The 144,179-nt window shown below is 41.8% G+C and overlaps 4 protein-coding genes across 13 annotated transcripts; 2 read left to right on the top strand and 2 right to left on the bottom strand.

Moving 5' to 3' along the window:
• Positions 1 to 5,225: 5,225 nt before the first annotated feature.
• Positions 5,226 to 10,367, bottom strand: LOC103719982 (poly [ADP-ribose] polymerase tankyrase-2). Its single transcript, XM_008809477.4, has 6 exons — positions 10,093 to 10,367; positions 6,372 to 6,463; positions 6,205 to 6,283; positions 5,942 to 6,036; positions 5,752 to 5,847; positions 5,226 to 5,620 (listed from the first exon to the last, which is right to left on the bottom strand). The coding sequence occupies exons 1-6, from the start codon at positions 10,268 to 10,270 to the stop codon at positions 5,528 to 5,530; spliced, it is 633 nt and encodes a 210-aa protein (XP_008807699.2). The 5' UTR covers positions 10,271 to 10,367; the 3' UTR covers positions 5,226 to 5,527.
• A 9,085-nt stretch (positions 10,368 to 19,452) lies between these two features.
• LOC103719983 (E3 ubiquitin-protein ligase RZFP34-like) lies at positions 19,453 to 23,241 on the top strand. 3 transcript variants are annotated; one of them, XM_008809478.4, is made up of 13 exons: positions 19,453 to 19,766; positions 20,082 to 20,247; positions 20,339 to 20,426; positions 20,548 to 20,607; positions 21,191 to 21,223; positions 21,342 to 21,419; positions 21,548 to 21,591; positions 21,700 to 21,740; positions 21,837 to 21,919; positions 22,008 to 22,099; positions 22,239 to 22,308; positions 22,402 to 22,443; positions 22,590 to 23,241. In XM_008809478.4, exons 2-13 carry the CDS (start codon positions 20,207 to 20,209, stop codon positions 22,722 to 22,724), a joined length of 807 nt encoding a protein of 268 aa, XP_008807700.1. In that variant the 5' UTR covers positions 19,453 to 19,766; positions 20,082 to 20,206; the 3' UTR covers positions 22,725 to 23,241. The 3 variants fall into 3 exon arrangements, with proteins under 3 accessions (XP_008807700.1, XP_038979472.1, XP_038979473.1); XM_039123544.1 differs by having other exon boundaries at positions 19,709 to 20,020; XM_039123545.1 differs by lacking the exon at positions 19,453 to 19,766 and adding an exon at positions 19,836 to 19,981.
• A 7,753-nt stretch (positions 23,242 to 30,994) lies between these two features.
• On the top strand, positions 30,995 to 131,498 carry LOC103719990 (pullulanase 1, chloroplastic). 8 transcript variants are annotated; one of them, XR_005510655.1, is made up of 29 exons: positions 30,997 to 31,258; positions 49,189 to 49,327; positions 49,627 to 49,679; positions 49,838 to 49,943; positions 53,399 to 53,535; positions 54,145 to 54,344; positions 54,486 to 54,635; positions 56,333 to 56,393; positions 61,330 to 61,456; positions 65,372 to 65,462; positions 65,554 to 65,647; positions 65,735 to 65,830; positions 66,589 to 66,729; positions 72,680 to 72,730; positions 74,855 to 74,925; positions 75,068 to 75,160; positions 78,919 to 79,009; positions 98,576 to 98,647; positions 101,238 to 101,294; positions 112,679 to 112,747; positions 113,039 to 113,095; positions 122,320 to 122,394; positions 129,022 to 129,110; positions 129,318 to 129,395; positions 129,602 to 129,740; positions 130,547 to 130,656; positions 130,754 to 130,853; positions 130,950 to 131,113; positions 131,222 to 131,498. XR_005510655.1 is itself a non-coding variant. In XM_039123540.1 (28 exons), the coding sequence occupies exons 1-28, from the start codon at positions 31,025 to 31,027 to the stop codon at positions 131,058 to 131,060; spliced, it is 2,886 nt and encodes a 961-aa protein (XP_038979468.1). In that variant the 5' UTR covers positions 30,997 to 31,024; the 3' UTR covers positions 131,061 to 131,471. The 8 variants fall into 8 exon arrangements, 4 of the variants coding, with proteins under 4 accessions (XP_038979470.1, XP_038979468.1, XP_038979467.1 ...); XR_005510656.1 differs by having other exon boundaries at positions 30,996 to 31,258; positions 130,547 to 130,661; positions 130,950 to 131,471; XM_039123540.1 differs by having other exon boundaries at positions 61,330 to 61,450; positions 130,950 to 131,471.
• LOC120109905 lies at positions 114,824 to 116,320 on the bottom strand. The gene is made up of 3 exons (XM_039123543.1): positions 115,304 to 116,320; positions 115,097 to 115,227; positions 114,824 to 115,018 (listed from the first exon to the last, which is right to left on the bottom strand). Exons 1-3 carry the CDS (start codon positions 116,109 to 116,111, stop codon positions 114,890 to 114,892), a joined length of 1,068 nt encoding a protein of 355 aa, XP_038979471.1. The 5' UTR covers positions 116,112 to 116,320; the 3' UTR covers positions 114,824 to 114,889.
• Positions 131,499 to 144,179: the final 12,681 nt, after the last annotated feature.

The following is a 144,179-nucleotide window of genomic DNA, read 5'->3' as shown; positions in this document are numbered from 1 at the left end:
CACGCCAGAGCTCAAAAAAAGAGAATCAATTTTCATTCATCATAGCATCCCCATAAACAATGTACGGACCCATATATATAACGTCATAAAATAACAAAAAAAATCCTCCAAAGAAAACAATTCCATAAAGCTCTAAAATGACAATATGCAAATAGATCCACAACATAAAATCAATCCAAAATAAAATCAAGCTGACTGAACTGGCTGGATTCTGTAGCGACCGTAAACTCGAGTGATGGCTGACCTGGCACTGGTGTCCACATTATTTTGTCAATAAGGCTGTTAGGTAGTGTGGAGATAAGAAGAGGAGCATGTGATGACCACAGCGCTAGAGACGCTTGGGGTGGGGGTAGCTATTTACTAGTGGATGGTGGAAAGAAGGGGAGTTGATAGTGGCCGGATAGTGTTATGGTTGTTATTTGAGTGATGTAAGAAAAGAGACAAGCCGCCTCAGAAGCCGCTCTGACGACAGTGGCCTCAGACCTACTCCCACCCATAAGTTCAGCACTACTCTTCACTCAACACCTACTGATCCCACTCCCACTTCACGCAGGCCTCATGAGACTTTAACACTCTTAAGTGTAAGCTACTCCCCACTTTTGTCCATGGATAGATCTCTCTCCTTTATCAACAGGTGAAGCCCACATAAATGCATGTTTGTGTGTATATTTCTAGGTAAGGCTAAAGCAGCAGCAGCATCTCACTTTTGGAATTTATGACGCAATTCTTCTTGTCTTCCTGTTCCTTTGAAATCTTTCTACTAGATCTACTGGGACAGCGGGCTTGTGCAGCGCTTCACATTAAAAAAAAAAATGTAAACTACGAACAGTTACTTCTCTTTATTATTTTTTGAGAGGAAGTTTTCCTTTATTATTGTTCTCCATTTCTTACAGAGAACAAAAAACCATGTGTTTTTCGCAAATTAAATAACAGAAAGACAATCTGATATGCAAGAAGATAAAAATAATCACAACAATATCACCTACGTTGTTTAATAGGAAACTTGCAAAGAAAATTTTAGAGAAAGTAATCATGATATGGATTTAGTCTAATGAACTAGAAATTATTAATGTTCTCTGAAAATTATTTGATACAGTTGCAAAAGTTTTTCCAGCCACTTGGGTTGGTCAAAATCAACCCTTTTTTATTCTCCGTCTCTCTCATCTTTCCAAAATTTTCTTTTCGCTGCCAAACATTTTTTGGAAAAAAAAGTAACTTCTTTTCTGTATATTATCAAAACCCAAAAAAACCTCCATAAAAGAACAAATATCAATTCATCATTAGTCTGGCATTAAACTTCTTGTAATCCACAAAGGAGGTCATCCCTATCTTTTTATGAAAATGAAAATGTACTTTCCTGCGTCTATAAGTTCCCTCATAGTATAGTTATCCTTTCAATTTCTCTACTAACTTAATTTCCTCATGTAATTTGATATAATTATCAAGTCCTCCTCCATTAACCTGAAAACCATGCTACTTCCACTTGCTTGAACCAAACTATGGTAGCTTAGTTCCATTCAAACTGAGTCACCATGCTAACCTGGCCCTTCTAAAATAACCCTCCCGAGAGCCAGGCAGATCCATGAAACCACCAGTAAGGACAGGATAGAAGCCAGCACAAGCCAAGGTTCGCATTGGTACTGTAGCCTAAGGATGGTGCATTAGCTCATCTGTGGTGCCAAATTTCAGATGATTTTCCCACAAAAATCGCAATAGAAGAATTGACCCAAGAATTCCTTAACTTAAAGGAAACTAACTGAAATACGTTTTATTAATATGGCAACCCAACTTTCTTGACCACTGGGAGATGTTTTAAGAGTTGCAAAGCTCGCTGGAAGATATGAATATATGCATAAAAACTCACTTGTAGCTATTTTACTTTGAAACTAATAGCAGCTACGAGACTGTCAATCATTCTAAACTTATGTGCTCTAGGTACAGAGTGAGCATTTCAGGGCAATCTGCATAAGATCCATATTCCAACAATAAGTTATGTAAGACCCCGTTTTGGGCCATCTATACTAGTGAGCCTACTGGCATTATTTTCTAGCATACTATCCTACAAAAGTTTATTTACACATTTCTCAGGAAAAAAAGGGTCTGCACGAATCATTGACTCTTATCAGAGTTAATTTTTTAAAAACAGAAGCAAAGTTTAACTTCTAAATTAGCATATTAGACGTAATACGAAAATTACATACCAATTAATTTTTTTTTATTATTTAAAATTATACGATACACATTTTTATCATTAATCCTTTTTCCTCTTTAAACCCACTATAACAGTCCTTTAATTAATTGAGATTAAAATGGAAGGATGAATTCAATTATGAGTCCACCTACACCACTCAAATAAATGATTAAAATAAATCATTCATCGATAGAATGACAAGTTTTAGATAGAAAAAATAACAGATACCACTACTTCTATGATGAGCTAATGGTTAACACAAATCACTAATAGGAAGAATGTCAAATGTTGCTACTTTCTGAATTAGCAACAATTTATCTCCTCAGATATGAAGCAAGCATTGGTGTTTATAATCAAAATCAGCGAAAGCACACAGAACAATGCATACATCTAGGAAGCTAGTTCTTTTTAACAAAACATAAGGTGGTTGTATACAAGAGCTACAAAATGGGTGTTAGTGAGGCATCTTGGCACTAATATGGAAAATTATGACTGAGAAACTTGTTAGCCAGATTGATTTTTTTGAACCTTGTTTGTGTCAGCATATCGACTCGTATTTACTTCTCAGTCAAGTGTCAATGAATCTCTTATATGAGAGAACAATGCATCCACTATTTATTTAAGTGATGATATAATTTTCTATTAACAAAATCTTGAGTAAATAAATTGATATAGCATTCATGCTCTAGTTACATGTGAGGAAGCTATTTGGCAACCGCACACAGTCATGGTCATTTATAATATATGTGAAGAGAGCAAGGCTTCTAAATGAGTATAATGAAAATAATAACTCACATGTAATAAATACAGATGAAATGAAAATAAAGAATAGAGAGATTGAAAAGAAAAATGTCATGAGCTTGGGATGTTACTCGGAAACAATTAAAAAAAATGTTGACAGAAAGTTACGCTACCAGAATAGAGTTTCCACCCAGAATCTCATCTGCAAACATGGTATATCCTAACACCACAACACTCGATGGAGAAGAAATTTATTCACTTTTAAGTCAAGAACATGAACTTTTCGCTTGTAAGAACAAATGATTATATAGCAACTAGATATATGGCAAACATCATGACAGACAAGGAACTTATCTTGAAATATAAGGAATGAAGATTTGTTACAAAACGACATGAAAGTATTTTGGAATTTTCTAGACATATAGGGCGCTCATTAGCTAAGCTTCAAGATAGGTAATTTAGGGGCGGATTTTTGTATGAAGCAAGGTGATAGGTTGGTTTATGATGTCAAAGAATGGGAGGTTAATCCAATTTCATCAACTTACTTTTGGCAAATATCACCATCATGATTTGTAAATCTTGACATGCTACTAATTGATACTCAGTAAGTTTATCATTCACCTATACAAAAAAAGGTAATGATTTTTATTTTACGGAAAGTAGGTAATGGTAAGTTAAGTCAACTGATTTAAGTCACTTTGACAATGTGATGGTGATGAACTACCAATATTGGTTGTGTGATGTAATTAAATGGCCTTAATTTAATGATTATAGTAGAACTTACAGAAAAAATAAAAGATAATATCAGAATTACAATATTGAGCAAACTGATCATCCTTACAGCTATATAAATATGCTGATATTTCTTATGAAAACTTTCACCCAGGCGAAGCTTACATCCCTCTCGGGACAATGAGAGTCATCCTGTAAGCCCCCTCAAGAATCACCTTGATATAGCAGTGTTTGGCACCCCATATCAGTCCATCATTCCAATCACTTCTGGGTATTTGCAAATCAGCCGCTCAAGTAGCAAGATGAGGGGGGAAAAGATTAGTCAAAAGCTAAGAATTCAACTGTTCATCGTTCGTTATAAGGTCTGCCACCCTGAGATCATCCTTGTATCCTTCTGCATTAAAGGCTGAAGGCAATATAGGTCAAGCAATGTGATGTCAAACCAGGGGTCAGCAAAAACCCGAATAAGGCTTCCATTGCCAATAATCCATCTGGTCTTGTGATAAGAAGTCGGGCTCCTTCCCAAACCTCCTAAAAAAATATTGGATACACCACTTCCCTGAGTGTAAGAAGACCATGAAGCATCATAATGATATTTGGTCCAAATAACCCAAGAGGACAATGAGTTAGGATGGAGGATTATATCGCCTGCTGCTTTAGCCATTAAAACAAGCCTGCAAGGTCTACCTAAAACTCCACTAGATTTTGATTGGCAAACATGTTCCCACTCAACCAAGTGAAACTTTCAATGTTCAGTAGAAGACCCAGAGGAACGGTCTGAAGATTTTTTTCCCATATCATCCAATAGTGTTAGTGAATCAGGGGAGTTGATCATTAGATAAAGAGGAACACTAGTAAGTACCAACTGAAGAAGAGCGATTCACACTGCAAAAGCAAGTTCTTTCCACTTCCATGCCTGAAATACAGTTTTGAGTCTGTTGCCTTTGAGAAGAAAGAGGGACGTCCATATAGGACCAAAGTTCATCCTTAATACTTGCTCCAAGTAATCTACTTATGGGCTATGGCCCTCTACTGTAGGCACAAAATAGATAGTAAAGCATATAACTACTGCCCTCAAAATATACACCACACAACTAGTAGATACCATAATATCCTCACTGACATGTTGAAAATCCAAAAAGTCCACAAAAGAATTGTGAATGTGCGACAAGTGCAAGAAGTTCAAAAGTGCCATCTTCACTTTATTATTATCCCAAGATCTGACTCCTTTTTGCTTGGCTTGACCATATAGGGTAGCCCCACTTCCAGTATTGTTGGAAGAAGCAGTGCAGTGTAAGCAGGTCAGTTTCAGGAAGCAGTGAAGGAAGTAGAGATAGAATTTAGGAATGCATTCACGTGCCTTATAACATTAGGGCTAGCCAAATAACACGGAAAATCATTGGTCATGCAATGGGCATATCTAGTTTTCTCTAACCAGGTTGATGCATCACATGGAATATATATATGTCGCACTAGCAAAAAACCATCCAAACAAGTCTGTCACTTCAGTTATTTATTAGTAAGAAAGAAAAGAAAAATGATCAAACTTTATAAATAACCATTTACAGAATATGAAGAGATCTAATCAAGGAACTGATTCATTAAATAATCTACTAGAAATTTGAGAGTACACATTATGACCCTGGGTATACCAAAAGCAAACAGTGCTTATACCCAAATCAAAAGTTTTAATTGTAAGCAATATGTTTATAATGAAACCATTCTAACCAAGTAAACCAAAAACAATCTCCATCCTGATACATTTCAACTTACCAAATCATTCCTATAGAAAGCTTCAGTTTACCGTAGAAGTGGAAAAAAGGAGGCTGTACTTACGACTGGCTTTCAAATGTTCTGCCAATCCTACTGGCAGCGAACAGCATCTGGGACAGAAGCCGCTGCTGCTGTTAAAACACTCCAAACTTCTGTATCTGGATCCGCAAGCTCAGCAGGAGTCTGTTAAGGTCAATAGTTAGTAAATTAAATATAAATAGTTGTGATTGGAGAAAAGAACTGGTAAATCTAGTAAATAGTGATTGGACTACATAAAAAATGACTAATAGCATAAAAAGTCTTGTTATATGAACCTTTCCATATACATTTGTCTTCTTAGGAGAAGCCCCAGCTGCAAGCAACAACCGTATGACATCCAGATGTTCACCTCTGGCTGCATGATGAAGAGGCTGGACATACAACAAATCAAGACTATTCAAATCTCGGAACATGAAAACGAGATAGGCATATAAGAAAAGTGGGTTAGAATTTAAGCTAAATTACAGTATCTCCTTCAGCGTCAGTGATATTCAGCATTCGCTCAACACAATCAGGGCTACCAGCAAAGTTGATTATATATTGAACAATGTCGGTAAATCCTGCACAAATGTTTAATGTGAGGAACCCCCCCAAAAAAAAGCACATTGATCTTTCTTGGTTTACTATTTCGACTGTTGATGTGTATCAGGGTTGGATCTCATGACCTAAAAGGTCAGAAAGTAGTCTGCTGGGTCATGGGCCTAAACCCCAGATCATGTGATACCTACCTCCAGCACAAGCATCATGAAGAGGAATTGCCCCTTCCTCATCTTTGGACTCTAAGTTAGCACCCCGTTGCAACAGTAGCTGAGAGGAAGATTTAGCATATGTCACTTCTATGATCAATCAAGAAGCAAACAAAAACTGAGAACCAATCAAACATTAGATTGCCAACCTGTACACATGGAAGATAGCCATAGAGACAAGACAAGTGAAGGACGGTATCACCATCTTCAACTGGATCGTCAATGCTGCCACTGTGATTATCTGTATTTCATGTGCAGAAGCACAATAAAATCAGGCAGTAGTTATGATAAATAATAGATCAAAGCATGAAAAGCATAACCGGTTCCAACTTTAACTCATAGGCCACGAAAAATACTTGCCATAATGAGGATACAAAATAGCACACCATAGCACAACAAGATCAAGTATATGTTAGAAGCTTCAAAGAATTTAATGAGCATAATTTACAAAAATTAGAAGTATAGTCGATTGCATATCAAATAATTGATTACTGTGACCTAACAACCAGATTACATTTACAGTTAGTAACAAAGGGATCACGGTGACAGTAAACAAGTACTTTTTACCATTATCCTGTCGCATTAAGTGGGTTCTGCGTTCTGATTTGGCTCTTTGGCTAACAAGTTATGCATAAAAGACAGATGAGGATCTCTAGACTGATTACTGACCCTTTATTTTCACCATCCTCGTTCAAAGTTAAAACACTTCCCAAGTCTAAAAGAACCTAGGAGTCTAAGGCGATTGCCAATGACTGCAAGAGCTTAAACCAGATAGCCAATAAGGCTGTCATCCCATCTTCCAAAAAGCAATTCAGATTTCATACCCTTCATGCTCAATTTTAGGTTGGCCAGAAATTCAATGCCAATACAAAGAGAGAAGCTTCATGTTGAGAACAGATGAAACACATTCTCAAACTTCAGTTGATCATATATTGATCCATAAAGAGAATGCAGGGGCTTTAAGATGGTATCCTACTAACAGAAGTACAATAAACTACTTGCAGGTCATCTTTAATAAATTTAATGATCTGCCAACCCTAGATCTGCCAACCCTAAACCAAGTACCCATCTCTACCTTGAACTGGGATTTCCCCAACGCACCTCTATATCTCCAACACTAACCCAATTCTTCCTTGGGTTGAGATTTCTCCAATCTAACCCGAAAGACCACCACCTTAGCAAAGTTCAGTTGGGTCGCTTTAGTATTGGTTTGGCTTGTGTTGTGTTGAGTTGCCCAACACCAGGCTAAGTCAAATAATATAGGTAATTTAAGATTAGGGAAAGGATTTAGAAATCCTTATTAGGTTAGATACTGGATTAGCTAGGATCTTTTTTGAGAGCCTGTATGCAATTATATGACTTGATAAAACCAAAGATATAGTTATGTGAAATATATAAGTATATTTTGCAAAACATAGTATAAATCTATTTATCCAAATAGGATGTACCGGGCTGGTTTGGGTCATGTTGCATTAGATTCAGGTACAAGTTGGGTTTAAGCTCAATCCTAACACCACAAAACATGGGATTGATCATATTGGATCTTTTGCATCAAGTGCAACACAAGTTCATGAAGCATAGGCCTAACCTAACCCAACTAATGGGTCGGGCCGTTCAGGTTTGGGTTGAGCCCAACCCAAGTTACATCCTATGGCATTTAGGTGTTACCCCACAAGTTAATACTATAAATATAAATTAAATATAAATTTCTATTCTACCCCATAGGGAGAAAGGTTGATGCTAGCTTCTCCGTTTGAAGAGAATAGGGAAAACGGATGATGTGACTATCTTACATTGACAAGGAGAGCTAAGGAGGCTGCTCCAACCTGCAATTCCTCCACCAGCAGAACCTTGGGTTGGAAGGAGATTTATCCAAAGAAGTATCTTCTACAGTTCAAGGCTAAACATGTCCACAAGGAAGCAAACCAACTAGCTGAACAGTTAGCTGGTATCTAGCCATCAAGCAAGCTACAGGTATCTCTAGGAGCAACTAAAACCCAACTACAAGAGCTTCTACATTGTAATGTCTCAAGCTGAATTTCACTGAACAATCCTAGTCGCTAGAGATAAAGCCTTTGCTTACAAAAAGATAAAAAACGAGCTAAGTCCTCTTTTGAGTTATAGGTTTTCTTTTCAACCACATTAAAATGCACACACAAAAAGATATCTTATCGGACAAAGTATTGCCTCATCAATGTAGCTTGAGTAATTGATATGATGAGACTGATAACACATATGTGACTTCTAGTCCCCTTGAAGCCAAAATTTACATTATCAGTAGTTCACTAGATCATTTATTTTCATGGACTTGGAATAGAGAACGGCATCTGTTAGACAAGGAAAAGAGAATTTTTATCCTGTGGGCATCTTTATTCCAAAACTTCTCAAATAAAGGCTTTTAGGACAAAAAAATAGATCAATCGAAATAGCTGAAAAGTATAATAAAATATAGTTGCTAAGCCAAAGAGGGAACAAAAAATAATAATAATATAGCATGAAGGCAAACCTATGCTACATGAACTTGGGTACATCTGTCAAGTGCAAGTGCATGTCTAAGTGTTTGAATCCTTCCAATATATAAAATATTTTCTTCTTACAGTCCAATACTTAAGTGTCGTCCTAATTCTTGCATCTAATTTTCAGGTGCATGTATTCAAGGATGAATCGAAAGGTTCGGTTTAACAAACCTATAAAAATAAAGATGCTGTAAGTAAGAATGAAAAATAGAAAAATGAAATGTGAAAGCATTCTACTCTTAATACTGAATAGCTTTACCTAGCCCAATCATGGGCACACTAACTTGTTTTCCTTTTGTACTTTAAAGGTACAAGTCCAACTCAGTTAGCTTCCCAGCTTCTATCTCATGAAAAGAGATTTTAAAAGTAATCACAAGTTGCTTTTCAGGAAATATGACTAGTTGTTTACCTACTAATGGGAAAATTCTGTCTAGGACACTGCCCCCACTTTTGAATCTCGCAAAAAATTCACTCTGCACCGATTATGTAAGCACTTCTTATTCTAATTTTTCAGGGAAATGTGCTTCCCCAAACCCACATTTGAATCTGCTCCTATACCTGCTCACACTCAGGTTACTAACATTATTTATCATTCTAATTTTCCTAGGTACCTTGATATTTCTTTCTTAAAGCATACAAAGAACATGCAAAAATCAAGCAAATCGACGCATCACATGGTATTGCTAACAGAACACAATTAGTTACAAATAAAAATAAAAATTTCAACCTCCTAAAAGGCTCCTCTATGGTAATCTGTGCCCACTTTTTTTCTTGCTTAACATCCTATGTTCTTTTACCCCGATATTGGCGACTAAAACAAATGAATGCTAACATTAACGACTAGGAGGTTATATCAAACTCACTATTATCCTAGCATTTGAAGCTGGAAGGAATATATGATGAAATAACAGCATATGCAAGTGAAGGAACCCTACGCAGAAGTTAAATTTTTCAGCTGATATACCTCCTCTACAGTTCCAAATAGACACAAAACAAAGCACATCCTTATTCACACAATTAATAGTACTCCGTTTCATACATCAATCCACGTATCGCCAAGCGTCCACAAGACATAAGCAATTAAACGGTTTGATTTTCCAAGAGCAACCAAATTTCAATTCAGAACAGGACTTGCCCATTTGGCATTGTAATGGATAAGGTTATTCCCCGAAATGTCATGCTCAATAGATCTTTCCATGAAAAAAGAGGACGGTAATCGATTTAAATAGCACTGAGAACCAAAACACATCAAACTACATCAAACGAAAGCTAAAATCATGTTAGGACATCAGAGAATAGAACAAAATCAATTTCTTCGGAGGAATAGATGAGAGAGAGGTTTTGGGAATGGTACCGAGGGCGAGGCGGAGGGCGTCGACGTTGCCGCGCTGGGCGGCGTCGACGAGGGCGCGGAGATGGGGAGGGACGTCGCGGTCGAGATCGTCCCAGGCCTCTCCTTCCACCTCGTCGAAAGGCCCCTCCTCATCCTCTCCATCGTCCATCAGACCGTTGCGCCTCCCCGGAACGGCCATCTATCTCGTCTCGCCTCTCGCCGTTCCTCTTCTCGCCTTTCCTCTGGTGCCCAGCAAGAGAAAGGGTTTCAAAACCCCACCGCTTGGCCTTCTTTTCGACTAGGGTTGCCCGATCATGGCTTGGGCCCTTCATTGCGTTGGACAAACCCAGCCTGAGTTGACCCGACCCGCTGGCGGCCCACATGTTTAAACAGGCCAGATTACGACCTTGAACCGAATTTAAGGGGACTATGCTGAGATTCTATTGAAAATTTTAGCATTTTCTGCACTATGCTGAGATTCTATTGAAAATTTTTATATTTTTTATCTTACTAGTTATGATGCATGAACGTCTGTTAAAGGTACCAGCTATAACTATTTTTTAATGTATTATATATCAGCTTCATGCCTTCTTCTCTTGGTTCAAATGTATCTCTTTTATTTATCCTTTGAAATTTTAGAATTGAAATATTTTATAACATATTTCTAAAAGTTTTTGGAGTTCATTATGTTATAAAAGTATAGTATATTTTAAGCATTTTTAAAAGAAAATCCTATTACCGTTTTGTAGCCTGAAAGAGAAATATAATGAGGGTCTTTTTAGAATTTAAATATAGAGAAATTAAGATGCTTTTATATAGTTTAAGAATTAGCATAAAATACAATTGTTTACAGGTTATATGTAAATCACCATATATTCAAGAAGATAAAAAAAGATATGCCAAGCAAGTTGCATAGATTTTCAAAAACCAGAGATATTTTTCAAGTAAGGAGAGGGAAGTTAGTAAGTTATGCAAGTTATTAAAGATATGGTTGGGCAATAATAACCTGCTTACAATTAGCTCATATATTTCTAGTATGTAAATACAATTTTGAGCCAATCGATGATTTCATAAAATGGATTGCCGCTATTAGCGAGCGAGCCATAATAGCCCAAGTTCCATGACCAAACTAAATAACATTTATGCAGTGGTTAGGGAAGGAGCTCATATTTCATTAATGCAAAGCTGAATATCCCATGCGCATTGAGTTTGCTTGGATAATTTATTTCATTATTTTATTTGTAAGGAGCTGGGATGGCAAACATTAACTTAAATTTAAATTGAATCCTATAAAAATATGCAATTCAACCTACACCCTTTTTCTTTTTTTAAAAAATTTAAGACCGAGAGAAACTAATCCCCACCTTCTAATCTATACCATTCCACGAGCTGATATTACCCAGAACTGAACCCTATTCTCTTGCCCAAGCAGCAAAAAATGATACCATTTGAGCTCTTGTTCAGTGGTACCCCAACCTTCTCCCATTTTTTTTTTCCAAAACACAAACACACACATATGTGGGGTGCAATTGGTTTAATAGGCAGATTAGTTGATTCAAGGGTTCATGATAAGCCTCTCGCCAGGCTTCAACGAGCCCGGAAGCAAAACCCCCATTATTTGGTCGCCATCGACAAAGTCTTCGATACGTGGGACTCAGCCACAGATTCGCAGGAGGAAATGAAGGCTGAAACGACAAAGCTGGGTGAGGAAGAAAGACGGGGCTTCGCCGATGGCCACGATGCGAAGACGGAGGGAGTGGAAGGACGTTCGGAGCTTCCGAGCTGGGAGCAGAAGGCAAACCTCGTTGGGAGCTATGCACACAGTTTCAACGTTGCGACGTAGGTAGCAAGGAACAGTTCGCCGATGGGATAGCCTATCTTTTCATCAATCAGTTATCAAGGCATCACATAGGGAATTAAAGGAGGGGAGGAGGGAAGGTTCAGGATGGTTTTTCTCTTGTTTATTTTGAGTGTAATGTGTTGCTCTCACCCGAAGTAGAGCCCTATTAATATAAGCATTCCTTTATCCCATCCCATTCGACGTCTCCTTCTCCCTCGCTCTCACTCTCTCTCTTTGGTTGGGACCTATCAATTAGTATCAGAGACAGAAGATGTCGAACAAAGAATTGATCGAGCGGTCGGAAGCTAAAATGTGCGTTGTACAAGAGGAGCTTCGCGGCTTGGACCTGCGAGTGGAGGGGTGCTTCACTAACATCCTGGAGGCCATTTGAAACCTCCAGATCTCGGTCAATAACAACCATTGCTGGAGACGCCAACTTCGTTTCCCCCTTCGCCATGGGAGGGGGGTCATGGGCGCTTGGAGGACAACATCGAGAGCCAGCGATGCCCGAGAATGGATTTTCCGTGGTTCACCGAGGATGATCCGATCGTGTGGCTCGACGGAGTGGAGCAATTCGACAGCCGGGGTACTTCGGCTAACCGGCGAGTATCCACAGCTTCATTCTATTTGGACGAGGAAGCTAACCACTGGTGGCGGTGGTTACGATGGGCATACCGAGACGAGGGGTTGGTGATTACATGAAGATCGTTCGAGAAGGAGCTGCTAGCCCGGTTTGGACCCAATGAATACGTAAACTTCAATGAGAAGTTGTCACGTATTAAGTAGAAGGGGACGGTAAGGGAGTACCAACAGGAGTTTGAAAAGCTAGCGAACCGAGTCCGTGGGTGGCTGTAAGACACGTTGATTGGAACCTTCGTCAGAGGGCTCAAGGAAGAGCTAGCAAAGGAGGTGCGCATGAGGCAACCTCATTCCATGCGGGAGGCCATCACGGTTGCTCGCATGAGGGAGGAAAGGCTAGAGCAGAAGCGGAATGCCTCCTGAAGCATTGGACTGCGCACTTCCACCGGGCCAAGAATTCCATCCGCGTCCACCATTGCACCATGCCTTCCAGCTTTTGTGCCAATCCGTCGCATCACCTGGGAGGAGATGCGACAACAACGGGAATGCAAGCTTTGTTTCAAGTGTAACAAACGGTTCACTCTGGGGCATCGATGCAAGACCCTGCAGGTTCACTTGATAAAAGCAAACTACGAGGAGTATCCGGAAGGAGTTGACGGAGAACGGGAGCATTGGAGCGGACCGAAAATGATGCAAGTAACAGCTCACATCCGGGGACACCCATTAACCATCCTGATAGATAGTGGGTCGACCCACAACTTTGTGAGCGAATGCATGGCCCGGCTGCTCCAACTACTTGTTGATGCCACCGAGAAGTTTGGAGTCCGCATTGCAAAAACTCTCCACTATCAGGAGATGTACCATTCAGTAGAGGTGGAGTTGCAAGGTTAGAAGTTCCTGGTGACCTTCTACACTCTGCCGTTAGTATGATTGGATGTCGTTCTAGGCATACAATGGCTGGAAATACTTGGTCCAATGCTCTACAATTGGAAACGGCCGATGATGAAGTTCTGGTGGGACAGCCGAGAGTGTGAGCTATCGGGGCAGCCGCATAGACTTGCCCAAGCGATAGGTTCCCAAGAGATGCAACGGAGAATAAAAGGAAAATGCAACTGTTTGCTGTATTCGTCACGGGAGGGGACGGACATCCACCTACAATTGAGGTTGAGGAACAGTCCTCGGAACTTCGGCATCTCCTGGATCGGTACTCTGCACTCTTTGAAGAACTACGGGGGCTGCCTCCGGGGCGGGCATTTGTCCACCGAATACCCCTACAAGAAGGAACTTCGACGATCAACGTGCGACCATATCGGTATGCCTATTTCCAAAAGAATGAAATTGCATGCCACGTGACTGACATGCTGGGAATGGAGATCATTCGGGAGAGTCGGAGCCCCTTCTCTTCCCCAGTGCTGCTCATGAAGAAAAAGGACGGTACTTGGAGGTTTTGCATGGACTATCGAGCACTCAACACAACCACCAACAAGGATAGATTTTTCATTCTAATCATTGATGATATGCTCGATGAACTCCACGGAGCATGCTACTTCTCCAAACTCGATCTCAGGTCGGGCTATCACCAAATTGTATTCATCCTGAAGACATTCCAAAGACGACTTTTTGCACCCATAATGGTCATTTCGAATACCTGGTAATGCCCTTTGGGCTGTGCAATGCCTCGTCCACATTTCAAGCGGCCATGAACTCTATCTTTTGGAGATATTTATGTAAGTTTGTGCTGGTTTTCTTCGACGATATCTTAGTTTATAGTGCCTCATCATCTAACTCATCTGGATATAACACTCAAGATTCTCGCTAAACATCAATTTTATCTTAAGCCTTCTAAGTGTTTGTTTGGGCAACGACAAGTTGAGCACCTTGGCCACATTGTTTTAGCTAACGGGGTACAGGTCGATGCAACAAATATTAAAGCTATGCAGGAGTAGCCATGACTGGCGATCGTGATGGAGTTACGGGGCTTTCTCAACCTGACGGGGTACTACTGGAAGTTCGTCAAGGATTACAGAATCATCGCTGCACTGTTGATATTGTTGTTGAGGAAGGGGCGGTTTCAGTGGAGTTCCCAGGCTGAACAAGTATTCCACCTATTGAAGCAAGCCATGACGACAACTCCGGTGCTTGCCATTCCAAATTTTTCAAATACGTTCGTGATTGAAGAGGATGCTACAGATAAAGGAATCGAGGCGGCACTCACACAAAATGGGAGACCATAGCTTACATGAGTAAGGCGCTGGGTGTGTGGCAAAAAAGGAGTAGTCAACCTACGCTAAGGAGACGCTGGCGATCATGGAGACAGTGCGACTATGGAGGCCCTACGTGCTGGGAAAGAGATTCCAAATAAAAACGGATCAAAAGAGTTTGGGGCACTTTTTGGAGCAACGTGTGAGTACATCGGAGCAGTAGAAGTGGGTGGCCAAGCTCCTGGGATATGAATATGAAATCATATATAAACCTGGGAAGGAAAATACGGTAGCGGACGTCCTATCTCACCTACCCGATGCCACGGAGCTCAATGCCATCAGTCGTCCGATCTTCGACAACTAGGAGGAGATACGAGCTGCCCACAACAAAGACCCTTACTTGCGACAGAAGATCCAGCAATTGGCAACCGAGCCCGAATGCTTGAAGAACTACCAACTCAAGGGAGGAATATCATATTACAAAGACAAGATCGTGATTCCATCTGGATCTCCACTAAGAAACAAGCTAATGGGCGAATACCATAATACCAAGATCGGTGGACACTCAAGAGTGTTGAGGATGTACAAATGCATCTCTCAAGCTTTTCACTAGGGATCAATGAAGAAAGGTATAAGGAAGTTTGTGGCCGAGTGCATGGTATGTCAGCAACATAAATATGAAACCCAAGCTCCAGCGGGGCTATTGCAACCACTGCTGGTGCCTACTCAGGTTTGGAGGACATCTCCCTAGACTTCGTCGAGGGCCTACCCTGGTCCAGAGGGAAGAATGTGATACTGGTTGGCGTAGGTCGACTAACCAAGTATACACATTTCCTATCTCTTTCTCATCCGTATGCGGCCAAGGGAGTGGCGGAACTGTTCGTAAACCAAGTGGCCCGATTACATGGGATCCCACGGTCGATCGTTAGTGACGGGGACCCTGTGTTCATGAGCACCTTCTGGTGAGAGCTTTTCAAGCTTCAAGGCACCTCCCTTAACATAAGTACGGCATACCATCTGCAATTTGATGGCCAAACGGAAATAGTAAATAGATGCGTGGAGCAGTACTTAAGGTGCTTGTGTAGCCAGTTTCCGAAGACATGGGAAACGAACCTAGCTTGGGCAGAATACTGGTATAACACCACTTTTCATTCAGCTGCTAGGATGACACCCTTCCAAGCATTGTATGGGCGGGTGCCACCCTCCATCACCTGGTATGTGGAAGGCATCACTGCCGTCGATGAAGTGGACAGGAACCTGATCGACCGCAACCAGCTAATGAGGGAGCTAAAGAACAATCTAAAAAAAGCACAATGTCGTATGAAACAGCATGCGGATGAGAGGAGGAAAGAAGTCTCTTTTACAGAAGGAGAGCGGGTGTTTTTGAAACTTTCCTCTTACCTGCAGCAGTCCATCTTCCGTCAAGCTCATCAGAAGCTCGCCCAAAAGTACTTCGAACCTTATCGCATCATCGAGCAAATTGGTCTGGTAGCTTATTGGCTGGCATCACCGGAGATCGCTAGAGTTCACCCAGTATTTCATATATCACTCCTCAAGAGGAAGCTTGGAGAGGGGCAAGTTTCATGTGCAGGTCCACCACCCATATGTGAGGATGAAAGTTTAGAGATGGAATCAGAGACCATCCGCGACTACCGCTGAGTCAAGAACGGAGGAAAGCTCATTGAAGAAATTCGGGTGCAATGGTGTTCTCTGCCAAAAGAGGACGCCACTTGGGAAGACTACGCTCAGCTGAGGGAACAATATTCGAAAGCAAACCTTGAGGACAAGGTATTGGCGGAAGGAAGGGGTGATGAAAAGCCTCTCACCAGGCCTCAACGAGTCCGAAGGCCAAACCCCCGTTACTTGGTCGCCATCGACCAAGTCTTCAACACGTGGGACTCAGCCACGGGTTCGCAGGAGAAAATGAAGGCTGCCACAATGAAGTTGGGCGAGGAAGGGAGACTTGGCCAATGGCCATGATGCAAAGACGGAGGGAGCGAAAGGACATTCAGAGCTTCGAAGCTGGGAGCGGAAGGTGTAACAACCCAGGACCTCACCCAAAATGGCTAGCCGGAAGTTATTATTTGGGTTCCTTGATCCTGTATAAGTACCCAAGATCTACCCAGCGAATAACCGATGTGGGACTAAACACACGCCCGCACGGGTCCTCACATACTCCCCCCGTTCAAGCTCTGACGTCCTCGTCAGGCTAAGGGTTCATATCTATTCAAATCAAATCACAAACATCACGATTGGCCCGTGGTCAGCCCCAATGGATCCGTGCTGCTGTGTCCCCTAGTCCACATAGGTTATGGGTCGGGTCCGCTCTGATACCATTCGTAACAACCCAGGACCTTACCCAAAATGGTTAGCCGGAAGTTATTATTTGGGTTCCTTGATCCTGTATAAGTACCCAATATCTACCCAGCGAATAACCGATGTGAGACTAAACACACGCCCACACGGGTCCTCACAGAAGGCAAACCTCATTGAGAGCCATGCACACGGTTTCGACCCTGCGACGTAGGTAACGGGGAACAATTCACCGATGGGATAGCCTATCTTTTTGTCGGTGAGTTATCAAGGCATCATGTAGGAATTAAAGGAGGGGAGGAGGGAAGATTCAGGGTGGTTTTTCTCTTGTTTATTTCGAGTGTAATGGGTTGCTCTCATCCCAAGTAGAGCCCTATTAATATAAGCATTCCTTTATCCCATCCTATTCCATGTCTCCTTCTCCCTTGCTCTCACTCTCTCTCTGGCTGGGACCCATCAGTTCAACACAACTGTCAACTAGAATTATAAAAGGCCCCTGATCTAGCTTGTTAACTGGAAGCACCAATTATTGTCAGGTAAGTGGGCCTAAAGCGCCACTTGCATGAGCCTTAATATTGTGGGTCACCCCATCATGAATGCCTCCACCAATACTTCACCAGTCGCATTAACAAATCAGGGAGCATGTCAAGTTCTCGACAAGATTCAGCTAGCATCATACTGGATTTGCAAGATATGTCTATATTTGTAATTAGAAAGCAGTATTCGCGAACAAAGCAAGCTTTCTACATAAATGGAGCATCAATGCTTCGAAACAATAATCTCATTAGGGCAATTGGATGCGATTAGCAATCGGTCTTGGCTTTCAAGCACAATATCAGAAGCTAGGTTCTGGGGCTTTTGTGCCGATATGATCATGTACGATTGCATACTACAGGCAAAGCACCCTACTCCATCAAAACCAGAGGTTTTGACTGCATGGTTAATCCTTCCTTTATTTCCATTTTGTCTGCTCTTTATTAAAACATTTGTGTCATAGAGAACCGGTTCGACTAAGATGCTGAGTTGATGGAATCGCTGGAGTTTTCGGCTTATCCACCATTTAGATCAAAAAGATCAACTAGGGATCGCTGCATAAATCCATGATAATGATCCGGCGGCTATCATACTCCAATGGTGATGAATTTGATGCCATATGTCTCCGACTTGGCGTTGGATGATGAAGGTTTTTGCTAGGTCATTGCTCCAATGCTGGATCCAACTTGAAATCACGAAGACAAAAAATCCATCCACCAAGCATATCCGACAGGAAATATCGAATGCCGAATCAATTACGACTCTAAGGAAACAAAAGACAAGCTTAGAGTGATAGAGAGACAATGTAAGAGAGTCAAAAAAAAAAATTACCTAAAGAGTCTTCGAGAATGCAATGTACAGGAGCGGCTCAATACATTTGGAAGCCTAAGACGAACTCACTAATAATAATAATAAATACATTTGAACATTATTTGGGAGTCTCGGTGCATTTATAGCTAAGAGTCTTTTGGAAGCCTCAATGCATTTATAGCTAAGAGTCTTGAGGCTGAGCCTTAGGCATCCACCTTAGTCGCTTAAGAATTAAGCTGGCTTTGGCAATATACAGGCGAAGGCTGGAATCTACCGTTCAGTAATTCGGAAACGTGTGTGTTTGTCGTTATCATAACAGTCCACATGTCTTAACAATGAACTACGTCCGCACTCCTCGACTACATGGATTACTCATGCATCGCGTTTGTTTGAAAACAAATTGCAGTCATGGCCGAGCTGCTGCTGCTAGGTGGAAAGAGAGTTTGAAATGTAAAAATTCTCCGCACGTCATGCAGCTATACGATAAATTGTTGTTGGCTTGTTTGCGATGTAAGTAGTGATCGATTTTGAGATATGTCAACACCAACATTCAGGCTCCTGATTTCCAATTTTTTTTGGGACCATCTAACCATCTTACATGGATTTTGAGAAACGATGATTTGCCACGTGGCAAAAAAATCAATCCTATTGTCAAAATTGGGTGTAATTTACCTGACTTTCCATGCGAGCATCACGCGGATCCGAGGAAACTTTTCCTGCCGATCAGTGTCTACATGGCAAGCAGCTGCAGACAGATTCCATTCCAGAATCAAAATCTCCACGTGGACGGGTACGCGTTGCTCATCAAGAACTGGCACTGTATCTCAGTCCAAGATATTTTCAAGCGCCACCACCGAACGCACCCAGTTTATATCCCAATCGTTGCCGATAAATATCTCATCACCGTCATCACTAAATCCAAAGATGATGATGATTCGTCATCTGTCCCCTACCCAAACCCGTGCCGTCCGCAAAGTCGTAGCCGACCCGCCAACCGCCCTCCTTCCTACGTGTATCCAACGTGTCCCTTCCTTCCGCGACCCATCTTTATCGCCCCCCCATTCCATTAATTTAATTCCATCCATTCCATCGCCATCCCTCCGACCCCGAATCCGGCCACGGCATGTGAGGCCCGCGTGGCGCGACCGACATCTCGCTGTCGTGGCACCACGTGGCCGCGCAAGCCATATATCAACCGCTCGTTTATAGTAGTGCACCGAGATTAGCGCTGGAGTATACAGTAACGACTCTTGGTTGCGTGCACGGGTGGCGCGGTGCACGCTGTCTTACCCGTGTATCGTAGCCGCACCACCGCCCCAGCATAAAACCCCGATCGCGATTTCCCTCGGCACCCTCGAGCCGTTCATGTTTTCCTCTCCGCGGCCCGCGCGCGCTCCGGCTCATCGCCTCGGAAATCGGTAACGTTACCGCACCGTCTTTTTCCTGTGAAGCGTTGATTTGAAATTCCTGTGCTTGGGGTGATGACGTGTAGTTGTGGAGAAGGGCGCCGAGGAGGCCATTAATTGGTCTCTGCCGACCCTGCGATCTCTTCCTCTCTCTCCGGCCTCCGTGGCTCTGCCGAGTGATCGGGGGAAGGGTATCTCATCGTCTCGTCGTCGGCGGGCGACGAGAGGTGAGAATGGATGGCCGGAGGATGGAGATGGATTGAGAGGTGAAGGGGAAAAAATGTTTTTTTGATTGATTTTTGGATTAATTTATGGGGGTTTTTTCAGGTGATTTGAGGGGTGTTTTTGGATCTCAAGAGAGATAAAAAGAAGATATTTTTGGTGGAATAAAGTGGGTGTTCTGCTGCTGTCCGAATTCCACAGATCGGTTGAATTCCACAGATCGGTTGGAAATGACATCGAACGAGATGGATTCGGGATCCGGGCAGTACGGGTATGTTACCATTTCCGTATTTTTGTTTGAACTTTATATATGAAAATTAGGCTTTGATTTTGACTGCGGTGCTGTCGTTTGATTGCATTAGGTGCTCCCATTATAGGAGGAGATGCAAGATAAGGGCGCCCTGCTGTGGCGAGATCTTTGATTGCAGGCATTGCCACAACGAAGTGAAGGTGAGATTCTTGATCCTTTTTTTTCTTTTAAGGTTTTAATACGATATTTTGTTTTGATAAATATAAATTTTCTTGCATAAAGATGAAAAAAATCTAATTTTTATTCGATGAATTTGAGCAGAACTCCCTGGAAATTGACCTGCGAGAACGGCACGAGATTCCTCGCCAAGAAGTGAAAATGGTGGGGCTTTTAATCCATTTGGGATATTTATTTGTAATTTTACATGGTTTTGCCCGTACCTAATATTCCATTTTTTCCCTTCTCCTTATCTGTTGATAGTTTGGAGGAAGGGGTCTGTTTCATTGTGGGGAATATGTTGATAAAGTTTAGTTTTTTTTAAAAAAATTTCTTTTAAGAAAAGATGCTAGTTTGTGGATTGGGTTGTGCTTTTTAACTTCTGATTGATAGATATATTTGACATTATATGCAACTGTTGTGCACAATCATTATCTGTCTTTTTTTCTTTGTGGTTCTCATTTCTTCTCCTTGAATTTTACATACTTTTTTAAAAATTTTATGGTGTTGGGAGAACTTTGTTTCTGTAGTTTTCTGGGAGTATTTTTTAGAAATTGTGACTTTGTTGAAAAGATGCTTGTTTTGGCTAAGGTCTTAACTTTTTGGAGAGACCCACCATCTTCCTTTTCCTTTGAACTGTTTATCTTCTCTTTTAATTTTCTTAATTCCTCAAAGAAGGAATCATAATATTTCAAGTTAACAAATCATTATTTGCACTAATCATTTCTCTTTGTGCTGTATGTCTCAGGTTATCTGCTCCCTCTGTGACACGGAGCAAGATGTAAGTTTTAAAATCAAACTCTGGACTACTTTATCATCACCCTCTTTGCTCACAGTTTTGAGGCTGTGAAGTGCTGCTGGATTGGAACTTACCTTTTTTTGGTGTTTCTCATAATCAGGTTCAGCAATATTGCTCAAACTGTGGGGTTTGCATGGGAAAATACTTTTGTGGCAAGTGCAAGTTCTTTGATGACGATGTAAGGATAATTATTCTCAACAACTCTTATTGGGAGTAAATTTATTATAAATTTTTTTTGTCTTATGTAGGCGAGAAATTTTTGTGTCGATCTACTTTGTTATTGACACGATTCACTTCTTTTTCCAGGTTTCTAAGAATCAATACCATTGTGATGGATGTGGGATATGCAGGTTAGGATTTTTCAACCCACATTGCATATCTCTATTCTGAAGCCATGTTTTAGTTATTATATTATTTGGCTGGTCCTTACACTCTTTCTGTATTTATTTTTTTCACAGAACTGCGGGTGAGGAGAACTTCTTCCACTGCTACCGTTGCGGTATGTTGTTTTTTTCTGCATGTATTCTTTGTAATTGGTATCTTGGATCTTTGGTTGAGTAAATTTACTTTTTACGGCTTATGATATCTATTTCAGGATGTTGCTATACCAAGTCACTGAAGGATTCACACCATTGTGTGGAAAGAGCAATGCACCACAACTGCCCGATCTGCTTTGAGGTATGCTTTCTTGATCAATTATTTAATAATACTGCAATCAGCTGTTACTAATATTTCACAAATGTGATGTTTTCTCTCTGTGTATCAGTATCTTTTTGAGTCAATAAAGGACATCAGTGTAATGCCTTGTGGTCACACGATACATTTGGAATGCTTGAAGGAGATGAGGCTGCATTTCCAGTAAGTAAACATGAAGAATGTATTAGCTGATAGCTTCTCAAGTGGACAAGCCTTTGCAAAATTTTATGCTTATTTCTATAAATTCTACATGATTATTACTTGTAATGCTTTGGATTTTTCATGGTTTATTATGTGGCAGATTCTCATGCCCTGTTTGCTCGAGATCAGTTTGTGACATGTCCAGTGTGTGGGAAAAGCTTGATCAGGAGGTAATGTCTATTCTGCTCACATCATGATGCGATCACTAATTACTAGCAACTCTTGTTGGACAAGTACTCAAATGTCCTGCCAACCAATTACAGGTTGCTTCAACACCAATGCCTGAAATGTACGAGAACAAGATGGTAAGAAAGATCGAACTAATTCCAAAACAATCGAGAGAGAGAGAGAGAGAGAGAGAGAGCTAATTTTTTGAAAAGTGAATGTGACTGGAACAAAAAAAGTAGTGCCAATAGGTTCTTATATTCTACTGTCAACTGGTATTTTTCAGGTGTGGATCCTTTGCAACGATTGTGGAATGAGGTCCAATGTCCATTTCCACATTGTAGCTCACAAGTGTCCAGGCTGTAATTCCTACAATACCAGACAGACGAGAGGTGGTCCCGCTAGGTGCTCGACCATTTGAGTGATGCATCACCAGGAATGCTATTGCTGTTCAAGAAAAACGCAAAAATGGGATTTACATCTTTTGATCATCACGAGACTAGGTGCAGGGCAAAGAATTGTCTTCAGTCGAGGAAGTAGATGTTCTTTTGAATGTATACTCCTCGGGGCCGCATTCTCTTTCAACATGGGGTTAGTGTTTGTGCCAAAAATCTCTCATCTGTCCAGTTAATGGGATAAGCTGATCGGTTCAGCTCTGGCCTGTGAATTCTAAGGTTAATTAGCTTTTGGTGTTGCTGTTTTTCCAACACCTGTTGAATAAATTTTGCTTGTATTACAAAGTCAGCTTTAAAAGTAAATAATGAGATGCTTCTTGCGTTTCTTAGATGGAGGTTGTTTCATGCCTTTTCAGTATAATATATCTCATTCTCCCAGATCTTTGTGTTTGCTGTTTTTCCAACACCTGTTGAATAAATTTTGCTTGTATTACAAAGTCAGCTTTAAAAGTAAATAATGAGATGCTTCTTGCGTTTCTTAGATGGAGGTTCGTTTCATGCCTTTTCAGTATAATATATCTCATTCTCCCAGATCTTTGTGTAGCAATGTTCAAATGAGCTTAAGGACCTTTTTTTTATGAGAAGTTTAAGGACCTTTAAAAGGAAGATAATTCCTCAAATTCAGTACAAGACTTCATAGATTAAGAGTTAAGATCACTATTTCGGTAAGAGAAGTTTTATCTTTTGAGCTTGGTGTTTAATGATCTGCTATGCGATCTCATGTCATGACCATGTTTGTAATTGATGCTGTGTTAGATGATATAACAATGATATTTAATCAATGAAATCACTCCTATATTTGCATGTGTGCCAATGCGCGCGCAATGCTATCCAACATATTTGCTTGCAGGCATTTATAGGCATGTGGGGAGAGTGATAATGACTTAAAGGAGCATTGCTCAATTATATGAGTAGAGATTGAAGATAACATTATCTTACACCAAGCATTAGCAAGTATGAAAACTGAAAGTGGGGGAGGAAAAAGTAAAAACTGAAAGCCTTTTCACCTCATATTCTAAGTCTAAGAAATAAGAAGATAAGATCAATTTCGATCACTCCACTGACTAAAGATGCTCTTTATTGGTTATCTGATCACTGGAAGGAAAGATGCCTACTGGTTGTCACATCCAAATATTGTTTCCATGGCTAATAATTGATGCAATTCTTCAGTCCAATCGTAACTGTGTAATGATAACTACATCAACTTAATTAAAACCTATTTGCTCGACGGATAAGCTCTATGAACAGCTATTTATTGGTTATCTGATCACTGGAAGGAAAGATGCCTACTGGTTGTCACATCCAAATATTGTTTCCATGGCTAATAATTGATGCAATTCTTCAGTCCAATTGTAACTATCTAATGATAACTACATCAACTTAATTAAAACCTATTTGCTCGACAGATAAGCTCTATGAACAGCTATAATTTGGATTGGACAACCTCCCCGTTATTTAGAATCGATAGAAGGCAACGATCCAATCACGAGACATGACATTATAGTTCTCTTTTTTAACTGCTCTGTTTCAGTGTGTGTGTGTGAGAGCGCTCTGTCGCCATTACCATAGTTGACGAGGTCAAGGTGAACGGATCTGCAACCTAGCCTCTCCTCCCTGCTCCTAGCGTCCGTGTCCTGCGGCTACCTGGCAGATTTAGCGTCTAAGCGATCGGGTTTATCTTGTTTCTTAGGTTGAATACAATGTTGCACTATTTATCTTTGTGAGAATTGTTGTTCAAAGAATGGAAAAAAAGACTCCTATTTGTTCCATCGGCAACAATCTTTACAATGATGTTAAAATAGTAAAACATTGCAAGACAAAATAGGAGATGAATTACATATGATATATGAGCATAGATATAATTAGTCATAGTAAAGTATCCATATTAGAGGAACCACAATAGTTTATAATGAAAGTGTCTTTTAAACAAATTAATAATGATGATGGTCATGGTGGCAAACGATGATGATGGTGTCGAGCGTCACCCAATATCTTTGTTTACTTAGAGCTATTTTAATATTTGAAACTTTTGAATAGGATGCGTTGCCGTTGAGGATTGATTTGACCAAGTGCTAAGCGAAAGAGGATGCTGGAGGGCTCGACGATGAGCTCCTTGAGTTGTGCGAAGCTGTAGTTTGTTTGGAGCTGTCTTGAGAAACTCTGATTGCGTTTAGGATTTTGGTCCATAACCGGGCTCTAACCTGAAATAGCAAAGATGAAAAGTCCTCTTGCTGAAGAGTGTATGATGAAGAATCCTTCGTTGCCTCTGTCAAAACGATGCTTAGGGAACAAAGAAGGTTTTCGGAGGTGATAGCGCAATGGTCTACCAGAGCACGAGAGCATTTACTTGGAAGGTCCTCTTGAGAGTGGATTGTATAGGCGAGGACCAACACCCATCACCGAAGGATGCGGACACGTGAGTTGGCTATGATTGGCAGGCCACCGCACATTCTGAGGATTATGTGCGAACATTTCGCACACGCATGACGTCCTGCATATTTTGTAGGTGCATTTTAGGAAACCATCGGAATCATGCTGAGGTGCCGTCAGCTATGGGAGATTTTGAGATTCAAAAGGTTGCTTGCGTACTTCTTAGGCTTGCCATATGACAAATCCTAGTTGGCAAACTAGAAACTTCGTAAAGAGCTGTAATCAGTTGGGAGGCATATTAGGATTTTAGAATGAGTGATGCAGAGCAGATGTCTGAGATCAAGGGCTAGCAATGTGCAAACTTGAGACATATACTAACTTACTAAAATCATATCTATGTGATGATGTGATAGATTTGTATGGGCATTTCAGGATAGAAAGACTGGTAAAAGCTTAGGTTGGGAAAAGGGTAGAGATAATACTTAAATTTCATGTTAAAACTAAGATGGTAGGTTGATTTGTTGAAATATGGAGAAAGACGTAAAGTTCTGAATTTGCATCTTTGCATCTTATTTTTATCTTATCCACTAGTATGTTAAAATTCTAGATTTCACAAGGTTATAGAAAATTTCAGGACATGTTTAAGGTAATTTGTTAAAATGGTAGATTATTTAATTTACTTAGGACTTGTTTGAGTAATTTAGTGGGAACAGCCTCAAGATGCACATTTGGCCGGACCACCCATGGCCTGCTTAACCAAGCCTGCATTATAGAAAGGATGGGTCGATATTCTCATGGGTTGGTCTAAGCCAGGTCAAAATTTTTTCTCCTAATTAAAAAATCCGGCCGCGCTTGGACCAGTGATTTATGAGCTCGATTAACTCATTCCAGCTTGGTCTGATGCTTTTTAGTAAAAAGATAATATTAAAAAATATCAATTCTGTAGGTAAAAATATTAGTCATTTAAGAAATCGTTTTTGTAATAAAGGATTGTATTTAAATTTATTGACAGAGAATTGGAATCATAAATATGATGGGAAATGAGAGTGGCATTTTTCGAATCTTGATTTGTTACTTATTTGGACCGGCCCGATTTCAACCTGAGATCATTTGTTGCGTCGAGTTTGGACTCATGCGTGCTGGGTTAGACTCAGCTAAACTCGGGCTGGGTGTCTGGTGACCTGGTAACCTGTCAGCATTTGCATTCTGGGCATGCAGATTATGTTAACAAAAGATAATTTCAAAACACCACAGCATATTATTACGTACAGGTCTCCTTTCAAAAGCTATAGAAAGACCCCGCATCTCCTTTCACCTCCTCCAACTTGAAATCGTGAGTCAGAAGCCACGGCAACCGCCGTATACTCATAGAAAACTCTCCATATAAATATGCAAAGCATCTCATCACGATATCATAAACACCCCACACCCTCTTTCACCTCTGTCACATTCCGACCGGAGATCGTGAGGCAAAGGTCACGGTAACTGCCGCATACTTATAGGGAACTCTTCATACAAGCATGTAAGGCATCTTATCACGATATCATAAATATATAGCGAAATAACTTTAAGTAATAATATTCAAATTTTATTTCAATAACTAACTCAAAATTTAAATATTTCACAATTCTAACAATAATTTTATGGTAATATATTAATCTAAATAAACTCTAATCTAAGATAATGTATGCTAAAGTTCTGCTAGTCACTCTTCCATATTGAACCCCGGTCACTCTGAATCTATAAAAAAAAAAAAGAAATCATATGATGAACTAGACAGCCTAATAAGTAACGAGTACCCTAACTAAATAATTCATGTAATAACATAAGATACAACAGTAAAATACAAATTTATCATGAATCAGTATAAAGGCATAACCAATTCCGTTCTAAAACACAAATCCATTAAAATCTATATATTTCAAATATCTATGTATATAATCATAAATAATTTGAAATAAATTACATTCAACTCAACAACCTTTAATTATGACCACACTTGTACTTATATTCTATGGAGTGGACCAGAATACTATTTTTATACCCTACAAAGTGGGCCAGAATATCACATTTATATTCTGTGGCAAGGCTAGAAATAGAATCGATGAGCTTAATAATAATCGAAGTGCTAATATATAGTTTCTAATTAGTAGGGTTTAGAACATAATCAATCTGAGAGTCTAAATCTGATACATATCAAACTTCTTTTACAAAATAACATATATATCATAATCCAATCAAAATATGCATATATGATGTAATATCAGTAAATAATATAATAATAGTTCAAAAAATATTACTCCAAATTACATATATTTTTTTTTATTTGAATCAATATTTTGTAAAATTCATAAATCACACATAAATCAATTAACAATTTATTCGATGGAAAAATGGTATTATATAAATTAAAAAAATCTAAAAAAGGTAAATCATTACTTATCTTGTGAGTGAAACTAAATTATAGGTCCAAATAATTTCAACAATCCCCTTAGAACCTAAGACTCTGGTAAGTACTTAACCACAATCTCCGATGAGCACCATGAGCCAAGACTGTTGGAAGTTAAGAGGACAAGAAGAAGGAACCAATAGTGGTCTAGCGGTGGTGATTAGCAAAATCTGTCGGTGGTGAGGCAAAAGGGAGTGTGAAAATTTTTAAATAGCCGTTGAAGTTTAGATTTTCTAGCTCTCATAGGAAATTGGGATGATGGAGAAGTCCATCTCCTCCAAATCGAACAGGGCTCTATCTATTTTTTTTATGTCCCACTCTAAGTTGAACAACCCTCTATCTTTCTTTGGTAGCCTACTCCAAATCAAATATGGCTCTATCTTTTTTTTTTTCAATCTCCTACTCCAAGTTAGATAAGGCTCTATCTTTTTTTTGTCTCCTATTTTAACTCTCACATTTGATCTAGTCAAGTAAACTAGGTTCAGTTTCTTATTAGCTGGGTTGGGTGTTACAACCTTATTGCCAACAGGTTTTGCTAATCGCTATCGCTAAACTACAATCGATTTCTTTCTTCTTCTTCTCTTGGCATCCAACAACCCTGGCTCATAATGCCCACCAGAGATTTCAGTTAAGCGCTCGCAGAAGTCTTAGATTTTGAAAAAAAAATTCGAAATTATTTAGACCAATAGTTTGGTTTCGCTCGCAACATAAGCAATGTGACCTTTTTTTTAGATTTTTCAAAAACCCACTTCAGAGATAAAAAAATAATTTTATAAATTTAATTAAATAAATATGATTTTGGCTAATTAGGTTACCGAATCTCTATGTCAAAGGTATTCATATATAAATAGTGTTTTGTGAGGGCACGCACGTAATTTGGAAGGGTATTCAAGCAAATTTTAATACTGAGGAGGATATTTATACAAAATTTCATTTTTTTTTTTGCACGTACATCCTTCTAAATATGTAAAATTGCATGAATACCTTTTAAAATTGTTATTTACATGTATACCTTTGTAAACATTTCTTTTTATATATTTTTCCGTTAAGAGTATTTTCATTATTTTCAATTTTAAACTATTAACTTTTTAACGGCATTAGATGGCATAGATATATATGCAAAAGAAAAGAAAAAAATAAGGGTATACATATAAAATAAATATTTTATAAGGACATACATAGAACTATCAATTTGGAAGGGTGTTTATGTAAACTTTAATATTTAGAAGGGTATGTATATATAGTTTTTTTTCTTTTTCTAAGTCAAAGTTTGATTGCTAAATATTAGCTATTTCTGTTGGACAAGTACGAAAGTCTCATGCTCAACTAATGTATAGATTGGTCTTATAGCCAATGCCTAAAATGTATCGGAACAAGATTGCAGGAGACAATGGATTAGGGAGTTAAGTTAGATGAATGTAAATGAGATCTAAAATACCAATAATGACTTCTAAATTTTGCCACTAGTTGTTATACTCTCAGGTGTCGATCCTTTGAAATGGCTGTGAAATGAGGTCTAATATCCATTTCCACATTGTTGCTGGAAATTGGACTCGGGGGTGACCGTCGACTGAGAAGGTGGAGCTTCGGTGAAAGTCGGTGAGTGGCGTTCCGTCGGCGGGCGGCGTCCTCCGTAGGACCTGTAAAAAGCCGGTGGCCAGGGTTTCTGGCGCCGGGCCTCCGATGCCTAAGTCAAAGGGGGAAAGATATATGGAGGAAAAATGTCCAGGGTCTCAGCGTTCCATCCCCTCTAAGGTGGGAGGATTCTCCTTTTATAGAGGGGCATTGGGTTACCTGTGATGTGACGAGGCAGAGTTTACCGTATGATTGAGTATGTCGGTTGAATCAATGCAGGATCGTGTGCATTAATGTCTTGCCGTAGGAGGTTAGGCCGGGGCCAAGGAGTTGTCACGGCTGGTCAGAGGCAGCCGAGCTAATTTGCCGTGGAGGACTTGAGATCCGTAGACAGCAGGAGCCATGCGCATTAATTGTTGAGTAAGCCAGAGGTCTGCAGAGACCATGCGCATTAATTATTGACGGCAGTGGCAGGGGATGGTCTCTGGTCGAGCCGCAGAAGGATGTGATCACGGCGAGTGGATGGCGAGGTCAAGTTTCTAAGGTCGGGAGCTCCCAGGTCGGGCGCCTGGTCGGGCGTTAGGTCGGTCGTCCGAGGTCGGGTGCTTGGTCGGGCGTCCGAGGTGGGGTGCTTCCGATCACGTGCTGGCGACGCGTTCACGTGCTTTGGAGGGACTCGTATTTCCCTCAACACACATTGTCACTAACAGGTGCTCAGACTGCAGTTCCAGAAATGCTTGATAAACAAGAGACTATCCTGCTAGGTGTTCAATGTTTTGATTGTTCTAGCATCCAAAAAAAATGTTGCCGTAGTACAAGAAATAAAAAATGTGGCTCACATTTTTGAGTCACCATGAGACGTAGGAAACAAAAGATCCTAGAGGAGATGGTGGATACTTTTTGGAATGTTTTTATCCATGTCTCATTATATTTTGTCCAGAAGGATCTTGAATTGCGCTGAGTGATTTCATCTATCCAATATATTGGGCTAAGTAGCCATGTTCAACCTTCATCTAAATATTAAAGGTGCGACCTACTGTAGTTGGTAAAGTTTATAGATGTTAATACCAAGAACTTAGGTTTAAGTCCTACCTTCATTCGATTCCTAGTCAGAGTCCTCTTATCCTATTTCTCAATAAACTTTGATCTAGAAATTTCTGAAGCTAACTAGTTTACATGGGAATGAATCTTGCTTGCATGCCAAATGTCAGCTTTAAAGTCAATCAAGAATTGACAGTTTTGAAGTCAGTCTTGACCCCTTGTCATCCCTGCCTTGGATGAAGGTTTTGTTGATGTTTAGTTCCACATCAATTATTTACCAAGAAGATTTTTAGTACTTATAAAAATATTCTCTAAATTCAACCCAAGACCTCTCATAAAAATTCAACCCAAGACCTCTCATATGAACACAAAAGTTTTGTGTATGAAGGGACACTAATTTGGATAAGTGATTACTTTTTATGTTTTCAGCATCTAGTTGGTAACTTCAAAGCTTCTTTCATTCCAAGAGAGGGCAATTAAGTTGTTGATTGTTTTGCCAATACGGCTTGTATAGTATCTCATGACTTCCCCTATGATGTGTTACACGTTGATGTTGCGGACGTAAGTTCTCTTTCTGTAACTGTGATTAGCCCATCTCTTTACCAAGAAAAAGAAATTGTCATGCATCATGTGAAGGGAGTTTGATGGTCCCCAAGGGGTAGTCCTCCTGGGAACAATAAAAGGAGGAAGAAGTTACAAGAAAAAGGAGGACCCAGAAAGGCACCTCAACGGCCTTCCTTCTTCACACGCGCCGCGCACGTGTCGACTCATGGCGGACCTTATAAAACGGAGGCCCGGAAGCGTCACTCGCCCGACATCCCCGGGCTGAGCATGTCGTCTCTCTCCTCCCCCTCACCTCTTCTCCTCCACCGCCCTCTCGTCTTCGCCCCCTCTCCTCCCCTCCGGCACATCTCCCCCGCGATTCCAAAGCCCTCCTCTCCTCCGCCTTCGGCCCGGGCCGGAGCTCGACTTTCTCGCCGGAGCCGCGGCAGAACCATCTCTTCTTGCTCCCTCGAGCCCGCCCCCATGGAAAGAACTTCCATCGCCGAGGTCTCTCTTCCTCAGGTGCCCTCTCTCCTCCCTACCACTTTGTGATTTCGCGTTTCTTTTCTCGCATTTGCTTCATAGGGTTGTTTAGCTTTAATTCACCGCTCATAAAGAATCTTGACGAAGCTTGCCCGCAAAAAAGAAATCTTGACAAAAAGCAACGGAAAAAATAGAAAAAGGGTTATTTCTTGCAGAGACCTCTGTGTTTATCCATGAATGTGAGTTGAGGGTCAGAACCAAGGTCCGCCGTACCGGTACCGGTCGGCGTACCGGTGGCCGGCCGGACCGGTACGGTACCAATCCGAACTGTTACGTACCGGTCGGTACCGGCTGGTACCGCGAGCCAAACATTTTGATTTTTTTTTTTTAAATATTGTCTCTGTTGGATCTTAAATTAAGTGAAGATTGATGTTTTTTTATTACTTTTTTCATGATTTTTGATTTTTTATATTTAAATTTAGGATTCAAATTTGAAACATAGATGATGCATGTTATGTTTTCCTCCCGTTCCAAATGATAAAATGATACACATAAAATATTTTCAAATTAAGATAAATCATTTACATACATTTAAAGTACTCTAGGATATCTAAAATCGGGACGAGTGCCGATGGCTCTCGTAGATATCCGGATCATAAGTATAATCAGGAGGAGGCAAATCAACCCAATTAGAAGAACTGTCTCGCTCACGCTCTGGCTCTGAGAGGTGTCCTCTGATTGTGTAGGGGCCCATCCAAATATGGTGGAAGCAAAATCCAATGCATCATATCCATATTCGTCAGGCTGAGGCTGTGGATAATAGAATCCGTATCCGTATGTTGTCGGATCTGCAGTCGTATCCTGTCTTCCTGAACGACCTCGAGGAGCCCGTCTTCTATATCCAATGATATCCTCACAAAATCTATCAGGTGGTCGACCGTGGTCCGTATCCTGTGTAGCACCCGTAAATTGGGACTCACCGGTGAAATAAAGACCACCATCCGGCTGTGTCTCATTAGTACCATACTGTCCTCCGCTCCCTCCATGGCTAGAAGATCCATCACTACCAGAACCTTCATCGCTGCTAGTCCAAGTCTCTTCCTCGACACTCTCCATTGGGACCCTTTGTTTTCCTTTTCTGGCCCTCTCTGTCTGGCTTCTCTGTGCCTGCGGCTGATCAGCTCTGGGAGTGCGTGGAATATTGTACTCAGCCCATTGCTCTGGATCGACCCCAGCTTCGGTGGCTATGAAGGTAGCTGGTCGTGGAGGCGATCCTGGCTCGTCAAGCTCGGGCTCCTGCTGCTGGCCTACAAGCCAGCCGAGTAATGGATCATCGTCATCAGCGGTGAAGGTTCCGTAAATCGGATCTGTATACTTGAGCTCCACTTCCTCTTGGATGCACTTTAGCCTCAACCGCAAATTGTAATGCACATAAACAAGGTCGTTGAGGCGCTGTTGCGTCAAACGGTTTCTTTGTTTGCTGTGGATAAGGGCGAAGGTGGACCAATTGCGCTCACATCCACTAGAGAAAACTGTTTGGGAGAGGATCCGGATAGCTATCCGCTTTAGATTTCTCGCGGATCCGCCAAAATGCATCCACCATTCAGCTGCAAAAATTATTTATGAAAATTACATATATGATAGTTCCATAATAGTAACTAAGTAACACCAGGTGAATGTTTTCCTGATGTATCACGTACCTGGATTCATATTGTGTTTGCTGACGACAGCCGCTCGTTGGCCAAAATTGTAGCTGCCCTCTCTAAATAATTTGCTCTGTGAAAAATAAGCATAAGAAAACCATGTTAATAATTGAAGATGCCGATATACTTACACATGCTGGTAATTACTAAATCATAATTACCTCTTCAAGACATAGGGCCGCTTTTTCTGGATCATGCTCCATCTTGTAAATCACATTACGCAAAGCATCCAGAAGTGTTTCATCCATACCAATTCCATCTATGCTGTACTGAAACCGGGGGTTTAGGTAGTATGCTGCACATATACGAGACTATCTTAGCATAATTATATAATAACATCACTATAATTGTCACTATAATTATATCTTAGCTTACCTGCTAGATGTAATTCCGTACCCATTTGCGCTCCCCACCGTTGCTCAATGATATTGATGTACGACCGGCCATGTGCTGGATCTGCCTCCATAATCTGATCTTTTGCCTTGACCATCATGTGATAAAAAACCCCATCTGGGGGTAGATCTCACTATCTACGGCCCGCAGCACTTCATATAATGGTTTGATAGCCTTGACTATTGTAGTAGCCCGCTGCCAGAATGGCTGTCTCGTCACCAAGTCTTCTATCTTGCTTCCTTCAGTACCGGCATAAGAATATCTACTACCATACCACTCGGGACTGGCAAACATCTGACGTAGGGCTCCTCTCTTCTCGAGTATGCTATCAAGTGCGATGAAGTTGGTAGCAAACCGTGTGACTTCTGGTCTCAGAATCTCTCCTCCTGCATACTTTCTCATCAGTGAAAGAATCCAGTTATGGTTATAAATATACCTGGTAATGCGTTGGGCTGTCTCCACCGTTTGTTGCACCCTACGGATCTTTCCAATGTCTATCAACATAAGATCGATACAATGTGCAGCACATGGGGTCCAGAAAATATGTGGTCGCCGCTCCATCAAGACCTGCCCGACAGCCTTATATTGCGGCCCATTATCAGTGTCGACCTGCACGACATTCTCCTCTCCTACCAGATCAATCACATCCTCCATAAGTTTCAGTATGTACGAGGTGTTGTGCACATAAGCCGAAGCATCAACCGACTTGTGGAAGAAGGTCTTAGCATCACAGTAGTCAGAAAGTTGATGATGCTCCGCCTGGTCGGACCGGTCCAACCATCGCACATGATGGTTAGTCCATATATGGGCCACTTGCTCTTGTGGCAGTCAATCCAATTCTCCAGCTCCTCCTTATTGTTGTCAAGAAGCTCACCGTATATGTCCTTCGGGCCTAGAGGAGCTACACCGGGACCGGCAGCTTGTATGGTGGCAATGACAGACCTGTAGTGTGTATTGTCTGCCACATTCGCTGGGATGTGGCTGAAGTGAAACCAGGATCCAATAGCTCGCCATATAGTTTTCTTCTTATTTTTCATCTACATTGTGTCTACCCTCTGCTGCCTTGAATCTCTACTGGGGAGAGCATGCGGATCTACATCATGAATTATCGCTCCTTGTGGAATTCCTCTAGATGACTTTTTTCAGCTACCCAAACTATCCAGCATAGATGCAATCCGGCCACGTTCTTTGCCGACGCCCTCCCTGACTGAAGTTGTCCTCAAGAACTCTGGATCTTGTCTAGTGCTCCCAGAACCGCCGCCCGACTCGTATGCTGAGGGCCCAAATCGAGCCCTATGCCTGGCCACCTCCTCTTGCTGCCACTGATCATCCAGGCTTGCATGCATGGCCGCCTGAATATCTGCCTCCTCATCTAGATTCTCGACCTCCTCTGACTTCCTAGAGTGATAGGAAGGTGGCTCTGCCGCTCGGCGATCGACCTCCGCCCTCTTCTTGGAAGCCATCTCCTTCGCTTCTTTGACCTCCGCGAGATTCTGCCTCATCAGCACACGAATCTCGCTAGGACAATTTCGGCACGTAGCAACCTCACCGAAATTTCCGGCTAAGTGTTGCTTCAACCTGGTTACCCCTCCTCCCTTGAAAACTTTGTCGCAAAACTTGCATTGAAACTGGTGTCGTTGCCCCTCACTTCCAAGTCTTCGCCCATAAGACCAGCCAATATCATGCTTTGCAGGGTTCGTTTTTCTTGATGGCTCCATTTCTATCATAAAAGGACAACTTATCAAAAAATTAAGCTAATAAAGTAAATTTTTGCATTATCTTATTATTTAAGTAATTTATAAACTATTTTTTTTAAGTTACTTATTAACAAAATTAATGAAATAACATAGGACAAAAAAACCGCACCTTAAATAGTCTCCGCTGGATTTTTTGGGCAGGACCTCCTCCTCAATTTGTGGGCTATCTCTCAAATCTTCCCGTCTCTGATTACTCTTCAGAGGCTCACTCCTGGATTTTAGTTACTCTGGCCTCTAGAGTCTGGCTATCTCTCAAATCTTCTCGTTCGGTTTTTATAACCGAACGAGGCATGAGTGAGGAAGAAGTGGCCGAGAAGCCATGTTTTGCAACCTCACCGCGCCATGTTTTGCTTGCTCTATGTCATACATTACATGGCGCGGTGAGGTTTTTATAACCGACGCGTGCCTCTATGTCTACATATGTGGCCGTACATTACAACCTCACCGCGCCATGTTTTGCTTGCTGGCCACTCCACCATATGTCAACCAGGGACCATACCCTGCCACCTCTGTCGACGCCATACCGTTCAGAAGGACGGCCTACACCGTATGCCTCAAGCAAGCTCTGGCTGTACGCCACCTGAGCACCTCCGCGGGGACTATAAATAGCTCCATCAGGTAATGCCTAAGAACTTTTTTTGGCTGGACCACATAAAATCTACTCTAACTTCATCATCGGAGGGCCCTCACCGAAACTCCACCGGTGAGGCTTTGTGCAGGTCTGCCGGCGAATAGAAAGCGACCCCCTTCTCTATCCCGTCCACCAGATCCCTCCGACTCCTCCGGCATGGTCATCCTCGGACCGAATTTGAACCATAATATTTGGCGCTAGAGGAAGGGCCTGAGTCGTGATCATGAGATTGAGGAGCCACAGAGCTTCAAACACATCGAGGAGTCAGACACCAACTCTCGGCAACTCGCTTCAAAGTTCACCCTCTGCAGCACCTACACCGGCAGGCCAAACTCCTCAGGTCCAGTCAGAGCAGTTCAATCTGCTGATCCAACAAGTCAAACGCTAGCCACGGCCATTCAAGGCCTGCAACAGACGGTAGCCCAGTCTACACTTCCTTTTCGCGGGCGCGAGCCCTCAGGACAGTGCTCGCAACATTACTCCCTTGTCACGCAGCATATAACGGTCGATGAAAGGGAATGCAATTGACAAAGGAGTAGATCTCTCCGGCTTGAGAAAAATTTTTCTCGGCCTAAGAGCTCGGCTTGTCCGAGGTCTCTCTAGAAATTCGAAAAATACACTCCCTCACCTCTACCCGAGTCGAGATTCTCATGGAGATCAAGGGTCAAGCTTACCTCCGACCACCACCGAGGATGCGACCATCCGAGCCGCGAAAGCGCTCGTGCAAATATTGCCGCTTCCACAAAGATCACGGGCTCACGGCCATGACACGAATGACTGCTACCAGCTCCGAGATAGGATCGAAGAACTTATCCGCCGAGGCATGTTGAGTCGGTTTGTCCATACCCAAGCCGACCTGTGGGAGCCCGAGAAATAGAGCCCAGAGCCACGCGAAGGGCAGAACCACCCCGCCCCATTGCGGGCACCATCAATGCCGTAGCCATGTATCCCACGTGCTGGCAGCTCCTTGACCTTGGGGGGCAGTGGCGAAGGCCTCATCCCCACCAGCCCGGGCCTAGCAACCCGGGGCCCACAAGCTGCCATGCCTGGACAGGACTTTAGCTCCTCTAGGTTAGAACTCTAATCCCAAAACTCTATTATCAATGAAAGTCATCTTTTAGGCCTTGAAAAATGTCTCTCTGAAATGCTTTAATGAATTCGACACGACTCGGTTGTTTCCACGGCATGAGCCCACAATTGCGATATAATGACACCAAATATTATCGACAAATGCACCCCGACCTGAGCTTGGGGCGCCAAATATCTTCGACGATGCGCCTTGACCCGAGCTCAGGGCGCCCTGCGTTGTGTCGATTGCGAGCCAAAGAGCTCCCGCGGCCACAGGATTATCTCGACGACATTCTACGCTATCTCGACGACATTCTACGACATACGACGATCTCAACTAAGAGCCGAAGAGGCCCATTAACACAGGCGCCCTGATTTGAGTGGGGGCGTTCTGCAAAATCAACTAAGAGCTGAAGAGGCCCATCAACACAGACGCCCTAATTTGAGTGGGGGCGTTCTGCAAAATCAAGTAAGAACCGAAGAGGCCTATCAACACAGGCATCCTGATCTTAGTGGGGGCGTCCTGCAAAGTTAACTAAGAGCCGAAGAGGCCCATCATCGAAGACGCGCCCCGACCTGAGCACAGGGCGCCCTATGTTGTGTCGATCGTGAGCCAAAGAGCTCCCGCGACTGCAGGTACCAAGAGCCGAAGAGGCCCACTTACGACAACGCTCCCCGGCCAAGTTCGGGGCGCCCACCTACGACGATGCGCCCCGGCCAAGTTCGGGTTGGCCGGGGCGCCCATTTACGATAACGCGCCCCGACTCGAGCTCGGAGCGCCAACTATTCTTCGACAATGCGCCCCGACCTGAGCTCGGAGCACCAAGTATTCTTCGACAGCGCGCCCCGACTTGAGTTCGGAGCGCCCTGCGTTGTGTCGATCGCGAGCCAAAAAGCTCCTATGATCGTAGGTACTAAGAGCTGAAGAGGCCCCATTGATCGCAGGAAAGGATGTTTCGAGCTCAAAGTCGGGCGCCCTGCCGTAACTGCCGTAAGTCAACAAGACTCCCTCGACTTCAAGAAAAATATTCAAGGGCGACCCGACCATAGGTCGAGCGCCCCGGTTAAAGCCTACGAAAATCTACAAGGCAAGAAAGCTTATGACGACCTCCTACCTAAAAGGCCCTCTGGCACACTGTTGTCCAGGAGTGATAGGACCCTAATCTCGGTTCTTATAGGAGGGTCTGAGGCAGACCTAATGCTCGACTGGGGTGCCCAAAGTGCCCCAGTGGGCAAGCCTGGGAGCAGCTGGCTCTTCACCAACTTTCCAAGGTTACGGCTAAGTCGGTAGTAAGGGTCGAGCTTAGCAACTTGGCCAAAGTCACCAGGCAGCGTAAAAGCTAAGTCAGCACCCGTTATGTAGCTCGGGTTCTGTTAGCCGAGCACAGTGATTCGACACACGGCGCAAAGCAAGGCAAGTCCAAGTACTTGACCAAATTTCAAAAACACGAGATGCTAAAGCCGCGTGTTCTATTAATGGTTAAAGACCGAAGGCCGAATACAAAAGAAACCGACCTTGAGGCCGGATGGAATACACAAAAAAGAAGAAAAATGGGACAAAGCTCAGTTGCCTTGGGCAGCCTCGGGCTCGACTCCAGTAACGGCCTCGGTCCCAACGGCGACTTCAGGATCGACTCCAGCTCCGACCTTGGAAGTAGCTCCTGCGACGTCTTCACCCGCAGCATCGGTGACGAGCTCGCCTGCCTCGGTTGGCTCGCTCACCTCCTCCAAAATCGTTTCCTCGGCGGCCCTACATAGATTTGGATGAAGGCCGCTGAGATCCACTCCAGGGCAAAGTTGCTGAGCCTGATCTCGGTAGTTTTCAAAGCCCCGGATCAGAGCGTCAGTTGCCCCCTCCGCCAGCTCGCTCACGTATTCCTCGGATTGGCGGAAGTTCTGGATGACCTCCCAAACCTGCTCCTCCGTGAGCCTTTCGAGTTGCTCGACCCTTAGCCTTATAACCTTGGCACCATGCCTCTGACCGCCCAGTGCAGCTTCAAGCTCGGAAATACGGGCCTCGACAACTGAACAAGCCCGGGCATGCTCGACCTCTATGTCATGAATCCAGACGAGCCCGGCTTCGATCAGAACTTCGGCAGCCACCGCCCTCTCCTCGGCCTCGCGCTGCAGCTGCTCGGCAGCCGCCGCCCGCTCTTTGGCCTCCTGCCGCTATTGCTCGGCGGCCGTTGCTCGAGCCTCGGCCTCCCACCTCCGGAACACAGCGTGCTCCATCCTCGGCCGGAGTACCCTCATCTGCGCCTGGTAGCCGAGCATGCCAGACACTAGCATGTCGACTATGTGGAGGAACTGGCACAGAAGATAAAATATCAGCCGAGGTGAAGCACTAAATGAAAAGGGGGAGGGTTATTTTACTCACCATAATGCTGGCAGAGTAGGCTTGACCGGCGTAGTCGTCAAGGTCCTGCTCTTCCATCCGAGCTCGATCGCGTGGAAGGATGGCGCAGCGGACGAGCTTGCGAGCAATGTCGCCGGACTCGAGGGCCATGTCGTCCTCGAATAGACGACACCCAGGCCGGAATGGCCTCCTCCCGGATTCAGAGGGAGTGGGCTCGGCCTCAGTTGAGGTCGGCACCCCAGATGAGGGCCTGGCCCCGGAAGAACTCGCGCCCCCAGCGGAGGTCGGCACCTTGGATGAGGGCCTGGCCCCGAAAAAGCGCGCGACCCCAGCAGAGACGGGGACCCCAGAAGTGGACGGGAACTTCGAAGAAGTCGGGACCTCGAGCCCGCTCCTTGGCTCAGGGTCCTATCCACGCTGGCGGACGGCTTTGTGGACCCTCCGAGCATCGCCGGCAGGCGCTCTCGCAGGCTCTATTGCGTCCCCTTCTACCATCGATGGGGGCACCTCGGCCTCAATGAGTAAGGCTTGCTCGAACCCAGCTCGGGCAAGTTCAGCGGTGTCAACCTGAGCGGGCTCGTCCCGCGCGACACCAGAAGATGCAACCCTAACTTTCTTCAGCCCCCGCTCGGGCCGAGCTCCATCCGAGACAGCCACCCTCTTATGGCCTCTAGCCATTAAAGTCTCGGTATCGAGAAGCAGCCCTGCAATCTCTGATAACAGAAGCCTTAATGGGAATTAAATGTAAAAAGAGGAGAAAAGAAGGATGGCTATGCTGCCCTTACCCTCAGGATGAGCTGAACTCAGACCAACGTTGAGCTTCCTCGTTTAGCAGGTCAGGAAGATTTAGATCCCCTCCGAGCTCGAGCAGCTCGTCCAAAATTTTCTGCCCGAATCACTACAACTTGGGAGATTTGTTATTTACTGTAGCGCGTGGCAAGCCCTAGGTCGGGTCAAACCCCCACGACCGCTTGGAGGAAATAAAAAAGAATTTGTCTTTCCACCTATGAATGGAGGAAGAAGCATCTCGGAAAAGAGTGCGGCCCCCTCGAGGAGAGAAGTACCACCACTCTTTGTCTGCGGGGTTGGCTTTCAGTACGAAGCAACCCCGGAAGACATTCACCGAAGTGCAAAGACCGTGGGCAAGGCAGAGGGCAAGGAAGTCGATGATCATCCTCCAAGAGTTTGGAGTGAGCTGCGCAGGGACAAGGCGATAAGTCGCCAGCAGCTCGTTCATGAACTCGTGAATGGGAAACCTCAACTCCGCTCGGAGTGTTTCTACTTACACTTCGATCCGACCTTTGGAAGGGTCGGTGACTCGAACCCCGAGCTCTGGGAACTCAAGGGTAAACTCCTGAGGAAAGAAGAGCCGAGCCCGAATTGGGCCCAGCTCCTCTTCATTTATGTTCGAGCTAGTCCCATACGGACCATGATTCACCTCGAGCTCGGCCTCCTCTGCATCCAAAGAAACCCGAGCTCAGGATGGACCCATTCTAAGCACGAGGGCTCTCGAGGGCGATCCCATTGCCTTGCTCACGGAGAATCTAAATAACAGAAAATAGAAAAAGCTTCTCCGAGCGATCGAGGAAGATGAAGACACCTACCTAAGGTCTCACTGGAGAAGAAAGCAAGAAAAGAGGGCCGCTGGAGACTGAGAGCAGAGCTCGCCGCGAAGTTCGCTGAGAGGCTCCAAAATACTTCAGAAGCCTTCCAGAGAGCTCAGGAGCGACAATGGCGGCCGCAAAGGAAGGAAACGAGATCAAATAAGGGCCCGGGCATGGTATGCAGTACTGGTCGGTACCGGACGTACCGTACCGGTACCGGTGGGTACCGCTATCGGTATGCCAGGCATACCTCATATCGTACTGTACCGACACTCGGTACGCCTATGCTAGTGCGGCACTGGTATTGGATTCAGTGCTGGTACGGCGAACGTTGGGCCCGGGGATCTTTCTAAGGCCTTATATAGCCTCCCTCGACGGCTCAGACCGGCTTAACCAAGCGGCGAGGCAGTCAGATCTCGCCGCGTGGCGGGCCCAGGAGCTACCTCAGCAGATCTTCTCAGATTGCGGTACTAAAAGCCGATCATTATAGCGAACGCTTCGGGAGATGGGGGCATTAATGATTGGCCCATCGTATTCCGCAAAGCAACTCTTCGAAAGGGAGTGCACACGCCACACATTAAAGGGCCCTCGTAGCCGTTTTCGCTTCGAGTGATGTGACAGTATCACCTGAGCTCGGCTCGGGAAGCCCACCTTGAAGCCAACCTTGAAGTCGGCACGAATACGAAGGTAAACCACAAAAGCCTAGGTGGCCGACTTTACAAGAATAAAAGAAAAGGGGGGATAGGCGGAAGAAAGCTCAGTTAGCTCGAACGGCCTTGGTCTCGACCTCGGGAGCAGCCTCTGCCCCGACCTCGGGAGCGGCCTCCGTCTCGGCCTCGACGAGCTCTTTGCCGACTCTGCAAGGCTATCTGGCAGCATGGAGGCTAAACCATTATCTAAACTATGCAGCTCGGATCTTGCTAGCTAAGCATAAAGCTCCAAGTGAAACGAGTTCAAACACCATGCCGGATTTCAAGACACAAAGTAGTGAAGAAAATGCACTTTATTTATGTTGAAAGGCCAAGGGCCGAGTAAAAAAATAGCCGACCTTGAGGTCGGGCTAAATACAAAAAGGCCTAAGTGGCCAATCTAGCAAGAGCAAGAGGAAAAAGAAAACAAGTAGAAAAGAACTGTCAGCTTGAGCAGCTTCTGACCCGACCACAGTGATGACCTCTGCAGCGTCCCAGACCGTCACCTCGGCGACAAGCTCGCGCACCTCGACGAGCTCGTTCGCCCCGGACATCATCCACCCTGGCGTTTGTGGGCGTAGACGAAGCGCATCTTGTAGCGGAAGCCCTTGGTGACGCTGATGATGAGATTCTTCGACCTCTTCTCAGACCGAGCTCCATCTGACGCAACCACCTTGTTATGTCGAGCCATCGGGGTCTTATTGCTGAAGATCATCTCTGTAACTCCTCACAACGAAGATGGCAGCCAGGGAAGAAGACGGAAGTAAAAGAAATTGAGTGAAGGCCCTAAGATCCCCCCAAGATCTTATATAGCCTACCTCAACGGCTCAGATTGGGTTAACCAAACATCCAAGCAGCCGGATCTCGTCACGTGGCTGGTCCAGAAGCTCCCTTGGTGTATCCTCCTGGATCATAACATTGAAGACCGAAACGGTCATGAGAGCCGCTTCGGAGAACGGGGCATTAATGACTGACCCCTTGTGTTTCACCCAGCGATGCCTTGAGAAGGAGCGTACACGCAACACTTCAAAGAACTCCTGCGGCCGCTCCCACTTCAATTGACGTGGCAGCCTGATCCATTCAAGCTTGGCTTGCGGAACTCGGCCTGAAGTAACCAGCCCCTAATTATGTCGAGTATACTTAGCTCAGTGTCCACGCCCTCATAAGCACTTGGTTATGACAGGGCGACTAACTGTCCAGCTATTTTCTTCGCCCGAGTCGAAGAGCGACTCGACCTCGGAAGTCGGAGGGCAAATGATGGGGGGCAAAATGGATTGTCTTGTTCACAACATGGGACCACCCAATTTCAGCCAGATAGACATCAGCACCGAAGCAGGCCAGACCTGAGTCTTGTCGAACATTAGTCCGACCTCGGACCCTACAAAAGGCCGGGTAGACCTTGCCCGGACCTGTCCGCTTGGAACGCCCTGCAGGGTCGACCAAGAGCTGAAGAGGCCCCGTCGACCGCAGGTATCTACAATGACGCCCCTCGAGCCGGTGTTGGCTCGCGGGGCCTTGCGGTCCCAAACCCCGCGCCAAGGTTGAGGCCCTGAGGGATTTTGCTATGTGTTGGGACCGACTTGCTTGTGGGTATCGCTCTTCCTTCTTGCTGCCTTGGAACCACGCCGTGTGCTATTGCCTTTGGCTGCCGGCGGTGGGAATGAATCAAGATGGTTCGGGGCTCAATGATGAAAAGAACTTGACTCTATTCCAATTAGCAACGAATTACAAGGACTCTTAGCAAGATCCGGAAGGAACCTTGCGACGCCTAAACAATCTAAGGGGAGTGATGTTCTCCTCCTTAGCCCAAGCCTTTCGGCCGACAAACAAAAGGGATACAACCGTTGACACTTTGCTGGAAATTCAAAAGCTAGAAGATGATTGCCTAAGGGCCCTAATGGCTCCTCTTATAGGCCGATTGTCTTGGCTTATTTTGGACTTAATTCAAATGACAAAAGACTTCTAATTCGGCCGCAAGGGGCTGACTAAACTTGGTTCTCTCTTGGCCATGTGTTGCATTGAGGTGGGCGCTCGGGATTGGCTGCATGGTTGGCTCGGGCGCAAGTCTTGTGTGGATGCTGCCATGTGTCCGGGCGGAGCCTGATTTGGCTGATGTTTTGGTTGGCTGGGCTGCGCTTCTTGATTTGCAGGGATGCGCCGCTGTTGCCTTGGCTCCCACGGATTGCTGGCGTGGCTGTCCCCTGTGCGTCCAACTTTCGGCCTGCTGCATCCTGGCCGCCTGTGTCTTCTCCTGCTGGATCCTTATGGAAGAGCCCGCAGGCTCCTCCTTTGATTCTGCGCGTGCGCTTTCCATGTTGGGCTCGGCGCTGATGCTGGGATGCTTGCCATGTGTTCCTGTTGGTTGGCTTTGGCCGGGCGCAATCTGCTGATGGTTTTCCTTGTTTGGCCTTGCGCACGGATGGTTGCCACTTGTCCTTAGGTGCGCTCTCGGTTGGGCTGACGACGGCTTTCCTTGTTTGGCCTTGCGTGCGGATGGCTGCCACTTGTCCTTGGGTCGCGCTCTTGGTCGGGCTGACCGTGGCTTTCCTTGTTTGGCTCTCGGGCGTGCGCGCGCTGGCTGGTCCGGGTCCAATGCATGCGGGCTCGGTTGCCTTGCTGTGTCTTTGGCTGGGCTCGACCCGTGCGCTGTCCTTGGGCTGGTCTGGCTTGGGTGCGCTCGGCCGAATGCAGTCTTGGCCGGGCCTTGTGCTTGCTGTGCTCCCTTGTGCGTGTGCGCCCAAGTGCGCACACACGGGCTGGTGCCCTTGGTTGCCGCTCGTGCCCATGCCCATGTCTGGCGTGCGCGCAACCCACTGTTGCGCGGGCGCCAAGTGCTGGCGAGGGGCGGGGAGGCGGCCTTGCTGTGCACTGGCCGACTCCTGGTTCCGCGAGGTTCGGGCGCGCCAGGCGGCGCGGGTGCTAGGTGCGCCGGGCGCAGGCCGGTGCGCGCCGGGCGGGCGCGTGGACGGGCGCGCGGGCGGGCGCCCTGGCTGGTGGCCGCGCGCAGGCAGGCGCACGGGCTGGCGCGTGGGCGTGCGCCCCTGCTGGCGTGTGCGCCTGTGGCCGTGCTGCTGCAGTGGGCGCGCGCAGGGGGCTGCGCGTGCCGTGGGCTGTCTGGGCGCGCGGTTGGCCGCGCGCTGCTGCAGTGGGCGCAGAACCTCGCGCAGGTGCTGGTCTGGGCCTGCGTGGGGCTGTGCCGTTGGCTGATAGTGCTGGCCACTGCTTGGGCAGACCTCCAAGTAGTGGATTTGGCCCGGGCGTTGGTCTTGGCCGAGGTTGGCCTCGGCCATGCTTGCTAGATCTTGGCTTGGCGGGCTGAGGTGTCTATCAGCCGGGCTCGGAGCGCTCTGCAGGATCGACTGAGAGCCGAAGAGGCCCTGTCGACCGCAGGTATCCGTAATAACGCCCCGGTCTGAGCTCGGGGCTCCCTACCGAGCTGACTTTAGAGCTGAGGAGGCTGGGCCGACCTCTGTGTCCGTCGGGCCGACCTCTGTGTCCGCCGACCTTACCTAATATATGTTGCGATGCCCCAAGCGAGCTCGACTTCAGTGCTCATCAAGCTGACTTCACCAAGTAAAGGCTGCAGCCTCTAAGCGAGCTCGACCTCGCCCGCGGCCACATCCACGTACGCATCTACGCACGCCCCTATGTCCGTATACGTGGCCGTACATTACAACCTCACTGCACCATGAGAATCTTCTAATTAGTTAGCTTGCCAGGTTTAAGAATTCCTCCCGGGCAAGGGTCAGCGCCGGGGCAGTTTCAGCATCATCCGAGGAAAGAGACATGCTTTGCTTGCTAGCTACTCCACGACATGTCAACCAGGGACCATACCCTGCCACCTCTGTTGACGCTATACCGTTCACAAGGATGGCCTATACCGTATGCCTCAAGCAAGCTCTGACTGCACGCCACCTGGGCACCTCCGCGGGGACTATAAATAGCCCCATCAGGTAATGCCTAAGAACTTTTTTTGGCTGGACCACCTAAAATCTGCTCTAACTTCATCATCGAAGGGCCCTCACCGGAACCCCACTGGTGAGGCTTTGTGCAGGTCTGCCGGCGTGCAGGAAGCGACCCCCTTCTCCGTCCCGTCCACCAGATCCCCCCGGCTCCTCCGGTGTGGTCACCCTCGGGCCAAATTTGAACCACAACATGAACCATGACTTGATGTTATAACTTGATCATTATATTTTAATGGCTAGTGTTTATAGAATTTAACCGCTTCCGATGTATTGTGGGGGAAAAAAAAACGTTATGAGCGTGGGTGACCATGGTCAAATAGAAAAGCTTGCTTGTTAGAATAGAATTCTGTTTTTCTGAATTTTTTCAAGATTAATTCCTTGCAAAACTTTCTTTTTATTATTATTTTTTAAATTCTCTTTAATATCGCAAGGCCTGTCTTCTGAGATGTTTATGTGGCACTTTGTGGGATATAGGATTGGCTAAAGGAATCCCCCTTTGTGTCGTTGAGGCCTTCTAAATCCTAAACCCTTGATGTGGGATGTAGAATGAGTTCTTATGTGACTAAGGCAACCAACACACAGAATGCTACGAAACTCTCTACTTCCCTTCCCAATTGGCTCCTTTTATTTCTTCCCACTTTCTCATATAAGAGAAAAACTTTTCCACCTCTCTCATTTCTTCCCCTTTCCCGTTATACTTTGAGTTGCTTAGAGACCAGAGTTGGTTTCCATCTTCTCCCTAGGGACATACTGAATGCCAAGAATACCTGCTTATATCAAGGAATCGGCGGTTTTAGGGCACTGAATATGTGCCTTGAGCCCAAACCAGAATTATTATTTTATTTGTGTTTTTTTTCATATTTCATTGATCATAACTTCATTAGTTTTGTGATAGTTGCTTGCATAATTTCCAATTAATGGTTTTGGAGAAGCTTCTGTTTTATGATTTGGGTGTTCAATTGATGGATTTTCTTCTCAAAATGTCTTTATTTAAAAATATATTCTGTTCAAATAATTTTTATCTTTAAGAAAGAAATAAATGAGTAAGCTAGAGGGTTAATGGCTCGAGATCAAGGTATGGAAAGATTGCCCTAAGATTATAGTCGCCTCCTCGACGTGTTTGTATATAGGAGGTCAGATGAATCATGTGGTCTTGTTGACCAATGAAAACAAGATGATAAAAGAAGTAAAGAAATATCTTTTGAATTTTTTTTGGAGCATCTAGATGCAAAATCATAAACAACAATACTTTGCTCTGTTTTAATCTTTGGTGCTCTTTGTTGAGGGTTTTTGCTTTGGAGAGTATGCATGATCTTATGTGTCATACTAGGCCTTTTTCGATTGTGAGCCAAAGAGTGTACAGGCACCCTTTCATGGAAGCTTAATGGTATCACAACTGGAAAGCAGATATTTTTCACTTGAGGCACATCTGTACGAGAGATTTTTTTTTCTCAATGATTATGAAAACTTATAGTCTGAGTTAAAAACTATTAAAGTATAGAAAGCCAGGTAAGACCAACCCAGAACCAAACCCTTGTTGCAGCTAGGCATACACAACCGGCCAAATAAATGAGCATCTCTGTGGGTTTTAGAACAAAATTTCACACACATGATTTAGATTCTGGAGGAGAATTAACATATCAATGTCAAAAGGAAGTTTTCCTTGCCAATATGGGACTGAAAATTATTGACAAAAGGAAATCAAAGTTTTGAAGCTTTGCCAAATTTAAGGAATCAGTGTATTACAGACTAAAATAAACCACTAAATGAATCATTGAAAAATCTGAAGAACATAAATATTTAGACAAAAGCCTTAAATAACGGTAGTTTAATGATATTTGGTGATAAATGTTTTATGGGAAAGCAACATTATTTGGTGCAATGATATTAGGTCTTTTCAGAACCTGAATGTGTGCTTAATGTTTCTGGGCTTAATCTGAGTTGCTACAGTGAACTAGATTTTTTACTTGTACTTTTATCAGAACTACGTTAAGTTAAATATTTGTTATTGGTGAACCAAACTCCAAGAGGGTTAGTGCAATCAATGGCGATATGTGGATACCTTGATATTGTTTCTTAGAACTATAGGAGGCTGCTCAATTCCCATAGTTTCAGCCTCATGAATACTATTATGTAGGTGGGTCTCCATCAATGCATGTGATGCAGCAACATTCAAATGTTTTCCTCTGATTCATTAAAAGTTGAACTCATTCTTTGAATTGCTATTTTCTGCTCATTAAACCCTTTCCATGAGATCTCCAATCACAAAATCTAGGTTTCCACCTTGAGTGACTTTCTTATGGGCTTCAACACTATTCTCCTTTATAGATTTAGGACTGTACCTCTTAGAAAGATTCTTGGCTGTTAATCATATATATTCATATTTCAGATCATCGAATTTTATCACACGTCGATTATGGTGAGTGTTTCACAACTTTATGTCTACTTCATGTAGTTATTCATTTTCTTATCTGTGCTGCTGGGTGTATCAAATCAATATTAACTTTATAATCACAATAAAGAATGACAGTAATAGGTTTACTTCTAGAAGAATTTCAGAAATCAAACTTCTGACCCAATCAGTCTCCACATTAGTAGAACACAAGACAATTAAATTTGCTTTTTGCTGGTGCTTTTGGAGATTATGTTTTGCTAAGTGTATTAAGGAAAATATGAGCAATGGCAAATTTTACCTCTGAAGAGTTCTCTGTTAAGCATTACTATATTCTTCTGTTACTTTAGGAAAAGCAATTTAATGTAAGCATTTTTTTTTTCTTTTGCCATGTTGCTTGCTGTGTTTTTAATATATTTACTCTCTCAATGAGAAAAAGGAAATGTTCTAAAGAGAAAACGCTACACATATTAATTGCAAAAAATATATGAATAGTTAAGGCAATTTTATATGTCAACCATATGTTCAGCAAAGGTAACGTTAGGAGGATTTAGTAATTAGTAATTTTGTGTGATTTCTTTGACATGAAATAAAACCAAACCTGACATTCAAGAGAATGGGATGAATCTTAAGGATTTCATTTTTTTATTCACCAAGGACGCAAATATTTGTTCTTTGTTGACTAAAAATAATTAAAAAATTCTCATTCTTTATGTTCTTTCAGTAAGTACATGTGATCAAAGTATTGTTTCTTATTCACAAATTACTGAAACCTTCTTATGCTGTCTGTTCTGTCATGAAGGTAATGTTATGATGGCAGAACCTTTTTCACCAATATAAAATGCCTATCCTATAAGATTTTACTATCGATGGAGTGCTTTTAGATCATTTCTTCCCCTTTACAACATTCCTGACCACTATGTTGTACAAGTATATTCAAGAAAAAAATTTACTGCTCTTTCTTTTGAAAAATCTGTAGGGAATACCCATTCTTTTCTAGGCTTCTCAGTCTAAAAGTATCCAAAACAGTTGAAATGCATGCTGTTTAGCTGGAAATGATGAAATTATACAGGATTTTTGCCTTCAATTATTTCAATGCTCTTGAGCCGCTAACCAGTAGCCAAATATATTCCTGAATAATTTGTCTAGGACAAAGCCTTCTCTAATCAAGATTTTATCTAGTTTGTTTCTCATGTTTTTTATTTAGTTGGTTTATTGGGTTCAATTTTTGAACTGGATTGTCTCCTAGAAATATTAACTAGTTCAGTTTAATAAAATCTAATTTCTCTTATAAAGGTTACATATATGGAATCTCTTACTTAAACATTAATATCATATTTTGGCTTAGTGATGCTTCTTGAACTTAATTTATTGATAATGGAATACTCACTTTTAGAGGTTGCATGTGCAGGACCTCCTATCATATGCAAGGGCTTACTGGGTTGCTAGATTTTTGATTGCTTGGAATATCAATGATGACGATGATGCTTGTGTTTATCTCTATGCTAGTAGAAAGGCAAGCATATTCCTTACAGATGAGGGCATTGAAGGTGGTAAACATTACCACATTAGTCTGCTTTCTTCATTCATGATTTTCAGCATTGGAGACTCCAACGAAATGTGTCATAATATTTATTATCCATATCCAAGATATCTCTTCCAGAAAGCTTTTTCTTCTATTGCATTTTTTTAATAAAATACATGGGAGGTCATCTTCCCATGCTTTATAAATATAATTCTCTATGGATTTTAAACCCTCTTTATTAGGCAATATTTTTGATGTGCCTTACTTGCTTGGAGATTGACTTTATATCATGTATAATGCACTGTTTCCTTCCCTTGTTGGCAGGGTACGATGTGAAAATTTTGCTTGAACCAGAATACAATGGGCTTCCAGCAAATGTGAGCTAGCAATCACTTGGTAGACCTGATAGATAAATGTTCTTGTCAAGATTTTTTATGACCTGATTCCTGTTGATCACCTCCCAACTACAGGAAGCATTTTATACTAATGACAGCAACTTCATCTGTCTCTAACTCTACTTTTGTCATAATTTCAGGTAACCGAGAAGTTTCCTCATATTGTAAACTATAGAGCTTTCAAGATTTCACAATCTGTGGATATTGGAAACCTTCTCAAATGCCAGTTAGCAGCTGCCTTCTATGGTAAGTCATAAACTATTTATGCCTATATGGTATAAACTTAATGGACAACTTGAAAGTCTCTAGTCAATTACTATGTTAGCTCATCAGACTTATCGAAAATAATAAGATAACTTTGTTGTTGATATGCATGAACACAAACTTAGTTACATCTTGGAGGCTTATATCAACTTTGCTCCTGATATTCATGATTGAGTTGAATAAGTTCGATTATAAGTATTAGAAGTGCATTGTTTTTTAGTAATCTCTATTAGCAAGGTATTTTGAGAAAATTGAATTTTAAAAGTACATAGGCTTAATAATTTTGTTCAGATCTTTATGAGCTTTCAATGAAATCACATTTTTCCCCCGTAATTTTTGTAGAATGTGTTAGTATCAATGGAGAGGGAAACTATTGCTCCATGATAGTGGTTCTTTGTTGTTGTTTACTTTGGAGCTAGCTCTTTCATGCTAAGGGTGGGGAATGGGACTATGCTGGTCTTTCTGTGGAATGGGACGTTCCATTTTCCGACACTAGTAATAGGTGGGACATCCTGTCATCCTATTGGTATTTAAAACCTTGGTTCAAGACCCTTTCAGTTATCCCATTTAATCCAACACATTATATTGATGGGTAAGAGGCGGGTTAGCCAACTAAGGTGGTGTTGAAATAAAAATTGAGAAAAAATCACTTCATCCTTTTATAATTAAAAATAAAAAAGAACAAAGGGTGCCATGCTAATCTGTTGGCTGGTATTGACCTCGCATTGAACATGCTGACTAGCATGGGCTGGTACGATACATTGTCACCTGTATTGACCAACATAGGTTGGCTTTTTTGAAACATTGCATGCATCTCATCATTCAAATTAAGGTCGGCGGAACCATCTCGAACCGCTCAGTTTGTGGCATCCTGAGCCGTATCGGCCGCGGACCAGGACGATTCCGATGACGAAAATGAGACTCTCGCCGAAGAGGGAGAAGACGAAGGAAAAAGAGGAAGAGAGAGAGCGGGGGAGGGAGGGAGAGAGAGAGAGAGGAAGGAAGAGAGAGAAGATCGAGGCTGGCCTCTGCGGCCGGCTGGCGGAGGCCAGGGAGCCGCCGCGCAGAGGAGGGAGCTGCGGAAGAGGGGCTCGCTTCGGTCTCCTGTTTCGTTCGAAACAGGGGTCGGAGGGGCTTCTTTTATTTTTCAGATTTTTAAGTGAAAGTCGGCAAACTAATTGCCGACTTCACTTAATCTTTTTTAAAAGCCCTTCTTCTTGCCAACTTTCCAGCGACTCTCCGGCCTTCGCCTCCTCCGTGGGGCGGCTCTTTGGCCTATGTCTCCTCCGCGCGGCGGCTCTCTGGCCCTCCGCCGCCCTCCCTTAGCCTCCCCCCTCTCTCTTTCTTTTTCTCTCTCGTTCTTCCTCTCCTCCACCTCTTCTACTATGTCGGTACAGGTTTGACACGACACAACGCGGGTCCGTACCGACTCGTCCCGCAAGGCAACTGATACGGTGCCCGGTACCGATTCCGTCGACCCTGATTCAAATGCTTGAAAAATATGATATGTAGGCTCTGTGGTGAGAATGCTTTTGCTTAGAGCGCATATTGGAATGGTTTTTTTAAGATTTAATGGCAAAGGAATGTTCAAACTTCAAAGTCTGTCTAATGACATTTAGTGAAAAGTGTTTGATGAACTAGATGCCTGTGCCACATTTTTGTTTGTAGAAACAGGCTCTGAACTGAATTGTGCTTATCATATTTAGTGAAACTAGGTATAGCTCTGAATTGTAACTTTATCATAATAGCCATATGACCTTATATTAGGGAAAGTTCTGTAATCTTCCCTTGAAGAATTTAACTTCCATCATATTGTATTCAGAAGCATGATATCATCAGCATACATAAACTAGATCATCAGTGAAATGTATCCTTTTAATTTTCATCCTAAAGATTCTCATTCTGCTAAGATCCTCTTGTTTTGTGGGTCCTTGTCATAGCAAAGATATTTGACAGTCATATGGTGCTAGAGAAAGCCTTTTCTTCCCCTGTAATGCTTTCATTACCTTTTTTAACCATTTCTTCACTCTCTTGTTTAATAGAACAAATCTCTCGCACAAGTTATTGCATCATTGATTCCACCTATATTCCACTAAAGTTGAATTCCATGTATTCTTTAATTCCTTAATTCTTCTTCGTTTTGCTTGTCTAGATTTAGAATTTTGTGTTATGAGAACACAAGAGGAATGGTTTCTTTATAATTATATATTCTTAATTTTTTGAGTTTCTTATTGGAAAGCTTAAATTATGGTCAAATATGTAATATTCCAACATGAACAGACTGTTCCTTTGCATTCGTATTATTTTCTAATTTCCTAAGGTAGTAAAGTCTACTAGAACATGCCCTCATTGTGCTGATCTCATGGTCTAGCATGGAAAACACAATTAAAGTCTTTCTGGATACCTCAATTGCTTACATAATATAATGTAGGGCTTTTCCAACTCTCAATGGATGAATGACTCAGAACATGGGAAGAGTTTTGCTTCGGTGCATATTAATCAAATTCCAGCCCTTAAGGATAAAATGGGTATTTAACCCATAAATCACTTCAGCTTGTTAACACTAGGAAGATTGGATTAGCTCTCACTCTCCAGTATCTCACTCTCCAGTATCTTTTGGTCATGTAGCCTCACATAATCTATCTCATGAGATTCTGGTTTTCTATTCCATTCCCTTTCTCAAAGAAAGCTAGCCTCTCTGGCTATATGATCGATAACCAAGATCTTACCATTGATAGATTGGGAAGAGTGACAGAGAATTGAGATCTTACCATTGATAGATTGCGAGAGAGATCATGCAAGAACGATAGAATGAGAGAGCTTATAGGATGATGAGAGAGGGAGCAGAGAGCATGCTTATGAGAGAGAAGTTTTGGTGAGAGAGGTGGAATGAGAGAGATATTGGATTCTCTCCAGCAATCGGGGCCGATCATGTATTGTGTAGGCCCTGATTTGAGTGGGTCCCACATGAGAGAGGGCAGAAAGATTAAGAGAGTGTGGGGGCGTGCGAGAGAGAGAGAGAGAGAGAGAGAGAGAGAGAGAGAGAGAATACAAGATTATGCTCTAATCACCTGAGAAACCCTGAAGTTCTTAATAACTATAGATAATTTGCCCTTTTTGGCCGAGGTATCGCTGCTGACTATCTTGGAAGAATAATAAATCTCGGCTGTTCACTTGAAAGCTATGGACGGTGCTTGGAAAGAGAATGTAATGTACTGAAGCAAAACCAGGCTCAATGAAGAGTTGGATTTGCAAGGCCTCTGTCATGAACATTTTCCTGAATGAAAGTTCTTCATTAGTTTTTAAACTACCTGGTTGATATCTATTAATTTATTTTTTAATGCCATGCATTAGATTTCTGATATGAAAGCTTTATCAGTAACTAACCGAAATCTGTTAATGTGCCATTATAAATGCTTATTCCCCTTTTTAAACAGTCGACGGGAAATGCGAGAATGCTACTGGTCTGCAATTGCCTGGTGTCTTAGATGACTTATTTGCATACAATGGCCCTCTTGGAGCTGTGTTTAGTAAGGCAGCTGTTACACTTTATCTTTGGGCTCCTACAGCTCAAGTATGAGATCTTATCTTACATCCATACACACACACACACATATATATATTTATAATTTTATATATTTATATATATGTATATATGTGTATATTACATATCCATGCACATCCATATGCATACACAATGTACATATAACATATGCATTTATATATAAATTAGTTTAGTGTTCTCAGGGCATAATTTAGTTTTGCCATGGGAAATTATATGATGGGCCATTGAGTTGATGCTTCACACCATGCATTTGGTTCTACATTTTCTAAAACGCATTTAGACCAGAATTTTAGTAGCTTGGAATTTGGATAGTTCTCAACCATAACTTCAAACAAAACCTTCTTTTGATCATTGAGAAATCAGCTATTTATTAATCATTTGATATTTAAGTAATGAGGTTTTTGTTCATCTGTGAAATTATTTATCAACATTTTGTACATTTTAAGTTATGATGAACAATGTGGATCATCGTTTTGGATCTCTGAGCACATAGTGTAGCTGCAAGGCATAATTAAGTTGGTCCCATACATATAATATGCATTCATTTATAAACATGTTTCGAGTCATTCTTGTATTTCCATATATTTAATGATTTCCGTTGTTTGCCTACAAGAGTAGGAGGTGAGTGTATGTGTCTATGAGGATCCATTAGGTGGGGAACCAGTGGAAAGTGTCCAACTTGAGGAGTTTGGTGGTGTCTGGAGTGCTGTTGGACCAAGAAGTTGGGAAGGTTGTTATTATGTTTATGAAGTTTCAGTCTACCATCCGAGCACTTCACGAATTGAGAAAAGCACAGTAAATGATCCTTACGCTAGAGGGTATGCATGTTGTCATATGAAGAATTTGGTTATGATGGATCTACATCAGAAAATTTTGATATATTAAACATAGAACCTTGTAGATATGTTTATGCATGTTCTGACTTTTTATATTTTATTCTTTTCTAATTGTTGGAATAGACTTTCATCAAATGGGAAGAGGACGTGGTTGGTAAATCTTGATAGTGAAAATTTAAAACCAGAGGGCTGGGATAAGTTGGCAGATGAAAAGCCAGGTCTTCTTTCATTTTCAGACATCAGTATCTATGAGCTGCACATACGGGATTTCAGGTCATTTCGCTTTGTTCCAAAATCTCCTGATAACTGCTTAGTTTCATTTTTCTTGAGCGAGCAGATTATTATGCTGCATTTGTGCATTTAAAATACCTGTATTTTGCATCTTCAGGTCTCACATACTGAAATACACTTCGAAGTATTGTGATTCGATGTCCAAAAATGATAGTAGTGTAAACCAAGGAATGTGGAACCGAGCTGAACCGGCCGGTTCCGCCCGTTCCGAGCCGTACCGGTGAGCACGGTTCTGCCATTGAAAACGGCTCGCTGCCGGAGCCGGAGAAGGAGAAGAGAAAGAGAGAGCGAGCGGTGGCCTTTGCCTTGCGCCCCCCCCCCCCCGGGTGGCCCTCCCCTGCTCTCTCTCTTCTTCTTCTTCAGCTCCGGTTGAGATATATGTTTTTCCTTAGCAATGTTATTCGGTTGAGACATATTGTCAAGTAAGCTTGTCAATATGTCATGAGATATTCAAGTATGATGTAATGTTACTACTTCAACAATTTAGAAAGATTGCCGCCTCTTAGATTCACCATCCACAGCTACCGAAATCATATGAATTAGGTCTCCCAACCATATCAGTGATCAGCTCAAGGAACAAGGAGCTGAAACCTAGGTTCTCTCTCAATTACCTAAAGCAACTGACTGAGAGTCTTCTACAATTTCCTTAGTTATGCTATACTTATCCGACATGCCAGTTAAATAACTCAAACATATGTATTGAAAAATGAATAAATTAACAGCACTAATGCCCTAAGATGTATCTCATATCATAACTTTGTTAGGCTACCATCTTCAATGCTTCATGCCTGCTTCACAATTCTCTCACAGCAGTGATTGCCTAAACTACCCTTCCTCATTGCGCCCCTCCCTTCTGACCCCTCACTAGGGGGCTTCCTAACATTTATTTGGGCAGTTTCCCAGCTTTTCTTCCACCCCCACCTTCCCCCCCCCCCCCCCTCATTGTTTTCTGACAAATGTAAGCAAATGGAGATGGGGGAATTTGTGAAAGAGAACGAGAGGAGGGCACACATAAAGCAAGGCAATGAGCATGGAGGGATCTGCTTCATCTAAGGACGTGTAGTTTAAAAAATAACTTTACATTCTACTTTTCCTTCTTACAATATGGAATTCATTTGGAAGTGATCAATTAAAAGATGGGGCACTTAGGTTTGAAAAGCTTGATTGGCTCACCAATTTTCCTCGTTATATAATTATTTCAAGAAGGACATGCTGTTCTTTAAGAACTATTGCCCATGCCCTACTTTTGTTGCTTCTTCAATTGTCCATCCATGCATGTATTATTGAGTCTATTTAACATGCATGCAAGTATTCAACAGACTGTTGTTGGATATCCAATGTATGCCTAATTTTTTATAATATAAAGTGCTATCCTTCAAAATGCATTTGCACATAAAAATCTTTAGAGATAAGGATATGCATAAAAAATTGAAATTACATAAAATATCTGCATTCCATATGCATTCTCTTGTCCTGAATAGTTGCTCTTTTGCTTTTTTAAGAAATTATTAAGCTAGTACTTCCGGTTGTAAAATGAGTTCGCTTGCAATTGGCTGCTTTTTGATGCCTTCAAGATTATGTCTGCTTGCAATTGGCTTCTTTTTAATGCCTTCATTATTTCATACATACGAATTGAATGAAACTATTGATGTTGCTCTGATTGTATAATTCATTTGCAGTGCCAGTGACTACACTGTGAATTGCGATATTCGAGGAGGTTATCTTGCTTTTACTTCTCAGGTACTGTTCATGCTAATGAATGAAATTTTTAATATCTGTTATGCATCTAGAATTCTTTCTAGTTGTTTATTCTAGATATTCATACCTGTATCTTTTGTTTTAAAAGCAGTTTGTTCCTTTTGCCCTCTTGATTAGCATAGCTGAAGCTTGGCTTGCAGATCAGTTGCCTTTGGGAGATGTTGGAAGGGAATGCTTGTGTGAATTTAGTGTAGTGGTGTGAATATTTCTAGTTGTAAGAGCAAAGTAGCATTTATTAAGATATGCAGATCCAATAGGTTTAAATGGCTAACACAGTAGAAGGATACTAAAGAAGTCATTCTTTTGCTTTCTACATTCTGTTGCTTATATTGTTTTTTTAATAGGGAAAATTTAAATTGATAAAAAGTTTCCAATTATCCAGACATTGAGTCAGATCAGATAAACACATAATCTTATTTCAAAGTTGCAAGAAAATTAATGGGTATCATACTAGATCAAGATAAAAGTTAGCCAGTTTGAGCCTTTTGATGGTCACAAATGTTTGTAAAATACTGTATCAAGCTATAAAATATATATTAGTTAACATATCTTAATGGAATGATTATTATTTGACCACATAGTTTAGAAAGGTGTTTTATTGCACATGTTTCCTTCAAACAGATTTTGAGGGTCATTGTGTTTGTGGTCAAAAAATCAGATTGATTTTTTAGGTCAATTTTCAGTGACTTATTATTTGATGTTTAGGCTGTTATGTGACTACTAGTTAGTAATGCAATTTTTTTCTTTGCCATGACATAGTTTTTGTGCTTGTAATTGACTCCTATTTTGATAAACAAAAGAACCCTATTGGGGTCTATATTAGGTCGGTTGCATTTTACTATGATGGTATTCTGCCTAAAATATTCTAGGTCTACTTGTCCATTTCGTTGATATTTATCGATTTACATGAAAGTTCAAATTAAGAGTTTTTCCTAATGAGATTTTTGCACCAATGGGGCCTATGATTTATGCTGCAGATACGACTGTAGTTTCCTAAATTAGAACTCTCCGGCTCTCCCATTGCATGCATAAATTGCATAACCATGAATTGGGTCTCAATTTGTGCTAGCTGCTTTAAGTTTTTGGGAGGGATGTTGAGAGCTTTTCTTGATCCTTAAAGCTGAACCCAATATATCTGGGACAATGTTCACTGTGGTTTAGGTTGGATAAACTATATGCCAATGGTGGAATTCCTAGTTGGAAACATGACCCCTATAATCCTTACGTGGTAATTCTTTGGCTTATTTATGGTGAATCTTTAGTCAACTTAATTTTTTATTCTATTTATTCTGTTTAATTTTTATTCTACTATTCCTTATGATGAATAGATTTCCCCATCCTTATATTTGTGTTTCTGTCTCAATTGATTTATTTGGTGGCATTAGCTTAGTATCATCTCCATCCAACTCTTTAGCTCAAAAAATTGTCTTACGCATTGCCCTGCAAATTAAACATCACTTTTTCTACCAAGCCCATAAGTCAAATTACTCTTGAACATAAATTATTTTGCATTAATTCTTAGTAGTTGGAATCAAGGTCCGCCAAACCGGTACCGGATTCTGTACCAGTTGGTGGACTAGTCGATATGGTACCGGTTCGGACCTTACTGACACGTTATGCTTGGGCGTGCCGGATTCGGAACCGGCACACCTTTTGTTTTGAGTTTTTTAAGTTCAATTAATTGGCAAGCAATCTTTTTCAACTTTTTTAATGATTTTAAGTCTAATTTGATATTTTTTGATGTTTCTATGATCTTCTTTGAACCTAAATAAAGCATCTTATTGTTTTAAAGTGATACAAAACATACAATGATTAATGAGATGTTGCATGCTACAAGAAGTAACATGAAATATCCTAAAATCAACTAGTGAGGTAAAAAATATAAACTAATACAATCAATTACATATATTTAAAGTACAACATACATAGCGATATCTAAAATTTCGTCGAGTGGCGATACCTCTTGTAGATATCTGAATCATTAGCATAATCAGAGGCACATCATCCCACCTCTCTAACCAAGCAGTGTTGTAGACTTATAATCTTGTATGTTCATCCTATAAGAAATATGCTTTGGGTTATAAGCATTCTTGGATATCTCGCTGAAGCTTTGGCTCTGAGTGGTGTTCTTTGGCTGATAAAATGGCCGTCAAGAGGTCTATCTGAATAAGCCAGCATCAAAATTCGACCCATAAGATGCTCCAGACTGCGTAAGATAGTAATCACCGCAAATGGATATGGATATGGTGCATCTAAGGCATCTTCCGGTGGCAACTGCCCTACGTAGTCTGGAGCATCTTATGGGTCGGATTTTGTTGCCGATTTATTCGGATGGGCCTCTTCACAGTCGTTTTATCAGCCAGTTTATCAACCATAGGGCACCTCTCAGAGCTAAGCTTCAGCAAGAGATTCGAGAGTATTTATAATTCGGAGCACGTTCCTTATGGAATGAACATACAAGACTACAATCCTACTTAGTTAGAGGGGTGGCCTGATGTACCTTCTGACTATGTTGATCCGGATATCTATGAGAGGAGAGGTATCACCACTCGACGAGATTTTAGATATTGGCATATATGTTGTACTTTAAATATATGTAATTGATTATTATTTTAGATTATTAACCTCATTACTTGATTTAAGAATATTTTATGTTGCTTCTTATAGCATGCAACATCTCACTAATTATTTGATGTTTTGTGTCATTTTAAAACAACAAGATGCATCATTTAGGTTAAACCGAGATCATAGAAACATCAAAAAATATCAAAAAACATCAAAAAAAAATCAAATTAGACGTAAAATCATTGAAAAAGTTTGAAAAAATTGATTACCAATTAAATCAACTCGAAAAACTTCAAAAAAAAGATGGGTGTGCCAGTATTGAATTGGCACTTCCAAGCATATCGTGTGTTGGTACGCTACTAAAACGTACTATACCGGCCCGTTTGCCGACTGGTATGGGTCCCGATACTGGTTCGGCGGACCTCGGTTCATTCCCTTGGTTCGAAATGGAGGGAGAGGGGAGAAGTAGAGAGAAAAAGGGAGAGGGAGGGAGGGAGAGGGAGAGGAAGGGAGGGGGGAGAGAGAGAAGGGGGTTTGAATGCCCTTAACAGAATAGGAGAAATAGGAATATCCTATTTCATTTCAAAACAAGGGATATGCATTTTTTTATCACTTGAGTGAAGTCGGCAAACCATTTGCTGATTTCAACTCGAAATCAGCAACAGAATATGGATCTCCTTTTTCGAAACAAAATAGGAGGTTCTTGTTTCAGTGAGGGCTTTCGAGCCCTCTCTTTCTCTTAGCATCTCTGTCCCCCCTCTCTCCCCCCCTTCATCTTCCTGCCCCTCCCTCCCTTTATCTCTTCCTCTCTCTCCTTCTTCCTCTCCCCCTCCCTCTCTGGCTCTTGCTTTGTTGGTATGCCCCGGAGCAACATGGTACGGATCCGTACCATGCCGAATTGGTTGCCGTTTGATATCTCCTTTGGTATCAGTTTGACGAACCTCGGTCCTCTATTCCTGTGCTAGAATTGCTCATAGCACCTTGCTCTTACTCTCTCCAGTGCTTATTAATGCTTCACTCCTCATAGTGACAACTTTTTATTGCTATCATATTTAATCATTAATCGAAATTGTTGTAACCTTAACTGCTAAAGTTATGTTTTATTTGTCATTTTATGACCTAGAACAGTTTAATTCTTGTATTGCAACAATAGAATGAATACAACTTCAATATTTAATATTATAAGAATCTTATGAAAGCTCTGCTTCCTTCCTTGGGCACCTGAACATGCTCTTCAATGCTTCTGGTTCAGGAAACTAAGCATCAACCCTAGTTTGAAACTCTAGATATTAATTTTGATAGCCTGTAAATATTATCCTACTACATCATTAAAGATCCCAGTCTAGAATCCCCAACCTGATTTTAGGAACTTTTCCCTTCTTTTCACAAAATGTGATGTTTAAGATGCTGTTTTGTTAATAGTCTCTTAGTTTTCTATTTACTTTTTGGGAATAATATGCATAATCTGACTGTCCCATTTTTTCTCCTTTTCCATATCTTATTAACTAAAATTTATTGTAAATTGCAGTGTAATGTGATGGTCCATGCTCAATATGATCACCATGACAAAAATTGAGTTTAATGGCCAAATTTTGAAAGAAAAAATGAAGAAAAGTTGCCTATAAGGTTTCCAAGGAGGCTATAAATGGGAAATAAGGCTTCAAGAAATATGTATCTTGCAGCCTATTGAGATTCAAATAAAATGAACATAAACAAAATATAAATGCCATGATTTCTTTAACAGGATCATTGTGATGAGTTTGTCATTTGCATGGAAATTTGGGAGCCAAAGTTGAGATTCCTGCATTAGACATTTAACAATCCTGTCTTCCACGAGAGAACCAGAAAAACATAGAATTGGGGGTTGCTACTTTTTGAGTGATCAGGCAGTCAAGAAAGTAGTAACTTCACATGCTCACAAAATTAGTTAGTGGATGTAATCGAAAGAGCAATTAGAAACTTTCCACTTAATGAATTCTGGGCATCTATAAGCTTATGATCTAGCTCAAGTTGGAGTTTTTTATGTTTATAGAAAATATATGTTATATTGATTCAGCTAGTTAAACCATGATATTGTTGATATGCAACATTTCTGTATTTCAGCGGCATGTAAGGTTATATCTTTTGTTTAATTCCCATATAATATTAAAGATGGCCGGCATGGATATTGCATTTCTCTGCTGATATCTTCGGTTCTTCCTCGTATTATCTTTCTTCTTCATTTTTTCTAAATTAAGCAGGAATTATGTAATTCGAAGTTCGAACTGTATACTTTTGGTCCATCTTTCAGTAAATTCTACTCTTGCGTGGATATGTATTCTAATTGTGATAATTGCAATACATTCTGCTGCAGGAATCAGCTGGTATTTACCATCTGAAGAAATTGTCAAATGCTGGTTTGACTCATGTACATTTGCTTCCAAGCTTTCATTTTGCTGGTGTTGATGATGATAAAAGTAATTGGAAATATCTTGGTAAAGGTTTAAAACCCATAAATTCCACTTTGCCCTTAACTTATTAGCATGCCTGCATGCTTCAATCATGTTCTTGCATCTGTTTATCAGGTTTCCTACTAAATTTTCATCTCCATCATTGTATGTATCAATTATGCAATATGTTTGCCTTGTCCATGTCCTATTCTATAGCTTCTAATTTTCATGTGTTCCAGAACCAAAGTACATCTGCTCATTGAATGTACTTTCCCTTCCATTCTTATTAAGTCAAACATGCTGAACTGCATAGTCTCAGCTTGCCACATGAAAGGGGGATTTAAGTTCAGGAGAAGCTTGACAAAAGCAGTTCAAGTTTGGCGTATTTGTTCATTGACCATGCTTGTTCATGGTTGCAGCCCAGTGTTCTATTTATATTTTGCAAACTCCAAATGTTCAGGATTGGGTTGTTTATGATTACATATCCGAATGATGTTTAAGCTTGGCTTATTTCCTAATCAAGCAAACCTGATAAAGGCCCCATCACAAGCTGTTCATGAACAGCTTGGTCCATTTGCAGCACTGCTATTGCCTATTGCTTCTTAAAGGCAAAATTGCTGGGAAACATGATACAGACATCAAAATATCCAAGTCCATAGACCAATCCAAAATGAGAAATTTCAGGAAATCTGACATGGGGACACACCTGTATCTTGTAAATATGCATATATGTCTTGATGCATGCATATGGAAAGGAGATTGGACAATAATAGAACATTTAGATTAAGGAATTATTGCTACCATACCAACATGCTTAGTTTGAGCAGCCATATGATATTTTTGGACTGTATGAATGACGCTGGAGTGCCTAAGACGCATGTGACGCATTGATCGCGAGTCCTGACCGCATAGCTTGCGGATCCTGGCTGCACTGGTCGTGGATCCCATATGCATGGGTCAACTAGTTTTCGATGATTAATTATTTTCGTATCTTAGTTAGGAAAGTTGATGTTAGTTAATTTTAGAAAGTTTTAATTTTTTGTGAACTTTCTTTTTTTAGAACTTTTGATATTATTAGGAAAGTTAGTAGTTAGGGTTATTTGAGTTAGAATAGGATTTTGGTATCCCAAAATAGAATAGGATTTGGGGTGCTGCTGGTCATTGTGGGCATGACAAAACAATTGCCATCCTCGAAGATAGGTTATATTTGCCTAGTTTCATATTGTTTCATGGGTCGTGCTTGTCAGTCGGCCAAGGGTGGAAAGTGTAAGGCGGGGCTGTACGTGCTATTGCTGTGCCACATACCCCATGCCCAAAATTAAGCATGAATTGTTTTAGGTTCGCCTAGGATAGCTAGTATTCATGACTTGATTCTTGTATGGATAGGTTTTCTAAGATGACACATTTTATACCCTGCAACATGATGGCTGATGTATTGCATGTAGCTTAGTTGTTTGTTAGGGAGTTGGCAGGTCACACGGTCTTCCTTAGAGTATTGTCATTGTTAGGGTCATGGACTGCCGTTCCACCTCTAACTGCATAGTATGGGTCGTACCATACCGTATCAAGTTGGAACTGGTACGAAAGTCATGTTTGGGTCACTACAGGTCCCATACTGACCCATAACAAAGCATATCGAGGTGCGTACCAACTTGTACCAAAGCGTACCGAGATAAAAAGCAAGAAAAATGGCTCAAGAGCTATTTCGGTATGGGGTGCATGTCGTTCTGTACCAACTTGTGCCGTGCAGAACCAGTAACATATCGTTATGATAGCTGGTACTGAGATTGCAGACCTTGATTATGGTCCTTAGGGACCTTAAGTTTGTGAGTATTTTTTTTGGAAAAGTTTGTGGAAAAATTGCTGAACACGAAATTACAAATTTTCGTCTCGCCATTCGCAAACTGATGAGCAAATGAAGATTGTTAATGGGGGTTTGGGTGATCTTCTTTGATGCTTGGTGGGTGTGATGATGTAACATTTTGGATTAGATTTTGCCTATGGTTGAGTTTTTACATAATAGCTAGTTAATCTCTCCACCAGTTATATGCCTCTAGAGGTTGTCATTTGTCACAAGCCTTAAACCTGGGAAACCTACGGACTTCATTCCCTTACCAGTTGAGTCTAGAACTAAGAATTTCAGGTAGGTGACATGGTAATGATACATATTCATTCTGAGAGGTTTCCCAATAGTTCCATGAAGAAGCTCCATGCCATGAATTCTGGCCCATACAACAAGATCATTAAGAGAATCAGTACTAACACCTATTTCTCAGACCTACCTACTGATGTGGGAATCAGTCCAACTTTTAATGTCGAAGACCTTGTTTTTTACCGGAAAGGATATGTTGTTCTGTTAGGTGCACAAATTATTTCTGACCCCTTTACTTCTTTCGCAATTCCATAACTATCTCCCACTTTGCCTATTCTGTCATACCACCACCACTATTTCCTAAAAAGAGAGGACATTGAGGATATTTTAAATGATCGGATATTTCCACTCATAATAGTGCATATAAACAGCTTCTTGTAAAATGGTGAGGTTAACCTATGGATGACCGTACATGGATCACATAGGAGAGAGCTTCGGAAGATTAACCTGGAGTTGTATGAGCTGTACCAGAGCCTTCAGTTGCTGAAGGCGAATCTTCCAAGCCAAGGAGAGGTGATGGGGATCGATGGGCTGTCCGAACCTACCAAAGGTGCGGAAAAGAACCTTGTTTCTGGACAGAAGATGACAATATTTTAAATGATGGTGAGTCTTTAGTTTGTCAACTACTAGTGATTTGATTAGTTATCTTGTAATGTTATTTTAGTTGAGCCCCTTTATGTTATGATATATGGGGGCTAGGGACTTTATATTTATTCACTAGGCTCTACTATGTAAAGAAAACTGTTAGCAAATGCTTTAAACAAAATTTCCACCAAATATATTTTTGGCTGCCCCCTAGGGTTTATTTTATGATGGTACGCACACTGATAAATATTCTGGCTGCTTCTCACATAGTCGAGGTGCAAGACATTCAGTGGTATTGAGATGTACTAACTGGGAGCAAACTACCGCATATCGATCGACCATGTACTGCTTGGTAGACCATTTTGCTTTTTGCTCCTACTGAGGTAAACTGACCCTGCACCACCCCCTGTATTGAGGTACTGTGCTGTCTGGTGACAGGTCTGGTCCTGACCTTGATATTTAAATCCTTGCTATAATTTAGTTCTTTACAGTGTAATGGCAGGATGGCTGGGGAGCAATATTAATTCTCCAACATCCTGCCAACACAACAGTCATTATGAGAATCTGTGGGGCATCGCCAGCGGGACATTATAGGTTAACCACCGATAAGGGCCTGTTTGGATGATTGGGTTGAAAATGCTATGGAATTTTCTTCTTCAAGCTGGCCCACTTTAAAGCGACTCCTGGATATTTATGCATATAGGCCTAGCCCAGCCTGTAATAACGATTTTGATGATTGTACTGGCCCGACCCGCAAACCCTCTTATTCAATTTAATTCTTTCATGTTGGGCAGAGTCATCCAGTGCAAAATGTTGCTACTTAGATTTAACTTGTAATAGAGCAAGAGCATTTTAGTCAATGTAATGTTAATATTACAATTTACAAGTGTTTGAGTGCAGGATTATGACTGACATCAACAGAACTTCTGTTATATATTTTGGTAGTAGAGTTGAGAGCGCTTGCATTGGAGGCTATTGCCCTTGACAGGATAAAAATTAAGTAGAATCCATAACACTGTTCCTCTCTTCAAGTTAGGTTGTTTCTTTCTTCATCTGAGGTGTTTTTTAGTAGCCTTAGTGTCACAATTCAAATGATGATGATTGTCTTTTTGTTAATTTATTTCAAATTACTCTGATCCTTTGCCAGTAAACTCCTGTACCTCCACTGGTGCTTATGGTAGGCTTTTCCCATGTGGTTAATTTATATTTCTTTTGTATTGCTTAAACAGATGATGGAGAGATGGCTAAGTTGCCCGCAGACTCAGATAAGCAACAAGCTGTAGTTACAGCCATTCAGGATGAAGATGGCTATAATTGGGGGTACATGTTTACTATGTTTTCCAGTCAACTAGTATGTTGTAAGATTTTGTAGTTGGATATTCTGCTTATATATGTTGATTTACAATGGAAGATACAATCCTGTGCTCTGGGGAGTTCCAAAGGGAAGCTATTCTGGCAACCCAAATGGACCAAGTCGTATTCTTGAATTCCGAAAGATGATTCAGGTGCAAGTCTTTGGGTTCAATGTTCTATCCAACATACTTAATAGGCCAATACAATAATATTTTTTTAATGGTGATGCTGCATTTCAGGCAGTCAATCGAATTGGTCTTCGTGTTGTGTTGGATGTTGTCTACAATCATTTGGCAGCAAGCGGCCCCTTAGATGAGAACTCTGTTCTTGATAAGGTCATTGATTTTAAGTATGCTTTCACACCCACGTAATAAAGGACATGGTCAGTAGTTTGTCTAATTTTATCTGTATACTAGTTTTTTAGTACACTTTTCATGAAATGACAACGAGTTATAAGGTGAATATTCTGTCATAATTTTGTTGAGATAAAAATGTGGACATGCTCATTTAAGTGGACTCTCTCATGTTAGAGGCACCTCTTAATAAAACAAGACAAATTGGATGCACACTTAGGTTAATATGGGTGCTGAAAGAAGTAATAGTGAGTTTGATAGTTTATTTGATAATTTTTGTCTGATTGTATCGACATGTGTGTGTGTTTATATATATATATATCCTGTATCTAAGTCCATATGTAAATCTGATTGCTAACAAAAAAAAGAAAAAAATACTAACAGAAAAAGTGAGTTCTTTTTCTTTCTTTTTTTTTTTTTAATGCAGCTATCATAATACGCTTGCATTCACACATTCACATATGGAAGACAAATTCGAATAATAGAAGGAGGCTGCAGATGACATAAGGATAATATGAAGGTAGAGGGACACATGATGAATTTAATAGGTGGAATTTTTTAATTTAAATGGGACTTATGAACGCATGAGTGCTTATGCTGAAATGCAATTTTAGTTTCATTTTATAAGTTAGTAAGAAGTAAGAACTAAAAGCACGAGGGAGCTTATTCTTCCTTCTTATTTATACGTAGTAAAATTGTATCTTTTGCCTCTTTCAGCAAGTTAAAAATTTGCTTTGTAGGTTGTTCCTGGATACTATCTTCGTAGGAACACTGATGGAGTCATCGAGAATAGTGCTTGCATGAATAATACAGCTAGCGAGCACTTTATGGTTGAGCATTTAATTCTTGATGATCTCCTAAACTGGGCGGTGGCTTATAAGGTGATTTTTTAATAGCTACATCTCACAGTTACTTGTATGCACTTATTAATGCTGCCCTCATTTGTCATCAATACTATTATCAAATTCTAAAAGATTCTGCTAGCTAGTCTTGTAACTCTTATCAAGTAATTTATTCTCTACTTTATATGATTAAAGAATTCTATTCAATTTTATGAGCTAGTTTTGCTACTGATTTACCCTTGTAATTTAATCTTTTCAAGTCTTGAATTGTGTATCTCAGAGCAAAGTGGGAGAAAGCATATTTAATTTTATTAATTAATAAAAAGATGATTTATCTTACCTTCAGTCTAATTGTTATAGGCAAAATCCTTAAACGTTAGGGGACTCGGTAAGTAACCCCCAACCTCGAACAACACATGCGAAGACTCACACATGCACAACAACAAATGAACAAACAAACAAGAAGAACAAGAAAGTGCCCAGGGGCAGTACAACTCTGATAAAAGATTATGGACATGCGACATGCCATTCATTTCATTCTTTTTTATAAACAATACGATGTAGAGTTTAGACACTTAGACATTGTTCCTATCTTTTCAACTAGGACATCCTATGGCTTGAACTTTTTTTGAGGTGCTGCTGCATTCCATACGAGCCTCATCGTCAGCAAAATCATATTGGAAGAATTTTGAAAATGTTAACTCTCTAGAGTCTACCATCTTTTTTCAAAAAACTTACAACTACATAGATTATAGCCCCGAACACAGTAACTTTTATTTCTTTTGATCTTAAGAGCTAATGTTTTCGCTTACACAATAGCCAGCTTGAACTTGTATTTTGAATGGGCACTCCTGTTTCAAATTTCCTTGGCTTGATCACGTCTCAACCCAATCTTTACTAGAATCTTGGAACAAAACTTCACAGAAAATGGCCTTTGGCATCTGACATCTGTAGCTTAACCATGAAATTCTACATTTCAAAATGTTATTGAGACGGTTTATAAATTCCTTCAACATTTAATTATTCAAGTTCCTTCTAGTTTTAGAATTCTATTTGTGGCTCTACCAAAAACATTTTCTATTAATTGGTGGCATAATCACCTTGTTTAACAATTGATGTAGTAATAGGTACCATATTGAGCTAGCATTATCTTTTTTTTTTCTTGTGAGAAAAAACTTAGGTGGCCACCGGTTTGCCCAGTTTCTTAAGTGGCTAGCATTCAAGGTACCTACTACCTAGTATTCCTAAAGATCTAGAAAGCAAGGAGAAATAGAAAAAGTAAAAAAAGTCATATTTTAGATTATGTTGTGACCTTTTATAGCTTTCTAGCTCTTTGCCAAACATTATGCAATCAATGTATAATTTGCTAGTTGCCAAGAATTTTGGTGTTGTCGTGCCTTTAGACTTGAGATTTATTTGAACCGTGAGGTGTGATTCAAGGTTTTCAATACGAGATATAAAAATTATTGGTTCCTAAAACTCTTGAATCATATGAACGGATAAACTCCGATTATTGGCCAAGACAGTATGAAGATATCGAGTGAGCCTAGACAATTGGATAATTAAATACCTCAATATCTCAAGTCTCAACCTAGACTAAAACTGGCCTACATAATTATTTATATTATTAGTTATTTTTGTTTCTAACATGATTAATTGACAGGAAATTTATAATTAATAAAATAACAACTTTTTTTATATAAACTAATTGATCCAAAATATTGTATTTCAAAAAATTAAGAATTATAACATTTTAGTCCACTTTGCATCTTGAAAATTGATTTAATCTTCATTATTAAAACTTTTAATTTATTTCTAAGATTGGAATTAGTCATTTTATAGTAATTTAGTTTATTATATATTTACTCAAATAACATTTTATTTACTAAGTAATATAAACGAAATAATTATTTTTGTTGTTTTCCATTATTTGGTATTTGTTATTTCATAATCTATGTATGTTTATGTTATATGTAGATATCACTTAAGAAAATAAATAAATCAAACTCCAATTTTGGCCAATGTTCTGATATTTGAGATGAGATATATTGCCCGAGATATTGTTATATCTTCGTTATTAAAAAATGATAATCAGATCATCTTTTTCGGTCATTGGATTATCTCGGCCAAGATAAATTGATATTCAGTTTTTCGGTATCAATCTCTAATTGAGATAAATTTGATGTTTCTTTCAAAAACATCGTGTGGCTATAGTAGTTGATTAAAAGTAATCAATATTGAGCCATCCTTTAAACAAATCATATAATTGAATAGAGCATAACTGTTGACCCTAGTGCGATTTTGATGTTTACAAAGTTATTGAGGTCATATAGTAGTACTAATGCTTTTAATTCAATTAATCAAGTACATAAATGGTTAAGAAAGAAATGATACATTCTTGATACGCTCTATATAAGGTCCGCCGTACCGGTACCGATCGGCGTACCGGTGGCGGCTCGGACCGGTACGAACCGGTCGCGTACCGGTCGCGTACCGGTCCGGACCGGGCCCGTACCGGTCCGAACCGGGGCCGAACCGGTCCTGTACCGGTTCTCCAACAATAAAGTACCGGTATTGGATTCCACGCTGATCTGGTATCGGTCCCAGGCCAGACCGGTACGTACCGGCCGGTACGGACCGGTACGGAAACCATGGCTCTATATATACAATTAAAACAACTCTCAAGAACTCATCTGAAGACAAATTTATTGAAAGAACTTGAGAAAAAACCTAAATTTCAGTTTGATAGACTTAAGAGTCAAGTTTCCTATGTTAAAGTGCAATTCTGTCTTTTTCATGCTTAAAGAGATGAAACTTTCTTGTGCCAAGCATCCTAAATGAAAGTAAATGACTTGCTATGTTTTTTATGACTTAAATGTGCAAATCTAACCTAAAGTTGCAGAAAATCAGAATTAGAGTCGACCCCAAAAAGTTTGGAGCCGACCTTGGCACATTTGGCATATTTGGCACAGGATTCGGGTCGACCCCAACAGTTAAGACAGAAATTTGCTCTCTGGAATTTTTGTCAGAGCCGACTCTACCAAAGCTCGAGTCGACCCTAGTTATGTTGGAGTCGACCCCATCAAAATTCGAGTTGACCCCAGCTTGTATCATCAGAAATCTATTCTCTGGAATTCCTGTCAGAACTGACTCCACTAAAGCTTGAGTCGACCTCAGGACAACTCGAGTCGACACCAAATCTGCTTGAGTCGACCCGATCTTGACTGACAGCCTAACGGCTAGTTCTGCAGATGTACTTTTTAAGGCTCCAACGGCTATAAACGGCTAGTTTCTTCAATCCAATGGTTAGAAACTGATTTTTGGAGATTGGAGAAGTGTTTAAGAGCCGCTATTCATCAGAAAAACTATCTTTTTGAGAATTTAAGTAAGCATTTAAGAAAAAAAGATATTCATGAGAGTTTCATTCATTGCTTCAGTTCAAATCCAAAAGAAGGATGTTGAATAGAATTTAAGTGCCTTCAAGAGCTCAACCAATTCATTAAGGAGTGAAGCAATCTCAGCGAAAAAAAGAAAAGCACCTTCAACGCGATAACATTTCTCATTTGTTCTCCTTAGTGCATATTTGATTTACTTGCTTATTAAGGAGCTTTATACTTTGATTCACTTATTCTTCTTGTAAGGTTTGTTGGTGAGCCCATAAAACCAACTGAGTAGGTTTGTTGGTGAGCCCGTAAAACCAACGGTTAGGTTTTTGTTGGTGAACCCGTAAAACCAACTGTGTAGGTTTGTTGGTGAGCCCGTAAAACCAACGGTTAAATTTTTGTTGGTGAACCCGTAAAACCAACTGTGTGGGTTTTTGGATTGTGAGCCCGGTAAAATAATCCAACTGTAATCCAAGGGGTTACAATGAATTTCCAAGAAAACGCTTGGAGAGTGGACGTAGGTGCCTTGGAGTGCACCGAACCACTATACGTGCTTGTGTTTGCATTGTGTTTACTTTATGCCACTTGCTTTATTTTCTTTATTATATTGAGTAGTTGCTCTAGCTTGATTTCTTAAAGTGATTTAATTGTAATTGCCTAGAGCTTAATTACTCTTGCTTCCACTGCACTTATACTCTCCACATAGGCCAGATTGGGTATTCATTTACAAATTAATTTGAAGTCATAAAATTTAAAAAATGCAATTCACCCTCCCTCTTGGGTTGTCACCTTGGGCAACAAGTGGTATCAGAGTAGGTGCTCTAATATTAATTGTTGAGCTCACGATCAAGAGCCAAAGATCATGGCAACTCAAGTCGGTAGTTCCGTACGAAATGGTACCGGTTTGAACCGAGTCAAAGCGGACGGAACCGAAGGTACCGGTTCGAACTGAGTCGAAGCAAACGAAACCGGGCCGATTCCAGCCTCGTAGGGGCCGGAGCCGTTTTCTTAGCCCAAACCGATCCGGTCGGAGATTGGGTCGGGTCGGCTCGGTTCGGGCTGAACCGGCCGGTATGGGTCGGTTCAGCTTTTCTTAAATCGAAGCGAATCAGACGGCTCAGACTAGTTCAAAACCGGTGCGAATCGGACGGTTTGGAGCGGTTCACGATATTTTCTGAAAAACAGGGATGACCTGACTTGGATCTGCACCGGTTCGGGTTTTTACGAGGTGAACCAGGCGGTTCAGGTTGGTACAAGGTGAACCGGGCAATTCAGACCGGTTTGGCATACCTTGATCCTCGGAGCTTCGATAAGGCTTCATCTCTTTAATCCCTCTAGGTTTCTGTTGTATTGGCAGCATTAGTTGGTGTATGGTCTTGTCCGCTTGACCATTGCCCGCATCACATCATGCACATTGTTCATCCAATTAACACATTTTTGGTTGTGGCTCTCTTTAGTATTCAGTTTATTTTAAATGCACTGCATTTTAGAATATGCCCTAGAGATCATCTTCCTTTTGCTCCTTTTTTCCATCCACCTCTCTTAACATTCAATATCATAAAAGCCAATATGCATCTCTACTGAGATGATTGATTATGCTGATCACCAGGTTTGCCGTACCGCTAGGTACCGAGCGTACTGTATCGTACTGAAAGAAAATTGGTACAAAATATACCTTCAAGTCGGTTCAAGCTCCATACTATCCGTACCAAGGTGCGTACTAGCCTGTACTGAGGCGTACTGAGATGAAAATTAAGAAAAATGGTTAGAGAGCCATTTCGGCATAGAGGTGTACCGTACCATATTGAACCGATAAGGGACCGATACGGTATCCGGTACTGAGATTGCAGACTTTGCTGATCACCTTTGTATCTTTTCATTCTTGCTGAAATTTTTTTTACACATCGAAAGAGCAAGAAATGGAATATTCACTTGCTCATATATTTTGGGTGGTCTTCTGACTTTTCATGAGTGTAAGCACATCCCAATCAATAGCACTTTCTTTGGGACTAGTATCTTTGTACACTGTTGCTTCCTTGTATTTACTTAGCAGATCATGAGCTTCTTTACAGAGAACCATACATGAATAACACTTTGCTTCCATTATCTTCTAGGTCCTAGACTCCAAGTCAATTCTGCCCTTTTAACCCTAAGAGCATGAACTATTTCAACTTATGATACTGTCCTTTCAAAGTTTTCTTTGTTTTAGCAATCTGTTTTAAATTTTTCTAGCTATGGTATCTTTTTCAGTCACATAATCTTCCACTTAAGAGTACTTGTTATAAAAAAATATATCTGCTTTATTGTTATGACCGTTCTATAATTTCTATTTATTTCTGGACATATTTGATTAGCTGAATAGTACATGGGAACTTTATACACAGCTTTTTTCTCCCTTCACAAATTGCATACGCTTAGCTGATAGTAAAGTCAGTTTCCCATATTCTGTCCCCCCTTCACAAATTGCATTTATTTAAGTCCATAGTAAAAGCAGTCCATGCTATTTTGCCTTGCTAAGTGATATCCCTTTTGTCTCTACTTTTTGTGCATGAACACATATGAAATTAGAATTTTTTATAAGATACTTACTATAGTTGCTGTGGTAGGTTGATGGTTTCCGGTTTGATCTCATGGGACACATTATGAAGAGGACCATGGTAAGCAAACTTGACTTGCAGTTGACTTGGCTGCTTATACAAGCTGGTTGTAACAATAGAAATTGTCTGATTTTATACCATCTAACTCTTTTCCTTGATATTAGATGCGGGAATTATGCCCAGTTGCCCACCTTTATCTGTGTGCTTTTAGATAGCTGATTGGTTCATGCAAGAATATGGAAATAGTACTTTGAATTTAACAATTAGATGATACTATTTGTGATTATACTACAACTTGTCAGAGGTTCTTGCTTTTCACCTTCTGATATCAATAGTTTCTGTTTTTTTTTTTTTTCGAATGCACTCTGATATCAGTAGTTTTCTTGTTACTGGTGACTTTTCACTTAAATTCAAGATGTGATTTCCTTTTCACAATGTCTTTTACATTGTAGAAACATATTTTTAATCATGGTTAGTGAATTATATATATCTTGCAATCTCTTGATTGTTGAAATTGTTAGACATGTGAACCTATAATGAAAGCTGTCAAGAATATTTCCACACACTTGTCCATACCTGGATGCTTATTGTACAACAAATTCTATATAAGTTAGTCTATTCTTCCCAAGTGGAATCTAGAAATGTTCTCCAGGTCTTTATTGAGGTCTATGTTTATGATACGTGATATCTTGTCATCTAAGTGGTTGTTACAGCCTTTTATTTTTGTGTTTCTGGGAGAGCACAATCCCTTAATTTTAGTTCTAATTTTAATATGTACTCTTGAAGATGGAAAAGGAAGATTTCTACTTTGTTTGCTGCATTTTTCATGATAATATGTTACATCTATGGTCTGTTATGCCGGTACCGGGCATCGGATCGGTTATCCGGTGGCATGGGTTGGTACAGGCTTGCGCCGTGCCTTGCGTGGCTTGTACCGACACAGTAGAGGAGGCGGAGGAGAGGGCAAACGAACGGAAGAGAGAAAAGGAGAGAGAAAAGGGGGAGAGAGGGAGGGAGAGAGGAGGGTGGCAGAGGCCGGAGGAGGGCTCATGCCCGGGCAGGAGGTGGAGGCCGTGGCCTGGTCCCCTATTTCATTTGAAACAGGGGTCCGACTTCTGCCGCCTCTGCCACCCTCTTCCCTCCCTCCCTCCCTCCCTCCTCCGCTCGTTCTCTTTTTTTCTCTTTCCTTCTCCTTCTCCCCCTCTGACAACAAGTGTCATTTCTATTGCCGGAACCGTCCCGATCCACCGCTGGGACAACTCGGTATGACTGGAACCACCCGGTTCGGAACGGTTCTGCCGACTTGGTTACATCCTTTGAAGATGAGTCAGTGTTATGTGAGTATAGTGGAAAATGCTTGCATTTGTCAATTCATTAGAATTAGAGCGGAGTAGATGAATGGGAGAGGCCTACTGGTGGTTTTGTAAGTTGCCACAAGGCTTTGACCCTAGGAAAAAAGATAATCTAAGGTTGTGTGGAGCCTTCATTTGTTCTATATATAATAATTTTATTCAATAAAGATGGTTGAAGCACATAATACATGTATTATTTACAAAGATATTGTTCTATGTAAATTTATAATTTTATTCAGTAAAGATGGTTGAAACACATAGTATGATAGTAATGTAGTATAGATATGAGAATGTTCACATGGACTTTTTGTAAAAGCATTGGAATAATTTAGAATTGAGAGCATTTTGAAAAGAGGATATGTAGTGATTGGGAATTATGTGGTGGAGAATTGTTTGAGATGTATGGAAAAAGTATATATGAGGAGGCCACTATATGTATGGGGGCTCAATTTGTGAAGGGTCAAGATTGATAAGGGTATTCCGACGTATACGTTTTAGGGGAAGTTGTGCTAAAGGACTTGAAAATGCTTGCTTTGAGCTATTGGTTAATGAAGTAGCCTTTAATTGGAAAGAATGATGAAAGATACATAAAGATGGTCCAGATTATAACGATTAAGATTGTCAAAATGCTATTTCTAGTCTAAATTTTGTATTTTATTCTGTTTAAATAATTTACTCAATATTTAGTGTTGAATGTAAAACAACCTAATAGTGGAACTTGAAGCATATGATATCCAGCATAATTTTTTGCTATAGCTATATGTTGTACTAAAGCATATTTCTACCTTATGTGTAAACCATGTGACAAAGTTTTTCTTTTTTTGGAGTCTAGGTGAAGGCAAGATCTACTCTTCAAAGCTTGTCAAAAGAAAAAGATGGAGTGGATGGTCCAAAAATCTACATGTAATGGTTGTGGTTGGACATTCTTGTTAATCAATATAGTTTTCTATACGGAATTATATGATTTGTTTTGGAATTATTGTTTTGACTGTATGTTAATGACAAATAACTCCAAGTTCAAATTATTATATTCCTATTACCTCAGATATGGTGAAGGATGGGATTTTGGTGAAGTTGCGAAAAACAAACGTGGGATAAATGCATCACAATTTAATATCTGTGGAACTGGCATCGGGAGGTAATATCTTCTATTATACTCCAATATATTTGCAAGTTGTGGGTATCTTGAGAAAGTTTTACAGCTATAATGTTGTATCAAGAAAGGAGTTCCTTAAAAATAGTTATCTATGATGATAGATTTATAGCTATAGCAGGTTTTATTCTTGCTTCTCTTTTTGTCATTGATCTGAAAAATGTTATCATTTTAAATTGAACAAACATTTCACTAAATCTTCAACATTTATATAGATGTTCTAGAATTTGCATTAATTTTCAAGATTTAATTTGAGACTTTATCTTTTTTTGACAATTGTACTTTAACATAGTCTTCATTCCTGGTGCCAGCTACTGACAAGTCACAACAAAATGTAGAAATATAGAAAAACAATCACATGCCATGCGCATAGTCAACTAAAAGTTGGTCTCTTAGCCATATCTTCTGTTTTCTTTCTAAAATAGATTGATCAATTTAGGAGTTCATTTTGTTCATGATGCCCCTAACCTGATGGCGCATGCCAAGGGACGTAGGCACGTAGCAACTACCTCACATGCATAAGGCTTGGGTCCACGAGCATGTAAGGCCACAAGCATGCTAAACAGCAATTATAAACCAATTCCAACAACTATCCAACAAACATTTGCAGAGGTAGATTTTCAAACCATTTATATATCTAATAACTTGAATTGGCCACATGCCAATCCCAAAATAAACACAATTAACTGTAGCACAAGCTAACCATCAAAACAAGTCCACAAAATACTCCAAGGTTTGATGAGTTGTACAAACAACCGCATTAACAGAAGGCTTCCAAAAGCAGAAACTAAGGTAGGAGGATTGTGTCACACTATGTCTAGGGCCTTGCTCTAAGCTCACATGCCAAACATTACCAGCTCCTCTAGTGCACATGAGGCCACTCATATCCTTTGGGTTCGCTCATACCACTTGGCTAAGGGCCACATATTACCACTTAAGTAGAGGTTCCTCATAAAAATTCGAGTAAGGCCACTTATATACCACCTGGCTAGGGTCCATTTATATTCTCATCGGTAATCAAGAAATCATAAATACTACCTAGACAGAGGTTCCTCATCAAAATTTGAATGAGGCCACTCATATACCAACTGGCTAGGGCTCAGTCATGTTCTTTAATTATGGCATTTATCTTATACTTGAAAACATTGTCAATATCGGATGAAACATTTATTAGAAAGCTTCAAACAAATAGACGTGGAAGAGCTTCTGATGAGAACAGAATGTCGAGGAAAAAATGAGTTTAAAATATTAGTTAGGGGATTCGTACAATTTAATAAGTTTACATAGAATTTAAAACATGATTTGAAGGTAGCATAGAACCATGAACAATTCAAAATCATCAAACTAGAATACGGCTTTTGAAACTAAATCAATTATAAAGTCCCCAATTCAAGAAAATCCTAGCTTTGAAAGGTGGGTAAGGGTCCAAGGTATCAAAATATTACTTGATCTGAAAAGACTTAATAATTGATTATCTCAAAATCCAAATGCAACATCATATTTTTACTCTAGGGTTTCAAAAGAATTTCAAATCCATTAATAACTTTAGAAGTGATTATGGGATTCAAAAGCACTAATGAATTCAAAGGCAAGGAGGAGGCTTTTTTATAGGGAAATCAAATACATAAACTCAATATTGATCTCAAAACTTAAAAGTACAAAAATTGAATTGAAGAACACAAGGATGCTACTTAGAAGGAAAAACACATATTTTAAAAAGGATAGTGCAGCTTAGAATTTCAAGACCATGCATGAACTTACCAAGAGATTCAAAAGAAAAGTACTAGTTCTATAAACTTAATTCCAAAACCATGGAAAAAGGTATTGCCTAATTATTGTGGAATTGGAATCCTCCTCCTCCCCATCTTCTTCTTCGTCTTTTCCTCTCCCCATGCAACCCTTCCTCCCTTCTCTCGATCGGTTCCCCCACCACGTTAGTAGGTCCGAGGAGAAGAGGCCTCATATCACTGCTCACTCTTGAATTGGTTTACTGGTTCCTTGAAAGAAGTGAACTAGTTTGCCTTGGCAACCGAAGTCGAACATACATACGACGATCTTCATGCATGAAGGGATGGGAGGAAAGAAAGGGCAGTAGGTTATAATGCGAAAGGGTACCGCATTTGGATGGGCAGGTTGTAAGTATCCCTCTTATTTGAATTGAAGAAAAATACTTGGAAGTTCCAATTCCTTAAGAATTAAATGTAGATTTCCCAACTTTAGTTCCAAACCTTGATTTTTGTCCACAAGCCAAGTTTTCAGCTTTCAAATGCTGAGCCTAGTTCTGGGCCGGTTCATTTCATTACATCCCAAGTCGCCCACTTCGAGATGGTTCAGCAGACCTTGATGTATAGTATATAATAGTACATACCATGCAATATGTAAGAGGTACATTGCAGTAGTATTCTAAGCCTTAATACTACCATGCAATATGTAAGAGGTACCATGCAATATTTTAAGCCGTAAAGTGTACATAAGTTAATCTTTTTTGGTCTTTGTATCTCCATTTGTCTCTCTCCACCTTGGCATTAGAAGTATCTAAAGTCAGAATCATGCCCATAATGATTTCCAAGTTTCTCAGCAGAAATTTTCCTTTTTTATGAAAGTTAATCAAAATAATGCTGTTTGGAATATAGTAATATTTTTGTGAGTGACCCATGAAAAGTTTATTACTCATAATGAAACTTGGAATCTACTAAAGTTGTTAAATTTAGTGTTCGTGATGTTGCATTTGTCGTTCACTATGAATTTGTCTTTTTCTTATAGTCTCTATGATTAATAATTTTATCAATGTCTTCTATGCCAATTAAATCTTCCCACTAACCAATAAATTCTAGATCCTTTGTCACTATGCTCGCAAATATGTATGAATGCTGATTTCTAAGTTTCTATCCTAGATAATAGAACTATAGATGATTATGCTAGTGACTAATGCATTATGGTGTGTGGTAGATTGTGTCTGTGAATGTTATCTTATTATATTTTGTGGGTAATTGTAGTGTAACAACCCAAGACCTTGCCCATAATGGCTAGCTAGTATTATTGGGGTTCCTTGGCCTTGTATAAGTATCTAAGATCTCCCTAGTGCATAACCCATGTGGGACTAAGTACACACATGTAGGGGTCCTCACATACTCCCCCTGATTAAGCATTAGCATCCTTTCTAGATTGAAGGTCTAATCTCAAACACAATTGGACTACATGATTGGTTTGTGGTCATCCCCAAAAGGGCTTGTGCTGTAGTGTCCCCTTAGGATATATGAGCCATGGGCCGTGATTGCTCTGTAACCATTTGTAACCACCCGGGACCTTGTCCAAGAAGGCTAGCCAAAAGTTTCTATTTAGGTTTCTTTACCTTGTATAAGTACCCTAGATCTCCCCAACACACACACACCTGAATGGCTCCTCACGTACAGAGTACTTTTTCGCATTTCTATTTCAGATTTTAGACCATCATAGCTGTTTATAACGGGCAGAGGTAGTATTTCTCTTTTCCCAATAATTATTTATCACCATGTGACATACAGCTGAAAGAGATTCAATATGAGAAACTAGGTCATAATCTTTTAAACTTGTGCTAATATCATGTGCGTGAATTACAAGTAATTGACAAGTGAAAAGTAAAAATTAGATTATTTGACATGAAAGCTTGAATTACAATATTTCAAGAAATAAAAGCCTTAAGTAAGTTATAGGCTTCTCTCACCATTTTTTGCTTATTTCTGGACTTTTCTTTTTTGGACCAGTTTCAATGATCGAATACGAGATGCGGTTCTAGGTGGATCACCTTTTGGTCATCCACTTCAACAAGGCTTTGTTACAGGTCTATCTTTGGAGGTAGCCGTAATGTTTTAATTACAATTGCATTTTCACTTTTTTTTAATTTTTATAAACATGTCAAGGAAAATGGCTCAAATTTAATTCTAAAATAGCTATCTGATTTCATTGTTATTAAAGTATTATTAAGCTGAAGTTTCAAATGATATTTCTAGAGCTGAAAGTTTTTCCACAATCCACATCATACAATTTAAACCTTTCTTTTAATCTTTTAAAATCTTTGATATTTATTCTGTATCTATTATATTTTCTTTTCCCCATTCTGCTATAGAAAATCAATATTATCAATATATCTGTCACACCCCCAATCCAAAAATCATAATTCAAGGGCATGATAACCACTGCATACTCACCAGGGTTCGCCCTATCAGCAAGCAATGCTTTTCACATGTTTATGAATTTAACTAAGGTTCGCCCGTTTGCCGTCTCGGTACCGCACCGTACTGGTGCCACGCTAGCATAGGGTCGGTATGGTATAGTACGGGTTCTTTTGGTGTACCTAGTGTCGTACACTATCTGTACCGGATACTAGTACTGTACCTTCTGGTTTGGGCCGGTATGGCGTACCTTGAATTTAACATTATCTGGTAACAGTATAATTCATACAGAGGCTGTAACCTGTAACGATTATCGGAATAACTAAACTCTCAAAATAAAAAATCACATATATTTATACATACCACTAAAAGTTATAGACCAAGTACTTCACCAAATTCACAGCTCACAACTTCTTAGTATTTAATTTATTCATACATAATCCTCAAGCAACATTTTAATATATACAATGATCAAAACTAGGTCTAACTTAACTTCGATGACATCCTTGATCAATATGCTCTCCCCTAAAGCTATTATCATACTAGTCTTTAGTCCTTGGATTTGAAAAGAAATAAGTGAAATTAATGAGTCTGGTGGCTCAGTAACCATCCTCTTGATATAACTAGATCAACCCATAATAAATAATTTAACTCAGCAAAATCATATAAAGAAATAATGTATTTTTATAAAGTAGGGATCACAAATATTTATTTTCAAAAATGTCCACATCAAGGTACGCTGTACCGGTACCGATAGATATACTGGTTGCCTACCGGACTGGTATGGTTTCGGTTCGGACCGTTTTGAATCAGTACCGAACCGGCCAACGGGTAGCGCACGTGAAAAAACGCGCGCGGGCGCACGGGGATGCGCTGTTGAGACTCCCGCTCCGCTGAGCCAAAATCTTGACACGTCGGCAGAACCCAACACCGGCTGCGGCCCAAGGATGGGCCAAATCCATTGCTTGGAGGCGTGCCAAGAGCGCGCACCTTGGGCGAGCACCGCAGCAACAGGCAACAAAGGGACCAAGCCAATTCACACTTGTGCACATCTGACCGAGCCCGTCCACACACAAGCATGTTTGGCCAAGCCTATTCACACTCGAGCGCATCCAATGAAGCCTATTCACACTTGGGTGCGAGTGGAGGGACCTGACCAACAGGGCCGGGTCCATCAGCCTGTGCACACTTGAATGCATGCGCCCACATCCAGCACACGGCCAGCAAGCATCCTGAAAGGCCAAGAAAGTGGCAGCCATCCAACGACCCTAGAACCTCCACGGGACTAGGATACATCAGGCCATCCGTGTGCCACATGGCGAGCATCAAGGGCGTCCAACAAGGAGGCGCAAATGCAGCAGCAAAATTCCTTCCAAAGAAGGATTGGACAAGGGTCAAGCAGCCAAATCGTGGAGTCGTCCCTGCCATGTAAGGGCTCTTTCATATCTATGCGACCCGGGAATTGCAAGCGCCTGGATTCAATAGGCCAATGATTATTAAGCCATGCATGCGCCACTTTAGCAATCTGCGTGCATGGCCAAACAAGGAACGAGGACACTTGTCGCAGTGTGCATCAAGGCCAGCTGCGGGCAGCAGCAAGCTGAGTCAAGTGGCAACCATCGGAAGGCCCCATGTGTGGGGGCATAACGGGAAAGCCTCCCATTTCGGGAATGCCCACATCAGTAATGCATGGAGGAGTCCCAGGACTCTTCCATGGCCATTCGATCTGGGAGAGCAAGGGCCCAGATTCAGCGGGCCAAAGATCAACGCCCATGTGCAGCACATGGGAGATTTCAAACAAGAAATGATCTGTGAGATTCCAACCAAGAGCATGCGCCAAACAAGAAAGAAAATCTTCATGCACCCAAGTGCAAACGAAGGATTTCTCCTAAGCGTGACACATCAGCAATCCGCATGAAGGAGGACACATGTCACGGCCTAAGAAGATCGCGCGCATCCTGAGAGCACTTTTCTCTTTTGCATTTTCAGCATGTGACTCGCATGGAAGAAGTTTGAATTTCAATTTTAATTTTTTGTCCATGCGGCTGATTAGGAACTTATTTCATGCTCACCTTTTCCGTTTGATTTTCAACATGTGACCTGTATGGTAGAAGTTTGAATTTGAATTTGAATTTCTCCTCCATGCGGCTGATTAGGAAGTAGTTTCAATTATCTCACTAATAAGCCATGTATGGCACATGAGTCTTTGGTCTATATAAGGGAGTCCTAGGCCTTTTGTGAGGCATAGAATCTTTGATGAATTGTCATTTAGCTCTTTTAAGTTGCAAGTCCCTTAGGGAGTCGGCCGCAAGGCTTGGGCTAGACTAGGATAAATTAATCCTCTATAGATTGTAAATGCTAGGTGGTCCCTTTTCGACCTTACTAGCATCTCCTTGTCTTTCGTTGTTATTAGAATTCGAAGCCACATCCTTTTTTTCTATCCGAGTTCATTGCTGGTGTGTGTTTTAAGCCGAGTGCTAGAATAGAATTCTAGGCGAATTGGTGAGAGTTCCAAGCAGCAAGAGATAGTTGCATTACCCACAAATCAATCCAACATAATCGACATCGACAATCCCTCAAGCGTAGGATCATTGGCGTGGGGCTCTTGGACCGTGCATAGCCGACCACGCCAACACTGGTGCTTTCATTGAGATCTTCGTCGGGAGAAGTTCCAAGAGAAGCTCCGTCAAAGACTCTACTTCGAGATTTCATTGAGATCGTCGGGCACTCGACTAGGTTGAGGTCCAAGGAAGGGCGATCTAAAGAGCTAATGCACTAATCAATTCCTTTACGTAATTAATTTTCAGATCTGAGTTTTCTTTGTATATGTTTATGAGATCCGAAATTTAAATTCAGATCTGCATTTTTATCATTTTCTTTGGAGAGATCTGAATATTTTGGGGAATATTGGTCTATTGATGTATTGTGAGCACTTTTCTTTGCAAGGAGAAAAGAGTTCTATTTGTCACTATTTTGTTAATGTAGGGATAACACAACGGGGAGGCTACTGGGTATACCCAGTGTTATTTGATCCAACTGTTCGCTGTAAGGCATATTAGGGGCCGCATAAAGGAAGGCTACTGGTAGTACCTTGTGCGCCTTTCCCAACTACAGTGCTTCAGAGAACAAGTAGTGCATTAATGACCTCTTTGGGTTGAGAGATCTTTCATCTTGCATTCTTTATTTTGTACAACCCATACATGGGATATTGGCGATTGATTGAGTGGTGTAATATCTTTTAAAAGAGGAGGGTCACATCATCCTTTGGGTGATGGCCACAGGAGGATTGGGTTTTGTGTTTGTTGTGGCTGAAGTTACATAGTTAGATCATGGAGTCGGGTGGAGACTCTAATACCCAACAAAGGCTAGTTGAAGCCTTAGAGAGTAGTAATGCCCAACTCGGCCGAGTGTTTGAAAATGTGATGAATACTTTGGCCGATATGAGAAGGGGGAGTAATGCCAATACCGAGAGATTGGAAAGAAGATTTACTGAAAGAGAGAGTGATGCGAGTGATGGGTTGAGGAAAAATATGAGGGAGACAAAAAAGAGAGGAGGAAGAGTAGAAAGAGGAGAAGAAATAGTTGATAGATGGGCCAATGGTATCCCTGAGGAGGATTGGTGCAGGGGTTTTGATGCAGGACGGAAGTACGGATTGAAATACAGAGAGAAAGAGGAGAGGAAGAGGGGAAGAAGAAGGGAAAGAGGAGAAGAGGAGGAGGAAGAAGAAGACCAATTTTCATTCATTAATTCATTAAAAAAATTAAGCAAATGCTTGCCCTATATATGTAGGGCCACCAAATAACAAATAAGTCCCTATGAAGAAAACAATTTGAAAGAAGCCCTCAAAAGACAATATGCAAACTAATCCCACCCACATAAAATAAATAATAAAATGACATCAATCAATCCAGCCACAACGAAAGTGGCTGGACCGTCTTCCTGCGACAACCATGATCTTGCAAAATAATCAGTCCATTACTCGTGTCCGCACCAACTCCCCCCGGGTAAGAAGAAGTCGACCCCGACGAATGACTCTGGTAGTACTCCAAAAGATCTGGGTCAATGCGCTGTAACTCCGCACGTGTAATCCATGTAGTATCAGACTCCGGGCGTCCTCGCCAACGAACCAGAAAACGCTGAACACCCCCATCACTGGTAGAAACAGTCTGCTCATCTAAAATGGCATCAATATGTTCTTTTTGTGCTGGTGGTAAAACTAGAGTGGTCGGGGATGGGATGGAATCAAGAATAGGAGTATCATCAAGCTCAAGTGATGGCAGAGCGAAAGGATCAGTAGGAATAGAAAGGGGGCCCTTGTAAGCAACCAAATCCTCAATATTAAAAGTGGAGCTAATACCAAAATCAGAGGGAAGATCAAGAACGTAAGCATTAGTACCCACTCGTTGCAATACCCGGAAGGGCCCAGCACTACGAGCCTGCAGTTTCTTGACGGTTCCAGATGGAAACCGCTCAGGCCGAATACGTATCATAACATAATCCCCAGTTTGAAATGATTTATCTCGCTTATGAGAATCAGCTTGTAGCTTATATTGAGCATTACTCATATGAATGCGCTTGCTAATTTCCTGATGCAGATTATGAATGTGCTGTGCAAATGCATGTGCAGACTCAGAAATGCGAATATGGGGGGACATAGGTAGGAGATCTACAGGTTTGCGAGCTTTATAACCATGGACCACTTCGAATGGACTCATCCCGATAGATCTATTGACTGACGAATTATATGCAAATTGGACGACAGGCAGAATAGAATCCCAGTTACGATTGTGATCCTCGACTAGACTACGCAGAAGGTTATCTAGACTTCGGTTGACGACTTCGGTTTGGCCATCGGTTTGAGGATGATAAGCCGTAGAAAATTTAAGTTTGGTGCCAACCAGATGCCACAAGGTTTTCCAAAAATAGCTCATGAAACGGACATCCCTATCGGAGACAATGGTTTTTGGTAAACCGTATAACTTAACAATCTCATCAAAAAATATCTTGGCTACTCGAGAGGCATCAGAAGTTTTGGAACAAGGAAGGAAGTGGGCCATTTTAGAAAAACGATCCACAACCACAAAAATGGAGTCATGTTTCCGAAATGTGCGAGGAAGGCCGAGTACGAAGTCGATACTAAGGTCAAGCCAAGGGCGATCTGGGACAGGTAACGGAGTGTATAGGCCAGTATTTTGTTTTTTGTGCTTAGCTAGTTGACACGTGCGACACTGTCCCACAATTTTAGCAACATCCCGTTTCAAACTTGGCCAAAAAAATTGACGTTCAACTTCTTCTATGGTCTTATCACGGCCAAAATGTCCAGCGAGACCACCGGCATGTACTTCCCATATCAAGAAATCGCGCACGGAAGTGCGCGGAATGCAGAGCTTGGAAGCTTTGAACAAGTACCCGTCTTGTAGATAAACACCATCAATCAAAAGTCCTTGTCCATCAGCAAGGGCATTATAGAGTTGGCCAAAATCTGGGCAAGACAAGTAATCGAGCTTAAGTCTATCAAAACCGGTGATGGAAACAGACATGGCGGACAACAGAGTTACTCGACGACTTAACGCATCAGCAGCTTTGTTCGCAGCACCTGACATATGCTTGAGGACAAAAGTGTAATCCTGGAGGAACTGAACCCACTTGGCATGTCGATGATTAAGTTTTTTCTGGGAATTAAGAAAACGAAGTGCTTCGTGGTCAGAATAGAGAACAAATTCATTAGGAAGGAGATAATGTCGCCAATACCGTAGGGCCTGGACTATGGCATAAAATTCTTTGTCATAGGTGGAATATCTTTGTCTAGCCTCATTCAGCTTTTCACTAAAATAGGCTATAGGATGACGTTCTTGACTAAGCACACCACCTATTCCTAAGCCAGATGCATCACATTCCACCTCAAAAACTTTGTTAAAATCAGGGAGTCGCATAACTGGCGCTTCCGTCATTTTTTTCTTAATATCATTAAATGCTTTAGCGGCTGCGCGTGTCCACTGAAAATCACCTCGTTTAAGACAATCAGTGATAGGTGACATAAGTGTACTGAAGCCCTTAATGAAACGACGGTAAAATGTGGCCAGGCCGTGAAAACTACGGATGTCAGTAATATTCTTAGGTTCAGGCCATTCAACAATTGCGGTGATTTTCGCAGGGTCAGCAGATAAACCCTCTGAGGAGACTATATACCCTAAGAAGTTTACGTGAGTAGTGAAAAATGAACACTTCTTAAGGTTAGTATAGAGGCTCTCGTTGCGTAAAGTCGTACAAACTTGCCTTAAATGGCCTAAATGTTGCTCCTTAGTTTGACTATAAATAAGGATATCGTCAAAGTACACGACTAAAAATTTGCCCATAAAAGGTCGGAGTACTTGAGTCATCACTCGCATAAATGTACTTGGAGCGTTTGAGAGGCCGAAAGGCATTACCAGCCACTCATAGAGGCCATCTTTTGTCTTGAAGGCTGTCTTCCATTCATCTCCTGGACGAATCCGGATTTGATGGTAGCCACTTTTTAAGTCAATCTTGGAGAAAATCGAGGCACCTGCCATCATATCCAGCATATCGTCGAGCCGGGGATTAGGAAAACGGTATTTGACCGTGATTCTATTAATAGCCCGACTGTCTACACACATTCTCCAAGTCCCATCCTTTTTTGGAGTAAGAAGGGCAGGTACGGCACAAGGACTTAGACTCTCTCGAATAAATCCCTTTTGTAGAAGCTCGTTAATTTGCTTTAGGAGCTCTGCATGATCAGAAGGGTTCATCCGATAATGGGGCAGGTTAGGAAGGGTAGCTCCCGGGACTAGATCAATGGCGTGCTGAATATCACGCAAAGGGGGTAAATGATCTGGAAGGTCTTCAGGAAAAACTTCTTTGAACTCCTCGAGGATAGCGAGGGATTCAGCCGATAATGTGCTTTTAAGATGTGGCTGAAGTTCTTTAACTAGCAGGGCAAACACCGGAGAGTCCTTAAAGACGTTCCTCTCAAATTCCGTGGGGTTAAGGATATGCAGTTCCTTCCCCTTTGAGTTACTCTTGTCCGTACTCTTATTTAGCGTTTTGGGCCGTAAAGGATTAAGCTTAATCTTTTTACCCTGGAATACAAAGGAGCAAGAGTTAGTTCGACCGTAGATGGTGACATCGAGATCGAACAACCAAGGCCTACCTAATATCAGATGACCTACGTCCATTGGGAGTACGTCACACCAGACAGTGTCTTTATAAGAGAGGATTTGAATAGGTACAAGACACCGTTCCTTAATGTGAATGGACGACGTGTCGATCCAGTAGACCTTATAAGGTTGAGGTTGGAACACAGGAGTCAGACCCAAGCGGGCGACAATGCTGGAAGATATCGCATTAATGCAGCTCCTGCTATCAATGATAACTTTACAATCTTTTTCGCCGCATTTAATGTAAGTGTGGAAAATTGAGGTTCGTCTCCAGTCATCAGTCTCTTTAGGCTGGGTAATTGCACACCTTACTACATTTATAGTGGATTGATCAGGTTCGTGGGCAATTTTCTGGGGGTTAGGTCGGAGACAGCCTAAAAATTGTGATTCTTCCTCAGTTTCGTCTTCGACATCGTGAATATCATCTAAATTAGGCTCATAAATTTGTTCCTCCAAATTATCTATGTCATCCTTCTGTTCATGTGTGTCAATAACTAGGGTCGGATTTGCACATTGGGAGGCAACATGACCAAACCCTTGGCATTTAAAGCACTGAATTCGTGAGCTTGGTTTTGGAGGTTCACCTAAAATTCCTTTGCCTTTAATATCTCGGTTTTGGATAGGTGGAGAAGAAAAGGGTTTAGGAGGGACAGAACCGACTGGGGGTCTGGGTCCAGATGGTTGGGCACTAGTGGGGACCCGCCTGGTGTCAGGGCGCCTAGCAAACATAGATTTGGAGAATTGTTCATAATTTTGCACAAATGTATAGGCTTGGTCTAAGGTGGACACTTCACGAAGGACAAGTTCTTTCCTAAGCTCATCATTTAGGCCTCGTCGAAATCGGCTCAAGATCATACGTTCATCTTCAGCTACATTACTACGCATCATAAATTCATCAAATTGGGCGATGTATTCAGTAGCTGTGCGACTACCTTGTCTTAAATTGTTCCATCGATCTAAGAGGTCAGATTGATAACTTAATGGAAGGTATTTTTCTTTTAATTTTTCTTTCATCTCTACCCAATCGGTAATAGCAGGTTGATGTCTCCTGGCTAACAGTTGTTCGGTGTTTTGCCAAAACAACTTAGCTCGACCAAGGAGTTTCATTCTAGCGAATCGGACCTTTTTCTCCTCCGACAGATTGTACCACTCAAAGAAGTGATCCATTTCGTGTAGCCAATCGGAGAAGACCTTTGGATCAAGACGACCATCGAAAGTGGGGGCTTTAATCCTAATGCCTCGCGTTACATCTTCATCAGGGTCACGAGGCTCTCTAGATTCTACGGTATGTCGGTGACCTCTATCAACAGGAGGAATGGGACCAGGTCCTCTAGGGCGAGGATAGGCATAATGGTGACCTGGAACAGACCTATGATCAAAGTTGCCCTGCCGAACCGAACCTTGTTGTTCTAGGATTTGTTCGAGGGTATCGTCCTCATCAAGATCCGGTAAATGGGGAGTACTAACCTTTTGGGATTCAATAACCCTTTGAAGTGAAGCCTCAATTGAATCGAGTCGAGCATTAACCTGGGTGGACATTGTGGTTAGGTCATGAATTTGGGCGTTGTTTGCTTGGACTTGGGCATTCGTATTTTGGACTTGAATATTAGTTTTTTGAACTTGGGCATTAGTGTTTTGGACTTGATCATTAGTGTCGTGGATAGCTTTTAATAGGGCTTCAATTTTGGAATCCATGTCTAGGGGAAACTCAAGATGAGATGCGACACGACCACTACGTAGATGCATAAAATGAATGACCAAATGTATGAGCCGACCAACTATAAAGGTGCCTAAGTAGACCTAATGCATGAAATGAATTCACAATTGCAAAGTAAATGCTCAATATAAACTAAAACTACTCCCTAGCAAATAGTTATTGCAAACTGAAAATTAATATAATACGCAGGCCAACAAGTAGCTGCAAACAAGTAGTACCAAGTTCTCGGACTATGCAAGTTGTCACGGAGCCACATATGTCTCCTCGATTTGATCTAGCTCCACAGTTAATATTAAAGAAATGTGACCACTAGGGTGTCTGGTTGTTTTATGGATGTATGTGGTTGCATGTATCGGAATATGTGGAACGAATCACCAAGCACAAAATTTAATAATTAATGCCAACTTAAATGAACAGATGTAACCTGCGGGGAGGGGAAACAGAGTTGACCCAAACCAGATAGTGGCCTGTGCTTGCAGAAGACGTCCAAGCTGAGATGATGCTGGGAAGAAGGTCACAGCGTTACAGGGCCCGGTGGTGGTGGTCGGAGCAACTGATGGCAGGGACGGTGGAGCGGTCTGTGGTGATGGCTGTCAGAGCCGGCAGTGGTGGTGCAGCAGGCGACGGCAACGCGGCGGCGCGGCGGTGAGAGCAACCCTGCGGCGCGGCAGTGCGGCAGCAACTAGCAGGCGGCGGCGCGGCGGCGACTAACAGCGGTGAGCGGCGGCAACGCGGCGGCGCGGCGGTGAGAGCAACCCGGCGGCGCGGCAGTGCGGCAGCAACTAGCAGGCGGCGGCGCGGCGGCGACTAACAGCGGCGAGCGGCGGCACGGAAGAGCGGGGGCGGCGCGCGGCGCGGTGGTGCACGCAGCAGAGATAGCAGCGGCTGTGGAAACGGGCGGGAGCGCAGATAGCAGTGGACGGCAGAGTGGGTGGCGGAGGAGGTGGGCGTAAGTGGTGACGGCTGAGAAGGAGCGGCGTGGGATGGCAGAAACGGTGGTCGGAAAACCCAAGAAGAAATCGGGAAAATAAGAAGGGAAAGAAGAAGCTCCCGCACGTGCGTGACTTATGCGTCACGTGCGGCAATTTTTTTATTTTTTTTTTATTTTTTTTTTAACCCAAATGGACTCGGGTTATCGGGTTAACAGACCCAACCCGTTAAGACAATCCGATCCGCAATTTTGAATTTTGAATTTTGATTTTTGATTTTTTTTTTTTTTTTTTTTTTTGAATTGGTTCGGGCTAACGGGTGATGGGTTAACGGGTCTAGATCTTACCCGTACTGTGGATCTTCTTCCACCTTCGACCGCCCGTCCGCTTCCGCCGGATCTCGCCTGGTTTTGCGGCGGTGGGTGCGGGGTGACGTTGCGCCGGTGGAGCGGGGTGCTGGTGCGGCAGTGAACGGGGCGGCGACGTCCTTCACTTGGTTCCGGCCACGGTCGGTGGCAGCAAGATGCTGCCGAAACCCCGGGAAAGCACGGCGGCGACCGAAGGCGAATCGGCGGCGCGGCGAAACGGATGCGGTGGATGATGCTTGCACAGTGACAATCGGAGGAGAAATTGACGAGGAAGCCGGCTTATTTGCCTCCCGGGTTGCCTTGGGGTTTTCCGGCGACAGTGCCTTTCTTCCCTGCGTGAGATCCGAGAGGAGGGAAAGAAAGGGCGAGAGCGTCGGAGGCAGCGGCGGTGGGAAGTGAGGGCGGCGACGGCGTCTTGCGAAGGCGATCTGTGGATTGATGCCGGGTAGCAGTCGACCGACGGGAGGGTTTTGCTTTTTCTTTCTTCACAGTGGGTGAGGTGATGAACAGGGAAGAAAATAAGGAGGAAAGGGAGCGACCCTTCTTCTTCGGAGTACGTGCCGTGTGACGGCCTTCCGTGCGTTCCGGCGTTTGCGGTGCAAATGATCTAGCAAAATACAGATGAGGAAAAGGCCGAAAAGGAATCGGCGGGGGTCCGTCCATAAACCGGATCCTTCGACTTCAGCAACAGAGGCAAAGTTAGCCCTGCTCTGATACCAAAGCTGATGCAGGACGGAAGTACGGATTGAAATATAGAGAGAAAGAGGAGAGGAAGAGGGGAAGAAGAAGGGAAAGAGGAGAAGAGGAGGAGGAAGAAGAAGACCAATTTTCATTCATTAATTCATTAAAAAAATTAAGCAAATGCTTGCCCTATATATGTAGGGCCACCAAATAACAAATAAGTCCCTATGAAGAAAACAATTTGAAAGAAGCCCTCAAAAGACAATATGCAAACTAATCCCACCCACATAAAATAAATAATAAAATGACATCAATCAATCCAGCCACAACGAAAGTGGCTGGACCGTCTTCCTGCGACAACCATGATCCTGCAAAATAATCAGTCCATTACTCGTGTCCGCACCAGGTTTGTATGAGGATGAGAGTGAACCCGAGAGGAATCCTCACGCTCAGAGGCCTTTTGGCCGAAGAGAACAAGAGGATCGGAGGAGAAGAAACCGGGTATGGTATGAGAGTGAAAGTGATGATGATGATGCCCTAGGAAAAACATGAGGAAAAACATGAGGAAGAACATGAGTCGAGAAGGAAGAATAGAGGGCTGAAGAGTTGTGTTAGAAAGATGGTTAGAAAAGGACCAGTATGATGGGAGACATAAGGGCTTGTATGAAGAGGAGACCGAGTCCAAGGAGGAACCTTTCCGTGCTCGAAGGCTTGAAGGTCGGAGAGGGAACATGGATAGGAGGAAAGGGCTGATTGGTGATGAATATGGTAAGGAAGTTTTTGGGGGTTCACGGCTTCAAGAGAGGGGGCCAAGAAATCCTACAACTGGCTTCCTAAAATCCAGCAATGAGGGCAGCACCACCTTGCAACCGAGGGCTACTCGGAGGGATGATGAAGTTGCTGCAGTTTCAGATCCCAGCAGCTGCAAGTCCGAGCAGCGGGAGGACAACCAAGCACTCATCTGCAGCAAGACCGAGTGTGCTGATGCTAATTGCAGCGAAGATAACATTGCCGAAACCAACTGCAGCAAAGGAGATGCTGCTGAAATCATTGGCAACACGATGGAGGAGGCTGAAGCAAAGCTTACGGTAGCATTTTGCAGCAAAGAGGATGATGCTAATGGTGCTAAAGGTGCAGAAGAGCAGCTGAAGTTCCAAGCAATGCTGCAACGGTTTGAGTTCAGACTTATGTACCAGCCAAACAAAGATGATTGGGTGGTTGATGCACTGTCTAGCGAAGAAGGGAGTCAATTTCTGGGGATGGCCGAAGAGGCCAAACAACAGAAATCTGTGGCACTAGATGGTGCCAAAGGGCTGACATGGGACAACCATCGAGATGCAGCATGGTTGAATATCCAAGATCAGCAGATTGGAGGAGGATTTGATGCACTTGTAGAGGGAGTTGCCGCACGTATTCGACGACAGGATAATCTGATTTTATACTAGAGGATTGTGTTTGGGCACTTCCTCGGTAACAGGGAAAGATGTCTTCCGTGGTGGCTTCACACATGTATTCATGTGAATCTTTCTCTTTATTGGAGGAAGGTTTCGAAAAAAATGAAGTCATGGCAAGTGCTGATCTTTTGGGGGAGAAGGCCTAAGGAAGATGACATATGGAAGACCTATGTTGATGTGGGTCAACGGTGCCCACACCATAGCCTTAGGGACAAGAAAATTCTCCAAGAGAGGGGGAATGTTGAGACCCCCACGCCGTTGAGCCATAACCTTGACACGTCGGTGGAACCCAACATCGGCTGCGGCCCAAGGATGGGCCAAATCCATTGCTTGGAGGCGTGCCAAGAGCGTGCACCTCGGGCGAGCACTGCAACAACGTGTGACAACGGGACAAAACCTTTTCACACTTGTGCACATCGAACCGAGCCCGTCCACACCCGACCGCGTCCGGCCAAGCCTATTCACACTCGAGCGCATCCAATGAAGCCTATTCACACTTGGGTGCGAGTGGAGGGACCTGACCAACAGGGCCGAGTCCATCAGCCCGTGCACACCTGAATGCATGCGCCGACATCCAACACATGGCCAGCAAGCATGCCCAAAGGCCAAGACAAGTGGTAGCCATCCAATGGCCCTAGAACCCCCACAGGACTAGGAGACATCAGGCCATTCATGTGCCACATGGCGAGCCTCAAGGGCGTCCTACAAGGAGCCGCAAATGCAGCTGCAAAATTTCTTCCAAAGAAGGATTGGACATGGGTCAAGCAGCCAAACTGTGGAGTCCCTGTCAAGCAAGGGCTCTTCCATATCTATGCAACCCGGGAATTGCAAGGCCTTGGATTCAGTAGGCCAATGATCATCAAGCCATGCATGTGCCACTTCAGCAATCCGTGTGCATGGCCAAACAAGGAACGAGGACACTTGTCGCAGTGTGCATCAAGGCCAGCTGCAGGCGGCAGCAAGCTGAATCAAGTGCAACCATCAGAAGGCCCCATGTGTAGGGGCATAACGGGAAAGCCTCCCATTTTGGGAATGCCCACATCAGTAATGCGCGGAGTCCCAGAAGTCTTCCATGGCCATTCGATCTGGGAGAGCAAGGGCTCAGATTCAGCGGGCCAAAGATCAACGCCCATGTGCAGCACATGGGAGATTTCAAACAAGAAAGGATCTGCGAGATGCCAACCAAGAGCATGCGCCAAACAGGAAAGAAAATCTTCATGCACCCAAGTGCAACCGAAGGATTTCTCCTAAGCGCGACACATCAGCAATCCACGTGAAGGACACATCACGGCCTAAGAAGATCACGCGCATCCCGAGAGCTTTTCTCCTTTGCATTTTCAGCATGTGACTTGCATGGAAGAAGTTTGAATTTGAATTTGAATTTTTTTCCCATTCGGCTGATTAGGAACTTATTTCATGCTCACCTTTTCCATATGATTTTCAACATGTGACCTGTATGTAGAAGTTTGAATTTGAATTTGAATTTCTCCTCCATGCGGCTGATTAGGAAGTAGTTTCAATTATCTCACCAATAAGCCATGTATGGCACATGAGTCTTTGGTCTATATAAGGGAGTCCTAGGCCTTTTGTGAGGCATAGAATCTTTGATGAATTGTCATTTAGCTCTTTTAAGTTGTAAGTCCTTTAGGGAGTCGGCCGCAAGGCTTGGGCTAGACTAGGATAAATTAATCCTCTATAGATTGTAAATGCTAGGTGGTCCCTTTTCGACCTTACTAGCATCTCCTTGTCTTTCGTTGTTATTAGAATTCGAAGCCACATTCTTTTTTTCTATCCAGTTCATTGCTGGTGTGTGTTTTAAGCCGAGTGCTAGAATAGAATTCTAGGCGAATAGGTGAGAGTTCAAAGCAGCAAAAGATAGTCACATTACCCACAAATCAATCCAACATAATCGACATCGACAATCCCTCAAGCGTAGGATCATTGGCGTGGGACTCTTGGACCGTGCATAGCTGACCACGCCAACACGCGCTCTAGCCCCATTAAATGCCACTTTGTGGCATTAAACGTGCCTGCGCAGGCGCACTAATCAGGAGAATCACGCACGAAACTGCATGCAGGTGCGTTGCCCTGCGTGCGGGCGCTCCTCCCCTCGTGCGGGAACCGGTGCGAACCGGTTTGGTTCGCACTGGTACCGGATTTGTATTGCTCGGTTTCGGTCATGAACCGTACCGGTCATGAACCGTATCGGTCAGGGACTGGACCGGTCTGATACGGGTTGAACTGGTCGGTACGGATCGGTTCAGCCAAGAATCGCCAAACTGGTATCGGGAGGCATACCGGTCGGCCACCGGATCAGTTCGGATCGGTTCGATCCGGTAACGAACTGATACCACTGGTTCAGCCTCCAAAAGCCAAAAAAATTGACCTCGCCGGTACGGGCTGATACCGGTCGGTACAGACCGGTACGGAGGCCGGTTCGGACCGATTCGGACCGGTATAGGCCGGTACCCTTTTTTACCACTGTACCGGACCGGTCAGGTCCCTGACCAGTCCCATACGGGCTGAACCGGCTGGTAAGGGCCGGTTCAGCATGCCATGGGTTCAGCATACCATGGTCCACAGTGAAATAATGTGTTTCTACCAGGATAAAATACAATATCCAATTTCATATTCAAACTATACTTGCATTCAAATGTTCAATCACAATATCTAATTTCAAATCCATTTTAACTCTACAGCCAAAGACTACGGCTGCATTTAACCCCGGCGACTGGGTCACAAGATCACATTTAACTCCTGTGGTCTAAGTCATGAGACCGCATTTAACCTCTGCAGTATAGGTCACGAGACCGCATTTTACCTCTACAGCATAGGTCGCAAGACCATATTTAACCCCTATAACATGGGCCACGAGAGTGTATTAATGAGGTAGGTCCATAGTCAATTTCTAGAACAATCAACATGCCAATGTGTAACCCACATTGTTAGGGTCTATAACATAGTTACAATGATAATCAGAAGATACATATATATACATTCAATTGAAAATATTCTTTTTCGAACATTTAAAATTTCTAAGACAATCCAGCCATTTATAAAATAAATGAATTTTTCCAAAATTCAACTGCAAAATTTACAATATTATGCAAACATAAGCCAAAAACAATGACGAAACTAGGACAATATCCCTTGTTTACTTGTGGGTGATCATGAAGTTGAAAACACAGGCTTTGGACGATCCAGCTTCAAGCCTTTACTCCTCACATCAATCAGATTCTAATGTTCACAAGCCCTCCACCGCACAAGGTGGTTCTCCTTGCAATGTCTTGGTTTTACAATAGAACATTCAATAAATATAATTTTCCTTGCTTGATCCGATTATATAAATATAGTAAAATTGTACATGATGGATGAAAACCATTCATCTAATTAAGAGCAACACAATCAATAATCAGATTGATGGAATTGCAGAAATTTCTTATGCAATTAAATTGAAATCATAACAAAATCGATAGGAGTTTTATTTTTTTCAAATAATTTTAATAAAATCCTGCAAAGTGTAGGATGTTACTTACCTTACAGACACCAACAACTAAGTAAATTATTCACCTTACAAGGATCCTTCGAGACCTAATAACCCAAAAATCACTCTTCTTTCGAATCAATGCCCCACTAATATTTTAAAATATTTTCTAAAAATTCGGTAAAATTTTAATTTCTCAAATAATGATCATGTAACAGAGGAAATGACCGCTTTCCTAACAAGTAGGCCAGTAACCTTGCTTGTTTTTGTCTATAGGGTGAGAGACGAGAGGCAACACGGTGGGGGCCCCTTTGGGGATTTGCTCAGAGAAAGGTGTGAGAGAGTAACAAAGAGAGAAAGGGAGTGAAAAAGAGAGTGAGTGAGGGGTGGAAGGGAGGGCACGGTACCCTTTGACATGCCTCCTCTACACACAGGGAGAGGGAGAAGGGGGAAGAGAGAGTGAGAGTAAGTGGGGGGGAGAGAGAGAGGAGGCATGAGAGGTGGTGGAGGCGAGAGAATCGAGGGTAGGAACGTGAGTGGTAGTGGGGTCAGGGATCACTTCGCGTCGATGGTGTTGTTTCTGGTGAGGGCCAACAAGGAGGAAGTGGTGACTGGTCGAAATCAGGCTATGGAACCGGAAGAAGAGATGAGAAGTAGAGAAATTAGGGAGGCAGTGAGCACCAGTCGAGCAGTGGAAATCTGACGAAGAGGTCATTGCAAAGAGCTGATGAGATAGAGGTGAGGAGTGAAAGAGAGACAAAGGGGCCGGGCACGGTCATGTGTGAAACATGGGACTTCTTCCCTTATTTTTGGTCTTTAAGGTAGGGAAGGGCCTACCTTGCAAGTAGGCCTAATGATGGCCTAGGCCATGGGACCAGATGTTACAATATCTCTGTGCACACCTCTCTAATATGAGAAATAAGTGAAGTCATGTTATATTATGTTCATATATATCTTTGGTGTCATATTGTTAGATCATGGTCTCTTATTGGTTCACATTTAATTGAGTCTTACCAATAATGATGAGACTTCAAACCAAGGTTAGCCGAATTGGCACCATGATCATATCGGTCGGCTACTAATTCGGTTCGATTTGGTACGATACCGGTTCGGTACGGGGTTAACTGGATGGTTCACCCCGGTTTAGCAGACCATAAATTCAAGCAAGGTCAGCGGAACTGTTCCGAGCCGGACGGTTCCGTCCATTCCGAGCCGTACCGGTGGCTCACCGCTATGATTCTGGCGGTTCACCGGTACGGTTCTGACAACGAAAACGAGACCCATTGCCAGAGCCGGAGAAGGAGAAGAAAAGACAGCGAGCAGGGGAGGGAGGGAGAGGGAGGCCCCCGACAGCCCTCCGTTGGCATCCGCTACTCTTCGCTAGCCTCTCTCCTCTTTCTTCTCTCCCTTCTCGCTCTTTTTCTCTCTTCCACGGTACCGTGCCCTTAAAATTGGGACGGTTTCCGATACTGGTTCTTCTGGCCTTGAATTTAAGCCTTTTGGAAAGAGAGGGAAGGAGGGCGAACCGAGTGGCTCGAACTGGTTCCACTCTGAGCCGGACCATGCTTCAAACTCTAAGCTCACAACATTTTCTGAAAATACCGGCCGAACCGTGGCGGTCCGATTCGGTATGGACTATGGAGTGAATCGGATGATTTGGTAGTACGAAGTGAATCGGATGGTTCGGCCCGGTTTAGGAGACCATGTTCCAAACTCTGAGCTCTATATGTGCCAAAAAAATCCTATTGAGTTCTATAGGTGCACGATTATGTATGTGGGAAAGACATATACGTTCTGTAGCTATGGCATATGGCATTGACTAGTCAAACATATTTGGCAACTAGATGGGACAAGGCCAATGGGAACAAAACAGCAGATCGGAGCGAGCCCCTCTTTCATGGCTCCCTCCTCTGCACGTCGGCTCCCTAACCTCCATCGGCCGGCCTCGACCTTTCTCTCTCTTCCTTCCTCTCCCTCTCCCTCCCTCCCCCGCCCTCTTTTCATCTTTTTCTTTCATCTTCTCCCCCTCCGGCACCGGTCTTGTTTTCGTCACTGGAACCGTCCTGTGGCCAGTACGGCTCGGGATGCCTCGAATTAGGCGGTTCGGAATGGTTTCGCCGACCTTGCTTTAGATACTTCCTGGATGGAAAAAGCTTTGCAACACCACTCATTTCTCAAGTCTAGTCTCCATGAATGGTGATTGGTGGGCTGGTACATAGGACCCACCTGTCACCCACATGACAAGCATGTACTACAATCCCTGACTGCCATAGGGGAATTGGTGCTATAAGCAGAGAAATGAGCGGTGCGGGAAGTAGCATTGTGGATACACTCGAGATACTTCTCTAGTACATCCAAAATGAAAGGGAAGGTGTTTTCTTTCTTTTCTAGTGCTAAACTTTTTCATAGTAAATTGCAAATTTTGAAGTCGATGATGTTGATATATAAAGTATGCATTGGGGTCTATGGATGTGAATGATGATTGAATGATGAGCCTGCAAAAATTGATGCTATGATATAAAGTATGGACTATGTTATTTTGATAACCTATTATGCTTTATAGATGCTTTTTATATACATATGTTTGTAAATATATGTGTTTTACTATGCTTTATGGATGCTTGTTATGTACATAAATATGTATATATATGTGTATATGTATATGTGCAGTTATGCATAAAGAACATGTATATTCATTGGCACATCCTAGTTGTATCATATCGTATTTTTTTCAGATTTGTCATATTAACTAATCCCTATTATGTCGTATCCATATCCCATATTTGTGTCCATGCTTCATAAATGGCTGCAAGGTTTTGGTGGATTCCAGTGGGCTTTCAAGTTACTATGGTGCTCAAGTTGTGTTCTAGTTTTTCTTTGGTGAAAATCTACTTGTCAAGATGGCTTTCAATAAATTTTTGTGTTGATATCTCAAGATTCGTGTACGAGGGTCATGGACAACAATCTGGGACTTGTTTTGTTGGGAAATTGAGAAGCTAGTGCTGTAATAGTAAGGACATCTTATTGGGGATGAAAAGCTAAAGAAGGTAGAGTGGTAGACCATATATACATGCAGTCCAACACCATTAAGGGATTTGACTGTTCCCATTTCAGAAGACTTGGTTACGTAGACACACCAATATCAAAATTTGTAATGTATGAAGCATCTTGTGCAGATATCTCACATTTGTTTTTATTTTATGTCTGTGAATGATTTACGTTCAAACATTTGTTTCTTGGAGTACTCAAACACTTACGTATTCATAATGTCAAATATATTTGAAGGATAGCTTTTTACTAGATCATTTACAATCCGATGTTTCTTTATTTTCTTTTTCTGTTGCCCAAGGGGTATGATCATGGTAATAAATCTGTCACAGAAAGAATGCTTTCATCTAGATCATTTAAAACCTAATGTTTTTTCTTTTCTTTTTATGTAGCCTAATGGGTATGACCATGGTGATAAATCTGTCACAGACAGAATGCTTTCAGCATCAGCAGACCACATCCAGGTTGCTTGCTTTGATAGTTTTGAAGTCCTGTAACTTTTGAATATTAACTCTTAGACAATGTTTTCTTCTGAAAACTTGCTTAGAAATTTCTATGCAGGAAATGGATCTTCCGTAAAGCATTAACTTCATAAGGTCATGCCATCTGCTGTTGTATGGCGTCAGACCCAAGAAAAGTGATTGCCATATGAGCTTGAAAATTGAAGATTCATAGCCTGCACAAAATTTCTATATGAGCATCCAGAAAGTAGCATTGTCCTTCATTTTTATTTCAATCTAACTAATAATACTACCATACTTTCCTTTGATTAGCTTAATGCTTTCAGTATTGATAATGACACAAAATCTCCACTTTTTAATAAATATTGGCGAACAAATTTTCTTCAAATAAGAAATATCATCACCTTATTGGAGGAAACCGACGATAGGTGTTTTCCAAGTTGCTATTTGCAAGACATCAACCAAAACACTGCCATGAAATGCTGAAACACATGGTATTTTCTGTTTAAATATAAAATTCACTTTTCATTATAATTGCACATGTTCAATAAAAGATTGCAGTTAAAATTTTGCTAATTAAAAGATAAAAGGGTCCTATGGTTTGAGTGCAACATTATACCATTGACTGCAGAGTTGAATTTTTTAACTTTATCTTCTTGAACTACATTTTGAAACTATATAAGGAAATACTTGTCAATTCTTGCTAGATATGGATATTGCCAAAGAATAATTACCTTATTCAAAAATTTGAAGTGTTTTTATATACTAAAAGATCAATATCTTTATGGTTAGTTTTACAAATTTTGTTTCAACAATCATAAGAACCAATATACATATTCTCGAGAGCCACTTACATTTAGTCTTTCTTTTCGCTTGCCTCTTTTCAAGCTCCTCACCCGGGTTTGCATATATGGTGGTGGTGATCGATGTCAATCATGAACAAACCCGAAGTTGGTGGAATAAGCAGAGGATAGTTTTGCAACTTTGGCAACATCTCTTATGCTTGCATGAACTTTTGGCTGTCTTTGAATAAAAATAAGATCATTTTGTATACAGATGCATGAGAAAACAGCAATCATAATAGAGATGACAACAATAAAAGAATAAATGTTCAACCAAATAATAAATCATTTTCTTAATCTACATATATTCGAATAATTAGAATTGAATATGTAAGTCTTTTGATTCATGAGAAAAACACCAATAGCGTTCATTTACTAGTTTTTTGATAAATATTTTCAACTAAAGAGATGAGGCATGTAGGGGGAAATATTGATGTTGAAATCCCTAGGAGGCATTTGCAAAATTGGAGAAAGGTGTAGATTTAATCTATTATTATTGGTCCAACTCAGGTGTTACATGCAAGCTATCTTTGAAAAATGTTGCCTTCTAGTAAAGTTATACATTCACAATTTTTTATCATGCTTGATATATAAATCTTGAGAACATTTAGCTTGATAATGTGTTATAAGATCTATATTCTGATCATTAAGTAGAGTTATGCTTTCTTTATTGACAATCTGGAGATCCGTCGGAGAAGATTTAGTGGCCCAAATGCCTTTTTGGTTGTTCTTTGGGCGAAATCCTAGAAAAACTAAGAAGCATACAAATAAATACAAGTTGGATTTGAATTTCACTTGTACCGATTAAGGATGGGTATAATGCATGTGTTACCAAGTATCCTACTGACAAAGGTTATCGATGGGTGTACATAGATACACCAAAGATGCCCTCTATATCGCATATTTTAGCCCCCAAATTCTAGTTTTAGATTTTTTTTTTAATTATGTTTTCTTTTCCTAGTGCAATGCTTTTGCAAAAAACAAGGCAAGAGAACTGATTTTAGTGTTTGAGTTGTGGTTTTCTATTCATGCTAAGGTCAAGGACATGCATATTTCTAACACGAGCTAGACAAGTTAGAATCAATGATCTACTTAAAGCATATATCTTAGAATTAACAATTGAAATAATACTAGATTCCTACTGATGAAATGCTTGGTACCTTTTCCAAATACATTCAAGCTTTATTTACCAAGAAGAAAAGTTGAACACCTTTTGGGCACAATCTTGGTATTAGAGAATGATAAAGATTGGAAATCTATCTTGCTAAGGATTTAAGTCAAGATCTGCCGTACCGCCCCATATGTGCCGTACTGTACCATACCGAAAGAAAACCGGTACGAAACACATATTGAAGCAAGGTTCGCCGTTTCGGTACCGGACCTTGTATCGGTGCTACACTAGCACAGTGTCAGTACGGTATGGTATAGAATTTTTTTGGTGTAATAAGTGTCGGTATGCCACATGTATCGAGTACCAGTACTGAACTATAGTACAACAAACAATGGTTGAAACTTGAGAGAATTGCTTTATAGCGAGTTGCATTGCAATGGATATAACCCTTACCTGGAAGGAATGATAGAAAATGATTTCTAAATCAGATTTATGTGTCCTATGTATGGGATAAAGGAATAATAATTATGTTTATGCTTATGGTTACCAGCATTTTGTTGACTGCATTTCCCATTTTGCTATCTATTTTAGTTTTTATAAGTTATTGTTGACTGGAAATTATTAATTGCTAATGTTTCAGGTTGGATTAGCAGCTAATTTGAGAGACTTTGTTCTTACAAATCATGAAGGAAAAGCTGTAAGAGCTGATGCAGTAGATTCTTTTGATAAACTTTATTTTGTTCTTTTTTCTGTGCAATCTTTACTGAAACCCTTCCTTTCCTTGGGAGGCGGGCTAACATGTATATCCTTATAAATATATGAAATTGTGTGTATATCTTCTCAAATTTACATTTTGCATGTATACCTTCTATAATTATTTCTTTTTGCATATATATCCATATAAATATTTGAAATTACATGTATACCCTTGCAAATTTACTATTGGCATGTATACCTTTATAAATTATTTCTTTTTGCACGTCTTCCCTTATTAAGGGTATACATGCAAAAAATATATATAAGGCTATACACGCAAAAAGAAATAATTTATAAAGATATACGTATAAATAGTAAATTTGCTATGTAATTTCAGATATTTATAACAGTACACATGCAAAAGAAGAAAAAAATTGAAGGGTATATATATAAATAGTAAATTTGCAAGGGTATACACGTAATTTCAGATATTTATGAGGATACACAAGAAGAAAACCCTTTTTTGTCCTATCTTTTTCCTAGTTGAACCATGAGGAAAATATGTTGTATGAATGCAACACAAACAAACTTCACAGCTAGGGTGTGATTTCCTACATTTACTGCTTCTATAAGTTATAATGCACTTATTCATGATAATACAATGTATGTTATTTGTGTCCACTACAAACTTTTGATTTGAATCTATCAAGCTTATTAGAAATCGATACTTTTTACATTATGGTCTGCCCATGAAAACTGAGAGTGTGAGATAGTGTGAAACTTCTACTGGAGTTTGCTTTCTTGTCAATCAAATAGATGCAGGTCTGTCAGAGCCAGAGCTGATCAAAACCCGGGCCGGGCCGGGCTCGAGCCGGGCTCTACAGCAGAAATTAGGCCCGATGGCTATGCCCAGGCCTGGCCCGGCCCGACTGTCGGGCTTAAATTTTTGTCCAGGCCTGATCCGACTTTATAAATTTGGTTCTAGGCCCATCTAGCCCAGCCCGATCCGATAGGCCCGACCCGACATGCCCGATTTTTTCTTTGTTTGGAATCTGGAAATGGGCCAGAATGGCCCGACCAGGCCCGGCCCGATTTTTTTGGTCGGGCCGCTTTTCTTGCCCAGGCCCGACCCATGGGCCTTTTTTTAATGCCCAAGCCCGAAAAATTTCGGGCCGGGCTGGGCGGGCCAGAAGGCCCGTGATCAGCTCTAGTCAGAACCATTAATAGGAAATGATTATAAATAGTGTCCATCAATACTAATATATTTCATTTGTTTGTGGAAAATCGTATGTTGCTCACATACAAATATCACTTTGAATATCAATGATCTAAGTATAGGTTTAGATACCCCAACTATGAGATCAGACATTCTCCATAAATGACCGAGGCTGATAAAAAGTGATCATCAATCACAATGTCTAACCCATTCCCCAGCCACTCCCTCTTCGCACAAGGATACCTTGTGCCACTTCAAATTATAAGGGACATAAAAGTTATTGTTCCTGAAATAAGATCCCTTTCTCTTGCCTGTCTCTTTTCTCCTCTGGCTTCCAAAAGCTCAGTTGTGATGCATTAGGATATGCGTTTTAGAATTGCATAATGCAAAGCAGGAATCTCATCATAGTTGAAGACCAAGAATTTGTACTGAGACTTTCAAAGCTTTCATGGAGAGAAATTGTCCAGATATCCATATGATATAGAGACCAAATAACAGCCATCTTACATAAAAGTGAGTTTGTGTAGTCTGTAGAAAACTGAGGAGCATTTTAAGTTTTTAACTCTTAACAAAGCCATTACCATTGTTTTAAAAGACTACAAGTGGCAGATGGGCTCCTGGGGGGCATCTAGTGCTGAGGTGGATGCTCAGAGGTCAAGCAGCTCAAGAAATAAGTTATAAAAATTAATGATTATATTTTGGAAAGATGATATACCAAATAAGACATACGAAATGAATCGTAAATATCAACTTGGCAACATCCAATTTAATTATAAATCGATCTCATCTTGTGTACTCAAACATGAGGCAAATTGCTGAAGCACCAGCTTTGGGCAGGCTGTCTTTTAAAATAGTGATCATTGCAGCAAGTTTTGACCTTCCTGTAGCCAATAGGAACCTGGTAATTTGGACAACTGGCAACTTCATGTCATGATACGACTCTTGAGTCTTGATAATATGAACAGTCGTGAGTAAAGGCTATAAATCTGGAAAACAGATTTTGTGGATTGAAGTCATAAATAGTGATAAATCATGAAATGTGTTTATGCAGCAAAGATCTAAATTATAAGCAAACAAAATGTCTAATTGAGGATACATCAAAGAGAATTGTAGCAGTAAGATCTAAAAGAAGTCCAGCCTCAGCAATTATATAGCCAAATGACAGGCAATGCAAGATAGGGTGTACCATTTTCTAATCAAACGGTTGACATAAAATGCCTACCTTCTATTTTCATTGCGGAAACTGTTTTCTATGCTGGCCTGCTAGGATACATAATGGCATTGTTCCATGCTACGAATTCGGAATTACTATTTGACAATATGTAGTATGTACATTATGTCAAATATTACAATGGTAAACCTACATTTCATCTATGGATTTGTTAAAGCCATCCTTGCCATCAAATTTCTTCAACAGACTCTTTTACGTATGGTTGAGTTTGATAAATTTAAATGAATCAAAGATGACATCAAATAGAAGATGGTACAAAAGTTTTTATGATAAAAGAAATAATCTCTCTTTTTTCTTTTTCTAAATTTAAATTTAAATAAACTTGTCTTTCTTGTTCCTGAACAAGGATTTAACTTCAGGTGTTGATGCGCATGTAAGAAAAAATGAATGGGCGTTGTGGTGACCTCAGTACTGACCCAGCAAAATCCTGCTGGTCATTAATGGATGTACTAGTAAAATCATAGTTGCATAAGTTACATATTCATGCATTTACAGACAACTTTGCTAAAGATGTATGTGGGCTGAGACATGTATTAAGTGCCTAGTTTGTCGTTGGGTCATTAATGGGAGCCACTTCTATATGTTATTTCCATTACCTAAATGATAATATTAAAGTGCTTTCCAAGAAACACCTTCAACTCCTTGATCTTGTTATGTCTCTTCTCAAGACCTCAGGTTTTCTAATCCATGGATTGAACTCTTCAACTTACTGTAACTCCACAACAACAAAACCTAGGAGGTGTATCATATAAATCCTTTTAATAAATCTCCTGCAGAACACCAATCATAATGACCAACTCAAATTAGCTTCAGTTAGTATCAAGGTTCGTCGTCTCGGTACCGGACCCCGTACTGGTGCCACATTAGCACTGTGTCAGTATGGTATGGTATGGGATCCTTTTGGCGTATTGAATGTATGTACCCACCCGTATCGGGTACCAGTACCGAAGCGGTATGGTACGATATGCCCCGTATTGGCCCGTACCGGTGTGCCCCATACCGCCCGGTTCGGGCTAGTATGGCGAACCATGGTTGGGAACTTGGGATCATAACTCATGGAATTAAGCATAGTCATATTTGAAAATGTTTCAAAATTGTTAAATTCTAATTGTTCATGGACTTTATGCATGAGTCTTGCTACAAAGGGTGCTTAGATCATTCTTTAAGTTTAGGTAGTACAGTGGCCAATTCAAATTAGCATTAGTTGAGATCATGGCTTGAAGGGAATTAAGCATAGACATAGTAGAAAAGGTCTAAAAATAGTTAAATGCTATATCTTTGTGCTTGACATTTGTTACCATAAAGGGTGCTTCAGTGTTCCAACAGCTTCGTCAAGCAACTGTTTGAGAATCTACATTTGTGCACTCATTGGCATGTTTCTCTCATGGAAGAGTGCTATATTCTGTTTCCTACATTCTTTTGTCATGGTTTATGAATTTCCGTCTCTTAAAATGCCACATTCTTCTAGACCGCATGGAATCAACTAGGAAAAGTTTCTATGGATGACAGAGAGGAGGATACGTGATATCTTTGTGGCAGTATATGAAAGGATATAAGATTAGATTTATAAAGATTGATACATGACTTCTGACCTCTTCTACGAGATTCAAGAAATCTAGACTTTTGGCATCACTTGAATTTCAAAATTCAATTGCAAACTCATTGCTTATTCTTTGAACTTTTTCCAGTTACTCCACTAGAAACTTGGGTGAGGTTCACCTGTGGTATGAATAACAAATCATAGCTAATGTTTCGTGGAACAAGGAAAAGGTAATGATGCTGCAAGTCTATCTTCCTGCCTTAGAACATGAATAAGTTCCTCCTTAAGTTGATTGCCATAAGTTACTATCGGACAGGTTTAATGAAGGCGATGCTAACCCATATAAACCATCACCAAGTTAAAGAACTACAACATTTGTATGCATTTGGTTCATAATATACTTAATAAAAATGTTCTTATTGATTTTAAAGCTGTGTCTACAGGTTTTCATTTCAAAATCATGTTTTGACCATTTTCTTCATTCAATAGTTCTAAATATTGAGAGTTGAAATCTTTTTATGAGGTTTTTGGTCCTTAGAAGGGAAATAGTGGAGGATAATTCTAAAAATTTAGGGATTGGAAAACATAAACTTGTAAAGCCTTATTCAAAATAAAAATTATCTGCACCATGTTTTTAGGGGTTGAAGAACTTCCATTATGGGACGAAACACCAAGATGTCTAAAATATAACCTTTAATTATTGAAAATCTATAAAGTAATAAAAGATACTCATTTTTGTAGGCGCCCTGACTGCGCGCGGCCCTGGATGGCCCGCGCGGCGCCCAGGCCGCACCCCTGTCCGCGCGTGGCGCCTAGGCCGCGTGCCCTGTCCGCCCGGGACGCGGGCCATCCAGTTTGAGGAATTCATGATGAGGTGCGATGTCGTCGAAGACAAAAGAATGACATTGAGTCGTTTCCGGCGCAGTATTAATGAGGACATTAGGCGAGAGTTGGTTCTTCGTGAGAACTTCGTTAGACTAGGCCTACTCTTTTGTCCTAAATTATGAATTGATGACAAAACAACAACTGGCACGACGACCTGCTAGTCGGACTCCTTCACCCTTTGTTCCATCTGGAGCCAGACCTCAAACCACAATGACATTCCATAAGCCCAATAAAAATGTGTTGCCTACTACCCGAGATAAAGGCAAAGGACCAATGCCTGACAACATGCCATCAACCGACCCCGACAATGTTACAGATGTAAACAAGTGGGGCACGTGGCATTAAACTACCTGCGCAAGACACTCTATCTTGGGGAATAGGAGAACATACTTGATGACGATGTCATCGAAGAACAAGTCTATGAACCCGATCCCGATGACGAGCAGGAAAGCGACGACGACGATACTCAGCGGGCCCATCCTGACGAATGCATTCGGCCCACTCTAGGAGTCGTCCGATGTGCTTTAACCCAACCTAACGTGATCGATGACTGGTGTCGCAATACAATTTTCCACACCTACATCAAGTGCGGGACCAAGAATTGTAAAGTGATTATCGATAGCGGTAGTTGTATCAATGCGGTTTCATCTAGCATTGTGTCCCGCCTGGGGTTGAAAACAGTTCCTCATCCAAATTCTTACAAGGTATCTTGGGTTGATACTTCTTCAATCGCCATCAACGAACGGTGTCGGTCCCTATCCGCTTTCTTTCGTCTACAGAGGACATTTGGTGTGACATTGTTCCAATGGACGTCGGACATATTATCTTGGGCCGCCCTTGGCTTTATGATCGCGATGCAACCATCTTCGGACGCTCGAACTCATGCTCATTCATTTTTGAAGGCACAAAAATCACGTTAAATCCCTTACGTCCTAGGCTACCCAACAAGGATAACAAGAAACAAGCATCTGGTAAGAGAAGTTTATATATCATAAGTCCAAAGAAATTTGAAAGGGAGGCAAACCAAGAGTCCATTGTGTTTGCCTTGTTCGCACGCGAGGTTGAAAGCACCAGCATTGACCAGCCTTCTGGAGACGTGGTTCCGTTACTGGACGAATTTCATGATGTTTTCCCTCGGGACCTTCTAGACCACCTACCACCTATGCGTGAGATCCAACACGCTATTGACCTAGTCCCAGGAGCATCTCTTCCCAATTTGCCGCACTATATGATGAGTCCGACCGAACATGTCGAGTTGCAATGCCAGGTACAGGAGTTATTAAAGAAAGAATTTATTCATGAAAGCTTGAGTCCTTGTGCTATTCCGGCATTGCTCACACCTAAGAAAGATGGAACCATCTGGAGTTCCCTCTTTGCATGGCCGAGCATCTCATCTCGAGTGATCAGTTGTTGCTCCACTTCATGAGTCCTTGCTGTGCCAGGTTCGTAGGTAGTCATGGTTGGTGGCGGGCGGCCGTAGACAAGTTGGTAGGGGCTTGTTTTGATGGCCGAATGGTAGGAAGTGTTGTACCAATATTTGGCCCACACCAGGAATTCTGACCAAAGGTTTTGTTTGTTGTGGCAAAAACAGCGAAATATTGCTCCAAGGTACGGTTGACAACCTCCGTTTGTCCATCAGTCTGGGGGTGGTATGAAGAGCTTGCCTTGAGATTGGTGCCTTGAAGTGAGAACATCTCCTTCCAAAAGTCACTTAGGAAGATTCGGTCAAACAAGTCCAAGGCCAGCGCACGGGTCATATGTATTTATAGTCGAGCTATAAATCGAATAACGGTTAAATATCGTTTTCCAGTTTCTCGGCTTGACGACATGCTAGATATGATGGCCGGAGCCACAGTTTTTCCAAGATTGACTTAAAAATTGGCTACCATCAAATTCGAATCCGACCAGGCGATGAATGGAAAACTGCATTCAAGACTAAGGATGGATTGTATGAATGGTTGGGTGATGCCTTTTGGGATTTCTAATGCCCCTATTACATTTATGCGGGTCATGACACAGGTACTCCGGCCATTCACGGGTACGTTCTTAGTAGTGTATTTTGATGACATCTTGATTTATAGTTAGTCGAGAGAGCAACACATGGACTACCTCTGACAAGTTTGTCACACCGTTCTGCCAACCTCTACGCCAACAGGAAAAAGTGCTCATTCCTTGTCGATCCAGTCATCTTTCTGGGTTTTGTTATATCATCTGAAGGAGTCTGCGCTGACCTCCACAAGGTCAAAGCGATTGTTGATTGGCCTGAACCGACGAGCATCCATGAGGCCCACAGTTTTCATGGATTGCTTTTTTTTATCGGCGTTTTGTCTGTGGGTTCAGTACCATTATGTCCTCGATTACTGGCTGCCTCAAAAAGGGAAACTTCTAGTGGACGCGGTCGGCCACTAGAGCATTTGCGGAAATCAAGAAAAGAATGACGGAAGCCCCTGTGATGCGCCTTCCTGATTTTTCTAAGGCATTCGAGGTCGAGTGTGACGCCTCAGGGATTGGGATAGGTGGCATCCTCAGCCAAGAGCATCATCCTATCGCCTACTTTAGCGAGAAGCTAAATGCCGCTTAATAAAGATATTCCACGTATGACAAAGAGTTCTATGCGGTCATTAAACTTTACGCTATTGGCATCATTATTTGCTTCCACATGAATTCGTACTTAGACCATGAAGCCCTCCGGTATCTCAATTGTCAAAAGAAACTCAATGCCCGACACGGTCGTTTGATTGAATTCTTACAAAAACACTTTTGTTCTCCGAAATCGAGCTGGGTCCGAAAATAAAGTAGCTGATGCGCTAAGCCAACGGGTTAATCTTCTCTCCCTCATAAGTGTTAAAGTCACTAGGTTTGATAGGCTAGGAAGATTACGTGTCCTGCCCTGACTTTGGAGAAGTTTACCTCGCCTTATCAAATGACACTGATGTCTCACTTGACAGCTATTCCCTTCGCGATGGATACTAATTTAAGGCCAACAAACTCTGCATACCTCGTACATCCATATGTGTCTTCCTTGTATAGGAAATTCATGTTGGTGGCCTTTCTGGTCACTTTGGACGGGATAAAACCATCGAGAAATTTGAACGCCAGTTTTACTAGCCGAGTCTGAAATGTGATGTAGCCAAGTTAATTGGACAATGTAGAACATGTTAGTTGGCTAAGCATCGCAAGGAAAACACTGGCTTGTGTACCCCACTACCAATGCCTGATTGCCTCTGGCAAGACGTGAGCATAGATTTTGTACTTGGTTTGCCACGTACCTTTCGCAAGCATGACTCTTTGTGGTTGCAATCGTTTTTCCAAAATGGCGCACTTTATTTCCTGTTCCAAAATCTCTGACGCTTCAAATGTTGCAAAGTTATATTTTGAGCATATAGTCAAGCTGTATGGCTTGCTGAAAACTATCGTGTCAGATCGAGATGTTCGATTCATGAGCTACTTCTGAAAAACTCTTTGGCACATGGTGGGCACGAAATTAAATTTCTCGACCACCTATCACCCTCAAACTGACGGTCAGACGGAGGTTGTCAATCGTAGTTTGGAAAATCTTTTACGCTATTTGGTGGGTGATCATAACAGAAACTGGGACTTTGTTCTTCCTATTGCTCAGTTTGCATACAACAATTCCATTAATCGGTCTATTGGTATGAGACCATTTGAGGTTGTTCAAAGATTTCGAGCTTGAAAATCTTTGCACCTTCTTCCCATGTCACCGCATGCTAGAGTCTCTGAGCCAGCCGAAGCATTTGCACATCATGTCCATTCATTGCATCAAGAGATCAGTAGGCTAATTGAATCTAGTAATCTTCGTTATAAACTACAAGCTGATTTGTATAAACGTGCTAAAGAATTTCATGTTGGCGACTATGTTATGATTCATAGTGCAGGATCTTTTCAAATCTTGAAACGGGTAGGCCCAAATGCATATGTCATTGATCTCCCTCCTGATTACGGCATTAGTTCTACTTTTGATATTGAGGACTTAGTTGCTTACATACCTCCTTTGCCTGTCCCTGATGCCCCATTTGACACACCAACTCCGCCTCCACCCGATATGCCTGCCTTTGATCCTCACACTTCTCCTTTTCAACCCACATGGAAGGACAAGATAGATATTATTTTGGATGAACAGATAATATCTACTATTGACAGAGGCATTCAATGTTTCCTAGTCCGATGGAGGAACCGTCCAGAGTCTGATAGCACGTGGATTACTCGTGAGGAGCTACAATAGATCGATCCAGATCTCTTGGAGCACTACCAGAGCCGCCCGCTGTCTCGCTTGATGGAGTCGAGTTTCTCTCACCCCGAGAGAGTTGGTACAGACACTAGTCCTAGATCTTCATTCAGGCACGTGTACAGTCGCAGATGCAGGAGGGCAGCTCACTCGATGACACTTTGGCTGGGTGATAGATTAAGAGAGAGAGAGAGAGAGCTTATTTGTGGGGTACTTGGGTCTTTTCTTCTGTAGGGGTATTTTGGGGATTTGCTCTTGTTATGCTGCCTATATAAAGGCTAGTAGGGCTTGTTAACAATTGGTTGTTGAATGAATAGAACTTTTCTTCCATATTGTCTTTGTTGGTGGATTCCAACACCCCGTTGGTGGATTCCGCGGGTTGAGTTGCCATTTTGAATATTGTTCTGCATCAATATTGAATTGGTTGGTTTGGGCCTTTGGGGTGTATCGAATTAAACCGATCGGTTACCAAGATAGTTGATTACCTTGGTTTGAATAGGAGGGAGAGGGAGATGGAGAGAGAGGAAAAGAAAGAGAGAGAGGGAGAGGGAGATTGTGGCAGAGGAGGGGGGAGAGAGGTTGAGAGAGAGATAGAGGGAGGAAGGGGGAGCCTTGTTCCGACGAGGCCTTCCGAGCCCTCCCTCCCTCTCTCTCGGCCTCTCTCTTTCCCCTCTCTCTCCCTCTCTCTTTTCCTCTCTCTCCTCCCTCTCTGGCTCTCTGTTTGTTGGTACACCTTGGAATGGTACGATATGGATCTATCGTGCCAAATCGGTTGTTTGCTAGAATGCCCTTTGGTACTGGTTCGGCGAACCTTCTCTGTAGGAATCAGACCTTTTATCTTTTCAAGGATCAAAAAAATATCACAATTTTAGTCTAAGGAGGTGAATTGTAGTTTAAAAAGGGGAAATGCAGTTATGTAACCAAATGACCTTGAAATTATAAAAAATTGATGCTTGGATAAAAGATGGGAGAATTACATGTTTCATGGTCTAGCAATTGCACCATCTGGAGAAAACCAAATGTTGTAAGCAGTGTAAGCATGATAAATCATAGGGCAAAGAGAAGACTCGAAAGATATCATTACATTCGATGTCATCATCCATTAGCTATGTGTGTATCTGCATTGAAGACATTGAAATAGACAAGAATTCAACCAAATACATAGTTGAATCTCCTGAAGGAGCTGATGTGGTGGTACATGTAGGTGCTCAAGATGATCCATTCATACATCGCTGTCTGTTATTCCTCAAGATTCAAGGCTTGAGTGTTGACTGATAGTAGTCACTCAATACAGGGAGCGAAATATATATGTTAGGGAGATGAGTATGATGAAGAAAAGCATAGTTCTAAATATCGATAATGATCCAGCAAAAAGATGATATTAAATTATTAGCATGTGTAAGATTTGAGTAATTGCCTAAAAGGTCTTAAATATAGCTAAGTAAAGCGCAAAAAAAAAAAGAAAAGAAGACAAACTAAACATTGGTTTGATTAGCTAAAGCTTGAATAGAGAATAGCGACCCTGAGCTGATAGTAACTCACAGAACCTTATGAGCACCCTACTAAGAAGATTCGACCTGATGATCCACCAGCTCCAAAATGGATTAAAAACATGCACTGTATAATATGTGCAATCTCTTTTTTCATTTTACATTGAAGCAAATACAAACAAGCTGCAAAATTTGCTGAGATCCTTTAGGCGTGTCTACCAAGAATTGAAGTCCCAAATTACATGCATGGCTTTCTCTCTGATGATATTGTTGTTTTGTGGGGTGGAAATGACCCATAAATAAAGGACCCTGCATGTTATGCTCTTGTACTCCCAGATGGCGAGTAACTAGCACGATCCGCTTTGGATGCTGTTCAGGAGTCTGAACAGGACAGCTGGGTGTAAAAAGTTATATCAGCTTGCAATACATCAAGAATAGATTACACCAGTCAGATGCAAGTGGCACCAATACATGAGAATGTGATTTATGCACTAAAACTGTATATGTTATCAATTCCATCACCTTAATATTTGATTATTGATGGGTGCCTTTGTCTTTCTACTATTTTACCTTATGGTTTTTAGTAGATTTATTAGAATTATCTTCAATCCAGAATCTTTGCTTGTTGGCTTCACAAGTTCTGTTTCTAAATAAGATTCTCATTTGCTTTGTACATTTTGCATTCTATGGATATTTGTGGCAACTGTAGTCTTTGACCCACAGAGTGGAGGGGGCCTTATATAATCATTCTATTTATATGGTAGTTTCTGTTAACAGATGAAAGGATCTGAAGTTCTGACTCATGATGGAGTACCAGTTGGATATGCTTTAAGCCCCACAGAAACAGTAAGAACTATAAGTACTCTATTGTTAGCTTGTACAGTGACACAAGCAGATATCACCCATTAGCATAAAGGCAGGATGTACTTCCAGTTTGCACTTGTTGATAATTTCCTGGAAGAGTCAAGAATGCACTTAATCTTGGGCATCGAATAAATTTTTCTATTTGAATGTTATATTGAACTATACTCGACGGATTTATGGTAAGATTTGGATTTTATGCTGTTCACTATTAATGAAATAATATCAATATGTTAAAAATTAAAAGCTCTTTATATGGCTTATGCTTGTTAACAGGTCAACTATGTGTCTGCACATGACAATGAAACTTTGTTCGACATAATCAGTTTGAAGGTATACTCAAACTATATTTTTCTGATATATAGTTCTCTATTCTCACATTATTCATTCCATATATTTCAAATTTTTTGCCACTTAAAATGATCAAGTATTGGTCATTTTCCTTGAAGTATTTTATAAGATTAAATCATTGTCTTCCAATTTTACTTAGCACAATATCCTTCTCTAGATCCACACTTTATCATGTTGGCACCAGGTCAGCACATTTTTGTCACCCTCCAGCAAGGTTCGCGGTACCGATCGTACCGACGTACCGGTCGGCTCCGGTATCGGTATGGTACCGTTGCCGAACCGAGCCGAACCGATACCGTACCGATAGGGTACATTTAGCGACCCATCGTCGTTTTTTTTTTTTTTGGAGTTTTTTGGATGTTTTTATGTTTAGGTTTAAGGTTAAAACTAGATGATGCAACTTATTACTTCCAAATGATTCAAATAATGAGATGAAGAACATAAAAAAATTTCAAATTAAGATACAATCAATTACATACGTTTAAATCACTCTCGAATATCTAAAATTGGGTCGAATGGCGATGCTTCTCGTCAATATCTGGATCATCAGCATAATATGGAGGCAGATCAACCCATTTCTCTAACCAAGCGGCATTGTAGTCTTGTATGCTCAATCCTCGAGGAATGCGCGTTGGATCATAAGAACTCTCGGATCTCTCACTGAAGCTCTGGCTCTGAGAGGTGTCTTGATAAGGGGCCCATCCGAATATGCCGGCACTAAAATCCGATCCGTAAGATCCTCCGGGCTGCGCAGGATAGTAGCTACCGGAAGATGACTCTGATGCACCATATCCATAGACTGGCTGAGGCCGCGGATAATAGGAAGACTCGGAACTTGATACATCAATGGATTCGACTCCATATGGAAGGTCATCTGCAGCTGCATCCTGGCCTCTTGAACGACCTCGAGGAGCTCTTCTTCGATATGCAATGGTATCTGACCGGCCTATATCAGACGGCCTACCGTGGTCCGTATCTTGTGTAGTATGTGTAAACTGAGACTCACCGGTGTATCGAAAACCTCCCTCCGGCTGTGTCTCATAACTAGTACCATACTGTCCTCCACTTCCTCCATGGCTAGTAGATCCATCACCACCAGAATCTTCATCGCTGCTGGTCCAAGTCTCCTCGACACTCTCCATTGGGGCTCTTTCCTTTCCTTTTCTTGTTTGTTGGGATTGACGCCCTCCTGATCGAGTCGACTGGGTAGTAGAGCGTCCTCGTCCTCGCATGAGAGGATCATCTCTCTGAACGGGAGCATCGGACCAGTCATGCGGTGACTGGCTCCCCTCTAGCCACGTCATATCAGCTGTAGGAGTGCGTGGAATGTTGCGCTCAACCCATTGCTGTGGATCGACTATAGCCTCGGTGGCTATGATACTGGCTGGTCGTCGAGGTGATCCCGGCTCATCAAGCTCGGGCTCCTGCTGCTGGGCCGCAAGCCAGTCGAGCATAGGATTATCATCATCATCTGTAAAAGTTCTATAGATGGGATCTGCATACTTGAGCTCCACTTTCTCTTGAATGCATTTTAGCCTCAACCGTAGATTGTAGTGCACATAAACTAAGTCGTTGAGGCGCTTTTGTGTCAAACGGTTCCTTTGCTGTGGATGAGGCCGAAGGTGGACCAGTTGCGCTCACAGCCAGTCGAGGAGACCGTTTGGGAGAGAATCCGGATAGCTATCCGCTTAAGATTTTTTGCGGATCCGCCAAAATGAATCCACCATTCAGCTGCAAAAATATTAAAGATAATTACATTTTATATATATGATGGCCTCATAGTTGAAGATAATTCAGATGCAAAAATGTCTTGCAGATTTGTATTGTACCTGGATTCATAGTTGTCTTGCTCACGACAGCTGGTCGCTGTCCAAAGCTGTGGCTACCCTCTCTAAATAATTTGGTCTGTGGAAAGAAGCTTGTTGTAGTATGTCAATAATATAAGATCTGATATATTTACATATGTTACTAAATCATAGTTACCTCTTCTATACATAACGCGGCGACTTCTGGATCAGGCTCCATCTTATAAATAACATTACGCAGAGCATGAAGAAGTTCATCATCCATACCAATTCCACTCTCGTACTGAAACCGGGGATTCAGATAGTATGCTGCACATAGATGACACCATCTTAGTATAACTATACAAATATATCAATCAGTATAATTATCAATATTATCGCTTACCTGCTAGATGCAATTTCCTACCCATTTGGGCTCCCCACCGCCGCTCAATGATGTCGATGTACTCCTGGGCATGGGCTACATCTGCCTCCATGATCTGAGCCTTTGCCTTCTCCATCATGTGATACAAAAAGCCCATCTGGGGATACCTCTCGCTATCCACGGCCCGCAGCACTTCATATAATGGTTTGATAGCCTTGACTATCGCATTGGCCCGCTGCCAGAATGACTGCCTGCTTACCAAGTCTTCCATCCTGCTTCCTTCAGTGCCGGCCTGGGCATATCTACTTTCCTGCCACTCGGGACTAACAAACATCTGACGTAGGGCTCCTTTCTTCTCGATAAGGCTATCAAGTGCAATGTAATTCGTAGCAAACCGTGTGACTCCTGGTCTAAGAATTTCTCCCCCTGCATACCTTCTCATTAATGAAAGAACCCAAGTATGGCTATAAATATACCTGGTGATGCATTGGGCTATCTCCACCGTATGTTGCACCCTACGGATCTTTCCAATATCCATCAGGATGAGGTCGATGCAATGTGCAGCACATGGGGTCCAGAAAATTTGTGGTCGCCGCTCCATCAAGACCTGCCCGGCCAACTTATATTGCGGTCCGTTATCAGTGACGACCTGCACGATATTCTCCTCTCCAATCTGATCAATCACCTCCTCCATAAGTCTGAGGATGTATGAGGCGTTGTGCACCTTATCCGAAGCATCAACTGACTTGTGGAAGAAGGTCTTCGTATCACAGTATGTCAGAAAGTTGATGATGGCCCGCTTTGTCGGACCGGTCCAACCATCACACATCAGAGTGAGCCCATATGTGGGCCACTTGCTTTTATATGAACCAATCCAATTCTCTAGCTCTTCCTTATTGTTGTCAAGAAGCTCACCGTAGATGTCCCTCGGACCTGGAGGATCAACACCGGGACCGGCAGTCTGTATGGCAGAAATGGCAGACTTGTAGTATGTATTGTCTGCAGCATTTGCTGGAATGTGGCTGAAGTGGAATCAGGATCCAATAGCTCGCCACATATCCTTCTTCTTCTCTTTCTTCCACATTGTGTCTACTCTTTGCTGCTTCGAATCTCTTCTGGGGAAGGCATGCGGATCTACATCATGGATTGACGCACCTGGTGGAATCCCTCCGGAAGACTTCTTTCGGCTACCAAAACCATCCAGGATAGATGCAATCCGGCTACGTCCTCTGCCCTCGCCCTCCCTGACTGATGTTGTCCTTTGAAACTCTGGATCTTGTCTGCTTCCACCAGAATCGGCGCCCGACTCAAAAAACGAGGGCCAAATTGAGCCCGATGCCTCGCCACCTCCTCCTGCTGCCATCGATCATCCAGACTCGCCCGCATGGCAGCCTGGATCTGTGCCTCCTCCTCATCTGGACCCTCGGCCTCCTGTGACTCCATCAAGTGATAGGAAGGTGCTTCTGCAGCTTGGCGTTCCACCTCCGCTTTCTGCTTGGCAGCCCTCTCCTTGGCTGCTTTGATCTCAGCGAGGTTTTTCCTCATCAGCTGACGGATGGTCGGTGGGCACTCCGAGCATGCAGATATCTCACGAGAATTACCGGCTAAGTGCTGCTTTAATCTGATTACTCCTCCTCCTTTGAAGCACTTGTGGCAGTAATTGCACTGAAACTGGTGACGTTCACCGAGCATCTTCCCATGCTCCCAGCCAATATTACGCTCTTGGGGTTGCCCTCTCCTTGATGGCTCCATTCCTACGACCACATTAATTTTTTTCAATTTTTATTTTTTTGTAATTAAAAATTAATTTTTAAATTTATTAATTAAATTATAAATTATATAAATTCTGTAAAAAAAAGTTAATGTCATTGAATCATTGAATCATTTCCTAATTTTTGACAATTAAATTAAATTATATATCAACAACATATAAAAATTTCAAAATGAAATGGAATCATTGAATCATTTCCTAATTTTTGGCAATTTTTGACTTAATTTTTTAAAGCAATTTAAATGAAATATTAAAAAAACAATGTAGGGGAATTTTACCTTATTTTGTTTTTGCTGGATTTTTCTTCAAGAAAAACGACGCTCTCCGACCTTTCTAATTTTTTTTCATGCCTTTGTCTTTTCCTTTCTCTTCTTTTCCTCCTCCTTTCTCTTTGCCTTTCCTTCACTTAAGCTGATGCACTTGTGGCTTCAGCCTTCAGCATTCGGTTGGCTTTTATAGCCAACCGTTGGGTCACTGTGGCACTTTGAAAAGTGCCACTGTGAGCCACAGCGCGGCACTTTCGAAGTGCCGCGCGAAGTGCCGCACAAAGCGGCACTTTCGGTCGCATTGCCGCACAAAGCGGCAATTTAAACCTCCCGCTTTCAAAGTGCCGCATAAAACGGCACTTTGAAAGCTCAAAGTGCCGCACAAAACGGCACTTTGAAAGCTCAAAGTGCCGCACAAAACGGCACTTTGAAAGTGCCACTGTGGCACTTTCAAAGTGCCTGAAAGTGCGGCACTTTCAAAGTGCCTCTGCCAGAGGCACTTTGAACCAGCGTTGTGGCACTATCATAGTGCCACAGCGCTGGCACCTCATTGCCAGCACCGAACCGGCTCGGTTCGCACCGGTTCGATCATGTACCGGTGCGAACCGAGCGGTTCGCACCGGTTCGAGCATGTACCGGTGCGAACCGCCTCGGTTCGCACCGGTATGGTGCTCGAAACCATCGGTTCCGACCCATATTGGGTCGGAACCGATTTACACACTGGAACCGGACCGGTTCCAGTCGGTACCGGTCCGGTTCGGGCTGAACCGACCGGTACAGGTCGGTTCAGCAGACCCTGCCCTCCAGCCTCTACCATTCTTGCCTAAGAATGCCCTGAGCTCCGTTGCACTTTCCCCTCTCATCTACGTGAGTAAATTGAAGATATATGATGATAAATTCTATTAGAAGATCTTTGATAATAAGTGAAGGGGAAATAATAGATTGAGTTTAATAGCATATTAGATAAATAGGAGCAAGAAAAAACAGACAAAGATTACATGGATACATTATAAAAAAAAATTTGTTGCTTCTCTTCTGCACTCTTAATTCATAAGTGACCCTCTTCACTCTTAAACTCCCACTCTTCACTACCAAAAATGTACATGAGAGATTTTTAACTAAAAAGGATTGGTACATAAGATGTATCAAATCAGGACCTCACACAAACTAGCTAGCCAGAAGGTATTTCTTTGAGTTCCTTAACCATGTATAAGTATTCAAGATCTTCATGCTACATAGCCGATTTCGAACTAAACACATGCTTGCATGGGTTCTCTCATACTCCCCTTGTTTAAACCCTAGTATTCTTGCCAGGCTAAGGGTTCAATCTCAAGTAGAATCACATGTCAAACACAATCGCATACCACAATCAGCTCATGGTCAGATCCAAAAGGGCCAATGCTATAGCATCTCCTAGTCTAGATGGATCGTGGGTTAGTCTACTCTAGTACTATTTGTAATAGTCTAGGACTTCTCCCAAAGAGGCTAAGCTAGAAGGTTTTTTTTTAAGGTTCATTAGCCTTGTATAACCAGTATGGGACTAAACACATGCCTTACAACATAACATACTGCCTATTAGCCTTCCATTTTCTCAAGTTATAGATGTTTTTACTATTTTGGTTTTAGGAATGGAGAGATTTTTTATTTGAAACAAAAAAAAGAACATAAAGAAAATTTAAAAAGGAAAGATCATCTCTAATTTTCTTTCCCCCTTTCCCTTTTGGGCTCGTTTGGTTCGCGGGAAGTATTTTCCCTCCTAGGAATATGATTCCTGGGAATCAGATTCCTAGGAAGAGGATACCTAGGAAAGTACTTTTGGCATGTTTGGTTAACCATGGGAAAGTGACAAATTTCCAAAGTGCTTATGTTTGGTTGACCATCCACTTTCCTAGGAAAGTTAAGTATAATTCCTATTATGCCCTTAATAAAAATTAGGTCTTTAATGCCTCTTTAATGCTTCTTTAATGCTGAAGGGTCTTTTTGGGAAAAAATAAAAAAGGAGTGATTCCCACCTCATGGGAAAGTAACTTTCCCATGTTTCTGATGGGAAAGACTTTCCCATGAAATGTGGGAATCATATTCCCATGGGAATACAACTTTCCCATCTCTCTCCTTTGAAAACTCCAACCAAACAAGAGGCATTTCATTACTTTCCCGTTGACCACACTTTCCCCCCTCCTTTTCCTGTGAACCAAACGAGCCCTTTATTCTAGCTGGACTAGAAGCCTCAAATCCTTGGTCACATAACTTACAATGCTAATATGGGTCGAAAGAAAGCCAATCAAATGTACACCTCCATTATAACGATTTTTGCCGCAATAGCAGCAGCTTCTAAATCCATGACCCAAATCTACTTTAAGAGCATCTCGGGGTTGCGCCTTGGCCACCAAATCCTAAATCATACCATATCCTCCATCAATGAGTGTCGTTTCCATCCATTACTTGAATGTAATGTTAGACTATTCTCAATTTAGAATCATCGACTTCCCTAACACTAAATAGTTGTCCCCGCACTCATTGCCAACATAAAAGATGCTACCCACCAAGTCATTCTTACCCAAATTTTGTGACCTAGAGCAAGCTATAGGTCTTATTACTATCTAGCTATCTGAGTTGCCTCCTATCATCGCTGCTTGCATCTAATGCTCTTGTTCTAAATGCAACTTTGGCCAAGGTTCGCAAAACCGATATCATGAGTCATATCGGCCAGGTACATCATCGGTACCGTACCATATTGTACCGACACATGATACTCATATTGGTATGTCGGGTGCTAGTTTATCCAAAACCCTAAGCTTTATCCTTAAATTGAGAGAGAGAGAGAGAGAGAGAGTCAGGGGGAGTGGGAGGGATGTACTATCCTGACATTCTACTGATACTGGCAGAGAAGATGGCGATGGTGGAAGCGGTGGATGAATTGCGGAAGAGAACATCAAGGGCGATGGTGGGCTAGCAAGTTGCAATGTTGGCTTCAAGGTTGAGAGCCACTGACGGGGTTAACGTCAAGTCAGGTGAGGGGATTAGGATCGGCAGACGAGGGGATGGATCGACAGAGGTGATAGAGAAAGAGAGGAGAGGTCGAATCAAGATCAAGAGAGATTTCATTGGAGATTTCATTCCTACACCTTTTCTTATCTTAATTCTGGCAAGTAAGAGCTCAATTATCTCCAAAGAATTCTGAGTTGTGGCAAAAGATTGTGAAGATGGTGTAGTAGTGATGGCTCATGTAATGATCTAAAACCTCGCCCAAAAAGGCTAGCTAAGAGATATTATCTAGGTTTCTGGCCTATATGAGAACCTAAAATTTTCTCAGTGCACGAGTCATCACATACTACCTTTGTTTAAGCTTGGGCATCCTCGTTGGACTAAGGTTATAAATCTAGTTACAATCACCACGATCATTCCATGGTCAGTAACAAAAAGGCCTATGCTGCAGCATCTTCTAATCTACATGGGCTACGGGCTGGGTTTACTCTGATACAATTTGTAACAACCTAAGACCTTATCCAAAAAGGTTAGCTAGAAGGTATTATTTAGGTTTCTTTGCCCTATATAAATACCCATGATCTCACCAATGCATAACAGATGTGGCACATATGGTCACACTAGTCCTCATATGGTATACAATGTAACTAACCAACTGAATCCAAAAGTGTAAGTCATAAGGAAAGGGTCAACAAAGAGTATTAGGCTTAACACCTGGCCCCTCACATGCGGCCCAGACCATACACATGGAAGGTTAATCGAGTCGAGATAAGAGTCAATAACAAATAATCAAGAAAAACTAAATATGCAATCGAGTTGGAGGGGATTCAATCCCCTGACCTTCAAAGAACTTGAGCACCAAGGTTTTGAATACTGTGGGACGAGGCCACCCCAGATTTTTCATAAAATGGGATGCCCCATGTATTCTCCCATACAGGTTCATTTCCTAACTCATCCTATCTTGAAACTGTGGATAGTGGGACGTCCTAGCATCCTACCAGTATTTAAAACCTTGCTAAGCTCTAATACTATGTTAATTAACCAATTGATTGAAAGCTTAAGATGATAAATAAAACGATATTTGAACTAAAAAGGCTAACCAAAAGTTATAATTCGGGATCCTTGTTCCTGTTTAAGTACCTAATATCTACATAATGATTAACCTATATGGGAGCAAAGACATGTCGACATAGATCCTCCCACACCTCTTGTTTAGGCCTCAGCGCCCTTGCCATAGAAAGGGTCTTATTACAAATTCAATCCAAATATTACAACCAGCTCATGGTTAGCCCTAAAAGGGCTCATGATGCAGTCATGGTTTGTCGTACCGGCCTGAACTGTGCAGTACAAGGTGTATCATACCGATCGGTATCCGTATATGGTAAAAGAGGTGAATCGACACCTGTATGGCGAAAAGATCCTATAGTATATTGTACCAATATTGTGCTAGTATGACACCGGTACGGGGTCCGATATCGAGACCACGAACCTTAGCTACAGTATTATCTAGTCACACATGGGTCGTGTCTTGTATCCATGCTGATGCCATTTGTAATGACCCATGATCTCCCAAAAAGGCTAGCCAAAAGTTATAATATGGGGTCTTTGGTCCTTTTTAAGTAACCCAAAATCTTTCCAATGCACAACCAATGTGAGATTAAACATGTCCTAAGGTCCTCACTTTAATGGTCAGCATTCAGCAATGAATATCAGTCTCAACATAGAATACCTATAACCAATTGTTCTGGTGGTGCATAATCCTGATGGATGGTACAGGTGGTCCATGGTGCTGAAAAAATTCTTGGTCACTAATTCGTTCTTATCATGCCTCTCCTCATAATTATCTTTTTTTAAATTCTTGTGTAGTTAGATTATATGTTCAAATCATCATTAGCCTCCAATCTCACCTCTTTATTTTTCATGCAATGAGAGCATGCATCGTGCAGGCCATTGTGCTTGTCGCTTCAAATAGTTTCCTTTTCTGCTTACATAGAATCTGGTTATTTTGTTTGCAGACTGCACTGGAACTCTCAGTAGATGACAGATGTAGGATAAATCATTTGGCCTCCAGTCTTGTAGCTCTTTCACAGGTCTGTCTTGTGCTTATTAGTCATGCATACATTGTATTCTACATATAATCTTGCTTTTTTTTGTTGATATTTTCCTTAAAGATTTCATACATATGGTAAATGCGGGAGGTACTTTTTTTTCTTTTTATTATGTCATCTGCTTTTTTGAGTTTCGCCACTGGTATTAGAAATAAGCATTTGTTGACTGAATCATGTAGTATGCTACTCTGGGTTGATAGGGATTTTCAGCATTTTTCAGCTCCATGAAATGACAAGGAATGAGTAGTGAACGTTGTAATTTGTAGCATGCATGATAAAAAGTTATGTTTCACCAGTAAAATGGCAAATAGCATTATCTTTTGTCTCAAGATGGGTCTACCTAGATGATCAGAGATCTGATCTTTCTTTCTCAATCAAGAAAGATCAGAAGTCCCTTATGTAGGGCCAAATAAATAAATAGATAAAAATGATGGTGTTTTAGTCATGAAATAGTAGAATGCTGCCTACATCATTGTGATAGAATAGAACAATAGCAAAAAGTTGGAAAATATTAAGATTTTAGAATCATTACTCCTAATATTTTATTCCATAAGAGTGTCAAGCTTTAGTTTTAGCCACGACCAAAACAACTGAATATTATAAAATATAACAGTGGTAAGTTTGTTTGGGTTGTTGAAGCAGAAATTAGTTTCCGATGCATGAATTAGACCTTAAACTATGTATGCCTCATTATATTATATTTAGACCAAGGTTCACCATCCCGTACTGAACCGGGCAGTACGAGGCATACCGTATCATATTGGTTCAGTACCGGTACATAATACGGGGGGCATACTGACACTCAGTATGCCGAACCAGCTCATACCGTACCGTACTGATATAGTGATTGTGTGGCACTGGTATGGAGATCGGTACCGAGATAATGCACCTTAATCTAGACATTTCAAATTTATCACCAATTTCTAAGATTCGCTAAAGGTGTCCATACAAAGCAGACAAAACCTTTGGAGGCCAGTTTTGTATTGCTTATCAAATATACTAAATTGATCATCTCCATCAGAATCCCTCTTGTCATTAATCACTGTTCTGACATATAGCTATTAAACCCGGCAATTTAAATTTTTGTTGCAATTCAAAAGGACCATGACCAAAAAATATAAAATCCATCATAAGTTTGCAACCTTTACGGGTGATTGGTAATTTACTGATTATTCAATTTCAAACTAACTTTTTGTTTCTACCTCAGGTAATTTGGTGATTGGTTTCCTAAATGCCATGTGCATTCATCCTTAGATTTCTATGCATCTTAACTGATATAAGGGGAAAATTTACATATTAACCCCATTATTTCTTACATGAGGGCATTGAAAGACACAAGATTGCAAGCTTGCTAGGATTAATCGAAAAGGAATAGAAATGTTGGATATGCAATAAATTCCTTAGAATTATGATATATAGCTTAACTATGGCTAAATATATTTTAAAAATCTACCATGAAATCAGATGGTGAAATTTTGCTAGAGATAAAGAGTATTGATGCATGACTTTGACCTCAATAATGGATATATTGGCTACACTGACCCAAATACTGGAGTAAGAACAAAATGAGACCTTGCTAGTTGTCCTAGTTTTAATTCCTATAGAATCTCTCAGTCTGTAACAAGTAGTTTATACTGCTAAAATTCTATCTGGTGCCAATCAACTGCGGCGAGAATGTGTTTCTTGTGTAGGAGCTTCCATTATTTGCCCCAGAGATCTTGTGACCCCTCTAATCCCAATGTCTCTATAGAAAGTTGTCCTTTGTTGATGCTCATTAGCACCAATTTTCCCACTTTCTCTTCTACGTTAATATATTAGGAATTTCATCTTAGTGCACACATAGGGCACTAACTTCGTGCTTGTGTTTTCTGACCTGCCCATGCTGTCTGCAGTTTAGTTTACTTTAAAGCCAATCATATTCATGAAAGCTCAAATGTCATGGTGACCAGCATCCAATATTGTTAGCATCTAAGATGGTTCGGCTTTTTCTAACAACTCTCGAATTCTATTTCCCTCCCTACAAGTGAGGTTCCAACCAAGTGTAAGCCATTCATGAAGACAAGATTTGCTTTGACATCTGGGTTTAACAAAATATGATACCAAGGATGAATGACCTTCATTTATACTCGAATGACAACCTTGTCCATTTTCCTGGTGATCATCTTTGTTATGAATTGACCCCTTTTTGTTAGATACAAGCATGAAAGTTCCTTGATTGATCTCCTTATTAAGGTCTTCATGTAGCCTCTTCTTGGCCTTTTCTGCACTCTTCCCACAAGTTTTGGCACCTTTTTTGGCCTCTCTTTCCTAGTTTGAGCGCTTCCCATCATGGAATGCCGTACCGGCCTGTACCGGCTGGTACGGGCCGGTACGTACCGGTCCGGTCCTAGACCGGTACTGGAACCACTAAAAAACCGGTATTTTTCAGTTTTTTAGCCGAACCGGCCGGTACGGGTGCGTACCAGCCGGTTCAGAGCCCGTACCGGCCTCGTACCGGTGCGAACCGGCCGGTTCGCACCGGTACGATTTTTTTTTTTTTAAAGAACCACAGCGCCTCGCGCTGTGGTTCTTGAAACCACCGGTACCGGCCGGTACGTACCGTACCGGTCCGGCCGGCCACTGGTACGCCGACCGGTACCGGTACGGCGGACCTGGAAGCATGTTATCTTTGTCTTTCGATCTTATTAGCTCTCAGATGATCAGATCAGAATAATGCCTTCTTTAAACACTGTAGGTGGCATTAGCTCATTCCGCATGTTGAAGAATTGAAGAATGTGATTATTGTATCAGTACTTAAATCAATCACAAGCCTGTTAACTGTTTTACAAGTCTTGTGGTTACCTATAGCCTTGAGGATGCTCGCTGCTGCATATGTTTAGGCTTGTGTTCACCCCATACTCAGGGATTATGCTCCAATATTACCTTTTCCTGTTGATAACAAGGTCTTTTCAAATCTCATTTGGTAATGGGAGTTGTCAGCTGGTCTTATTTGTTCAAGAGTTCCCCTCTGCCTAAAAAACAAAATAAAGAAAACTTGTAATGCACTTTTTGCGCATGTGTAGTCGGCCAATATTTCTTTCTATGTTCACAATGTAGCTGATTATGCTTCCTTTGATACTTATCAGTGCTGATTGGGTTAGTGATTGATCAATGTACCAGTTGCTAGATTTTATATCCTTCTTTGGTGGTTTCTTCATCTTCTGAGCTACCAAGAAACAAGATATTGACAGGTCGAATACATTATGATTACTTACTGTACAGTAGAAGCTTTTCTGTTTTGTCATCTTTCATGTAGACTCGCGTTTCACATTTGGTAGTCCTAAGCCTCTTTACTGTGTCATCCTCTGTTCTGTTCATACAGCAAGTCTATTTTTTGAAAGCAGTAGAATGAGATTGATCATTGCTTTGTTTGCCACTTTTGTCTACATATTTTATAGCTTTAGTGTATTATGCCTATTTAGCAACTTTCAAACCTCTTCATGAAGACCCCTTATATCCCATGTTCTAACATTCATTAGGAAACTATTAACAAAAACAAAATTCCTATGATCATGTGATGCCAAATTGGATCGACGATGTCTTCTGATCCATCCATTACAGCCCTAGTTTGAATTCCCAAACCTCCGCATAGGGTCAATGGTCAGGTCAGTCAACTTCAATTGGGTCAGAAACTTCCTGACCCAAATCTAATCAGAATTTGATTAGCCTAGAGTGTTGCGGTCCCAACTATATTCTAATCAACCTGGTCAATATAATAAATCATTTAAGAAATAATAATCTAAAATAAGAACACTTGAAAAATTGCCTACTCTATGTCTTCTCCAATGAAATCTCTCTGTCTAACATAGCTCCATGAACCCCCTTTACCTTTATTTGAATCATCCCCCTCGCAATGAACCACTCTATGGCCCAACCTTTCTCCTTATCCTCCTCTCTCCATGTGTGGAGGTAATTAGATCGATTTAAGGGCATTCCGATCTAACACTTGCCTACACCATCATGACAATCTTGTCTCCAATTCAAGGAAGCGGAACCAGGTCATCATTGATGGGGGCAGATGGCATGGCAGCGAAAGAAAAAGGAAAAGTACATGAGATGGAATGCACTAAGGATGCAACAAGTGCAACAACATCCAACAATTCCCCCTTTCCTGAGCTCCCTCTCACCCGCCACACATTATCACCCAGCTAGGTTTCCCTCATTGTTTTAAAATCAATGTAGCGACTGCATATGTGGCTACATATGCAAGTTTGGTCCCCTAACAACACCATGATCCCTCTATGCAGTTATTTTACTTGACCAAACTACATATGGGCAAGATAGGTGGCATACTTAGTATTATGCAACCGCATATGCTACCCACTCTTATTCTAGCTCATGCAGGTAGGGTGGGTTCATGCAAATTGGGTGCGAGTTTTGAGCACTAAGCGAAGGAGGACTTCACCTGGCCGCTAACCTCACTCCTATCCTTTAAGACCCTGAATCCTAGGCCCTAATCTCCTAAACTCAAGTGAGGACTGGAGGAGAGGTAGATGGTTTTGACTTTTGAGATTGTTGGATGGTAGCTATGGCACTACAAATCACAGTTATGTCACCGGTCACTGGAAGCTATGACATTGGTAAATGACAATGGATAGACGGCAATAGATGGTTAGATATCCTGTGTTAATTTTCTTGTTTCCTTTTTCTTTTTTGAAGAAAGGTGTTGATGTTATGAATGTCATTGTGTTGTTATCAATGTGCTGCCATTGCCGTTGTTGTCACTGTTATTATTAATGTGTTAATCTATTGCTATGTTGTTTAATTGCTAATTTGCTACTCATACTCTTATTATTGTTAATATAATTAATTTGTTAATAATACTGTAGTATCAATTACTAATTATATTAACAATAATGTTATAATTATCTTTCTTAGTATATTGTTAATTTGTTTTAATGTTATTGCTGTTACTATTGTACTTTTTTGTGCTTTCTTAATATTTAAAAGATACAAAATGCTTATGTGCCTATGTACCACATATACATCATGTGATCTCTTGACCAGCCGCGTATTGGGGATGCCATTTAAAACACTAAACCATGAACTCAAAAAGCCACTGGAAGGGGAAGGCTGGGCACAACTGGTATCGTGTCATTCCGATGCAAAACCAGTAGTGGTATAGGTGTCAAGACACACAAACTTTGTGTACCAATACATACCAGCTGTACTCGTGCATACAAAAGGCACCATACCAACCATACCGGTTTATACCAATGGTTTTTCTTTTTCTATTGCTATCAGTTTAGCTGCATTCGGTGGTACCATACTTTGCTGATGGAAAAAGGCTACATGGTTTAGTATCGGTAGTTAAAAGCTTGCACTAAACTCTCTCTCTCTCTCTCTCTCTCTCTCTCTCTCTCTCTCTCTCTGTGTGTGTTATCCAGACATCTGGTCCATGGTGATGCAGACCCATTGTCTCAATATTAAGTCAAGTTTGCAATGATCTAAGTTCCAACATGTAATAAAAAAAGTTGTTCATGTAATAACTTTTCTTTTATAAGCACCATTACATAAAACTGTCATTTGAAGAGCAAATAATGTGGTAGGACATAATTAAAACATGAACACTTATCCTACTTATTTTTGTTTCAACTTTCAACCAATTGTGTGGCAAAGGATACACCAAGTGAATAGTTGTAAAGACCAACCATCATCTCCTCAGTAAGGTAAAGAACTACCAATGATAAAGGCCAATATTTTTGTGTCATACTTCTTTCATGATATCTCCCTAAGCCACCGATGCCACAATATAGTTAAAGTTTAGTTTAGTCTTTTAATATGGGATTCTTAGAAGATGTCCTATCAAGTTAATTTAGAAACAGAATCTAGATCTTAGTATTATCTGCACTTGGTCCATGATTTCTTCATGAAGAGTTGATATCTTGACAACCAGATCAAACAAGTTTCTTCGAAAAGACAGAAGACACTCAAAGAAGAATCGGGGAAAGAAAAGCATTGAAAACATAAGCTAGTCTTTTAAAATCATGAGCATCTATTTAATAAATGTCAACTTATATTGTCATTTAAATAGATGTATAAAAATAGAAAGCTTAAATGATCCTTTACTTGGTCATATGTTGCTATTGTGTATTAATGTTGTTTCTATAGGATAATGATGACCCATGCAATAGTACCAATAAGAAACTTAAACAATCCTTATCATTGCCTTGATTGACAAGAACTGGTATCCAAAATTTATACTGCCCTTCATCAATTATAATACTAATTCCCAATGTTTTGATGCAACCCTGCCTAATGCTGTAAACTGCGAACATCATATCTTCTATGTGATTCTAAAAGAATTGTGCATATGATAGTACAATCTGCTGGTCATAGAGTAATTTTAATTAGACCAAAACAAAGATGGAGGTCTCTTTTAAATTGAAACATGTATAATTTTGCACCAACGTATGATTTTGAAGCCTTGTACCTTCCATACTCTGTTGCTTAACTTTTATTTTTTTCTACCAATTTTCATTTGATGGTGATACTATGTAACAATGCCTTGTGTCTAATATCTTGGAATTAAGATCATCAGTATGAACTATATTATTTTTCATTCATTAGGGAATACCATTTTTCCATTCTGGTGATGAATTGTTGCGGTCAAAATCCCTTGATCGTGACTCGTATGACTCTGGTGATTGGTTCAACAGGTTAGCTTTGCTATTTTTATTAATGTGGGAATGGATATGCTCCATTAACTCGGACGTTCTCTTGATGAAGCATGTTTGTTTTCCCTATCAATCTTTCAGATGATGTGTAGCATCACCATATTAGGGGAAACAATTACTTATTGGTACACGTGTTGCTGTTTGTATTGACCTAATTTTAACTTTGTGTTTTTCTTCCCATATATTAAGGCTTGACTTTAGCTTTGAATCAAACAATTGGGGTGTTGGACTTCCTCCAAGAGAAAAGAATGAAAAGAATTGGCCTCTGTAAGTATGCGTCTGCCTTTTGTTTGACTAACTAGTGTATCAATATATGGTTTTCTTTACCTCAAACAAGTAATAGTTTTATTTCTTTTCTTTGAAGACATACATATTTTGTGTTTATCGAGGTCAGTGCAGCAGTATATGAACATTAGGTTTTTCTTTTTTATGTTTAGTGTCAATTTGATATATTGAAAATTTATTTTTGCCAGGATTAAGCCACGGTTAGCAAATCCATCCTTCAAGCCTCATAAACATCACATTCTTGCTGCAGTTGACAATTTTGTAGATCTTTTGAAGATTAGATACTCTTCACCTCTATTCCGTCTGATGACAACAAATGCCATTCAGGTATTAATATACTGGGGACGGCAATCAAAGCTGTAAAAAGTATCATACTAATTGATTGATGCAAATTAAAAGTTATTATAAACTAGAATCATTCTATAGAAACTCTTGACCTAAACATTGTTTGGTGTTTAATTACCAAAAAACATTTTTTGTTGTTTCTTTTTTTCAATTAATGCTTTGGATTGAAACATGGACGTATATACATATATTTATTCACAGAGAGAGAGAGAGAGAGAGAGAGAGAGAGATCCAAACCGTTGAACTTGACCTACATTATAAAAAACCATCCATTTTGATACCTATTTGATAATTAGATTAGAGACCACCAAAATACGTGAATTTTGGTTTCAGGCCTTTTCGTCGTGTAAATCATGTTCAACAGTTTGGATCTTGAATTTGAGTGACCTATCATTGATTTGAAGGTGGGCGGACCAATTTTCTGGTCCACCTGAGCACAAAATAGCATATCTCTATATACATGTGTGCACGTATACAGTGAATTAGAGAGCTCGTTCCCTTGAATCATGTCAGCAACATGCAGTGGATCCAAGTGATCTGGACTTCTGTATTCATGCCTACAAGGAAGTGGGAAACAAACGCATGGTATAATTCGTGTAACCAGTGGGCCATGAATTTCTGGTTCTGAGTTAGTCCTATGCAGCCAGTTTTTGATTCAAGCTGAGTGATAATATTCATCAAAGCAGACTTGCACTTGCAATTGCATGACACTGTCATCTCCTTTGAATCTTATCGTATAGTGGTTATATTGTCTCAATTCTCAACTGTTGACTGTCATGTTTTGTTAGGAAAGAGTTCGTTTTCATAATACAGGACCCTCATGGGTCCCAGGAGCCATTGTTATGAGTGTTGAAGATGGACATGAAGGAAGACCTGGCATGGCTCAGCTAGATCCAATGTAATGTAAATGTGCCCCCCCTAACCCTTCTTAGGCAATGATGTGCAGCAGATCATGCAATTTTACATGATGTTAATTGTTTTATCACTTGCTGCAGCTATTCGTATATCGTTATTGTCTTTAATGCATGCCCGACTAAAATCTCATTACAAATTCCTGCATTGAAATCAAGAATGCTTCAGTTGCATCCTGTACAGGTAGTTAATTTTTTGAAGTGATCGGTTTTTTTTAAAAAAATTTTGATAAGGGAGAAAATTCTGATTATGAGTCCTGACTAATGGGGACTTGTGCAGTTGAAATCGGCAGACGAACTAGTTAAAGAATCATCATACGAGGCTGCGTCCGGGTGTTTCACCATTCCTCGGAGAACAACATCAGTCTTTGTTGAAGTTAGGGGCGCTTGAGCATGCCTGGTATCTTTTGCTTTCATAAGAGTGCGAAAGCAGTGAGGATATTGGTAACTGTTTTAGATGCAGTAGCAACATGTCTAAAGTTTGTCATAGAAGAAATTTAGAATTAATTGGAAATATACAAGGCTGATAGGAACAATGCTGTATTTTGACAGTCAAAGGCTGTAGGAGGAATCAGAGCACTACTCTCCAGCAGTTGATTAACTCCATCCTAAAACCTTGAAATAAAAATGCCTTGTGCAACCTTTATGAATGTGACGCTATCGGTGTGGATATGATGCAACTTTTTTGTTTTTTTATCAATGTTTCCAAATTACTGGAAGAGCCAAAATTTTTGTGATGGATGATTCTGTTGTTAGCTTCCACAAATCTCATGCGTCTCTCTGAAGGCTGCATGGTTTAACTGAAATCCACTTCACATGTTTTGACTCATCTGCATCAGATCTGTCAGTGCATTTCGGTCCTTCACAATTACAATCTGTGTAGTGGATCATGTTTTTTAATGGGATGCTGCTGTTTTTTGAGTTGGATAGTGCCCTTTGCAATGGACTAGGAGGATTCGTGGAAGTTTCTGGAACTTTCAGAGTTCCTGTGGTTAAGGTCGATGGCGACATCTAGATAATCCAGCAATAGGGGTTTGCAATGTAGTCAGTGTCCTAGGTTTAGTTTTTGCCGTAGTAGCTGTATTTGAACCTAAATGATAGGTAACAACTGATACGATTTCCACATTCCGACCGTCACCTGCCTCCTTTGCCCCATGCTGCCCGTTTCCCGCAGTACAACGTTTGCGAGTTCTATAAGATTATAATGTGTTTAAAATATCAGCATCATAAGATCCTAGAAAGCGACATATCAGGCCATTTTCTGCATTATGTTGTGCTTCCACTTTTTCTCCTTTTCATTTTCTTCTTGAAATCCCCAGGGACCGAAGCATCCGAAATCCTTCGAATATATGAGTGGACGATGCTCTCCCATTCTAAAGCATATGGAACTCTTTGTTAGAGCTCAAAGTCGTCGTCCAATTTTTCCTTGTGTCTTGCCTCGTGAGTCTATGAACGAGCTCATGCTAAAATAAAGTTGATGCACAATTGGGCATCATACAATGGGCAAATGTGATGCATTTGAGCCAAAACTGCAAGTAATCGATTGTGTGTCTGTGGATATTAATGCGCATCTCTTTTTTTTCAGAAAATAGAAAAGGTGATCATCTTATGGTGCGGTTAGCCAGCATTACAGCGGCAGATCGCATCAGGTTTTATGATATTTAAGAATAAAGGTTGAAGATGGACTTATTAGCTAGAAGTTAGGGTAGCAAGAGCCTCAAAGTCGGCACCCTGTCTCAGCCTGGGGGAGATCTCATGTTTTTCTTGGAAACCCGAGCTCCCATGCTGGTAATTTTGCAAGAGATGCAAGAGATCAGATTTTGCAAGTTCGGCGTGGATAAAGGCGTACTTTTAATGTTTTAGGCGCGGTTTGTTTAGTGCGTCCAATTTCCAGCAGTCTAAATGGTCTGTCATGTTCTCTCTAGCTTACATGTGACCTTCATCCAAATAATGGAGCCTTGAGCCCATGCACAGTTCAGAACTGGTCTGTCGCGGTCTTGATACACCAACCTTGCATAATTAAACCAAAATTTGGCTCATGGTGTGACGCAATTATGTGTTTATGTTTAAGACATCACTTCATTATGGTTTCCAAATAGTATCTAAACAATATCTATTTTGTATATAATTCATCATCTTTTTATATGATATTTTTCTTGGCATATCTTTCATATCATTTATAAGAATGATATGAAAACCTTAAAACAATATGAGCGTTAAATAACGGCCATTGGAGGCAACTTTAACTCTCGCACCGGGCCAGAGAGAGAAAGAGAGAGATATTCATGCGTGGACTAGTAGGGAGCCGGAGAGGCGGATTGATGGTGGATAGATATGGAGGATGAGGGTGCACTCCTAGGTGGCGCTTTTTCTCTGGAAGGTGGCCTGGGGCTGCCTTCCGACCAGGAGTATGTTGGCCATACGGAGGACGAGGATGGGTCCACTATGCGAGGTTTGCTTGGATGCTGAGGAGGCTATCAGCCATGTACTCCTTCGATGTCCTACAGCCATGCAGTGTTGGAGATTGGTCTCGACGCTACTCCCTCCTTTGTGGGAGTCGTTGGAGGACATGCTCCGGTATCTGAGTGAGTCGATTCGGAGGCCGAGTGATGCTGAGACAGGTTCTATAGTGGCTTACCTAGCCTATCACATATGGCTGGCCAGAAACGACCGTCTATTCGAGGGTGGGCGGTCGTCCCCACGGGCTGTGATGGAAAATGCTCTTAGGCAGGCAGCGAAGACAGCTATGATGGCCACGTCGACACTACCTGGGATGATCAGGGATATCTGGGGTACCTGCACTGCTGTTTCAACGTCCAGGTTCAGTTATTTCACTTGGGTACCCCCACCCCCTGGTTATCTTAAGGTGAATTTCGATGGTGGCATGGCGGAGGAGGACGCCTCTGGGGGCGTGGGTTTCGTGATCAGGGACCATAGGGGTAGTTTTATTGCTGCTGAGGGACGGAGCATATTTGGCTGTTCGGCTGTGGGAGCAGAGCTGCAGGCTGCTTGGAAGGGCGTTTTGTATATGAGACGAGTGTTGGGGGGCGACAGACTTGTTCTCGAGGGTGACTATTCTACAGTGATTGATTGGATACGAGGTGTGGATACGTATGGAGACGGACACCCTCTGATACGGGACACTCGTAGTTTGGTGCGGGAGCTGATCTCCTGTCAGATCACCCATGCTTACTGAGAGGTGAATAGTGCAGCAGACTGGGTCACCTCTTATGTTGCTCGACACATTAGGAAGGTCTTCTGGTCTAGTTTAGATGGCATTCCACACACCTTATTTTGTTTACTGTTTTTTGATATGTCTGGCTGTATTCACGTTAGAGGTATATGAAATGAAATACTATTTTGACAAATATATATATATATATATATATAGAGAGAGAGAGAGAGAGAGAGAGAGAGAGAGAGAGAGAGAGAGAGAGAGAGAGAGAGAGAGAGATCCTATGTGCTTAGAGCTGATACCACGGTTTTTTTTTCCTTGCTATTTATATATATATATATATAGATAGATAGAGAGAGAGAGAGAGAGAGAGAGAGAGAGAGAGAGAGAGAGAGAGATCGAGAGATCCTATGTGCTTAGAGCTGATACCACGGTTTTTTTTCCTTGCTATTTATTTTGTTTGGACGGGCTGCCTTTACACAGTTCGAGCAAATACGTCCAGTCGCATCAATCATCAGGACATCTCTAAGATGTCCGGGTAAAGAAGAGGAGACCTCCATTAACTATTTGTGGGACTCACATGCCACATCATCATCAGTACAAAACACGTTAGGCTCCCAGATTTGAATTTGGCCTTGGATACGACGACCGTTGGGTCCTTCTTCATCAGCCCCAGCCAGTGGACGTCCACCACCTTTGTCCATTTTTAGTCCAGGCCCGGTTCATAGTAGCAGTTGATGCAACTGATATAATAAAATGTCATTAGATGGTTTCTAGTCCTGGCACTCATAGTGATGTTTTCTATATTAAAAAGAAAAAAAAAAAGACTTGCATAGAGATGGACCCATCATTACGAGACCAGTAATGGGACCACTATGGCAAACCAATCACGGCGCCAGTCTCGCGCAAACACGCTCGGCGGGCCCATCTTCAACGAAGGCACGTGAAGAAGTGGGGTCATCAGTCCGGTTTGCATAAAAAGGTGATGATTGGCCTGCCGGCCCCCGAATGCCTGACCTTCTGCCCAGCCCCTTGCAGGGTGGTTCTATATACACCCCCCCTATTGCTCAGGACACCCCCCAAAAATTAAAAAAAAATTAAATACTCTCTACACCCCCCCATTTGCTAAGAACACCCCTAAAAAATTAAAAATACCTAAATTACCCCCCACCCTCCCCACCCCCTCACCTAAATTGCTCTCTATACCCCCCAAACCCCCCCCCCCCCCCCCCCCCCCCCCCCCCGCTCTTCCCCTCCAAAACACCCGTAACCCTTCCGCCCAAAAAACCTCGCCGGCGGCCAAACCCCCTCCGTCTCCCCCTTCTCCCTCTCGTCGCCGGTCGGTGCAGTGCACCTCGCCAACGCTCAAAACCCCCCCGTTCCCCCTTCTCCCTCTCGTCGCCGGCATTCTCCCGATCTCCGACCACCTCGCCGGCTTCTCCCGGAACCACCTCCCCGGCCATCTCCCGAGCAACGAGCACCTCGCCGGCGCCTCCACGACCACCTCGAGGTAGCTCCCCCCCCCCCCCCGCCTCCAGTGCTCCGTTCGGCACTGGATCGCCGAACAGAACCCTTCTGTTCGGCTGAACAGTGCCGAACAGAAGCCCTCTGTTCGGCAACCCTCAACCGAACAGAAGCCTTCTGTTCGGCTCTGTGCAGCCGAACAGAAGCCTTCTGTTCGGCACTGTGCAGCCGAACAGAAGGCTTCTGGTGCCAAATCGCGTGCCGTGCTGAATTTTGTGCCGAACATTTATGTATACAATTGAATTATTTTCTTTGATATAGCCTAACATTGAATTTCTATATTTTCAGATATGGATCCCCGTCCCGCCAGAGTTAGACCTACGGCGTCAGCTAGGAGACGTCGTGCTAGGATTGCTTCTCCCGAGCCTGCTCATATGCCATCGGACTCTCCTGAGTCAGAGCATGATGATATGCCCGCTAGGGGCGAAGACGATGAGTCCGTTGGACCATGTCCAGGAGGTCCAGAGGATGAGTCCGTCCTGATCAGTTTCAGGACGCATATAGCAGCTTCCATCTGGAGGCAACAGGTATTGTTTATTTGTTATAGCATTATATTTTGTTTATTGATGTTTTATAAAGTAGTAGTAATTATACATTTATATTACAGGAATGAGCTCCACTAAAGTGCATGAACCATACTGCCAAAGTTGGTGAATGGAAGTGGTGGTCTTCAAACCAACCAAATACCAGGTTCAGAGCACTATTGAGGCAGTCGGGCCTCGTAGAGTTAGTACAGTGCTCTTATCGATTCATCGATAAGATTCTGATTTCGGGCTTCGTAGAGAGATGGTAGCCCGAGACGAACACCTTCCATATACCATTTGGCGAGATCACTATCACGTTGGATGATGTATCCGCCATTTTAGGGATTCCTGTCGCAGGTTCCTCAGTATCAGTTTCTCCTGAGAGGATGAGTGATCGGGATGCTGAGGAGCTACTTGTGGAGTTGTTGGGGGTGTCAGCTGGAGACGCGCGTCAGGAGGTACTGTCATCGCGCGGTCAGTCTGTGAGGATGGAGTGGCTGAGGACTCAGTTTCACTCTGTATCTGATAGAGACAGGCAGCAGAGGATAGAGTGTGCAGCACGAGCCTATTTGTTATTTTTGTTAGGCTGCACACTCTTTGCTGATAAGAGTGGGACCAGGGTACCTATAGCGTATCTGTGTTTACTGCGTGATCTGGATAGGGTGAGCACATATGCCTGGGGTACAGCTGCCTTAGCATATTTGTATCGGCAGTTGGGGATTGCGTCGAGGTCATCAGTGAGACAGATCAGTGGTTATATGACGCTTCTGCAGGCATGGATTTATGAGCATTTTCCAGCACTCAGTCCTCACCCGTCGCTCGAGTATACTGATGCCAGTCCCCGCGTGCACCGCTGGATGCCCGGTACTCCATCCCGTACCACGATGGACCATTTAGTGGTTCTACGTGAGTCATTGGACCTTTTGAGCATCGATGAGGTACGTATCATATTACCATTTGCTTGTGTTTGTCAGTACTTTTAATATGCGATATAGTATAAAACTGAAATGGACCTTTTGTTTTACAGGTTATTTGGGATCCCCATCATCGGCTTCGGGGAGATCGCCCATATATACCCGTTGCATTTTTTAGTGGCTCCATCAAGTGCCTTGATATCGTAGAACCCTATCATCCAGAAAGGGTTCTTAGACAGTTTGGTCGTATTCAGACCATCCCTCGAGCGCCACTAGCCCCTACGCGAGCCAACAGAGGTTCCACAGCAGGCTCGTACCGGATACATTACTCCTATATGGATCAGCTTTGGGAGCGGTGGGAGGACCACGTGCTGAGCCAGGCGAGCAGGAGCCACCCAGTTACCCGGCCATCAGACAGCGTACCGGGATACATGGAGTGGTATCTCCGTATCACGCACGTTGCAGTTCAGCCTCCTCATCTGCGCTCGAGTACTCATTCTGGAGCTAGGGGAGGTCATGATGATGCTGACATGCACCGGCGGCGTAATGCAGCTGCACTCGGTATCAGTACCGACATTGTACGGATGGGTCCCTCAGAGGCTACGTCACTAGGTGCCGGGCACCTATATGATGCTATTTCTCAGATGCATCAGGTACTTCTGGGTGATGAGCCTGGCCCGAGTACAGCACCCTCTCATTCGGATCCAGGACCCTCTCATTCGGACGTACAGCAGTACACGCGTCGACGATGGCGTCATAGGGATTGATGATGGAGCCTTTGTAATCTTTGTAAAGCCTTTGATATTAATGAAAAATATATATTTTTGGTACATTTACGTGTAATCTTTGTAAAGCCTGGCCCGTTCTATTTTACACAAATATAACAGTGCACATAACAATCAATCTAACAATGCGAAGACAGATATTTTTTGATTTATATTGATGATGGAGTTTCAAAAATTGTACATATATAAACAATCAATCTAACTCTACTGTCTTGCCTCCACCTCCCCCTGAGGAGATGGAGTCCCGTGGGGGGTTTGACCCTGAATCTGATACGACTGATGTTCTGCCTCCACCTCCCCCTGAGGTACCTCCAAATGTTGTTCCAATCAAAGCTGACCCTGGACAAAGTTCCCCTCCAAAAAAGGCAGCAAAGCCTAAGAGGGTGCCAGTGGCAAGACCTGGCCTTGCAAGGAGAGGGCAGCCGATTAACCTCTTAACCAAGAACATCACAGAGCCCTCTTTTCCAACAAATGTGTTAATCATCTGCTCAAGCTTGTCACCGTTAAGTTCTTGTACATCAGAAAGGTCTATTAGTTCCCCTGTTTGATTTGTTTGCTCCCACCAGCTCTTAAGTATGTTTCTGTTTACATCTGAAATCTCAACGGAAACAACAGTCGTCATATGTGCTGCAACTCAATCAATCCATGTATTCTAGTCCAAGATGACTCGAAACTTCCTTGGCTTGATCCAAGCTGCTTTTTGAGCTTTGCATGTGCACTCTCGACCCTAGTAAACAAATGAAAGTTAGATATAAGAATTGAGGCAAATTAAAATTAAATGAGTCTTTATTTGTGATACCTATTTGTCGTCACATTTCCGTAGTGCCTGCATGTATCCGTCCACGCCGCAACAAATCTTTCCTTGTATTTGCTCAGCCAAGTATCTGACACATACTGTAGTGCATCTGGATAGGTACCGAACTCTCTCTGCAGTGCACTCCAGCGATCATTATACTCGTCTTCCGTGGAGGACAGCACTAGTACATTCCAACTCATAATAAATTTATCCCATTTCTCCTTCAATTCGAAAAATTTTTTGCACTTGGCCAAAACATTCCTACTAATATGCCATCTACATAATAAATGTCTAGCAGTAGGAAATACTCTATGAATTGCATTCATCAAAGCCAAGTCTCTATCTGTAACAATCAACTCAGGCAAAACATCATCAGCTATGACACTGCGCAATCTCTCTAATGCCCAAGTATAGCTTTCTTCCCCCTCAGAATTTAAGTATACAAAAGCAACTGAAAATGTCATGTCAGTAGATGTCACCCCCACAATCTCTAAGAGCGGAAGACGATACCTATTCGTCTTGTACGTGCAATCCATTATCAACACACGGGGAAATGCACGGAACAAATCAATGCTGCCAGGGTGTGCCCAAAATAAGTCATGCACAACATCCGTATTGAAGGAAAAATTTCCCGAGTTGTCCGATAAAATCGAACGCCAGGCATGAAAAATCAGTTTTAAAATTTTTTTTATTTTATTTATAACAATTATAAATATTAAATTTAAATTTTATATAAAATTACCTCAAGCCCGTAGCGGAAGTTGGTCGAGGTAATTTGAATCTGGATCTGGATCTGGATCCCTAAAGGTAGCTCTGCAAGGCCTCGATCTGCAAGCCCTCTACTTCGCACGCACGTCAAGCTTCGCAAGAAGGTTGGATGATGTCTTTACTCGTGCAAAACAATCTTTTGCAAAAGGGACCCTTGGAAGAAAAGAAATCCAGAAAAAGGACATTCCCTTTTCTCTTTCTTTCTTTCTTCTCTTTCTTTCTTTCTTCGGTTTCTTTTCTCCCGTTTCTTCACAGCACGCCTAAGCCACAGACGCCCGTCTCTTGATCCTGATCACAGAGGGAATAGAAGGGAGGAGAGGACATCGGATCTGGGCCGAGCTCCAAACCACCAGAGAGAAAGGACTCCTTCCTCTCTCTTCTTCTTCTTCTCCACAGAATCAAAAACTCCTTCTGTCTGACTATTTTCTTCTCAAGAAAATTCTCATCCTCTCATCTTCAAGATGATACGGTGGCCTCAAATAGGCCAACGCTAAGAGGAGTTAAGAGGCGCTATTGACCAAGCATTAAAGAATTCATTTATGGATGAATTTCATAACGCTTGTTTCAAAACAAACGGTGGGAAAAAACTAATGAATCGATGAAAACGTGCCAGATTTCAAAGATCTAAATGAACCGGAATGTAGCCGGTTCAAAACCGAACATTCCGGTCCAGACGGCAAGCCGAACGGAGTCCGGATGGTGGCACGTCGTGGCGTTGAACCAAGGACGGAGAAGACTCTGTTTTTGCTCCCAGGCTTCCTTTCCATCGCGGCTCACAAGCATCTCTTAAGGGTCCATGAGCTTAAGGGTCCATGGGTCCACAGGAGGTATTTAAATGGGATTTAAAAACCAAGTCAGCCGTTAACCATTGAAATGGTTTTAGCCAAATAGGAAATGGGTTAGCCCATTTTGTAATAAAGCAAGCCTATTTGGTTCTAATCCAAATTGACAGCCGATTTAAATGATTTTTGACTCGGAAAAAATTCCACATGAGTCCGACTCATGGGGAATTCAATTGGGTCCAGTTTCGGCTCGATCCAAGTCCGACTTAGATCAGAACAAATACGAAATTAAATCCCACTTAAATCATGATCGAGCCCAATTACACTAATTTAGACCCAATCAAATCCAATCTCAACAATTGAGTCCTGATCAAGTTCCATTACATTAATTGAAACTTGATTGACCCGAAATACAGACTTAATTAGTTGTTCATCCATGAAATTTAGCATGTACCTCATGTTCAGTGCTAGCTGAACATAGACAGAACCAAATTCCAAATGACCCACAATTTAATTCTTAATTAAATTGGGTCAAGACCTTCTTACTTAGTTTGACTAATGTGCGTGACTCCGATAGGTTCGAACACTAAGCCGGTAGTACATGGACTACTCCATGCACTAATCGAGGTGACCATCTAGCAATGATACCCGACGTCCGGATAGGTCGAATATGCAAAGCAACATTCAAGAACCTAGACGTATGGTTGTTGCATAATTCATCCCTATGACCATCGATGCTCAAGATGACCTCAGAGTGAACTGTCGAACTCTGGGTCCGGTCATCCATAGTGTATTTCAATTAATCAAATCAAGTGACCATCACTTGGTTTACCCTGGCCAAGGTTTTACTGAATTGAAATACAGCGAGACATCAACTCCTATAATCTGGAGCGGTCAATCCCATCTTGACTCGTACACAGACTTCGCGAGTACTTGACTGCACCCAGCATCCTTCCGATCCCTGAATTAGAAATTCAGGTCATCCAGTGCCTAAGTACAGTGAGTTGCTTGCAAGTCACCGTGACAGTCTCAGGTCTAAGGGGTACTTATGCCCATACGCTTTGCGAGCTAACTCCCGACAGTAGAGTGCTACGCAGGTGAGTCACTGTTCAGTGATGATGTACTCCTACATCTCACCTGTATGCCATACAGTGTCTCCACACTTCTTGGTTTAAGAGGACAACCAACTAAATGACACACAACGACCTATACTTGACATAGCTATTGTCCAATTGACAGCTCATCATTTGGTCGCGAACTGGTTTAAGGACTAAATGATAAAACCTCTTTTATCCACTAAATTAGTCCTAAGGACTTCATCACAATACACAGGAGTTCAATTTGAAGATGTAACACTTGTGATGAATAGAAAATTGCCAGAATAAATTTTTATTCATTTTAATAAAATATATACATAATCCAATTTCTTACAATTAAAAATTGGCTTTGGGACACAATTCCCAACAACTCCCACTTGGACTAAAGCCAATTTGTACAGTATCTTATACCCATCTTCGATTTGTGATAATCGAACTCCTTTACAGAAAGGGCTTTAGTGAATGGGTCAGCTAGGTTCTCCTTTCCATCGATCTTCTGAAGATTGACGTCACCTCGTTCCACAATCTCTCGTACAAGGTGGTAGCGACGCAGAATGTGCTTGGTTCTATGGTGAGACTTTGGCTCCTTTGCTTGTGCAATGGCTCCAGTATTGTCACAATACAAAAGAACTGGACCATTGATTGAGAGAGCAACACCAAGTTGATTTACAAACTTCTTGATCCAAACAGCTTCCTTTGCCGCATCTGATGCAGCAACATACTCTGCTTCGCATACGGAATCGGCTACTGAATGCTGCTTGGAACTTTTCCAGCAGACTGCTCCTCCATTCAGGGTAAACACAAATCCTGACATACTCTTACTGTCATCATGGTCTGACTGAAAACTAGAGTCTGTAAACCCCACAAGTTTTAAGTCAGATTCTCCATAGATTAACCATTGGTCCTTAGTATTTCTTAAATACTTAAGGATGGTTTTCACCACCTTCCAATGGTTCTCACCCGGATCAGACTGATACCTACTCGCTACTGCTAGTGAGTAAGCAACATCCGGTCTTGTACATGTCATGGCGTACATGATAGAACCTATTGCAGAAGCATATGGGATTCTACTCATACGCTCTCTCTCTTCGGAAGTTGTCGGACAATCTTTCTTAGAGAGAGAAATTCCTTGGCCTATCAGAAGATAGCCCTTCTTGGAATTCTCCATGTTGAACCGCTTCAACATAGTGTCGATGTACGTGGATTGGGACAATCCAAGCAACTTCTTAGATCTATCTCTATAGATCTTCATCCCTAAGATGTAGGATGCTTCTCCCAAATCCTTCATGGAGAATTGTGATGACAGCCAAAGTTTCATATTTTGTAATGCAGGAATGTCATTCCCAATTAAGAGAATGTCATCCACATACAACACAAGAAATGTGATCACTGAACCGTTAACCCACTTGTAGACACAAGGTTCTTCTTCGTTCTTAACGAAGCCATATGTTTTGATAGTTTTATCGAAACGTATGTTCCAACTTCGAGAAGCTTGCTTAAGTCCATAAATGGACTTTTGTAGCTTGCATACTTTGGACTCGTCTATGGATGTGAAACCCTCAGGTTGTATCATATACACCTCTTCTTCCAGCTCTCCATTTAGAAAAGCTGTTTTCACATCCATTTGCCAGATTTCATAATCCATATATGCTGCTATAGCTAGCATGATCCGAATAGATTTTAGCATTGCCACAGGGGAAAAAGTCTCGTCATAATCGATACCATAACGTTGACGATACCCCTTGGCAACCAGACGGGCTTTATAGGTTTCCACCTTTCCGTCTGCGCCTCTCTTTCTTTTGAAGATCCATTTGCACCCTATGGGTTTTATCCCTTCGGGTGGATCAACTAGTGTCCATACACTATTGATTTCCATAGATTCCATTTCGGATCTCATGGCGTTAAGCCATAACTCAGAGTCGGACCTTTGCATAGCATCCATATAGGTAATCGGATCCTCATTGTTCTCATCAAGCTCAATAGGATCTGCATCTTGGACCAAGAAACCGTAGTATCTGTCCACTTGACGCGGTACTCTACCTGATCGCCTTAATGGTGCTTCTACATTGGGCTCCGGGTTTGATCTAATCGAATCCGGTTCTGTGGGTTTAGTAGTTTGTGTTAAATCTTCCATCTGCTGAGCTTCATTAAGTTCAACCTTAGAGGCAACAATTCCTTCACTAAGGAATTCTTTTTCCAAAAAGGTTGCCTTAAGTCCTACGAACACCTTTTGTTCATTAGGAAGGTAGAAGTAATAACCCCTAGTTTCCTTGGGGTACCCTACAAAATAACACTTATCGGACCTAGGACCAAGTTTGTCAGTTTGAGAACGTTTAACATAAGCCGGACATCCCCAAACCCTAAGGTATGAAAGTGTCGGCTTACGCCCAGTCCATATCTCATATGGAGTCTTCTCAACAGACTTACTTGGAACCTTATTTAGTATTATACACGCAGACTCTAAAGCATAACCCCAAAAAGATACAGGCAGACTAGTAAACCCCATCATGGATCGAACCATGTCTAACAGAGTTCGACTCCTCCTTTCGGATACACCATTGTGCTGAGGTGTTCCTGGAGGGGTCCATTGTGAGAGAATCCCATTCTCCTCTAGATAAGTCAAGAAATCACCAGAAAGGTATTCTCCTCCTCGGTCTGACCGAAGGATCTTAATACTCTTTCCAGTCTGTTTTTCTACTTCATTACGAAATTGTTTGAACATTTCAAATGATTCCGACTTGTGCTTCATCAGATAGACATACCCATACCTGGATAGGTCATCTGTGAAGGTTATGAAGTAGGCATAACCACCTTTGGCACTTACGTTCATAGGTCCACATACATCAGTATGTATGAGGCCAAGAACATCGCTGGCTCGTTCACCCTTTCCAGAAAAAGGTGACTTGGTCATCTTACCCAGAAGACAGGATTCACAAGTTAGCAATGATTCACAATCATTGATTTCTAAAATGCCCTGTTGGGCTAACCTGTTTATCCTGTTTTTATTTATGTGACCTAACCGGCAATGCCACAAATAGGCTTCATTGACATTATCTAACTTAGGGCGTTTATTAGAGGTGTACATTACATTCACAGGCAGTGATAGAGTATAAATGCCATATTTCAATTGTCCACGAAAAATTTT

This window comes from Phoenix dactylifera, chromosome 2 (assembly GCF_009389715.1).
Source record: "Phoenix dactylifera cultivar Barhee BC4 chromosome 2, palm_55x_up_171113_PBpolish2nd_filt_p, whole genome shotgun sequence".
Classification (NCBI taxonomy): Eukaryota; Viridiplantae; Streptophyta; class Magnoliopsida; order Arecales; family Arecaceae; genus Phoenix; species Phoenix dactylifera.
Note: the sequence above shows the minus strand (reverse complement) of the source record. Positions and strands in the feature narration are given on the sequence as shown.

What these genes read in the sequence shown, in the direction of transcription:
- LOC120109905 (XM_039123543.1), bottom strand. Translation starts at nt 116,111, where the DNA reads ATGTGTGATGGTTGGACCGGTCCGACAAAGCGGGCCATCATCAACTTT. An exon ending in TAGGAAATTGCATCTAGCAG is followed by an intron (nt 115,228 to 115,303) that starts GTAAGCGATAAT and finishes ATCTATGTGCAG; the next exon opens with CATACTATCTGAATCCCCGG. An exon ending in CCGCGTTATGTATAGAAGAG is followed by an intron (nt 115,019 to 115,096) that starts GTAACTATGATT and finishes TTCTTTCCACAG; the next exon opens with ACCAAATTATTTAGAGAGGG.
- LOC103719990 (XM_039123539.1), top strand. Translation starts at nt 31,025, where the DNA reads ATGTCGTCTCTCTCCTCCCCCTCACCTCTTCTCCTCCACCGCCCTCTC. An exon ending in AATGATCCTTACGCTAGAGG is followed by an intron (nt 54,345 to 54,485) that starts GTATGCATGTTG and finishes TTGTTGGAATAG; the next exon opens with ACTTTCATCAAATGGGAAGA. An exon ending in CAAATCATGAAGGAAAAGCT is followed by an intron (nt 101,295 to 112,678) that starts GTAAGAGCTGAT and finishes TTCTGTTAACAG; the next exon opens with ATGAAAGGATCTGAAGTTCT.
- LOC103719983 (XM_008809478.4), top strand. Translation starts at nt 20,207, where the DNA reads ATGACATCGAACGAGATGGATTCGGGATCCGGGCAGTACGG. An exon ending in CTCGCCAAGAAGTGAAAATG is followed by an intron (nt 20,608 to 21,190) that starts GTGGGGCTTTTA and finishes TGTATGTCTCAG; the next exon opens with GTTATCTGCTCCCTCTGTGA. An exon ending in TCTGTGACACGGAGCAAGAT is followed by an intron (nt 21,224 to 21,341) that starts GTAAGTTTTAAA and finishes TCTCATAATCAG; the next exon opens with GTTCAGCAATATTGCTCAAA.
- LOC103719982 (XM_008809477.4), bottom strand. Translation starts at nt 10,270, where the DNA reads ATGGCCGTTCCGGGGAGGCGCAACGGTCTGATGGACGATGGAGAGGAT. An exon ending in GCTATCTTCCATGTGTACAG is followed by an intron (nt 6,284 to 6,371) that starts GTTGGCAATCTA and finishes TCTTCCTCTCAG; the next exon opens with CTACTGTTGCAACGGGGTGC. An exon ending in AGACAAATGTATATGGAAAG is followed by an intron (nt 5,621 to 5,751) that starts GTTCATATAACA and finishes TGACCTTAACAG; the next exon opens with ACTCCTGCTGAGCTTGCGGA.